The sequence below is a fragment of the Chelon labrosus genome (genome assembly GCF_963514085.1).
Source record: "Chelon labrosus genome assembly, chromosome: 16".
In the NCBI taxonomy this organism is placed as follows: domain Eukaryota; kingdom Metazoa; phylum Chordata; class Actinopteri; order Mugiliformes; family Mugilidae; genus Chelon; species Chelon labrosus.
Genome location: NC_140349.1, coordinates 6,391,465 through 6,498,817, shown reverse-complemented (window position 1 = coordinate 6,498,817; position 107,353 = coordinate 6,391,465). Strand labels below are relative to the sequence as shown.

General features: G+C 41.8%; 12 protein-coding genes across 18 annotated transcripts; 5 read left to right on the top strand and 7 right to left on the bottom strand.

Moving 5' to 3' along the window:
* Positions 1-529: 529 nt before the first annotated feature.
* On the top strand, positions 530-13,607 carry LOC311501173 (sodium/hydrogen exchanger 3-like; the record flags this gene model as incomplete). Its single annotated transcript, XM_084562861.1, has 16 exons — positions 530-851; positions 7,950-8,252; positions 8,920-9,080; positions 9,564-9,642; positions 9,768-9,945; positions 10,042-10,262; positions 10,351-10,553; positions 10,636-10,725; positions 10,819-10,889; positions 10,980-11,109; positions 11,746-11,891; positions 12,141-12,261; positions 12,350-12,523; positions 12,994-13,048; positions 13,132-13,212; positions 13,297-13,607. The coding sequence occupies 16 exons, from the start codon at positions 530-532 to the stop codon at positions 13,605-13,607; spliced, it is 2,646 nt and encodes an 881-aa protein (XP_084418987.1).
* A 2,829-nt stretch (positions 13,608-16,436) lies between these two features.
* On the bottom strand, positions 16,437-18,323 carry olah (oleoyl-ACP hydrolase). Its single transcript, XM_084562533.1, has 7 exons — positions 18,021-18,323; positions 17,784-17,911; positions 17,517-17,655; positions 17,337-17,436; positions 17,077-17,246; positions 16,905-16,987; positions 16,437-16,729 (listed from the first exon to the last, which is right to left on the bottom strand). The coding sequence occupies exons 2-7, from the start codon at positions 17,908-17,910 to the stop codon at positions 16,587-16,589; spliced, it is 762 nt and encodes a 253-aa protein (XP_084418659.1). The 5' UTR covers position 17,911; positions 18,021-18,323; the 3' UTR covers positions 16,437-16,586.
* A 288-nt stretch (positions 18,324-18,611) lies between these two features.
* ago3b (argonaute RISC catalytic component 3b) lies at positions 18,612-34,597 on the top strand. Of its 3 annotated transcripts, none has more exons than XM_084563139.1 (20): positions 18,612-18,840; positions 19,017-19,299; positions 23,251-23,422; positions 23,509-23,629; positions 23,731-23,939; positions 24,470-24,606; positions 25,254-25,388; positions 25,538-25,625; positions 25,717-25,864; positions 26,473-26,592; positions 26,684-26,806; positions 27,338-27,471; positions 27,742-27,926; positions 28,047-28,206; positions 28,329-28,419; positions 28,555-28,749; positions 29,560-29,694; positions 29,812-29,913; positions 30,168-30,367; positions 30,677-34,597. In XM_084563139.1, exons 2-20 carry the CDS (start codon positions 19,281-19,283, stop codon positions 30,783-30,785), a joined length of 2,583 nt encoding a protein of 860 aa, XP_084419265.1. In that variant the 5' UTR covers positions 18,612-18,840; positions 19,017-19,280; the 3' UTR covers positions 30,786-34,597. The 3 variants fall into 3 exon arrangements, with proteins under 3 accessions (XP_084419265.1, XP_084419263.1, XP_084419264.1); XM_084563137.1 differs by having other exon boundaries at positions 26,684-26,827; XM_084563138.1 differs by having other exon boundaries at positions 18,612-19,299; positions 26,684-26,827.
* Positions 34,598-36,759: 2,162 nt separating this feature from the next.
* Positions 36,760-39,968, bottom strand: LOC311501232 (free fatty acid receptor 3-like). Its single transcript, XM_084562950.1, has 2 exons — positions 39,934-39,968; positions 36,760-37,823 (listed from the first exon to the last, which is right to left on the bottom strand). The coding sequence occupies exon 2, from the start codon at positions 37,784-37,786 to the stop codon at positions 36,818-36,820; it is 969 nt and encodes a 322-aa protein (XP_084419076.1). The 5' UTR covers positions 37,787-37,823; positions 39,934-39,968; the 3' UTR covers positions 36,760-36,817.
* A 2,628-nt stretch (positions 39,969-42,596) lies between these two features.
* LOC311500900 (free fatty acid receptor 3) lies at positions 42,597-43,601 on the bottom strand (the record flags this gene model as incomplete). The annotated part of the gene is made up of 1 exon (XM_084562532.1): positions 42,597-43,601. The coding sequence occupies exon 1, from the start codon at positions 43,596-43,598 to the stop codon at positions 42,597-42,599; it is 1,002 nt and encodes a 333-aa protein (XP_084418658.1). The 5' UTR covers positions 43,599-43,601.
* Positions 43,602-45,499: 1,898 nt separating this feature from the next.
* On the bottom strand, positions 45,500-48,774 carry tekt2 (tektin 2 (testicular)). Its single transcript, XM_084563920.1, has 9 exons — positions 48,612-48,774; positions 48,145-48,270; positions 47,807-48,012; positions 47,583-47,726; positions 47,383-47,497; positions 46,356-46,463; positions 46,072-46,215; positions 45,899-45,978; positions 45,500-45,788 (listed from the first exon to the last, which is right to left on the bottom strand). The coding sequence occupies exons 1-9, from the start codon at positions 48,765-48,767 to the stop codon at positions 45,584-45,586; spliced, it is 1,284 nt and encodes a 427-aa protein (XP_084420046.1). The 5' UTR covers positions 48,768-48,774; the 3' UTR covers positions 45,500-45,583.
* A 1,245-nt stretch (positions 48,775-50,019) lies between these two features.
* usf2 (upstream transcription factor 2, c-fos interacting) lies at positions 50,020-59,706 on the bottom strand. 2 transcript variants are annotated; one of them, XM_084563944.1, is made up of 11 exons: positions 57,873-59,706; positions 57,186-57,229; positions 56,902-57,017; positions 55,683-55,799; positions 54,927-55,089; positions 54,754-54,841; positions 54,403-54,447; positions 53,141-53,199; positions 52,819-52,922; positions 52,250-52,378; positions 50,020-51,998 (listed from the first exon to the last, which is right to left on the bottom strand). In XM_084563944.1, exons 1-11 carry the CDS (start codon positions 57,908-57,910, stop codon positions 51,909-51,911), a joined length of 993 nt encoding a protein of 330 aa, XP_084420070.1. In that variant the 5' UTR covers positions 57,911-59,706; the 3' UTR covers positions 50,020-51,908. The 2 variants fall into 2 exon arrangements, with proteins under 2 accessions (XP_084420070.1, XP_084420071.1); XM_084563945.1 differs by lacking the exon at positions 54,403-54,447 and having other exon boundaries at positions 57,873-59,705.
* Positions 59,707-62,593: 2,887 nt separating this feature from the next.
* Positions 62,594-68,157, top strand: LOC311501891 (lamin-A-like). 3 transcript variants are annotated; one of them, XM_084563942.1, is made up of 12 exons: positions 62,594-63,000; positions 64,285-64,441; positions 65,218-65,343; positions 65,439-65,609; positions 65,699-65,824; positions 66,000-66,220; positions 66,300-66,573; positions 66,660-66,767; positions 66,859-66,978; positions 67,106-67,162; positions 67,400-67,594; positions 67,696-68,157. In XM_084563942.1, exons 1-12 carry the CDS (start codon positions 62,624-62,626, stop codon positions 67,729-67,731), a joined length of 1,968 nt encoding a protein of 655 aa, XP_084420068.1. In that variant the 5' UTR covers positions 62,594-62,623; the 3' UTR covers positions 67,732-68,157. The 3 variants fall into 3 exon arrangements, with proteins under 3 accessions (XP_084420068.1, XP_084420067.1, XP_084420069.1); XM_084563941.1 differs by having other exon boundaries at positions 67,397-67,594; XM_084563943.1 differs by lacking the exon at positions 67,696-68,157 and having other exon boundaries at positions 67,397-67,618.
* Positions 68,158-68,741: 584 nt separating this feature from the next.
* Positions 68,742-74,620, top strand: naxe (NAD(P)HX epimerase). Its single transcript, XM_084563730.1, has 7 exons — positions 68,742-68,989; positions 70,433-70,623; positions 70,699-70,807; positions 70,977-71,087; positions 71,191-71,301; positions 71,546-71,693; positions 72,849-74,620. The coding sequence occupies exons 2-7, from the start codon at positions 70,448-70,450 to the stop codon at positions 73,046-73,048; spliced, it is 855 nt and encodes a 284-aa protein (XP_084419856.1). The 5' UTR covers positions 68,742-68,989; positions 70,433-70,447; the 3' UTR covers positions 73,049-74,620.
* Positions 74,621-75,080: 460 nt separating this feature from the next.
* On the bottom strand, positions 75,081-81,638 carry scn1bb (sodium channel, voltage-gated, type I, beta b). Its single transcript, XM_084563731.1, has 6 exons — positions 80,839-81,638; positions 80,368-80,534; positions 79,512-79,749; positions 77,696-77,837; positions 76,708-76,782; positions 75,081-75,213 (listed from the first exon to the last, which is right to left on the bottom strand). Exons 1-5 carry the CDS (start codon positions 80,885-80,887, stop codon positions 76,713-76,715), a joined length of 666 nt encoding a protein of 221 aa, XP_084419857.1. The 5' UTR covers positions 80,888-81,638; the 3' UTR covers positions 75,081-75,213; positions 76,708-76,712.
* Positions 81,639-82,032: 394 nt separating this feature from the next.
* Positions 82,033-86,633, top strand: zbtb22a (zinc finger and BTB domain containing 22a). 2 transcript variants are annotated; one of them, XM_084563008.1, is made up of 4 exons: positions 82,033-82,705; positions 83,656-83,874; positions 83,966-84,737; positions 85,121-86,633. In XM_084563008.1, exons 2-4 carry the CDS (start codon positions 83,668-83,670, stop codon positions 86,239-86,241), a joined length of 2,100 nt encoding a protein of 699 aa, XP_084419134.1. In that variant the 5' UTR covers positions 82,033-82,705; positions 83,656-83,667; the 3' UTR covers positions 86,242-86,633. The 2 variants fall into 2 exon arrangements, with proteins under 2 accessions (XP_084419134.1, XP_084419135.1); XM_084563009.1 differs by lacking the exon at positions 82,033-82,705 and having other exon boundaries at positions 83,743-83,874; positions 84,006-84,737.
* A 3,180-nt stretch (positions 86,634-89,813) lies between these two features.
* On the bottom strand, positions 89,814-96,723 carry mbpa (myelin basic protein a). The gene is made up of 6 exons (XM_084563404.1): positions 96,497-96,723; positions 95,013-95,108; positions 94,480-94,506; positions 93,449-93,469; positions 91,298-91,381; positions 89,814-90,808 (listed from the first exon to the last, which is right to left on the bottom strand). The coding sequence occupies exons 1-6, from the start codon at positions 96,614-96,616 to the stop codon at positions 90,758-90,760; spliced, it is 399 nt and encodes a 132-aa protein (XP_084419530.1). The 5' UTR covers positions 96,617-96,723; the 3' UTR covers positions 89,814-90,757.
* Between the last annotated feature and the right edge of the window lie 10,630 nt (positions 96,724-107,353).

The following is a 107,353-nucleotide window of genomic DNA, read 5'->3' as shown; positions in this document are numbered from 1 at the left end:
AGCTGTCGTGTCGCGTTTCTATGTAGTCCTGCTATGAATGATGGCCAAAACCAAGTGTATTTAAAAGGTGGAAATTTCAACCCATATCAAGGTGTGGTATTTGCGATAACATCTATATTCTTTACAAAAGATAATAAAGGTGTGTCAACAAGGAATGCTTATAAAATATTTCATTTGACTTTTTCTGAGAAGTTTACAACTAGTGAAAACGAAACTCATGAAAGAACCAACAAGAGCATTAAGACTTTTATTGAGTGAAGTGGACTGACAAGCCGGTCTGGGTACAAAGTGGGAGGAGACAGACAAGCATCAGTCAGGATGGGCTGAGCTTCACCTGCTCTGAAAAGCTATATCCTTGACAGAGAGGATAGCAGATAGAGAGGGACACCATGCTCTGGCTGAATAAAGATTTGGATGTATTTAGGAGAAAAGTAAAAGCAGGAAAGGAATGAGATTTAGCAGACGTTGAGCAGTGAGCTTCTGAAGACAGTTGCCTTAAAAAAAAGCTGTGAACTATTTTTTCCAAAACATGGCGACAAGTTTTCAATTTGCCTTTTTTCTGTGTGTGTTGCTGCTGGCTTCCAGAGGTCTGGCTAATGAGGAGACTCATCCGGACCCTACACATAGCACCCCAGAGTCGGGCACCGGGAATGGGACAGACACGGGCCATGGCACGACCAGTGAAACTGGTCATGAAACTGGTCATGAAACTGGACAAGAATCTGGTCATGAGTCTGGTCATGGAGGAGGACCCATCACCACCCTGCCTATTGTGTCCTGGAAGTGGGAACACGTCACCACTCCATACCTGGTGGCCCTATGGGTCCTGGTCTCATGGCTCTGCAAACTCAGTGAGTCCATTAATGTCCTGTCTGCTCTTCTGACTTTGATGGATTTTAACAAACAGTTGTGTGCATCAGAAAGAGACATTTATTAGTATGTTTAAGACTAAACTGCTTTATTAATCCAAGGGGAAAAGGGGAAACTCATTACAGTCAGGGATTGGCTTAAAATTTGCAGATGATCAGATGTATCTATTTCCTACTGACCAATCTTGTAATTATCTTTTCAAATAATTCATATTTTGACCTATTAAATCTCAGAAAAGTGTTATAAATCTGGTAAAATATCTTGTTCTGTCCGACCAACAGTTCAGATTTTGAGCAAATTAGTTCTGTGACAAAGAAAAGCATCAAGTTCCTCCATTGAGTGACTACTACTCGAACCTTTGTCAGAGAGCAGAGTACAGAACTAACACTTCTGAGTCAAAGCATAGATGCATATTTCAGTTGAATTTTGTTTATATAGCACCGTATATATATCATATATGATTATTTACAGTGAAGTCGAGACTTTACAGTATTATAGAGAGAAATGCATTTTTGCAGCACTAATTTAGTCCTTTAGTTGCAGAAAAGAAAATGTCATAAAAGAGTAAACTCATATTAACTTGAGAAAAGCATTAAAAGCTATAGCTAGTCCAGATAAGGATAATTATTACAACTTCTATTCCACTGGATAGATCAGTCTGTAAAATGCATCATGCTTTAAAAGCTGCTCATACACCCAGTTGCACACTTTATGGAGGCTGCAGTTTATTTGCTTTTAAATTGTGCTGCATCATACTCTATATTCAATGTTTTGTCCAACCCTCTTATATTAGGTGTAGTTTAAAGTACCACACCTGAACGTTTTACTTTACGGATAGTACTAAAGTAAATTTATTTAGTGACTTTTCACCAACACCTCAACCAGTTACCATTAGCGTACATCTAATTTTATGTAGCAATAAATACATATACCGTCAATATGATTTTTATTTTGTTTTGTAATTCATTAGGAACATGTAGTGAATGAAAGCGAGAGAGAGAGAGAGATACAGATATACATAGAGATGTAGATATAGAGATAGATATAGAGAGATATAGAGAAATGTAGATATAGCGATAGAGAAGTACATAGAGATATAGAGAGATGTAGATATAGAGATAGAGAAGTACATAGAGATGTAGAGAGATGTAGATATAGAAAGATGTAGATATTGAGATAGATATATATAGATATAGAGAGATATAGAGAAATGTAGACATAGAGAGATATGGAAAGATGTGGATATAGAGATAGATAGAGATGTACATAGAGAGATGTAGATATAGAGATATAGAGAGATGTAGATATAGAGATAGATAGTTATAGATATAGAGAGATATAGAGAAATGTAAATATAGAGAGATATAGAGAGATGTAGATATAGAGATATAGATAAATGCAGATATAGAGATATAGAGATATAGAGAGAAAGATATAGAGAAAGATAGATATAGATATTGATATAGAGAAAAGTAGATATAGAGATATAGAGAGATGTGGATATAGAGGTATAGAGAGATGCAGATATAGAGAGAAGTAGATATAGAGAGAGATATATATAGATATAGAGAGATATAGAGAGAAGTAGATATAGAGAGAAGTAGATATAGAGATAGATAGAGATGTACATAGAGATATGTAGATATAGAGATATAGAGAGATGCAGATATAGAGATAGATGGATATAGATATAGAGATATAGAGAAATGTAGATATAGAGAGATATAGAGAGATGCAGATATAGAGATAGATAGATATAGATATAGAGAGTTATAGAGAAATGTAGATATAGAGAGATATAGAGAGATGTAGATATAGAGATGGATATAGATATAGAGAGATATAGAGAAATGTAGATATAGACATAAATAGATAGAGATATAGAGAAATGTATGTATATAGAGAGAAGTAGATATAGAGACAGATAGAGATGTACATAGAGAGATGTAGATATAGAGAGATATAGAGAAATGTAGATATAGAGATAGATAGAGATAGAGAGATGGATAGAGATATACATAGAGATATAGATATATAGATTGTGCCAATAACTAAATTAAGGTGATAGCAGCTTGAGGCTATCCGAGCCTCAGCCAAATGTCTGTGCAACTAATACATCTTTTAGCTTAGCATGAAGTCTGGAAACAAGCTACCCTGATTCCACCCAAAGGCAATATGAGCTTTAGGGTAAAAGTAACTTTTTACAAGATGTCTGTATTTAGGATTCAAATGAGCCTGACCTCTGCTGAATATCACACAAAGTCTTTTCCTGTTGCGATCACAAAACATTGTCATTAGCACTTATTGTATACACAACAGATGCAATTGTGCTGTGGAGAATGTGGCAATGTGGACAATGTAAATGAGTGAGCATGCACATGTGTGTGTGAGTGTTTGTGTACACGTCCGCTGACATAAATACGGGGCTGCGGTTGTCTTGTGCATGATGAAGGATGAAGGAAGTGACCGTGCAGATAACAATTAAATGGGACACAACCAGATGACGTTTCTTTTTTGTTTTGCAGCAGAAAGATGCTCGGCTGAAAAATGTCACAGCGGTGTTTGTAGTGACGGAAACCCACAAGAAAGATTATTAGTAAAAAATAGAGAGAACTGTTGCTCATGTTTCGCGGCAGGTTTGGTGGAAAGAAAGGACCCCAGTTTGTGTTATTTGCCAAGGTTTAACAGTCATAGAATCATCCTCCGCACAGCCTGGAAGCTTTAAATAGGTCAAACAAGACATTAAAAAAAGAGCAAAGGCTGCCGAGAATACAAATGTTTGCAAAAGGATTAGAGGACATCTCTGAAGTGTTACTGCTAAATCTGCTGGATTAAACTTTTACAGCTATGGAGAAAACAAGAAGGACTCTTAAACGTTTAATTGTTGGGCCAGGACAACCCTGTGACTATTACAGCGGGAGACTTTACTTTAAATAAGTCAGTCATTTCTGGTTATTAATTTCAGTACAAATTATGCAATCTGTGAAAAGAATCAAACGAAGTCCAGTAAAGAACCGAAACACTTTAAATGTTGACTTAATACATACTCAACGTGTTTTGGTCAAGCGCAGACAATGGTGTCACTTTTCTCATGATCGCATTTCCCAGTTACTGGCTTACAATGCTCGCTTTCTTTCATCTTAATTCTTTGTACCTTGGTTCTAATTGCAGTACAAATACAGGTTTACTTACCTGTGTTTGGCTGCAAAGCTTCCCTATAGTTGGCGTATGAATAGACTTTGATTTGGAAGCGTTGCACATTCAACACATTGGTTGTTTACTCCAGCATTTTTCACATTTACCGTCATAGATCACTCATAACAACACTGCAAACAATAAAAATATTTTTGTGATCTTATATTTCCTTGAGTATTGCAGGGAGAGGTCACAGAATGACTCGTTTCATTGAGCAAAGTGAGATTTTTTCCTGACATACCTGACATATTAATCTTACACTTTAGCTACCAGACCTCCCAAGCTGAAGATAACCTCTGCTCGACCTCCACTACTCTCTCTCTCTCTCTTTGTGTAGTGTGCACAGAGCCGTGTCCGTTTTACAGTGATTGAAAGGTTCAAGTTAAAGGCCGGGGTGTATTAGGTGATTTGTTAATACGGCTGAACGGGGAGAGGGCGTCATGCTTCACTGAGCAGTGAAATGTTCTTATAAGGATGACTGACAGCGTTTAAAACGCCGGCAACATGTTAATCAGAAACCAAACTTCCAGATTATGTGAAGACAAGTAGCTGCAATCGCCAAATAATCATTTTGTCTCACGCCTGCCTGTGTGCTTTCAAATCATCAAACCTGTCCGTCTAACCAGTGAGGCTATTGTCCCTTGTCCTGCGCGAACAAGACAGGACTGTTGGCCAAAGAAAACATCCAGTCATGAGCGAATCAGTGCTCAGGGGAATAAATACATAAAGATATCATAATGTAGATGAGTTTAGTTTTCTTCATACCAGTTTCCTGAGTTTTTCCTCAGTTCTGTTCTCGTTAAGGCTGTGACACATCAAGCAGACGGTTAGTCTAGGTTTTTGCACTGTGTCCCGTGCCGTTGGTACAAGCCAGACCCCTGTCGTTGTCTTTTCAGACAGTTGAGATCAGTCTGACTGGCTGATCAGCTTAGAGAACCAGCAGACACAGAAGACTCTTCTTGTTTTATGTCTTCATCTTCGTCTGAACACTCAAACACACAAATATTTCCACAATATAATCCTCTAGAATCAATAGACCAGCTGATCCGAAGAGGCCAACTCTGTTTGTAGCTCTTCCTAGCGTCCCATCTAATAGCTGCTCTTCCTGTGTCCCATATTGAATGACGAATACAGACTGCTGCCACCTGCTGGCATGGAGGGTAATTTTATTTTCATGCAGGTGCAGAACTTATGAACCAGCTAGCCGTTGGCTGTAGTCTTTGTGGTGTGTTCAAGTGCAACTTCTGGTTCCAGAAGCTTTGGTTAGGGTTGGGGTTAGGGTTCTGGGGATCGAAGGCTAACCCTCTGGTCCATTGACAGCTTGCTCTACCTACTGATGTTCATACCTTTACGCCGTGGCACGCTGACTTTTTAAAGTATATAAAGAAACATGTATCAGCATAGTAGCCCCTCTTTAACTGTCAGCAGGTTGACATGATGATATCTAGTACCTGGATAGTATAGAAGGGCATGTTTTTGACTTTAAGCTCTCAAGAGAATCCATGAATCTTTCTCTTCATTCTTCTTGATGTCTTTGCTTTCTCAGTAGCTTTCAGACTCAAAACTATTATTTCAAACTAACGTGCAGAGTTTCAAAGGCAAGGATTTCCTCAAAAACGGGCCTCTACTGCAGTTTTGAGCCGCTGTTGTTCAAATAAAATACTTTCGCGGATTAATATGCATTTAGTGCACTCTGCAGGATGGTTTACAGGAGTTAGACTCGTCCATTTTTAAAGGAGACAAATAGAGCACTGTGGCACAGAGGAATGATAATGATGATATATCAAGCTTTTTGGGATTTTAAGTTTTGTTTCGACAGATATATGAACCTCACCAGACAGCAGAACTGTCCACACACGGTAAATATTTAATTTTGATACTTAAGTTATTAGTCATGGCTCCGTGATATAATCCAGTTTATTTAGAGCTGTTTATTTAGGGAAGAGGAGGACGGCTTTCTCATTTGCCGCTTTAACCAAGATTGAGTAACGTCGGCGTCAATCATTACTGAAGCCAGTGAAAAATGTACCTAAACACAAACACAGGTACACGTTCAACATCTATCAAATGACCTCTGTGCCATCTCTCAATCTTTCACTCCCATACACACACTCAGAGAAAATGTGTCATGATAAATGGATGCAGAAAGCACAAACAAAGCAGTGACTCTGTGAATGTTTCAAACGTGACTGAATAACTAGCGACACATCCGCTACTCCCCCACGTTTTTAATTCTCCAACCCGAATGCGCAAACGGTCAACCTTGAGGACATACCCTTCATATAAAAAGACAAATTTTCGTTTTGTTTGCACACTTTTGAGTTCTCAGCTGACCACTGATGGGGATAGAGAAAGATGGAGCACTAGATTAGACAGAGTAGTGATTAGATAGTCATAGTAGACAAGAGTGAGAAGTGTTACAGCCCGGCCTCGGTACAGACACTTTTACCTCCTTGACATCTGAGATCGCACAGTCACAAGAGGAAGGACGTTTTATCCCGGCGCGGTCTCCTTTTCCCCTTCATTTTTTAAAGATCTATTTGATCTAATGCGACGCCGTGGATATGCGCGCTCATGGCTACTGGCCTCAGTGTTGCTGATCTGCCTCGTCCCGTCGGCGAAGGCTGACGCAGACAATCAGGACTCCCGCGTCAAGTCGTCACATCACCAGTCCACGTCGAACTCGAATCAGACTCACCACGGCCACGGCTCACAGATCACTGGGATACCCATCGTGACCTTTAAGTGGCACCATGTGCAGAGTCCTTATCTCGTTGCATTATGGGTGTTGGTGGCTGGTTTGGGTAAAATGGGTATGTAACACATGTTGTAGGACACACATGGCCTAGTATTTAGATTTTTATTTTCATGTTGTAATTGATGAGAGTAGAAAATAAGACGTGTCGGCTTGTTGTTGTTATTTCATGCACAATTTGGACATATTCTTTAAATAATTTTATTTATTTATACCAAACTTTCTTGATTTGTTGCTCAAAACCTCAGCTGATCGTCGTTGTCAGGATTGTGTATTTGTGGTTTGATCAGCTGATCGGCAGCATAAGGACTACTTACGTCTGTTTTAAACTAAAGATTGGCGCAAAGAAATGCACCTTGAAGCCAGCAAGAAGCACAAAAACACAAATGTTTGACTCTAACCTAATCTGAAACCAGTGAGGACTGGGTTTTGGGAAAGAGAGAAATGTTTAAACTGCACTGTAGAAAAAGCTTTAATATGTAACGTTGTCAGAGGCTGTAGCCGTCACCAGCAGCCCGTTATCAACACGGCGTGCTGTTCCAGGGAACAGAAAGGTTTCTTCTGTGTTTTTTGCGTGCTTTAAGAATGATTTCATTGTAATAACATTAAAACAAAACTACAACAACGCATTTTAAATTCAAATTAAAGGGGAAATGCATTTGATTTATTGTGTTTTGTAGCTTATGAATCAGTCATATCTGAGCATAAATAAGTTCCACACTCTTGCACAAATGTAAACACAGACCACACTAAATTAATCTTCAACCACTTTTCAATGGGAACAAAAGTCTTGAGTTGGAAAATCGGTGTCTTTGAAATGGGTGCACAATCAGAGGTCATATGGTTTTCTTATTAAATAAGCTTTAAGCGACTGCATTAGCCCGAAAAGTCACGTAACCCCCAAGCAAAGGTCCGTCTTAAGATACGCAGAGAGGTTTAGTTCATCCCGCCGTGTCAGTTAATCATACGTAAAGTGGTGCCTGTCTGACGGGTACAAAAGTTGATCATTTGCAAAATTTGCAACCTCAGACGTTTTACATTTATGCCTCAGTTAGAAAGTTTATATCACTGCTTGTTATAAATATGTATTCGATATAGTCATCTCACATAATATTTGATCTCCTCTCAGTCATCGAATCCAACCACCATGTGACCAAGATCATCCCAGAGAGCGCCCTGCTCATCTGCTTCGGTTTCATTCTGGGCGGCATGATTTGGGGCGCGGACAAGGTGCAGACCTTCACGCTGACCCCAACGGTGTTCTTCTTCTACCTGCTGCCTCAGGTCATCCTGGACGCCGGCTACGCCATGCCCAACAAGCTCTTCTTCAGCAACATGGGAGGCATCCTGGTCTACGCCGTCATCGGGACCTGCTGGAACGCCGCCACCTTGGGGCTGTCGCTGTGGGGGTGTCACAAGGGAGGAGCGATGGGTAAGAGAGGCCTCTGTTAATTCGCACCCTAAAATCTACACTACAAGCAAAGAAGCAAGAGTTTTGAACATCATCACTATCACAAAAAGAAATCCACTTAGAAACCAAATAAAACAGAAGGCCGTCTATACCTCCAGAGCTTGCCTGAGATTCTGAATCAGTCAGTATCAACATAATCCTGTCATATCTTCCTGTACGTCCATGTCTAAATTGCCAACAGGGGGCGCTAATAATTCATTAGGCGCACCTTTAAGTGGAACTTGTTGGAGTCTTGTTTGTTTAGGTCAAACGTTTCATAGGAAGGGATTATTGAAAGTGATAATGAAAATCTGTGCATAGTAAACGGTGTTTTAAAAACCAGTGCAGCCACAGTTAGGGCTCAGATCGCTTTGTCGTAACTCATGAAACACATATTTTTAGATCCAGAGCCCAATCATAAATACAAATCCACTTAGAAACCATATAAAAAAGACACGATAGACCTGCAGAGCTTGCTTGGGATTCTGCACGTTTTTAAGTTTTCTTCAGCATCAACATAATCCATCTTGGTTTATCTGTGCATCCATGTCTAAATTGCAAACAGGGGTGGGTAATAGCTAATTCGGCACAATTAAAATCTGCAATATACAACATGAGACATGTTTTTTTTTTTTTGTCTAAATAACAGGCGACTTAGACATCGGCCTTGTGCAGTATCTTCTCTTCGGCAGCCTGATTGCCGCTGTGGACCCCGTGGCCGTCATCGCCGTGTTTGAGCAAGTCCACGTCAACGAAGTCCTCTTCATCATGGTGTTTGGAGAGTCGCTGCTCAACGACGGCGTAACAGTGGTTCGTATGCGTCAGCGGTCTTGTCACTTTCCCCCGGGGGGGGGGAGCCGAGCAATTGTCTCTGCAAGTGTGCAGAGACATCCATCACAGGGACAAGTACACGTTCGGGACGTGGAGTGTAAAGAGTGCAAACACTGTTCACTGCAGAGATCTCGTAACATTCCCTGAACTTTATCCTTCTCGATTAACGTTCTCTTTGTGGTGGTGGATCTAGAAAGAAGTTTTTCCAGCCACTGTTGAACTTGCTTTAAGGAGTGAAAGGGAATAAAAAAAAGGTGTCCACACCTTCCTAACGATGGCGTAAAATCATCAATGAGAGTTCTGCAAGAGCTGGGAAAATAATGTGCAGCAAAATATACAAAAACGTCTCGGCACACTGTTGTCCCATTCCCAGTTCTTCATCATCATCATCTGTGGATAATTCAAGATATATATGTAAAAAAAAAGACGGAGCATTCATTTTCTTTTTCTTTGGTCTTTCAGGTGCTCTTCAATGTATTTGATGCTTTTGTGTCACTGGGAGGAGAGAAAATTAATGCTGTGGAGATCATTAAAGGAATAAGTAAGACTTTAATTTACCCGTTAATAGGGAAAGTTTGTGGTCTAACAGCTTGTGGTCGTGTCTGGGGCAGTCGACTGGGGCTTTGGTTTTTTAAATGTGTGTGTTTCTTCTCCGTCTGTGTGTAGTTTCCTTCTTCGTGGTGGCCTTTGGCGGTTCCCTCGTCGGCTTCGTGTTCGGCCTCTTGATCTCTCTCCTAACCAGATGCACCAAACACGTCAAGATCATCGAGCCAGGCTTCGTGTTCGTCCTGGGATACCTGGCCTACCTGACTGCCGAGATGCTCTCCCTGTCCGCCATCCTGTCGTGAGTCCTCCTTGAATGAATTTGTTTATTTTTTATTACTGATATTCATTTTTAAAGGAAGCGTGGACATCCTCCTCCGTTGTTTGTGTTCTGCAGGATCTTGTTCTGCGGTATGTGCTGTCAGAAGTACATCAACTCGAACATGGACGAGAACTCCGTCAACACGGTCCGATACCTCATGAAGGTGTTGGCCAACGGGTCGGAAACCATCATCTTCGTTTTCCTCGGCATCTCCGCCGTTGACCACACGATCTGGGTTTGGAACACGGGCTTCATCCTCCTCACGCTCCTCTTCATCTTTGTGTATAGGTTCATTGGTGAGACTTTGTTCTCTTGAAGCACAATCTGATGTCAAAGGTGACAAGGTGTTTTTTTATATATCTATATATATTTGTATGTACACAGGCGTCTTTATCCTCACCTGGATCCTGAACAGGCACCGACTGGTCCCCTTGGAGTTCATCGATCAGCTGATTATGGGCTTCGGTGGCCTGCGAGGGGCAGTCGCCTACGGCCTGGCTGCGATGTTGGATGAAAGCAAGATAAAGGAGAAGAACCTGATGATCTCCACTACTCTCATTGTAGTCTATTTCACTGTCATTCTTCAGGTAGCCACCTTTACCAGCTCATTAATCAGATCGTTAGTTTGATTATGACACGTTACAGCTTTATTTTGTTTTCCTGCCGCAGGGAATCGCGATGAAACCTCTGGTGACATGGCTGAAAGTAAAGAGAGCTACAGTGTCTGAGGTCACACTCATAGAAAAATTGCAAAACAAGGTAAAGATAACAGTTGAACATCTCAGACAACAGCAGGGTCTTTCTAATATTCTGTGCAGTTCATACAGAGTCTTTGTCTTCTTGTGTTTTCAGGTGTTTGATCACATGCTGATTGCCATAGAGGACATATCGGGACAAATAGGACACAACTACATGAGGGACAAGTGCGTAAAGACGTGACAGATGTTTTCTCAAACTTCTCGATTATTTGATTGAAGCTACAACGATACATTTTTCTTCTCCTTCCCGCAAAGGTGGAATCACTTTGAGGAGAAGTGGATGTCGAAGCTCTTGATGAGGGCGTCGGCGAGGAAGAATCGCGACCACGTCTTTAAAGTCTTCCACCAGCTGAACCTCAAGGATGCTATGAGCTACGTGGAAGAGGTCAGAGTCATGTCACTTACATTTTGGTCGCCTGGGTTTGAGTAAATCTTGTTCATGTGGGCGTTAAAAGGTCGTCAGTGAGCATCTGTGGCTCTAGTTTTTATGGTTTATTAGATTAGATTCAACTTTACTGTCATTGCATATCCACCGATCAGGCATATCATTATGACTACCTTCCTAATAACAGTTGTGACTCATCAGAGAATGGACATGGGTCTTCTGAGGGTGTCCTGTGGTGGGCTTTGAAGGGAGGGACCTCTGTGGATCATCCCACAGATACTTGATCAGTTTGGGATCTGGTGAATTTGGAGGCCAGGCCAACACCTTGTGCTGTTCTTCATGTTTTTTTAGTTGTTCCTAAAGTGTTTTTGTGTGTGCTATGGGGTGGGGGTGCCTGGTCTGGTCTAGGTGGGTGCTACATGTCTAAGTAACATCCACACGAATGAATACCAGGTCCAAAAGTTTCCCTGCAGAACATTGAATTGTCACAAGATGGTCAATGTTATTCACTTCTCCTGTCAGTGGTCATAATGTTTTGGCTGATCGGTGTATAGTACAGGTGCACAATGAAATGCTGTTTGGCATCTAACCTTCTGCACCTTGTAAAGGGTCTCATCTCTCGTCTCTCTGTCGCAGGGCGAGCGTAGAGGATCTCTGGAGTTCATCCGCAACGAAAACGCCATTGTTGACTTCAGGAAGAAGTTTGGTGACGAATTCTCAGAGGCGATGCCTGACATCATGGCTGACACGTCAGACGAAGAATATGGAGCATCTTCAGCAAGGTGAGCAGAAGGCAGACTAGTGGTAATATACCTCTACAGTTTCAGTTATTATTTTCATTTGAAGGCAAATGAGAAACTGTGATGTTCAGACGCTGCCCCCTGCTGACCACCAGCAGTCACAATTTTTCATTCTCACACCTCTTTAACACTGACCGCCCAGCGCCATTACTCCTCCATACTTTATCTTGAAAGCCTTTCTTTTTAATAGTGTGACATTGCATTAAGTAGATGTTTGTTTTACACCTGCAGAAGAGACCCAGTGCCATCAGTGAGCCTGGAAATGCATGAGCAGACCATGAACGGCATGAGGGAAACCGACATTAACTCTCACCACCTTCTGCAGCAGCATCTCTATAAGGGCAGGAAACAGGTAAGCATGTTCAGCTTCCTCCCTACGGAAACCATTCACTACACCGGCGGGTCTCTGACTCTCTTACTTGTTCTTTTCTGGTTTATAGCACCGCCATAGATACAGCCGCAGCCACTTAAACGTCAACAAAGATGAAAACGAAGTTCAGGAGATCTTCCAGAGGACCATGAGGAGTCGTTTGGAGTCCTTCAAGTCTGCGAAGATGGGCGTCGCTCCGCCCAAGACCATCAGCAAGCACACAAAGAAAGAACAGCAGCAAAAGGTCAGAGCCAGTGGAAATGTTACCGTCCTTCTCGTTTTTTTCACATGAGCAGAAAATGGAGGAACAAGTAGCATTTACAACCCAATATACAACTTTTTATGCTGTGAAACTGTTTATTTTGAATGTGAAGAGTGAAAAAAAGCTGTATTTAAATTCTTTTTACCTCATTCCAGCTAATTTCTGGATTATTTTGATTCAATAAAAGCCTAAAATTCTTTATTCTGGATTAATATGCAAAGGGCAGTTAACCTTTTGTTTTATGGTTTTATCTTCTATTAAAATAATTCTTCATTTTTATGTATTTTAGAGCTATTTAAATTTTTATATTTTTGCAAAATGATGTGTCTTTTTTTTAGATATTATTCAGTATTTCAGTACTAGTATTGTACCAAATATTATTTAACATATGAGCACATTTATCTAAGAGTTTATAAATTATTGCTTTCCTCTTTCCTCTCCACTAATTACAGATGCCAAATGGAAAGTCAGTGGACAAGAGTAAAATCTCCCACTCTGGCGATGAAGGTTTGTATCCGTCTTTAAATTTTACAGAAATCCGCGACCTTAATGAACCCGTTACTTCATGCATTCCTCTTTTTCTTTTCCAGATTTTGAGTTCTCAGAGGGAGACAGCGCCTCTGGCAGTTCATGCCCAACACTCCCCAGGAGAGTCAACTACAGAGCAGGAGGTAAAAATAAAATCCATCCCTTTTCTCCCCTTATCGTAAACCCTAAAATATTTCCAGGACTTATTCTTTATTCCTTTAAACCAGATGGAATTGAGAACCCAGCCTTCATGGCGGACCTGGACCCCATGGCGCCGCTGCAGATCCCCCCGTGGATCGCGGAGGCAGAGCTCGACAGCGGCATGGTGGCTCCGTCGCAGCGGGCCCAGGTGAGGCTGCCGTGGACGCCCAGCAACCTGCGGCGCCTGGCTCCTCTCCGCATCAGCACTCGCTCCACGGACTCCTTCGTGCTGGCAGACACTCACGGAGCACAGCAGAGGGACGACGACGACGAGCTGCCGCCACCTCCGACACCTCCACCACCACCGCCATCTCGCAGAGACGATACCTTCATGTAGTAGGATGTCACCACTACCACCCACTGCCTCCATCACCTTTGAGCCTGGCTGCCAAAGACGTATAACCTCAGACTTTGACTTTGAATATTGACTAGTAAACGTTTTCTTTTCCATTTCTGTAGACGAAACATTGACAGCCTCGTGACCTTTGTGCTCTGGAGGCAGCATCTGTTACTCCAGGTTCTTTCTCAAGTGAGCAAAGCCAAGTTGGAGATCCTGTACGCACACCAGAACATGTTGAACATTACCATCTACACCGATCAGCCAGAACATTATGCAGGTCTCTCGTTTGCAGGAAGCCGTCAAGGCTTGGTCTTCACTAGACCTCTGAAGGTGTGCTTTGGTATGTGGCACCAATAGGTGATTTATTTTCAGTTATTTGAGCTACAGTAGCTAGTCGGATGGATGAGATCACACATGCCTCAGTGTCATGTCTGTGAGGGATCTCAGCCATCCACGTCATGGTCGGTCCAAAAACGTAAAAGAACTGGACTTGTAGAGTTTCTTGAAGACGTTTTACCCAAATCTTCAGTTATAAATGACTGGCAGGGAGTTGGGGTTTAAATGGAAACATCTGTGGCTTGACTATTGTCTATTCACAACCTGTAGTTGGAAGAAAGTGTTTGATCCTGTCTTCTTTTTGTAATGACTGTTATTCGACTACAGTATCAAGGTGTGAATGGGGAGGGTTGAACTTCTTGGGGACATAAATTATGACTGCACTGTAGGTTAATGGCAGATTATATCTCAGTCCACCTACTCTGTTCAGAGAAAGATTTTCCAATTTGACATACTGTAGATGGCTTCCTCTAGTCCTCTTTCAAGCCATCTGTCAGATGGACAGAAGCTACTTGGACGAGTGGCGAAACGTCTTCAAGAAACTCTACAAGTCCAGCTGCCTTTCTCTTTTCCTTCCACCCGACAAGAGCTGCAGCTCAAGTCAATTGGTGTCATTCACCGTTATTCACTTGTCATGATGTTGTGGCGGATCAGTGTATTCTCTGGTTCCTTATCCTTGAATTTGACACAAAAGCAGACACAATGAATAGAGTGGTACTAAAATCAGATCTATACTTTAATGTATTGTTTGTGTGTTTTCTCTGACTTCTGCCTGAGGTTATTAAACTTGAAGATTAAAACCTATTGTAAAAATGTCACATGTATGTTAAAGACATTGTATTATTGTTGTATTTATTCACAAATAAAGCTTCTAATGTGTGTGGACATTGCCAATATCTCAAATCTGCCACTGGTTGCACATATTTTTATGTACCTCTGATTGTTTGGACATTATAACCTGGTTTTAGAAATAAAAAAATAAAGATGATTTCAGTTTCTGTGGAGTCAATTAAAAGGGGAATTACGTTTTTTTTACAACCTGGACCTTATTTCTGGCATAAAATACGATCGTTTATTCACCCATATAATTTTGGTGTCATTTTGAGTCTTTCGGACGATATTTAGATTCAGTGGAGCGCCGCGTATATCCATATAGTGGCAGTGAATGGGGCACTGAAACACAGCCTCTAAATAACGCATTATCTGCCGTGAAACTCGTTCATTTCACCAATATTTTGCTATGATATGATAGATATGATAGTGCTATTCCCCGTTGAGTCCGGAGTTACCGGTTATCATCATCCAGGGTCTGTAGATTGACCTACTAACCTCTGACCTGGATGATGTAATCTCTGAGCACCTGTAATTTGCTATTGCTAGTTTTTTGCAACATGGCTGAATATTTTTTTTCGATTCTGAGGTTGTGGACGACGACTTTGTTTATGATGGATGTCCTTACCGTTTTGAGCCAGAGTATACGGATGAGGAGCTCGTTGAAAGGAGGATGTGGAGGCAGAAAGAGGAACAGCTGGCCAAAGAACAACAAATCGCTGCACGTCCACGAACAGACAACAGGTAACTCTGGACTCAACGGGGAATAGCACTAGGGTATTATAACAAAATATTGGTGAAATGAACAAGTTTTGCGGCAGATGATGTGTTATTTAGAGGATGGGTTTCGGTGCCCCATTCACTCCCATTATATAATAATAATAATAATAATAATAATACATTTTATTTAAAAGCGCTTTTCAAGATACTCAAAGACACTTTACATAAAAAGAACATCAAATTAGCAAAACAATGTGAAATACTAAAACATCAAAAACACAATAAACTGAGCTAAACATTAAAAGCAATTTTAAAAAGGTGTGTTTTTGTCAGAGATTTGAAGGTAGGAAGGTCAGTACAGTCGCGGATGTGTTTGGGGAGAGAGTTCCAGAGGGAGGGGGCAGCTGCAGAGAAGGCTCTGTCGCCCCAGGTTCGACGCTTGGTCTTGAGTGGTGGAGTAAGGAGGTTTGCGTCACATGAACGGAGGCTGCGGGATGGATTGTGGCGACGGAGCAGGTCAGTGAGATTGGAGGGGGCCTGGTTATGGAGGGCTTTGTGTGTGAGGAGGAGGATTTTGAACTGAATACGCTGTGGAACTGGGAGCCAGTGGAGTTTCTGGAGGACAGGAGTGATGCGATCACGGGAGCGGGTGTGGGTGAGCAGACGTGCAGCAGAATTTTGGATGTACTGAAGTTTATTTAAAGTTTTGGATGGTGCGCCATAGAGGATGCTGTTGCAGTAGTCAATTCTGGAAGTGATGAAGGATATACGTGGATCTAAATATCGTCCCAACGACTCCAAATGGCACCAAAGTAAACGATCATATTTTATGCCAGAAATAAGGTCCAGGTTGTAAAAAAAAGTCATGTGTAAATTGGTTAATTTATCCTGGAATATAATGAGTTTGAGAAATGAAGAAGGCAATTTTAATTAAAATAATTCAAGAACCAGTTTATTTCAGATATGTACATTCGTCAGCCTGTAGCTTGGGTGCATTAGTTGTGGGTCATGGAATTAATAGTACAAAAATTAAATCACATCATGAGGAATTAGTAAAAAAAAAAAAAGCTATTGCACAGTAGTTGAATATTACAAATAGTCCATTTCTGCTGTTTCCAAGTGTTTTGTGACGCGATCTAAAATGATTTTCTCATTTCCTGGATCCTTCAGGTAGAAATGAGACCCGTCAAACATCCTGATGGTGAACTCTCCCGATGTAATGTCTTTCCAAGCTGTTAATAAAACACATAGACGGGATTAAATATCAATGAACAATCAATCGATAATCTATCAACGTTTTATGTCTAGCTAAAATCCATTTAACTAAGAGCTCAGGGATTTCTGACACTAAAACGAGAATCTGAGCCGTCAGTCCTTGTGGAGTAAAGAGTCCTGCAGAGGTCTGACCTTGTAAGTCGTGAGGAATATCATCCTTTCCATCGAAACATGTGATGGGGCAGGAGAGGAAAGGACTCTCCGGTTTGTTTCGCCTGCAGGAAAAAAAAGACCCAGATCACTGACAATGTTCGCTCTCAGTTAATAAATATGAGCTGAGCAACACACAGAGCTGTCGGCCGACCTGTAGTTCTCCACCACGTGCAGGTCGGCCTTCAGGGACGGCAGAAACAGCCTCAGGAATTCGGGGTTTGCCAGCAGATCGGGAGGAGTTCCACCGATTGAAATTAGCCACTTGAGAAACTGGTCGTCTGATAAATCGTTTCTGTTCGGGGCATTGATGCGACTCTCAGACTAAAACACAAAGAACAACATGTATGTGAAGGAGGAACAGTGTTAACGCCGAGCACTTGTCTGGTGATTAAGGAGCAAAATTCAACCTACATACGGTGCAGAAGCGCCAGACAGAAAGATGTGAACTGGTTCGATGTTGTGATGTTTCTTCAGAGCGTCTGCGACAGCAAAACTCGTGAAGGCACCAAAGCTGAAAGAGATCAGAACTCAATCATGAGGAGTGTGCTCACGACGGCTCCGGTGGGCCTGTGTTGACACGTCATACTGTACCTGTGGCCAAACAGGGCAAACGGCTTCTCTTTCAGCACCGGCAGCAACGCACCGATAACTTCCTCCACAATCTGCTGCATGCTCTGGAAGAAAGGCTCCCTGGCTCGACTCTCTCTGCCGGGAAGTTTGACGGCAAACACTAAAGAGAAAAAACAAGAGAAAATGTGTTAAAGCTTAATCTTCCTCAAGCAGAGTGGTACATATGAATCACTGTGACATGTGGGTGCAGATTGCATAACGTAAACAGTATCTTCCAGTTGTTTTTACCTTCAACAGAGCTGAGGACGTTTCCCCAGCGAGCATAGTGTATGGACCCTCCACCTGCCCAGGGGAAGCAGATAAGCCTAGCCACAGCATCTGGCCTTCTTTTGAAACAGTTGATCACAGTTTCCATCCTGATTTAACAAGAAAACTTAAACTAAACACATCAAATAAGCCTTAAACCACTATATGTGTTAGAAATCCAGCTGTTTTTTTGTTCCATTAAGCAGTGATATTCCTCACTCTGGTCTGCAGTGCTACAGTTCCTGGTTCTTTTCTTCTTTGGTTTATGTTGGCAGTAGCTGCACAGTTAAATGAATGGATTCTGGAGACATCTACAGCATGGAGGGAGCAACTCCAATTAAAACACACACAGGAATTTCACAGCAAGTTGGCACCGTCTCTTCAAAATACCCGCACGGACAGGTGAAAGGCCGTGGAAAATTACCACAGCGCTAAAATACATGCAAATGACAATTGCATGGCATGACGTAAATAGTTTAGAAAAAGTTTCCCGGACGTGACGTTGTTTGTTTTAGTTGGCACTTCCGGACGGATTTCCCTCAGTGGAAGAGAGGAGAAAGTATCAGGTTAGTCAAGGTGGACAGAACACCGGAAATACCACGAGGGGCAACTTTCAAATTAAATGTGCAATTGGAAACTGTTGACGCAAAAAATATTCCAAATTAATTAAAAGTGGTAGAAACGGCGAGCAAGTAAAATTGTTGAATTTAAAAGCTACTTGATTAAAATACAAAAAAGTATTGAAAGTGATTGTTGGAGCACGAATAACCGCAATATAACGATAAAAGAAAACATACGCGTTTCGTCTAATTATGCTTTTGTTTTGAAGGGGTGCTCCGGAAGTTGCCGTTTCCGGTTCTCGTTAACTTTCCGCTCAGTGACAGAGAGGGCGGCGTAAGAGCTGAGACTTCAGACCGGTTTCTCGCCGAAACTGAAGCGGACGCCGGCCCAGTGGAGCCGACATTACTCGTTTGATTAAAGACTAAAGCCGAATTGTCAGCGTTAACCCCGCGGGACAACGAATTCAACCGCCGACCGGGTAAATATTCATGTCAAGTCTTGAGTTGGCCGTTGGTCGCTAGTTGTCGGTGGCTAAAGCTAACGAACGCTGTTAGCTTACCCTCCGCCGCTAAACGCTGTCAGCGAATAACTTCGTGTCTAAAACTCCCGCAAACATTTCCAAACGTGTTAATAACGCCGTTTTTTTTATTTCAGGAACAGTGGAAAGAAGGTCAAGGAGCGGAAGCTCGGATAATTTGCTCAACTTTTAGCTGTCAGCGTCGGGGGAGAAGACTTCCAGCGGCCGGTGACGGGGGGTACCCCAAAGCGGCCCATATCAGCGAAGGAAGCCGGGGAAAAGTGGGCAAGGAGCGGGGACCTGCTGCGCCTAGGACCGGTCTATCGGCGGGGGGAAAGTTTTAATCTACGCGGGGATAATTGCTCACAGGGTGCCGGGTCATCCGGACAGAGACCTCATGAATGGAAATCGGAACAACAGGTGGGAGCTCCAGACTAACGGCCGAGCTAATGTGGTGTTCAGGTGCTGCTAAGTTAATTTGAGACTCCCCACAAGGCTGGCCCCGTTGATTGGGAATTAAGAAAACCAATTAGGGAGGTGTTGGCTGAATTAAGTTGGTTAAACAGCGGTTAAAAGTAGCTGTCGTGGTTTTTAATCCTCCATCGGACAGGTGCATTTTTTTTTTTGTGTGTCCGGTTCTCAGCTGCATTCACTGGTCACTTTTTTTGCGCCTCGGTGTGCGCGTTTGCCGCTAAACCAGTCTCGCAGGTTTCTGTGGCTGTCTGCGTCATTCTTGAGCCGGTTGTCAAAGGCAGGTGGTGGTGATCCCGTCAGGTGAGCATGAAGCCTGAGAGGCTGGGTCCTGGTGGGTCTTTGTCCATCTGAACGACAGCCATAGTTACTACTCTGAGTACTGCCTCATTGTTCAGTGGCTGTATTGATTATTAATCAGCTGGGATTTGGAATAAAGTTAATTTAATATGCTTGTCATACATTATTGATGTCGTTTGGATTGGGAGGAAATTATAGTGGTTCAGTGACGCACGCTTCCTCCACCACCACCCTGCCATTTCACAGTATGAGTGTACATAAACCGAGCTTTGTCAGAGATTAACGTAAAAGTAGAAATCTGAAATCATTTAATCTAGTTATTACCAGCTTACAGGGAGCGTTTTCATACCCTTTACAAATCTCTGGTGTCAAGTTTATTTCCTCTTGAGTTCATTTTTATTATCAGCTGTCACTTACATTTCTTCTTCTTCTTCTGTTGTTGTTGTTGTTCTATTATTTCTTCTTCTTCTGCGTCTTCTTCTTCTCACCCGCTAACTTGTTCTGCTTTTCAGTCAAGTTTATTTTAATCATCAGATAATGTGTCGGTCGTTGCTTTCTTTCTTCGTATTCTTTGTCTTGTTCTTCTTCTTCTTTTTTTTTTTTTTTTGCCTCATAATCGCTGAATTTGTTTTAATTTCCCGCCGACATGTCGGTTAAAAGATTTGTCCTTCTGTCTTCTTCTTCTACTTCTACTTCTTTAAATGTGTTTATATCCACAAAGGGGTTTCTTTAAATAGCATATTGTTTCTGGCTAAATATTAAAAACTCAGATATGTTTAATTTACGGCCTTATTAACAGTTTAGTTTGGTTTAACTGATAAATAATTAAAATTACTTAAGAGAAAAACTTAAAATACTCAATACTTTATTCCCTCACTGATATATGACTTTGAGGATAATTTAATACCTACTGACTGGGTTTACTCCACTAACTTAAACTATAACAGGCTGTCAACTCAAACACAGACAGAATATAAAAGGTGGAAGGAGCAATTAATTGTTTAACAGCTTGGGAATTAAGAAAGTTAATATTTTTTTTAAATCTAGCTGCAAGCCCAGCAGGAAAACATCTTATTCAACCAGGCCAGTCCTCCTCTTATTGAAGCTGTTAAGATTTTAGGACGTGTTTGGGGCAAAGTGTACATTATTTACTGAAGTGAGACCGAGACGTAAATTACTCGAGATTGGCCCTGGATTTGTGTTTTGAAACTCCCAGAGCCTCGGAGTTGGGCTCTAACCCTCCTTCTCCACTTTATTTATGACACAGCAAACGGTTTATTCTGTGTCTTTATAGATTAATCTGTGCATTTTTTGTTTATTGATCAGAAAACATTGTTAACCAGCAGATTCCCAAACCCACAGATTACACAGAAAACTAAACATTGTTTTTTTGCCTTTAGAACCGATCCAAAATCCAGCAGTATATTAAATTTATAATAATAAATCCAAATAATTTTTATGTTTACATAATTGCAACAAATAAGTAATTCTGATTGTGTTATGGTCGACTTACTTTATTTTGATTTATTCAGAATTGTTAGCTCATTATTTAGCATTTCACATTTGGCATTTTTATGAATTCTTAACGTTTAACTATTATCAGAACTGAAGTTTTTCAGCCTACACAGCATGAGTATTAATAGATTAATGTTCTTGAAGGTTTGTTTTAGTTTCCAGCTTTAGCGGAGTGACGTTATTATATCTATGGAGTACTCATTAAAGGAGTGTGGGTTGAATGTCAGGCCTGTGTGGGCTGCGACCGGGTTGTGTGGTGCATGCGTACGATGAAGCCGCCTGATAAGTGGTCATTAATTGTTGCTCGGGCTGTAGCAGATCTTTGTGCATTAACTGTCGCTTTCTGTCCTCTGGACCTCAGGATGTTTTCCATAATCCTTCACGACGTCAAGAGTTTTTTTTTGTGCGCCAAGATAAATGAGTCGAAATCTGTGCGTGCGCGCCTGTTTTTTTTCCCCCCTTCCTCTTATCAGCGTGCGTTTAGTTGCCATGGAGAAACCGTAGCAACACGGGTGCCGTCACCATGGGAACCGCACAGGGGAGGAGGAGGAGGAGGAGGAAGCGACCTGGGGGACGCATCGGCAGAAAAAGTGCAGTCTTTTTTAGTGAATGTCGACGACGTGTTCAGGGTCACGACCTGATGCAGCTGCTCTGCCTCATCATTACTTTCACTCACTTTGTGCAGCTGGTTTTTCCAGCTGTGTGTGTGTGCGTGTGCGTATAAAAGACTTTATGTCATGTTGGTCATTGTGAGCCTCTGTGTAGTGGATCCTCTGAGTCACATTTGTGGAAATTGTGTGGTTGTCTGATGTCAGCCTTTTCTTTTTTCTTTTCACGAGTACTTTCCAGTTTGGCATTTATGATAATTGATGTCAAATTAGTGTTGCCGTGCCGTGCCGTGCCGTGCCGTGCCGCGCCGCTCGCCCACTTCTCCTTCTGTCTGGCAAAGGCCACGTCAGTCAAGAGAAATCCTCGACCGCCAAAGCTGGTCTTTATCTCAAAATGTCACCCGGCTCTGTAACCTTTAACACGGCCATTATCAGATTGATGTAAGGGACGGACGCCGTTGGCCCCGTTTGTTTCAGTTTTTGTCGGTTTAATATGAGGCAATGTTTAACATCCCTGACTATGTACAGTCCCGGCTCAGACTTTCCTCCTTATTAACCACTTCCTTCCTGCAGTTTGTCTTCTTTTTTTTTTTTTTTTTTTTTTCTCAAAGCTCTTAGCTTGCTCTCAGCGGTGCACCTCAATCCTTCCGACAGCTTCATGTTTAGTTTTAGCTGATTTGGGGGACATAGATATTTCAGAACTTGACACGGTCGCTGATTGGTTGTTTTTATAGATTTTGCAGGATTATGTGCCAGTTATGCTGACTTTTCTTTAATTTAACTAGTGCAGTGCCCGTCGGAAGTATGTATTCCTATAGTGGGAGCCTACAGGTGCTGTGTATGAGGATTAGTGGAAATATTAGAGCGGAGAAAACCTATTTTACCGATATATTTTACATTTCTTATCCAAACAACGTCAAACTTAGCAGTGCACATCTTCGTGCCCGTAGCGAGGCACCTGCCCAGTTTCAAATCAATCGGGCCAACGGTTCGCGAGATATGCGTGCCACAGACAGACACACAGACGCTTCTTGATTTATAGATAGATGGCGGACTACTTGCTAGTTTTCCTGCTGGAGAAGATATTGAGCCTATTAGGGTTACCAGGGCAAAATATCATTTCTCCTTGAGTTTGGTTTCTTCTAAAGCCGATTTGTAAACAGTGCTCAAGATTTGTGCGCATGCTCCGCCTCTTCCTCTCCGTTTTTGGTGAATTTCTGAAAGTGGCTGTTTTTGATGCCATGGCAACCGGAGTAGTGGAAATATTAGAGCGGAGAAAACCTATTTTACCGATATATTTTACATTTCTTATCCAAACAACGTCAAACTTAGCAGTGCACATCTTCGTGCCCGTAGCGAGGCACCTGCCCAGTTTCAAATCAACCGGGCCAACGGTTCGCGAGATATGCGTGCCACAGACAGACAGACGACAGACACACAGACGCTTCTTGATTTATAGATAGATTTTTCTTACTAGGAGCCGTTGGAGCCCAAGCCCTGTTTTCGTTGCCACGGCGACCTGGCTATGGCACCATTGGAAAGCCCATCAAGCTCCTGGCCAACTGCTTCCAGGTGGAAATCCCCAAGATTGACGTCTACCTGTACGAGGTGGACATCAAGCCGGATAAATGTCCTCGGCGGGTCAACAGGTAACAGGAAAAGACCTAAAACTGAACTTAGTCGTTTAGCTTATTTATCCGCGAACTCTTTTCATTGTCTGTGTTTTTATTTCCAGGGAGGTGGTGGACTCCATGGTGCAGCATTTCAAGGTGACCATCTTCGGTGACAGCCTGCCGGTTTACGATGGGAAGAAAAGCCTCTACACCGCGAACCCACTACCCGTCGCAGCTAGTGGGGTAATTTTCAAGTTTTTTTTTGACGTTAACGACTGAGACTTATTTGATTTCATCGACCAGTAGGCCTCAATAGTCCCCTTTGCCTTCCCCCTCATCTTCAGGTTGATCTGGATGTCACCCTGCCAGGAGAAGGTGGGAAGGACCGCCCGTTTAAAGTCACCATTAGGTTTGTGTCGCTGGTCAGCTGGCACATGCTGCACGAAGTCTTGACGGGGCGAGGCGTTCCCGAGCCGCTGGACCTGGATAAACCCCTGAGCACTAACCCCGTTCACGCCGTGGACGTCGTCCTTCGACATCTGCCCTCCATGAAGTGAGTTACCCCTTTTCTCTTCTGTATAGAAATCTGTTTTACACACAAACGGGACTTCACCACATTTTGATTCTCAGTGACTGAACGGTAAGGGTAAAGCTTTCTATCTAAATGTTTCTTAATTAAGCATGAGCGATGCATTTCTTGCTGGTTACTTCCTAATTCATGAAATATGATCCAAGGATACCTGCATCCGGCAGATACTTTACAGCCCCTTTAATTTGTTATGCAGCAATTCAGCTGCTCTGTTGGTGCAATTTCCCAGGTCCGTTTGTTTCCCCTACAACCCTACAGGTGGGGTTTGCATTCAGCATGGAGATGTGGATTAAAAGCAGCTTTTTACGTCACTGGGATGTGTCCACTTACCAAAATAGCTCTCAGTAACGTGAACAAAAACCTGCCGTGGTTTAAACTCAGCACTTGTGTTACGCTGCACCCGGTGAACCTCAGAGGAAATGTAACTCCCAGCTCATGGTAGAGTTTTATTTCTCTGCTAACGTTTGTGTTTGTCCTCTCTGAACCTTACTCAGGTACACCCCTGTTGGACGGTCCTTCTTTTCCTCCCCCGAGGGCTACGACCATCCACTCGGCGGAGGAAGAGAGGTTTGGTTTGGCTTCCATCAGTCTGTGCGGCCGGCCATGTGGAAGATGATGCTCAATATTGATGGTGAGTTATAAATATTAAATCGGAGACATTTAAAGGAATGGCAAGACAAACATAAAAATGAACACGAAGCTACAGCAGTTTGTTAGCATGGCATGAAGACAAGAGACGAGGCAGAGCTAGGATCATCTAGAATGAATAAAATGTTGTCCAACTGATCAGCATATATCAGGAGATGTTCCAAGTTTCCTAGCCTCCTGGTTAAATGTAGCTCTTCCTGTAAATTATGAATACAAACTACTGCTGGTATGAAGAGTTATTTCCTTTCACGCTGGTGCAGAGCGCAAGTGCCAGCTGGCTGTTGTCAGTAATCTTTCTGCTGTGTTTAAGTGTACACCGCATAGAGATCAAGTTGATTTCTAGTTGGAGGTGAGACATCATCACGTTCTGCCTTTATTGCCAGTAGTTTGTTGATTTCTGTTTGGTTTGACCAGGCCTTAAATCTTGTCAACAGACTCTAACCAGAAATGTAGTGACGGCCCGGCATACTCTTAGACCTGTAAAACAATTTCTGCTTCATTGTCAGTTAACCTCCTCCACTTAAACTCGTGTTGATCGTGTTTGTTGTTTGTGTGAAGCAACACGTGTGTTCACAGCTGTTGTTTTTGCATCATCCTCTCACTGTACTACCCTATCCTGTGTTATTTCAGTTTCAGCCACAGCTTTCTACAAAGCCCAGCCAGTCATTCAGTTCATGTGTGAGGTGCTGGACATTCACAACATCGACGAGCAGCCGCGCCCTCTCACCGACTCCCACAGGGTCAAGTTCACCAAAGAGATCAAAGGTATGTCACTGAGCAGTGGCAGATTGTTTCGCCTCTGGCTGAACTCATTTGCGCTGCAGTAAGCTCCTCTAGCTGTGTGAGGATTGTAGCCGTCGGCTTAATATCAGACGTTCAGCGTGTTTTGAGTGATTCACGTCACATCTTCACAGGTCTTAAAGTTGAAGTGACACACTGCGGAACCATGCGTAGGAAGTACAGAGTCTGCAATGTGACGCGGCGCCCGGCCAGCCTCCAGACGTATGTTTCCACATCGCACCCAAGCAGCCGTTAACCCACAGTCGAAGCTGTTGCTGGCTTGCAGTAATAAAGAGATTCTTCTCGTTTGCAGATTTCCACTGCAGCTCGAGAACGGTCAGACGGTCGAACGCACGGTGGCTCAGTACTTCAGAGAGAAGTACAGTCTGCAGCTGAAATACCCCCACCTGCCTTGTCTGCAGGTGGGCCAGGAACAGAAACACACCTACCTGCCCCTGGAGGTGAGGACTGCTGGTGACCGCCTGTTTCCGACGTGAAATTATTCCAGCTTCCTCATTTATTTATTCTTTTACTCAAAATGCACTTTGTGTTATTCATCTCCTTGGATATCTCCCCCCTTTTAGTGCTTGTATAAATGAGAAAAAAACTCTTTATAGATAAAATTAAAGACTGGTTTCTATAGATAGATGATTGCATCAGTATTCACCACTTCAGTATTTAGTAGATGAACCTTTAAGTCTTCGTCAGGCTCAGTCATTCTTTACAAATCAGGTGCAAATGGCAATTTTCAAGCCCACCTACGAATTCTCTATTGGATTCGGGTCTGGGCTTCAACCCGGCCACTGCAGAACATTCACCCTGTTGTTCCTTAAGCTCACAGTCATGCAGGAAAATAAATCTTGTCCCAAGTTGTAGTCACAGCATGAATGAGGTTGACACAGTTACAAAATGTTAAATTTCCTGCATCTCTGTGTGCCATTTGTTTACATATTTGTTTAAGGTAAAACCCAATCACCCCTAGTTATAGAAATGCAATAAAGAATATTAAGCTCAGTGTTTAACAGGTTGTTTTAGGGGCTGGATTAACCTACTTCGTTTATTTATTTAGGTGTGTAACATCGTTGCGGGCCAACGCTGCATCAAGAAACTAACAGATAACCAGACGTCAACCATGATCAAAGCGACAGCCCGCTCTGCCCCAGACAGACAGGAGGAGATCAGCAGGCTGGTGAGTATCCCGTCAGCAACAACAACAACACGAAGCTCGTTTTTTCCTCTTCGCTCTTCGGTTGAAAAAAATAAATTTTCTGTCCTCTCAGGTACGGAGCGCCAACTACGAGGCCGACCCGTTCGTCCAGGAGTTCCAGTTCCGAGTGCGAGACGAGATGGCTCAGGTGACGGGCCGCGTCCTGCCGGCCCCCATGCTGCAATATGGCGGCAGGGTGAGCTCTGAACCCTTTATGGTACCTTCTCCTTTAAATCACCTTCCATACGCATGTGTGTCATTCAGCATGTATGTCTGTGTGTGTTTGAGACAGCGGGGGTTTCCTCTTGTTGAGATGATAAATGATTGATCCTAATCTTTGACAGTGGTTAAAAAGTATTTAGCACCTTTAACGTGTCCTGTTTCTTTAATAATTCCTGTACTTTTAACTATTTTATTGTGGGGAAACCCTGTTTTCATGTTTGATTTGCCTTCAGTGCGCCTTTTTAATGAGGTTTTTCACTTTTGCATGGCTATCGTAAAGCATGTCACATTATCACAAGCAAATGACTATTAATGATTAATTAATTCAGTTCAGTTCAGCTGATCAATCTGTCACTGAGCTCCCACTGCCTGCCTGAATCCTTTGACTCTTTGAATCCATACATTCTCCGTCTGTCCATGTTGTTTTTCTCGTTGTTGTTGTTGTTGTTGTACGTGTCTGTGCGCCTGCCAGCCCCAGCAGATCAACCCTGCACTGTCGTTGCAGAACCGCACGGTGGCCACACCCAGTCACGGCGTGTGGGACATGAGGGGGAAACAGTTCCACACCGGAGTGGAGATCAAGATGTGGGCCATCGCCTGCTTCGCCACCCAGAGGCAGTGCAGAGAAGAGATCCTCAAGTGAGCTCAGGAAAATTGTTTGTTGCCGCTCAGTTTAGATACTTGTTAATGACAGAAACGGTGCAGCAATATTTTCAGATTTACAAGACTAACATACGTTTTATTTTTAGTGTAATTATACATATCGAAAATACAGTTGGAGTATTTGTCAAGCCCTCTTTAGACCTTATATTACCATGCGTCGTGAGTGTTTGAAGATGAAGATGTTTGTCTTCATCTTGAGAGTCATACTAGTTCATTAAACTGCGTACACATTATTTTTCCACTCAGGAGCTTCACTGACCAGCTGCGGAAGATCTCAAAGGATGCTGGGATGCCAATCCAAGGCCAGCCATGTTTCTGTAAATACGCCCAGGGAGCCGACAGCGTGGAGCCCATGTTCAGACACCTGAAGAACACCTACGCTGGGCTGCAGCTCATCATCGTGATCCTGCCCGGAAAAACACCCGTCTATGGTACAAACCTCATTTCTAAATACTCAGTTTCAACACCTCTAAACCAACTACTATCCTGTAGAAAGACAAAAACATAACCGTGAATCTAGAATTAAAGAAAATCCAATCTCTGATTTACAGCGGAGGTGAAGCGGGTGGGAGACACACTCCTGGGCATGGCCACCCAGTGCGTGCAGGTGAAGAACGTGGTGAAGACGTCCCCTCAGACCCTCTCCAACCTCTGCCTCAAGATCAACGTCAAACTGGGAGGCATCAACAACATCCTGGTTCCACACCAACGGTAAAATAAATAGATTTCCTGATGCTTTTTGACTTTCTCCTGTCAATGAGAAAGATTGTTAACCGTGTCACTTTATGGCAGACTGGTTGATGTTTTTTTTTTTTGCCTCCTCTTCCACCCAGACCGTCTGTTTTCCAGCAGCCTGTCATCTTCCTCGGCGCTGATGTCACTCATCCTCCAGCAGGAGATGGGAAAAAGCCTTCAATTGCAGCGGTGAGATGACAACCGGTTCTTTTAAGGCCACTGAAGCTACATTAAAAATTTCACATGTATCTCCGTCTGAAATGCTCAGAACTAACGGCACCGCACACTGTTTCACCTGCAATGCACACTCTGTTTCTTCTCCAGGTGGTGGGCAGTATGGATGCGCATCCCAGCAGGTACTGCGCTACAGTGCGGGTTCAGAGGCCCAGACAGGAGGTCATCCAGGACTTGGCTTCTATGGTGCGAGAGCTTTTAATCCAGTTCTACAAGTCGACCCGCTACAAGCCGACCAGGATCATTTTCTACAGGGACGGAGTGTCAGAGGGCCAATTTAGACAGGTAACGACCGATCTCCATTGTCTTTACGTTTTCGTGAGGTCTTGAACACTTCACACATCTGTTTAGTTGGATTATTTGACCACATAGGTGAGTTAACATGTTTTGAAGTCTTTGTTTTAATGTTTCAATCGTCAGTCAGCTTCTCTACACTCAAAATATTCAAAACCTCCTGTTAGGATCGAGTTTAAAAGTAGATCTCCCAATTCTAACCAGTCTTGATTTGATGGATCCGATATCAATTCATAAAATCCTCAGATTGATTATCTTAAAACAGGGGTCTTCAACGTTTTCCAGGACAAGGACCCCCAAACTGATGGAGAGATGGAGCGGGGAATGTATATGACATTTAAATTTATGGGAAAAAAAACCCTGCAGTACCTTGGCAGACCCCCTAGGGTCTGCGGACCACCTGTTGAAGACCTCTGTCTTAAAATATGTGCCAATTCCTGCGTTAGAAACATCACTGCCGTCTCGTTTAGCAAGATGATCCCAACAAAATTTGTTCCAGCGTGAGAAAGATCAAAAACATCACAGAAGCTACAGTTTTGTTTGACGTATGTGGAGTCCTCAAACTAGTATACATGTAGTTAGACACTTTTATACTTAACATAAATTAAAACATCACTTATTTCCATTATAAGAACACTACTAATCAATACAACAGCATGAGAGTCAGAGTACTAAATTTGCTCTCTTTGCTGCAAGGCCTCACTGACTTTGACCTGATATTCTCCCACTCAAGCTGAAGTAAAAGTGATAATTTAAACGAATAAATGAATACTAACTGTGTATTTGTGTGTTTGTGTGTAGGTGCTTTACTATGAGCTGCTGGCTATCAGGGAGGCGTGCATCAGTCTGGAGAAGGAATACCAGCCGGGGATCACCTACATCGTCGTACAGAAGCGCCACCACACGCGCCTCTTCTGTGCAGACCGCAACGAGCGGGTGAGCAACACTTGTTTGTTTGTGGTTAAAATGAATGAGTCGGTGTCTAGAAGAAGGGAAAGGACGCTGAAGAAGGATTTGATGTTTGGATCTTCACTGGTTGTGGTTCTCCTCCAGGTTGGACGAAGTGGAAACATTCCTGCCGGCACCACGGTGGACACAGACATCACTCACCCCTACGAGTTTGACTTTTACCTCTGCAGTCACGCTGGAATCCAGGTGAGACTTTAAATTTGGCCTTTTGCTGTATAGGTGAAATCATTTAAGTCAATACTTGCAAATAATTCAGCTTTACAGTATGTTGTGCTATATATTACGCGGCTGACACCAGCAGCCGTTGGAGAAGGGAAACCTGGAGCTCCCTGCTTCACCTAATTTTAGCCGCTCATTGTTTGCTCTCTCTCCATGGAGCTGCCTCCTCTCGGGTGCGATTAACTCCTCTCTCCTCCTCCTCCCTCCCTCCCTCCCTCCAGGGAACGAGTCGGCCTTCCCACTACCACGTGCTGTGGGACGACAACTGCTTCACCGCCGACGAGTTCCAGCTCTTAACCTACCAGCTGTGCCACACCTACGTCCGCTGCACCCGCTCCGTCTCCATCCCGGCACCGGCCTACTACGCCCACCTGGTGGCCTTCCGCGCTCGCTACCACCTGGTCGACAAAGAGCACGACAGGTGGGGAGGAGGTTTTATTTGTGACGTACTGATTTGGTAATGTAGCAGAAGCAGAAGCAGGACTGTTGGGACGTTAATTAATGTGAAACCCGTGTTACATTTAAGGACACGTAAGGAGTAACGGATAATTAGCTGCAGTGAAAACCAGATGAAATATCTCAAAGTACTCTTACATCCCAACAGAGGACTTGAACAACCATAAAACAAAGCAGAGAGTCACAAATCCAGTTTTGTTTACAGAGATTAATGTTAATTAAGGTTTTACTTAATGTCCGTACGTCTTACTCTTGTTGTTCTTCGTTGCCACAGTGCGGAGGGCAGCCACGTCTCAGGGCAGAGTAACGGCAGGGACCCAACGTCGCTGGCCAAGGCCGTTCAGATCCACCACGACACACTGAGGACCATGTACTTCGCCTGAACGCCTCCGCCTGAACGCCTCCGCCTCCACCCTCTCCCAGCCACACAGCCAGTCTTAGTGTCCGACTTCCATCGGGCCGCCACGTCGGTGCAGCCTCGGTCCGTGGAAGTCAACTGCAGCAGCTGCGTAAGAACGTCAGAGAGGAGTTTTGACAGACGCTTTTATTTTCGCTGGTTTTATTTATTATTATTTTTTTTTTGTGTGTGTGCGTGTGTTGAAAGAATGGCGGAGCAGCCAGTAAGCCTCACGCTGAGCCTAAATGCTGCTGCTGGTTTGTATCGTAGACGGTTTTACATGTTTGTTTGTGTGTTCTTGGCCTTTTAGATCGTGTACGTGTCGTTTCTCTTTGATCAAATGCGTGTTAGCTTCGTTCTCAAAATGGCGTGTTGCCTTAGAGGTTACTCTTCTGTTCCCCCTTAACGCCACTGGCTCCTCACGGTCCGTCAGCCAGGCAGGAGGAAGTAACCCTGCACTCTACCAACACAGACACTGAATGAACTGAATGAAATCTTTTCTCTTTTTTAAAAATTAATTAAACAAAGCCACGTTCAGCCGTTTTTTGAGGCAGCATGCATCGCTTGTTGCCTCACTGTGAGGCGAGGTGCATAATGAGAACTGCCACGAAAAGCTCTTTCAGCTCAGATTGGTACAGAGTGTTAAACCAAACAGGGTTTTATCCCCCGTGCTATTTATTTTATTTTTAGCTTATATTAACATTCATTTTTGAGCAATACTGCACATAGAGAGGACGGCTCACCTGTTTTGACGACCACAAACCCTTTGATTTTATTGTTTTCTCCCCAGTTTTCACATTTGAAACCAATCAAGTTATTTGTGAAGAAGTCCTCTGGTGCAATAAGGCGTTAATGCCGGGAGCACGGGTTCGAATGTTTTCGACGAGTATTCGAGGAAGTTTTGTCAAGTGAAGTAGGATTCAGGAATGTGCGTAAGAGATTAAACAAAGTGCCTGATGTGGTTAGAAAGCCAACAGCTGGTAGAATGGGAGGTTTTTAATTGCAGGTCGGTTTGGGTGCTTCTGTTGATGCGTTCAGTAAAATTTACACTCGAGGCCGGACAGCGCACGAGACTGGAGTCGGTCTCACTGCTTGTGTGGGTTTAACGTTTGTTTCCTCCTGATCACAAATAATGAAACGTTTATACAACGGCGTTATACCTCAAAATTATACCAACAATTAATATATTTGTTCACACCTCGGTCTGATTACAAGCTAAAGTTTCCATTTATTGTTTTTCTGATCAATAACCAGTCATCAACATTGGTAGATATTTTTATAAGTGGATGTAGTTTTGGAGTTTTTGAGAAAACAGAACGTTAACACACACATCTTGTCTGGTCTATGGAGAAGGATTAGGGCTGCTGTAAAAATAAAATAAAAATAAAAATGAACTCAAATCTCAGAAAGTCGACTTTTCTCCGAATTTTGAGAAAAGTCGACTTTTCTCAGAATTCTGAGGAAATTCGACTTTTCTCAGAATTTCTCGACTTTTCTCAGAATTATGAGGAAATTCGACTTTTCTCAGAATTCTGAGAAAAGTCAAATTTCTGAGATTTTAGTTCATTTTTATTTTAGTTTAATCTTTGATTTTGTTCTGACCTCATCCTGAGATAAAGTCTGACTTTTACAAGAATTCAGATTATTTTTTTTCTATCATAGTTTTGATCCTTTGTCCCAATTGTGACTTTAATATAAGAAGTATTTTATTTTTCTCAGAATTTCTACTTCTTTCTCCATAAAGTCAGGACTCTTGTACAAATTTGACTTGAATTCAGAGGACTGAAGTCAGAGAAAGTCTGAGTTCAGATTTGTTTTTGGTTTTTTTATCAGATTTTCTCTAAAAATTTTGTCTGTAACCTCAGAGTTCTTACATTTTTCACAATGAAACTAGGAGTTAAATATTTCACACAGTTCTGACTCAATTCACATTTTATTATTATTATTATTTTTTTTTACAGTGGCCCAGATCCTCTTCTGTTTGTGTGAACTCTTTATGATGCAGCTATATTTAAATATATTTATATATGTGTGAATATCAGAGCAGGCATTAACAGATTAATACTTGGATCAGTGTCCTCTGAGGATTCGCTGTTTACACTCTTCTGAATTTTGAAACTGCGCTGCAACAAATCTCATATTTTCTCAACAATTTGTCTATAAAAACCTCAAAAATCTGTTTTTACTACCGTACAACACAGAAAAGAAACGACTTTAATCGACTTTAATCGCTGTTGCAGCTCTCTACAAATATCTTCCTGACTCGGAGGAAGCAGCGTGTCGTTATGCAATAATGTTTTCTGCCTTGAGCCGATCATGAGTCGCGGTGCTGTTGTTTTTAGGAAGACGCATCTCGCCGTCTTGGGTTAACCGTTTAGTTTAAACACAGACGAAGCCTTCAGGTTTCATCTCTTGGACCAAACCAACGTGCCTGGTTCGGGGGTGAGTCGACGCTCGCGGCCTTACAGCTCGCCACGTGACGCCAGAACCAAACTATAGCTGCTATGAGAGAACATTGATTTACTACGTCGTCAGATACAAAAAGGTATTTTACTGCACTTAAAAAGACGTGTTTATGGTTGATGAGATATTTAAATGTGCGACTACAGTCCGAGGAGTTTTAAATATGAAATCTGTTCATTACCAGCAGTCGGTTTTACTTGAAGGATAGTTAAAGAGGGCATGGCTCAATCTGACAGATGCCTTTTGTTTCCTCACAGTTAAACTTTTAAATCTGAGTGGAGATATATTTATATTTAAAGATATTAACATAATGCACATACTGCTTATTTTTTCTAACAGAGTCCTTTATCTGAAGGTTAATAACTCGGCAGGTTTGCTTGTGAGGAGGTTTGTTTCGTCATGTTGTGATCTGACGAACCCTCCTCTGCCTGTGAACACCTCCCTACGCATTATTTTATCATCTCAAAAACTTTAAATTCACCTTCTCTCAAAAATACATATATATTTTTTCTTTTTTTTTGCATAATCACGAGAGGAGAAGGTGTCCACTGTCGGTTTTGTCCGTTAACAGACTGTGCCTTTCCCCGATGGTGCTGACAAAAATAAAAACAAAGCATGAGTTGGTTTATACTGATACATGAGATTACTGTAAGGTGTGTATATATACTGTGTATTTGTGTGTGGATACCTCTGACATATGCCAAGAACACAAAAAATATGCAGAACTGATCCTCTAAGAGCCGACAGGACCTAAAATATCAGCCGGGCACCCCCCGCGAATAAATCTAAATATAATAAAACTAAAATAAAACAAAACAGGGGAACACTCACGACTCTGTAGGTAACGAGTAGTTGTTATGTAGCATTATTTATTTATTTACTTCACTAGGGGCATGAAGCCTGCCTGCAAACACACTTTTTTTTTTTTTTCTTCTCCTCCTTTTTATTTTAACGTGTTCATTCTTAAATGGACAGCAATAATGAAGCAAAGTTCCTGTGCAATCAGTTTGTTGGGCTTTCTCCGACCCCTTCGCGGTGTTTCTTTTATTTTCTAATGTGAAATTCAGACGTTTACAGTTGAGTGCCCGGGATTTCCCACACAAAAATAAGTCTTTGAACACCTCTGTTGTCGGCTGCATATCTTACTCCAGGAGATGAATAATGTTTGGGTTTCACAGTATATTAATGTGCTGTTTGTTTTTTGTTTTTTTGGTGGATCATGAAGTTTTAGAAGTCAAACTGTAATATTTTTTGTGTCTTAACACTCACCAGATCCTACGTTGAGCCTTTTTATTTGTCATATTTAATTTTTTTGGAATAAATACTCTATGTATAAACCTGTGAGCTTGTATCAATGCATTTTCACTTCAGTTCCTCTTTTCTTTTTAAATTTTTAACAAGAAGGAAAACCTCTCTAAACCAAGTGAGGCTTCTCGTTAGCTCGGCCGGCTGCAAAATGAATTTGAGTCGTGGAGATTTGTAGCAGCAGTTATTTATTTTGAGGTACATTTCTCATCCTGTGAAATTCTGACAGCAAAAAAAACCCCAAAACAATTTCACTACATTTCAACAGATCTAGCTAATTACTTTATAAATATAGATTTTCACAAACAACTTGCTGAGATTTAATCAAACATGAACCTATAGTATAGACGTGAAACACAGTCAAGTTTTTAATTAATAGAAAACTGAAAGTAATCTTTTATTTATTTATTTATTTTAAATCCCAAATATTTCACGTGAAGATGCTTTTATTTTAGTTAATTCTTTATTTTATTTTTCAAATTTTTCTTTTACGAATCAATGTTTTCTTTAATAATCAGTATATTAATCTTAAATAAAAAAAAAAAATAAGTGTTAGTTGGAGTCCTAATGGAGTCCTAAACAAGAGTCGAGCTCCAACTGAACCAGCGCAGCAGTAAAATCTTGCTTTTACGTGAATGCATGAGTAATATTAAGTCACAAAAGCTACTGTACTTTCCTGATTATACAATATATTTACTTGTAATTACTTCTGCATGTATTCAAAATAAATCTAAGCAGTCCTCATTGTACTCTACATTCAACATTTAGCATTTCCCATGTGGCATTAACTCTGCAGGTGCGACATATGGAGATTAAACAGCTGTAAACTGTGTGTAACTGCAACAGGAAGCCATAAGGAGACGTTATTAGCATGTACTCCACCTGAACAAGAGCACCGCATTCATTATTTCTTGCAGGAAATGGCCCGAGGACGTTTATCAGTCGCTGTTTGAAGTCCCTCCAGAGCGGTAATTTCTGTGTTTACACTTCCGACCTGGCCGCGCTCATAACTCCATATTAACTCAGGGCAGTGTGTGGTGTGTACTTCCTGCTTATGTGGACCAATGTGGTTTTTAACTGCTTTATCCTCCGCTCCAATAAACCACTCGTCTCTGATTAAACACTGTCCTCGTTGAGAAAGAAAAAGGATATTTGACCAGGATGGTGTACATGTGTGACCTGGTGGGACGGTTTCCTGCTTCGTTTACACCTAGAGTTCGGAAAGAGTGCAGCTCTATAGTGCATTGGTAGCTAAAAGTCCTGGTTTGAGTCCAGCTAGAAACCATTGTTACATGTTGGCAAAAACACTAAAGAACTCCGTTTATCAACAACTCAAAGTTTTAACTGAACTTGTCACATGCCAGTATTAAACCGTGTTTTTGAGAGTTTCCATTCTTGATATTCTTGATCTGTTCCCTTACCTATAGGCCTCTGGATGACCCAACTACATTAAGTAGTTCCATTTAACATTTTGAAATAATCCCTTTTACTTACATACATTTGCATATTCTTACTTTTTCCATTTCTGATTGGATCTAGCGAAATGGGGTGCCACAGGGCCCTATCCTTGGCCCACTTCTTTTTACTTTCTTCTTAAATAACATCATTCTTCTTACTCAATTTATCATCTTATAAGGCCTGGGCTCTGTTTAGGGTTTGACTTGTCTTTAGTGATACTTCCAAGTATAACTTCTTAATCAAGACTTGTCGGAAAAGTCAGAAAAGTTGCTCTATACTGACTTTAAAAACTTAAATGCACAAAACTTGACAGATCGGCCTATACATGTTTTAAACCTCTATTCCTCCTGGATACTTTAAAAGTTTCTTATCTTAAACAAATATACTAATTACTCTATTTCAGAATAAAGGTCAACTAATCTACTGAATATGAGCAACTCTCTGGGGCTGAACCTCAAAATGAATCCACTGCTGCTTCATTTCATCAACTCGTACAGTATTAGCTGAACTTGTCACATACCAGTATCCGTTTCCATTGTTGATGTAAGGATCTTGGATACCTGAGTTGCCTGTTCCCTCACTTACAGGCCTCTGAACAACCCCGCTATATAAAATATGTACCCTGTTTTAGTGGCTAACATAAAACTTAAAGGCGTACTTAAGAGAGTGAAAGTCTGAATACTGAATACTGAATGTATTCTTATTTATCCATATATCCGAATATCCATATATATGTGTAAATAAAATAACAGTTTTCAAAAGCTCATTTATATGAATAACTACTCAAAACTTTCAAGAAGGAGCTGTTTCCTTGTATTTTTCGGTCTTGGACGATTTCTGCTGAGGACACCTCAGGATGTGCAGCTTGGCCACGATGTTCCTAAAGCAGTGATTCAACATGCTCCGGACGGCCGCCGAGGAGAAGTAGAAGATAAACGGGTCCAGGCAGGCGTTGAAGGTGCTGGAGAGCAGCGCCACGTTCCTCCACTCCTGACTCTCCTGACGGACAAACCCCACCACGTGGGAAGCGTTGTAAGGCCCAAAGCAGACGGCGAATACCATCAGCGTGCCAAGCGCCAGGCCGATGGCTCGCAGCCTCCGCCGCCTGCCAATGTTTGGAAGACGGGACAGGATGAGGATGAAGTTGACGTAGCAGAAGCAGCAGATGAAGAAAGGGATGCAGAAGAGAACGAAAAAGAGCTCCAGGCGGACGGGCAGCACGATCTTGAGCTCGTCCTCTGTGAAGTTCAGGTAGCAGGTGGGTGGAGGCGGCACAGGGATGCTGCCATTGCTGTGGTTGGTGTCATGTCCTCTGCTCCACTGGAAATAGGGCATGATGTAGACAATGCTGAGGTTCAGAGAGGTCACCACCCAGAACATGACGCTGGCGATCACAGCGTAGCGAGGCCGGCGACAGAGGGAATACCTGAGGGGGTAGGCGACGCCAAGGTAACGCTCCACGCTCACAGCTGTGAGCAGCAGGGTGCTGTTGTAGATGGTGACGTAGAACAGAAAACCAGTGAAGGGACAGAGGCCGTAGGGCAGCAGCCACGCCATGTTGTCGTACGCCTCCTTCATTTTAAAAGGCAGGAAAGTCAAGAAAATGAGGTCCGAGATGGTGAGGTTGAGGAGGAGGACGTCTATCGGGGCGGCCCTGCGATACACCTTGCGGCAGAAGGTGCAGAAGGCCAGGATGTTGGCGGGGACCCCCATGAGGAAGGTGAGCATGTAGACGGAAAGCAACAGGTTGCTGTTCAGCATGGCGGCTGCTCAGATCAGGGACACACACTCAAAGACGCTGGATGAAAGAAAATACAAGTCAACAAAAATCTAAATATTCAAGTCTAATTAACACCAATTATTATTACAGAACTAATGCTGCTAGCTTAGCTCAAAACGGCAGTGTCCACAATCAGGTCAACACTGAAAAACCCAACAACTGGCTGGATGGATTGGCTGGAAATTGGTACAGAAATTCATGATCCCCAGAGGATGAATTATACTGACTATTTGTTCACCATATGTGTTTTCCTGTACTTCCTGCTTATGTGGGCCAATGTGGTTTTTAACTGCTTTATCCTCCGCTCCAATAAACCACTCGTCTCTGATTAAACACTGTCCTCGTTGAGAAAGAAAAAGGATATTTGACCAGGATGGTGTACATGTGTGACCTGGTGGGACGGTTTCCTGCTTCGTTAACACCCAGAGGTCAGAAAGAGTGCAGCTCTATAGTGCATTGGTAGCTGAAAGTCCTGGTTTGAGTCCAGCTGGAAGCCATTGTTACATGTCGGCAAAAACACTAAAGAACAATGCAAAGTTAGGAGGGTTACGGGTTCAATTATAGGTCCCACTATATTTAGTACTGATCCTGACTAATGTTTAAATGCTTACTTACATTCATTATATTATATTTTTTAACTTACAGCGAGAGACCCTTATTGACTTTACCGAAATGAGGTACCGCAGGGCTCTATGCTCGGCCCACTCATTTTTCACTAACATGATTATACATCTGACCGACAGTGGGTCTGACTCTCAAACTGAATCCAATACTACTGAAATTCATGATCCCCAGAGGATGAATTATACTGAATATTTGTTCAGCATATGTGTTTTCCTGTTTGCCATCATGAGGCTGCCATCAACAAATATCAGCTTGAATTCGACAGATAGTCACATCCCCCTGAGGCTGAACCATAGTCACATCCAGTACCAGTAAACAAACGCTAATAAACTACACTGTCATTATAACTGCTAGACAAACAACAGAATAGAAATACAGTTTTGCAGGTTCGGAAGCAATACAAACAAAAGCTTTAGCGGCGTGACAACAAAAGCTATAACAGCAATACACAATAAAATCTACAATATATAGAAGTGACATCTTAGCATTGTCGCTGAGGGTAGAGCGTCGAGACGTAGAAGATGGGTTCTAATGAAACCTACGTCAGATCAGATTTATGACTATTTGTAAAAGTGCCATGTTTTCTGTCATGGTTTAGTTTCTTGGGTTTCTGTTTATTGTATTTTGTTAAGTTCTTGGTTTTTCATAGTCATGGTTAGTGTTTAGTTTTTCTGTTCTGTTTCCTGTTTTATTTTGTTAAGTTCTGGATCTCCTGTTTGTGTTACTCCATGTCTTTTTTTCCTTTTGATTCGGTCATTGGTTTCACCTTGTCTTGTTTCTTGATTTGCTTCACCTGTGTCTCGTCATATATAGCCCTGCCTTCCCCTTTGTTCCTTGTCGTGTCATACTGTTTGTCTGCCAAGTGTTCCAGGTCATAGTTTTTTCATGTCTTGTTCTCGCTACAGATTTTGCCACGTTGTAGTGTTTTTGATTTTTGTTTTTTAGTTCTTGGATTTCCTGTCACCTCAGCAGCGCTTTTGGTTTTGTTAGCTGTTTTTGTTAATTTTTCGCCTACTCCTGCCTCTTAAGTCCTGCATTTGTGACCTGACAAAAAGTCTTATATTTTATTTCTTGCACATTCAAACAGTAAAAGGATTGGGTTGCATTTAGGGGTAAAGATACAGAACTTCTGCTTCAAATATCTCTCAGTTTAGATAACACATTATTGTGTTAAAAACTACAAAGTTCACTTGCCAGTTCATGAGGCACACTAGTTACACTAGTATTTTAACATAACAGCCTTGAACTAAATCCTCCTTCATGACTGTTTTTGATGTTCAGTTTATGTTGAAACAGCGTCAGAAAGGTGGTGATTCAACTGGATGATCATTGTGGAGGATAATAGTTTGTGGTTCTGTTTTCTTATCAAGTTCTTTGTTTGCTGTTAGACAGAATAAAACCTCCTGCACCGACAAACCAATATAGAAAAGAACAAGTAGATATTTATACATTTAGTCAATTAAAAGCTGATAAAGAGAAGTCTAATGTATGATGATGAACTCACTTCTGTCAGCCTTGCAGGTCCAGCCTCTCCATCCCTGCGTCCTCTCCTCTCCCGGGGGCTGCAGCTCTCTTCGCCTCCTGTGAAGCAGGACTGTTTGATCAGATCATTACCCTGCACTTAATCTTGTCCCGAATATCTGCTATCTCCACCTCCGATTGCGGAAATTTAATTAGGTTCTGGGCGCGCTCTTTGTTCTCTGTGTTCCCCAAACATCAGCTCCGGGCAACCACTTAGGAGCCGGGGCGTGACGTCGGTGGAAAGGTACTTTTTTGGTGTGAAAGGTCTTGGATGATGTGAGGAGGTGGAGAGGAGAAAAGAGATTTGGATGTGTCTGTGGAGTCCACAAGAGGGCAGGACATGATCTTTACTTTAGTTTGTTTTACTTACCTCTGCTTTTGAAATGAAGTCTGAATGAAAGAAGCTTGATTTGTTGATCTTCTGATGCTCAGCGTCAGGTTAAAACCAGTTCACACTAAAGCGGTTTACACTCAGTTTGGATTCACTTGGATTAGATGTCATGTGCCACGTGTGAACTCAGTTATCCAGGTCATCGTATCTAAATAAAACAAAGCTGAAACAAAGTTAACTGGACTCGATGAGGTTTCTTGAAGACGTTTCATCGTGTTTGGGTGGTGTCCACTTGAAATTCACCTGCTGTCATGTTTCCAACCGTAATAAAGCTACCAGTCGCTCATGTTCTGCTAAAAAACATGAGGCACAGACGTATTTATAACGAATGAGCAATAGCTGCAGATTGATTTACTTGAACAAACCTGCAAACATTTAATATTTGTTCTCCATTTTAACATCTTTTGATTGGATTATCTGCAGGTTTACATGAAAATATGACTTTCTGACGGCACAGGTACATAAATAATAATAAAATAAATAATAAAAAGACATTACCAACAAGGACTTTTCATCCAAGTCTTAATTTCTAAATGACAGGTGACGGGGAGTTAAGGTTTTTATTAGGATTATCTGTCAGGTTGTTGTTGACTAGGATTAATAACGACCTGAAGCCATAATAAAACCACCAGTCGGTTATGTTCTGCTGGATACATGAGGCACAGACACGTTTACAACAGGTGAGCAAACCTCTGCTGAGTCGATCAAACCGGGCGTCACCTGCTTCCCTCTTTTTGAGCAAACATCAGTTTTCTTACAGCGATCAGTCCTCGTCACAACATCTTTAGTTTGAATTATCTTACACGAAAGCAGGACAGAGGTCTGACTAAAGACACGTTGGCTTACCTGTTACAATCAGAATAAGATATATTCCAGAGACTTCTGCTGATTCCTGCGGCTCCTCGGGTCAGCTCATATCTGTCACCTCTCCCACCATCTGCCCGTTTATGCTCTTCTATCTGCTGTGAAATGAGCCCTGTCACCGGTGGAGGCTGAACACTGAAGATTAATGTTTGGACACACGGGAGGACAGTGGACCAGATTATTTAATCTGTAGATTTATAGGGTTTGATGCTCACTCTGCATCGTTTTAGTTTATTTTATTGTTTAATTACTGGTTTACAGTTTGACGCTACCTCAAACTGCCTGACTATCTTTACAAATACTGTAAAATATTCACTAAATATGTCATTATGTAACGTGATCCCCCAATAAAATAATTTATGCATTTGCTTGTTTTTATTTCTAATAAACTATGTATTTTTAATAAATAGCTGGTTTTATTAGCTTGGTATGTGAGGTGTATATCAAATAAAATATTCGTATATCATTTTTTTTACACTTTATTAGTTATTTATTTATTTTTCACACTTCTTGCCCAGATTGTCCTTTTACAATATAAACCCTGCACAATTAACACACTTAATATCACTTTATTTGCATAAAAACACTTAAAATGTTTAGTTTTAACTTTCTTTCCAATCCATGACTTGTCTTATAAACTATTAGCTTTAGTTTTTTTTTAGCATTTTCTACATTTCAGCTTAAGAATAACTCAAAACAAGTCCAAAAATTAGACAAAGAGAACTCAGACAAATGAAACAGAAATATCATACTTGTGTGTTTGTTTATTCAGGAAAAATGAGCCAATATTACATATCTGCATGTTGTTATTCAGGTTATTCAGCGTGTTTTGTCCCGATGCTTAAAAGACAACCCAGACAGTGCACTAGTAAACATCACACTTTATTTTGAAGGTCCCTCCAGAAACCAATCAATCAATCAATCAATCAATCAATGGACAAACATGCAGGATTTAATTTTAGCCCATCACGGCTGAAACTAATAATCTGTTTTGTGCAGATGAAGTCCCACTGAAGCCGAGAAGTCATTCCCTTGTTACAGCTTGAGAGACACCAGAGGGAGCCATTGGTCACCGAGTCACTGTCTTCTTTAAAAAGGAAAATAAAAGACCTCGTGGCATTAGACACAAGACATTCAGTCCATATGTAATCGATTTCGGTGGCTGCTAATAGATCCTCTTTACTGAGAACTCTTCCTATAAATCCCAGAGTGAAAGAGTCACAGGAATAACTGAGTCACTCTTCATCATGCCGACATTTCACGTCTGAGGTCAGACTTAAAAACAGTGTTTTTTCTCAAGAAATATTTTGTCCAAAGGGACAGAATTATTTGCTGGTTCGTCAGGAGCTATGCTGCTGGTGGATTTTCGTTGTGGTTATCTTTCCTTCACCTCACTCCTGACTTTCTTTCGTGACCTCTGCCTTGGCCGGGCTCTTCTCAGACGGGGTCGGTGTTCCTCGAACATCTGCAGCAGCTCTGGTGGAAATACACCGATGCCGAAACCCTTCGCTCCGGCTGAACTGGCTCTGCCGTCCGCACATCCTCCCCAGGACCCCCCTCGACGCGGCCGGCGAAAGCATCAGCATGACCACTGGCTCCAGGAAGACGTTGCAGGAGCTCGTGAGCATGGCGTACTCCCGCCACTCGACATTCGTGTGCCACACAAACCCCACGATGTGAGAGGCATTGTAAGGTGCGTAGCACACCACGAACACAGCCAGCGTGGACAGCGCAACAGCCAGGACCCTCCTCTTCCCCGCCAGGGGCAAATTTGAGCGCCACACCAGGGTGACGCAGCACAGTGTGCAAAATGACGTCACGATCAGAGGCACGAAGAACAAGGCGATGGCCATCTCCAGGCGCAGAGGCAGCAGCACAGCCAGCTGGGATTCAGTGAAATGCTCGTAGCAAGCCGAGACGTTGTCATGGATGGAGACAAAGTTGGCCCCTCCTTCAGCCACCAGGCCGAAGCTGAGGTGCAGCAGCACCAGCACCCACAAGGCAGCACTGATGAAGCAAGAGTTACGCGCCCGTCGGTATCTCTTGTAGATTATCGGGAACGCAATGCTGAGGTAGCGCCCCACGGTCACAATGGTGATGAACAGGCAGCTGCCATACAGCGAGGAGAAGAGGAAGAAGCTGTAAATGGGACACACGGGTCCTGGAAGCCTCCAGTCCCTGAGCAGCGTCTCCAGCGCCTTGACGGGCAGCCAGACTACGAGCGCCAGGTTAGCCACGCACAGGTTGAGGGCGTAGACGACGTTGGGCGTGGTGCCATGTTTGCGAGCCTTGCGTACGTACACGAAGAGGACCAGCAGGTTGGCAGGAAGGCCCAGCAGGAAGGTGAAGGTGTAGACGAAGAGAGCGACGCAGTCCTTGGGAGTCACCTGCATCTCTTCAGTTGAGGCCACTAAAGAGGTCGCACTTCCTCCAGTTCACCATGATAAGGTTAAATCTGAAATCGGCCAAACTCTCCGAGCATCAGAAGACTAAAGCCTCCTTTTCCGAGTTGGTAAGCGAGCTGCCGCAGAGCAAAGTTTCTCCCTACATCATGTGGCGACTCTGAAACAACATCTGAGCCAGGTGGAAGCGAAAAAAAAAAAAAAAAAGAGGCGGTGGCCACGAAGGTGTGGGCACGGCGAGGGCGAGGTGCACACGACATCATGACAGAGCGATGCAGATAAAGAGACGCATCCACTCATGCAGAAGCAGGGGGGGGCATTTAGCCGGCACCAGGCTGCCTTAATTGCCATCTCAGCGGAGGGCAACAGACAGGTAGCATCTGGGCCCTTAAGTGAAATGATTCAGAATAATTCAACCTGTCAGGAAGCGCATGGTCACCCAGTTAAAGCCGAAGCTGTCTAAATGAACTGGAGGGCCGTGCAGGAAAGTCATAAACGAGCTGAAGCTGATGGCGGACGGGAGGGGAGGACGCCTCGGGCTTGTTTGTGGCACTTTCGAACAGCTTTATGGTGAAGAGTGTGTTTTGACAGTGCTTTAGAGGAGGTGGGTGTGTCGCGCGGGAGGAAAATGGAGCAGAAAAATCACGGAGGCTTTTTATTATACCAGGAACCAACTAATGATTTTTTCCAAGAAAGGACCCTGCAGCGGATCAAAACACGGCTACCAGTTGTTTGATCAGTCGATTGATCCAATCCTCAAAACAAATGTGCAGTCTTCGGATATTTTTACTCAAATGTTTGCTTTGAATGAGGATGTATTTACTCTATTATTTAAGTCATTCAGTCTATTTACCTCTCATTTATTCTCTGTTCTCTGTGCTTTGAGCCACTTGATTTCTGGTTTTGAAATGAATCCCTAACATCTCCGTCGTCTAGAGTTATCCTCATGTGGTAGATAAATTACTCAATTACTCAAAACTTCAGCGGATGTTCACACAAGTCCAGAAGGTAGACAAAGAGAACTCAATCAAACAAAGGGAACTGAAATATTACACTTGAAGTGGAGTTGTTTATTCAGGAAAATGAGCCAATATAACATTATCACTGAGGTGCAAACATATAGTGAACCCTTGTTTTCAGTATCTGCTGTGACCTCTTTGTGCAGCAATAACGGCAAATAACTAAAGGAATTTCTGCCCATTCTTTAGTACAGAACCGCTTCAGTTCTGAGATTCAGGTCCTTGCTTCAGGTCTTTCCACAACATTTCTATCAGATTAAGATCAGGACTTTGACTCGCTCTTCTTTAACCGTTCATTAACAGCCAACGACTGACACAAACACACGATTATTTGAAGACATTACTCTGCTGAAGATGAGTCGCGCGTGATTTATTGTCTTAGAAACCCTGTTTACCATACATATCTATATCTATCTATCTATATAACTAAACCAGAGTCAAAGTTCACATCATTATCACCGTCTTTATGCTCCAAACAGCGTCAGTTGAACAAACAATGTGACGAAGCCAAACAAAGCCATTAAAGCAAATGGTCGATAAAAGTAACGACCACACACAGACGTCATCGGTTTGTTTTCGAGGGGGAAAAAAAAGAAATGTATATAACAGGTGTATAACTTGAAGAATAAATGTTTAAATTTCTTGTAAAAAGGTAAACAAGCAGAGATAAGGCGGGTAATTTCACACAGCACGAACAAAGGCAAACACACACAAAGTCTAACAAGGTCAGGAAAATGTTTTTTTGCGAGAGGATGTAGTGGAATAAATAAATAAATTAAAGTTTTCTTCATCTTCAGGTCTAATTAATTAATTTGTGTTAAGCTCAGATACATGTAGGGACAAAACATTTTGGTGTCATTCCCATTTCTTGAAGATGGCAGAAGGATGAAACACATAACTGAATGACTCACCCTTAGCGTTAAATCACTTTCCATCAGAATCATGAATGAAATCTTCCTACTGAGCCAGCAGCTGCAGGTGGCTCCTCCCACTGGAGTTTGTGAGCGGGACCATTAGCGCCGGGGTTTTATCGGAGCAGGAGGGTGAAGCGAGTCGCGTGCGGGTGTTCATGATTCGTTGTTCCAGAGACAGAGCTTCCTGTTTTCTGGAGAGATCCTGCAGCATGCGGGAATGATGCAGCTTCATCTTCTGCAGAGAGTGCCTGAGTGTGGACGAGGTGAATGAAAGAAGCAAGAAGGGATGAAAGTTTTAGATTACACAAAAAATGGATAAGCAATTAGCTTCCTCTTCACAGTAACAACGGGGACTCACTGAGCCTCAGCGAGCTTCTGTTTCAGAGCCATGATCGTTGCCTCCAGCTGCTGGACTTCATTAATGAGTCCATGCTGCACCTGCAAACCAACAAGAAGAAGAATTAGAAAGATTAGTCACATATTTCTACCGCTAATAGCCTTGTTGTACAACTCTATGTGCAATATATGAACCTCGTCTCTGCACAGGTCCATGCCGGGTCTGTTGGTCCTGGTCTCCAGTCTGGTGTGAGCCAGCTTTAAGGAGGCAGTTTTCGCCTGTAGATCTGCATCCAGGCCGTGGATGTCGCTCTCCATTTCCACCATTTCATTCACAGTCTACACACAGATGCAAAATATTCAACTAATAATCACTTGCCCTCCACAAAAAAATAGCTGATTTAAGACTTCTTCTTCTTCTTCCAGTGTATGGAGCCAAACCTGGAGTTAAAAGGATAAATATTCTGAGCTATTCTTACATTTTTTATTTGCCACTCCAGCTCGTCTCTGGCCTGCTCTTCATGGTGATTGCGTTTGCGGAGAGCAAACTCAGTGGCTCTGCTCTGAGTCTCCAACTCATTCTGCAGCTAAGAAATAATAATAATAAAAAAAAACAGAGTAGGAATTAATCAGAAATATGCCATATCATGTGGTTCTTGATATTATCATCAGTTAATCCCTTACGCCCAATAAATCCATTAGCCGGTACAGCACAGGTCATACAATAGGGTGTGTGGTCTCTAAAATATCAGGCTTTGAACCAATAAAAACAACTGTCCAAGAGTATTTTATTAAAAGAGTATTTGTTTGTTACTAATTTGGATATGTTAGTTAAAAAATAAGAATGTAGTACTCACAATTCCCTCTGCTCCATATGGAGGAAATATCAGTATTTTTATGGATTCTATAATGTGCACAATGGTAGAATTTGATGGCTAAATGGCTGGAAGGTTGAAAAATGCCTACATTGCCTCATATAGTGGGACTGATTCCCTTTTAAGAGGTAAAAATCCAGTTGAGAACACTTTGGTTATCCAAATGGCCCAATGCAGAGTCCACCTGGTGCAATTTTACTAAAACTAAGAATATGTGTGCTTTGTGGTATTTCTATAAAGTCTTGGTACCGTTATAGTCAAGGGGTTGCTGAATGAGTTCAGTGGCACCTTTGAGTACAGTACTATCAAGATCTTTTTGACTATCTAAGAAATTCTAGGCAACGATAGATAGAAATGTAAATTCTTTTAGTTTTTCACAAACTAATCAGACAGTCTTACTCTGAACTGAGGTTCTGTAATATTTACAAGGGTTAGGGTAAGGTGAAGCCACAAATTAACTTTTTCAGGTGAAGAAACAATGAAAACACCCCTTACATCTGTATCTGTGGCCAATTTAGTAAATTTACCCGCAATTAGTTTGAATTATTTTACATTTTACATACAACAAAATACTGGAATAATCGTTATTCTGTAAATTTGAGCTAAAAAAAGTCAGTTGCATCATACCCACCTGAGCTCTGGTGAGGCTCATGTCTTCCCTTATTTGCTGAGATAAATGCATGGCTTCATGTGCACGAGCCACATTATACTGACTGAACTGGACCCACTCCTGAGGGGTGGAGGACCTGCAACAAAGACAGAGGTTTTAAAACTGTAAAATACTGTAAAAATATACATTATGTTCCACATGCACCCTCGTACTAAGATTACCCTGATGGTATGCGAGTCGGGTTGGTCTTCAGAGAGATCTGAGGCGACTTTATTGTAAGTGACAAACAGGACATGTCAATATCCAGAGCGTCCATCTTGTTCTGGAGATCGGCGGTCAGCTGGTGCCGAGCCTCCTGCAGAACGCTTTGAAACAAGGCTAGTGGTCAAAAAGGTGTGATTCAAAAATGAATGAATGAATGAATGAAAACTTGTGTGCCCCTCACCACAGCTGCTCAAAGGCCTTGTCCGTGTGCTGCTGCAGGACTTGTTGCACTCTTTCAATCAGCTCCACCTCTTTCTTCAGCTGTTCGTCCACGGGGTCGATGACCAGCTCGTAATCCCGCCGTCCCTCCCTCAGTGTCACACATTCGGTACTGACCTCCAGAGGAACGGCGGTAGCAGCTAGGGCCTGCTCCGTCTGCTCTTTAGACTGCCCCAACACAAACCAAGGCTGAATTTAGTAAGGACAAGACAAACCTACACTTTCAGGTGCATGAAGAGTTTCTTGAACGCATGAAAAAAAATAACTCTAAGATGTATCAAAGATTTTGGAAAAGATCACCAGAGTCAAAGCCTCCATCTCTTCATCCACTTTTTTTGCGCAAGTTTCCAACACTTCCTTCCATCGAGCAACATCCCAAACCCGGTCACTCAGCCTACGAGAGGTGTCGCTCTCGTCCCAGGACGTCTGCAGAGAAGAGGTGCAACATCATGACAAAAGGGAGCAGTTAAAAAATATTAAGTTAACTAAGATGATAGAGTAGGGCTACACCCCAAACACCCCTTAGCTGCTTGTCGGGTTTACTGATACTTGGTACCCCCACCCCCCATCCATTCATCCTCCAATGCTAGCCTTAGACAGTCCCTCTCAACATGTATCCATCCTCTTCTCCCTAGCATTGACTGGGGTTCCTAGTTTCCTCAGCCAGCCATGACCCCATCTGTATCACCTTACACCAAGTACCTTGAATAAGAAGGACATTTTGTTGAAGCTGACCATCACACATCCTGCATCCTGTAAGAACCCACCTTGCAGTTGGTCTCGTTGCGTAGCGACCTCCCTTCCTGCCGGATCACATTTGAAATATGTCGCTCATGTTGAGCCGTGGCGGACAGCTGGCGGTTGTTGCTGTTCCACTCTGACACACTGTGGCGTAGGCCGGGCTTTGCAGGAAATGTAGACATCCTGTTGCTGAATAGACAGAGGTGAATAGTTGAACGTCTGGTATTTAAATTTTTTTTTTTTAGTGTCTCTTAAGTGTATCGATGTCATTCAGTTCAGTGCCATTCAACACCAACAAACATAAGTGCAGAGGAGCTCTTATATCATGCTGCGCAGAAGAGTCATATAAGTCAGACACATTAGAACACAATGAATTAATTTAGATTTAATCGGTAGTTAGTGCTGAAGTGAGACCATGACGAACATAAAACAGGAAATGACAAATTATTGTATTACTGCAAAGAAAAGTCTCCAGTGAGTGAAATATAACATAGGCTTTTATGTTAGCTTATTAGGGGAATCACTATTAGCTTCTAATAATTAATTTTATTATTGACAATTCTTTTTTAATATTGCCACTTTTAATTAAAATTTGGTTTGTAAATAGCCTGTCAAATTTACCCAAAGCCTAAAGTGAAATATCCCCAGTCTTTGTATTGTCCAACCAAAAATAAAATTAAAAACAATAAAATAATTCAGAAGAAAAGACCGTAACATCTATCTGGAACCATGAAAGATTTGGCTTTTTACGTTTGAAAAATGACAATTTTCATTCAACTTTTATAAGTTTCCATTATTATTTCAATTATAATTATTTTATATATTTACAATATTTTATTAGATTTAAGTAACTACAAACTAAAAGTTAGCAAATACTTAAAGTGCAATAAAAAGCAGTGCCCTTCTTATATGTAAATACTCTAAGTACTTAGTAGGTATGTTGTACTTGAGTAAATGTAGGCTATTTGGCAACTTTACATCGCTGTAAAACACCAGGGAAACCTTGAAAGCTTTAACGACAACAACAGAACGTTCGTTTAAACAAATAATTAGTGAAAACTGTGATCTTTTAAACGAATTTAGTTCCTTCAAGTCCTTAAATTCGATATTTACTTCCAAACACTCCACGGTTCTCGTATTAGTTTTGCTGCGAACTATGACGCCGAAACACGAATCATCGCGACAACAAACTTTAAATTACGTTTTTTTTTTACTGTTTGTTATCGAATTTTACTCACCAGAGCTCTAGAATGTTCTGAAAGTCGGCTCGTGCAGGCTTTTTCCCCCGAATTAGGCTTCCTTGGTAACGGCCACTCAGAATCCGTCTCCGGGCAACGAGCCGACACAACCAACGTTCCAAGACTTTTTAATTATTAAAATACGTTTAATCGGTTAACGAGTTGAAGCTAGCTGGGTAGCTTAAGAAAGGGTCAGACTGCGGTGGAGGACGAAGTATTTTTCTTTACTTCCAGTAAGTACAAGTTTTAATATTACTAGTAGTACTTTAGTTAACGTATAAGGCTAATTCTTAGTACTTAACACAAAGTTCTTCCTGTAAAAATACCCCATAACGTTTAAAACTAAACTAAGATAAATTGTACATAAAGTATAAAAAGCAAACGTACCCAAATCAGAAAAATTACCTTTCATATATTGTTATGTACTATCAGTTTGAGCATAGCAGCATTTTACTATTGTAATGTTTATATATTATGCATAGGACAGCAAATAATGGTAATTAATATAAGAACAGCTCAATCTGCAAATTATTTTCTCAAATCAATAGAACATTTCAAGGACAATGCAAAAGGCAGTTTCCTAAAACCCCAAAGTGACACCATCACACACAGTAGCCCATAGCCTGTTAGTGAACCTCTAGTGTTGCAAAATAATTACAAATAAATTAAAGATATTATAATAAAATGCAGAACATCTACAGATTTGAGAAGCCGTAACTGCATGAAAAAAAAAAAAAAACTTTCATCAAAGTAGTTCTTCCGGTCTTCACATCAGGTTTACTGCTGCAAAACAACTTAAAAACCTCTTGTGTAATGAACAACACTCGGGTATAAACACTTCTGTTTAATTGTAGTATCAGAATTAGTCATGCCAGTGGTTATAACTCCATGCTGTGGTGACTTTCAGTGAAGACAAAAGCTGGTTAGTTACATCACCTGCGATCCCCCCTCAGCACAATCCTGACCGTGGCTGTTTGATGAGTCAGCGGCAACGCATCCGAAAGTTTCAAAGTATTCGGGAATATTTCAAAACAAAACAAACAAACAAAAACAAAAAGCCACCTTGCTTGTCCACTAAAATGCAGCAGGACTGGTGGGCCAAAACAAGAGGCCGGCCTCAAACCCAAGACCTCAAATGCCCAAACCTCCATTTCAGTGCCTCAGGGAGCCATTAAGCAGATACACAAACAAACTGTGCTTTAATGCCCGACAGAAACGATTCACATGTTAAAAATAACCTTGGTATTATTTTTTATCTGTACACTGCACCTAATGGGGACACAAATGAGATCTAAACTCTCTATACAAGGACTTCATCGAGTCTGGGAACCACTTGCCAGTGCACTATCCCAATTACCTGAGCTATGTTAACACCTAGATTCTCCCAACAGGCTTCTATTAAGGCCTTGCACTAAAAATAAAAACCTCCATGCTTACACTTTGACCGTCCAAAATGTGTTATAGTTTCTGTAATTTTCCGACAAAAAAAAAAAAATAGCCTGGTGGCTGGAGTGTCGGCACACAAATACAAAAGACAGTGGTGATCATGATCAGAAATATTGTGTATGCTGGGGTAAATGCAGATTTTCTTTCTCACTCTCTGTACACATCTGTTACAGACTAATAAATTAAAATGGGATCTATCATTCATGTCACATTTAGTAGTTTCAAACACAGCAAAAGTCAACAAAAAATGAAGGAGTTTGAATTATGATAAAAAAGGTGAAGTCATTAAAAGTAGGTTGTCGGTGGCAGGATCATAACTTAAAGTATATAGAAGGTTTTGGTGCAAGCGTGATGGTGGTGGTGGTGGTGGTGTGCAGAGGTCGTTTTCCATGAAGCAGAAGAGGTTCAGTTAGCTACACATTTAACGGATTTCAGGGCGTCCAGCCTTTGAAACGCTGCAAGGTGGAGGAGGCATTTTCAGTTTACAGTGTTCGTCTGGAGCCCTGCGCGTGGTTTTGTTGGCCCGTTGTCCAATTTTGGAACAGAAAATCGTCTCTCATTGTCATGTCCTGCCCCGGCATTGTTCAGGTTGGGTGGGAGGACATTGTGTTTGTGACGCTGCGTGTGTCCAGTCCACAATCACTGTGGCGTTGCATCTCCATTGACTTCCACGCCGTGCTGCTGTAGCTGGGCTCGAAGAAGTGCGTTGTCATTCTTTAGTTCCTCAATCTGAGAAAAACGCAAAGCAGATAGAGACACAGATTATTAGACGATGAACAGATTGAAAGGAATGCCACTCACATTCATCCTTGCAGGGTTTGTTACATAACAGTTATGGGGGTAAATTATGCTAAGCTTTTGATGCACACGATGCATGCAAAAAATGAGCGAAGCTTATTGATGGCAGAGTTGGTTGCATGACAGTTTATTAAAAGAAGGACCATAAATGCATTGCATGAATGATAAGACTGTGTGTTAACCTGTTGTCTAAGCAGCTCGTTGTCTATCTCGACTCGCTCCACCTCTTTGTAGCTCTCCTGCAGTCGCTGGTTACTCTGACGTAACTCGCGGATGTAGTCGCAAGCTTTGGAGAGGATGCCTCCTTTACTCTGAGGAACACAGACACGGTCAGACGATGAAAACCCAGATGCGTGTAACGTGACTCATCCTTCATTATCAGTTTTTCCCTCGCTCACTAAACTCTTTACCAAACGCTCCTTCGGCAATAAAAACATTTCATTATCTCTTTCTGTTTAATAGGTGCTGCCTGAGTCCTTGGCTGTGGTTACACCTGGTGTTTCAGTCTGACTCAGCGTCACTTATGCAAGCATGAATTAGGTGAAAAGACAGGATGCACGGCACCACGGTGAGGAGCTGATGGAAGCAAATTTAAAAATGTCACAGACCTGAAGGAGTTGCTTTCAAGTGCAATAACTTCGTGTGACCTTAAAACGCCCCGATCTTCCGTCTCGTCACCGTTCACGCAGTCGTTTAAAATAAAACAGGTTATCGTTAAATATTATGTTAGAAAAGTTATTGTTGTAATCACCGCTGTGCTCACCGCCCCGGTCCTGCTGTCAACGCTGCAGTCAGGGATAATTTTTGACAGCGTGACAATCCAGTTATTAATCTTGTCTCTTCTTCTTCTCTCCACTGCAAAAACACAAAACACAGAGATTCACAGTATATAAATTAGAGAAACAAGGAATAAAACTTTCTTTTTGCCAAACACAAAAAGTCCTTCTCAATCCAATATATCCAACAATCGCTCGTAACAATAATTCAACCCAAACAGTTTGTGGATAGACATTTAAATCTAAATTTCCTGAGCTATAAGAGAAGAAAACTGAATACTAATGCCGACTAGACACCTTCGTTGTGCTGTGCCCTTCGCCTCTCATCCCTCGGCGCCCGTGGACCCTCCACCTTCCTGTAAAGACACAAAAGAAAAACCAAACACTTCACACTGAAACTATAGATTAAAAAAAAAAAATCACTTCCGATAACATTACCATGACTATGAACCACACGAAAAGTCTAATACCTCAGCTAAATCCAAATACCCTGCTGTCAAATATGCATTTTAACAAAGACATCCTGAACTATTTTTTTGTGGGTGAAGCTCTGACATTTGGAGAGAAAGGTGCAGGATCTTTTAAGTCGTCTGAAGGGAGCGCTTTGAATGATCCAGACTCTAAATACAGGAGCTTACTATTGGTCTCATCATGAAGGATGGATACCAAACCTGTAGATATTAACCTCCTGGTTGCTTTGTTCAAATCAGATTTTTTTAAGACGGACTGTCCGCACTTATTTGCAAGTGCTATGGTCTGATTTGTGAGTCCGGGCATCACCAGTTTATAAGGATGGGTTGCTGTGGTAACGTAGAGGTCAGTAAATACAGAGCTCGTGACATTTTTTAAATAGCTTCAAATAGTCTGGTAGCTTTAGGGCTGCAACGACTCGTTGTGGAGATTCAGTTGACACACCGCAGTGAAGAAGCCTCTCCCCCAAAGAGCGGGGAGATAATTTATTTTGGCTGCTGTTCTTCATGTTGTACGCCATTTTTGGTTTGAGCATCTACACTGCAAAAAAACTCAGCTTAAAAAAAATGCGAAACAGGAAAATTTGACTCGCCAAGAGTTTTTAAAACCAAACAAATAGATCTAGCCTCGAAGAACCCACAGATATCTCCAAAGTAGTGGATTTACACTAAAAAAAAAAAGCAGATTTGTATTGAAGCAAGGAAAATATAATAATAATTCTCATTTTAAGCTTTAATCTAGGAATAAAACACTTAATAGTGAGTCAAATGCTCAAAAACTACAAAGTAAGAAGAATTATCTTGGTAGACAAAAAAAAAACACAAGCCTTGATTTAAGATATTTCATCTTAGTTAGTTTTCAGTTTTTACAGTGTAGAGCTTTCATAGACGTCTAATTGGAATCGTGTGATCTGGTGTCCTTTACACTTTATGAAAACAGATTTGATCAAACAGTCTGAACACAGCCTAAAAGCAGCCTGTGGTTTTTATGTGTGTTCCATCACAAGGAGGGCTACCGGTTGATAAGTGAACCACCAAACGTCTGTCTCTACAACACAGGACGGGGGCGTATGTGAAAGTTCTTCTCACCAGTTTGAACTGCCATGCTGCAACATCTCGCTTTCACCAAGGTCTCTGGGGATGGCAGGTAAGTGGGACAGAGTGTGGTTTTCAGATGTTGGGTGTTTTAAACGATGGATATTGATTTTTCTTTTTTTTTTTTTCTTTCTTTCTTCAAATTTAGGTTTTCATTTGTACACATACGAACAACACTAATCATTCCAAGAGGTGAAGGAAGAACATCCAGTCCGATACAGGGGAAAGGTGTGAGAAAATGTTGAGGTGAGAAGTCGGCCAAACACGCGGGAAGAGTTGTGGTGATTTTTTTGGGGGGGTAGGGGGTGGGGATCAAAGTGTGGGGAAGTGTTGTGTTGTACTCACGCAGTGTAGGTTTGTGTGCGCGGCGCGATGGTACGAGGGGTCGTCGTCTGCAGCACCTCAGGAGGGCTCATCATGACGTAAAACTGACCTGGATTAAACCATGTATTTAGTCATATCTCATAACTTTTGATCGTATTTCTCTACCAAATGATAAATGTTGAGAGTCTTCTCACCTCCTGCCTGCGTGATCGTTGGGTCGGCGGTGGCCTGCACCGACACGGCCGTAGCCGTTCCATCGCTAACGGTGGCGGCGGGGAAATAAGCAAAGCGAGTTTCTCCCCCCACGGTTTCCCCGCCAGGACTGCCCCCGTTGCTGAAGGGGTTCTGGATTACAGCCTGCAAAGACGGGAGACGATAAAACTTAAAACACCAGGAATCAGACACAGCATTAACATCTACACCTGGCATTAAAATGCGCCTCCACATGTGCCCCCAGCCCGCTCTTCAAATCCGATCACAGCTTGGTGGTCTGTACGTAAATAAACTCTAGCATCATTTGGGGTGTAGAATATTTTAAAAGCTGCCGTCTCTCATAGAACAGCGCTGTTTTTTTGCGTGTGCATCATGATCTGGACGGACGTTAAGTTATTATTAGGGATTTAGATTTTCTTGTGACTGCACCAAGAAGGTTTATTTTGTGTAAATGTTGAGGTCAGAGGGTGACGTACATCATTTAGAGAACAGATTAACTTGGCACGCTATATGTAGTTGATTTGTACATAGGAGCAAGCTGCAGCAGAGATGGCAGCTTACATGACAACTCCACCCGAGATGAACTTCGATGTTAAATATTCAAGCAATATGAATTATAAATATCACGATGAGATCACATTTTTATTTAAAATGGAAGCGCTCCAACAGGATGTGAGCACTTCCATAACACTGAGGACTGCTGCGAACCGTCTCCACCTTAACTAATGTTTGCTCACCTGTGCCACCGCCTGAGGGGCGCCGGCAAACGCCGCTGTGGAGACGACGCTGACGGCTCCGGTCCCGTCAGCTGCTTCCAACTGATCGTCCGTTACCTGAACCACCCGATAGGTCACCTGCAGACAGAGCGGAGCAGTTTAAGAGCTTTGCGGTTGGTTTTTACTTAAATAGTTTAAAATGAAACTAGATCGTTTTTAAGGAGGACTTCATCTCGATGATCTCATACAGACATAAACATTTTTTTCCAGTCCTTTACGTCATTTACGGTTCGTGCTAAGCCGCCACATGTGAGTAATTGATTATCACGCGCTTGTATCTGTGTCATACGTCTCCTGAAGCGCATTAGTCGTACTTGTAGCGATTCACAAACAGAAAAATCTGTCAGTTTCCTTTGAAGATGCAATGTGAGGTCTTTGGACAAAAACATAATATCAGATGTGCATATGAAAATAACAAGAGACTTGAGAACAGAACTGAAGGCTGTGAACGACGAATGTGGGAGCAGCGGCGGTGTTGACTGCATTATCTTTTCAAACAGAGAGAGATGACAAAGAGAAGAGATAGCTGTGACTATACACTGGCAATATTTTTATGTTCTGTTTGTTTCAATTCCACTTGGGGAAATAAACAAGAGGGTTGCCTCGGCAACCAGAGCTTGGTCGTCCACTAGAGACTAGAAACCGTCAGCTACGACACGACGGACGACACGCGGATCAATTTATACGCAGACGGGGCTTAATACTACTCTTAATATGCTGATGTTACACAGAGGTGGAAGAAGTAATACTACATTACAAGTACAAATCCTGCGATTGATATTTTATTCAAGTAGAAATACAAAAGTAAAAGAATGACTCCTGAATAATTATAGTTGATGCGTTTGTATAAAATGAACTCTGTACTAATTTAACAGCTTTCAATCTCTGTTGTAATAAAACTAATATACTAATATTATATGACTGCTGCCACTGTTAACTATCAGCAGTCAGGAGACTGTATATATTGATGTCTAAGTCCAGGTGGCCTTAGTCCAGTTTAAACATCTCACACACCTGATCACAGGTGAGGTTTGTGCACTTTATTTTTGGAAAGACGTTGGAGTCCAACCAACTCACATCGTTTAAAAGATCATCCACTCCTTCCTGAGCAAACACAAACGACTAACAAGCCAACACCAGGAGGATGTTGTAGCACAGGTGAGAGGTCGCTCATCCTCACCTGTCCTCCATTGTTCTCTGTGCGGAACTGGTACTGCACATTGTGGTCAGTGAACGCAGCCTGCGGGACGCCTGTGATGGTCACTGCGGTGTGCTCGTCGGCCCCCACCGTCTCTCCTGCAACACGCAGACCCGACAACACGTTTCCAGACGGTGACATTAAAAACAAGAACAACAAAGAAAAAAAACTGCCTGTCTCACAAGTTTCTACAATGAGCACTGAAACTCAGATTTGAGCAGATTATTTGTTTCGCTTGTGCGGATGAGAAGACACGAGACTCCCACCTTCCTGTAACTGCACCACCTCTTCGGTTTCCTGTTTGTCGTGACTAAAACAAAAAGACAACAGCACAATGAGTCAATTTCAAGATAAAAGCCAAAACACACGTTTCTCAGAAATAAGATTATTTATCATCAGTGTAAATGGAGGTAAACAGTGCGCCCCCAGGCGGCTACAAGAGGAGGAGATTACTGTAAAATCTAAATACAGAAGTTTTCAACAACTCTCAATGGAAATTTACAACTATTTGAGGACAAAGAGTGAAGTAGAATCGTTTTATTTAGCTGCAAAAAGTGAAACAGAAACTCCACAAATAATATTAATAATCCAGATTTTGATTCTGTGTAATTTGATTTAAGTATTTTAATCCCAACAGAGCTGCATCAGTTACAGCAACAGTACAGTGCAACATGTCAGTCTAAAAATAGACACGAATAGCTTCTGTGCATTTGCTTTCATTGTCTATTAAAACAGTTGTCAAAAAAAAAAAAAGGCGCACAGTTGTTCTGCAGAAAGCATTATTGCGCACAAGCTGTAACCGGAAGACACAACTCAAAAACGGTGAATATTTAAAAGTATCCAGAGCAGGGAGCTTATTAACAGCATTGCGTTGTAGGGAGGAAAAAATATGAGGTTTAGAGGTTTAGGCCGTGCAGCCATAGCTGAGCAGGAAGCGGGCAGCAGCCTCTCACCTCGCCGAGTTGTCCAGACTCTGCTCCAGCATATCCATGAAGGTTTTTGCGGGTGTTCAACGCCGATATTCAACGACACCGATTTACGGAGATGGAAGCGCTGATCACGGGGACAAACACACGGGTCATGTGAGGAAGACAGTCCAGGACACGTGAGGCACCGACCGGGCGAGGAGCTAAAATGGAGGCCGCTGCGGAGCAGGAGGAGCTGTCTGCGTCTGTGCGGAAAACAAAAAAAAAAAAACGAAACACTCCCGAGCGTTTACGCAGCTTCTCGGAGGGAGCGGTGGTTCTCCGAGACCGAGATTAAGATTATTATTGTCTTTTAGATGAACTGCTGGATGCTTGGATTGAAGGTTGTTTCCTTTACACAGATCGTCGGATTTCTTTTTGTCCTTTATTTGTTGCTCTGCGGCGCACAGCTGCTGTTTGTCCGCGCTAAGCTGCGGGCTGCGACATGCGCTCAATAAGATATGGAGTGGACTAGTTCACGATTTAGTACGGAAGAGAAATATGCGCCGTTTTGTGGCTATAATTGTTGTTTTATCTTTGTCAGATTTCAAATATTGTCATCTAGTATTCACGTGACTGCTCGTGTAAATGGTTAAATGTGGATTTTTTTGACATTTTCTCGATTTATTTCTGAACTAAAAGCTTTTTACGCGCAGGTTATTTCACTGGCGTTTTAACACAGTGGGGTTCATTGTTCCTGACAGTCGCTCGGAGCATTATGACACCTCTCTGCCGTTCACCTGCTGCCAATCAGATCCTTTAACGGCACTTTTTTCAGTTTCTTTTGCCCAGGTGACCACGGAGATCCAATACGGGTTTTCCCACAAACCACATGACAGAAACTGTCCTCGTCGTGGCACAAAGAGACACGGAGCTCACACACGCTTCTCACGGTTGACAGTTTCTTGGTATCTCTCACACCTCGTAGCATTTCTGCTTCGAAACCAGAAGACTTTACTCTGTTTAGTGATCGACTGTGGCTTTAGATAGAATACGGAGGGTTTGTGCGTTTGTTGTCTCTAGTCGGTCTTCTTTTCTGTCAAATCCAACCAGTGGGAGGCGGTGCTGCATCTCAACAGACACCACATATCCAGCAGATGATTCATGCAACTGATTTCTGTTCAAGGTTTTCATTAAATGCACAAATGCACACAATAAAATGAACAAAAGTCATGTTAAAAATACACAGATTGTACCAATATGGCTTAAAAAGCACACCAAACAGACATCCGGACACGTTTTACTTATTTTCTTTTATTTTTAACATATTTTGCATGCACAGAATGAACTGCAAGAATCAGTTTTAGGACCGTCTTAGCTTTCCCTTTCCCTTTATCAAGCACCTATTCCCTGAACCGCTCCTATGGCGCCACACATGTGACAGCACCACTGCTCCAAATGTACATACCGCTGTGTGAACAAACAAATGGATTAAATGCAGAGAAAAATATTTTTTTTAATGAAGGTACAATATAGTAAAATGGAAAAACAACAAAACCCATAAACCTACGAAGGCCCTACAGTGCACTAACGATACTCCACAACCCTCCCTGGGGGCCCCTTACATCTACCCCATAAAAGATGTCGCTAGTTTGGACTGTCTGTTTTCAGTGAGTGTAGTTTAGTTTCCTGGGCCATCCCTGAATGATCGCCAACAATTAGTGAGTCACAAACTGTGAGGTATGGGTTTTTATAAGTGGTCGGATTAGCTGATCCTTTGGCCACAGGTGTGTATAAATCCTTAAGATGAAACAATAATCAGTGTTGAATGATTTAATAATGTGTGATTCACCCTAAAATACCTGAACTGTTGCTCATCCAACTCATAATTGAGGGTTTTTAACATCAGCTGTCTCAATAATTTGTTTATTTATTACAAATGAAGTAACATCTGGAAAATAATACAAACAAGCTCATCTATGGTGTGATAGAAATGTGCAGGGAATACATTATGAAACTGAAGTGGCTTCAGGTTTTCCTTTTTCATTTCCCTATTAAGCAGATTTAAGATTTTAATTCCACATGATGTAAGAGAAAATACGATTTAAGACTTAGACTTAGACTTTATTCATCCTCAAGGGAAATGGCTTGGTCACAGTAGCACATAAAAAATGAGCTTGAGAACCACAAGTAAAAATAAAAAATAAAGTAAAAAGCTAGTAAAATAAAATATAAGAAAAAAGTTTGTAAAATAAAATAAAATATAAGTAAAAAGCCAGCAAAATAAAATAAAAGTAAAATAAAATGTAAGTTAAAAAAACTAGTAAAATAAAATAAAATATAAGTAAAAAGCCAGTAAAATGAAATAAAAGTAAAATAAAATGTAAGTTAAAAAAACTAGTAAAATAAAATAAAATATAAGTAAAAAGCCAGTAAAATAAAATAAACGTAAAATAAAATGTAAGTTAAAAAAACTAGTAAAATAAAATATAAGTAAAAAGCCAGTAAAATAAAATAAAAGTAAAATAAAATGTAAGTTAAAAAAACTAGTAAAATAAAATAAAATATAAGTAAAAAGCTAGTAAAACAAAATAAAAATAAAATAGAATATAGATAAAAGTTAGTAAAATAAAATAAAATATAAGTAAAAAGCTAGACAAATAAATTAAAATAAAAATAAAATATAAGTAAAAATCTGGTGAAATACAATAAAATAAAAATAAAATATAAGTAAAAATCTGGTGAAATACAATAAAATAAAAATAAAATATAAGTAAAAAGATAGTGAAATATAATAAAAATAAAATATAAGTAAAAAGCTAGTGAAATATAATAAAAATAAAATATAAATGAAAAGCTAATAAAATAAATTAGCAAAAATGTAAAGAATTTGCATATGATCAAATGTACAACAAATAGACGGATGTAAACATATATTATATACATAGGAAGGATTAATAAGTGCAATAATGTGCATTAATAATTAATAATAACACATTAATAACATGGAGTTTTCTATTACAGAAAGGTTAGTTGTTGTACAGCTGGAAGGTCGCCTTCTTCACTTGCTCCGTGGTCCAGTTCTCATGTCCACAGTGGACATGAGAACTGGACCTTTCATCGTTTGACAAAGGTCAGCATGGACACTCTGACTGGTCTGCAGCTGCACAGCAACATACAAAACAAACTATGATCCACCATGTGTTGTGACTCAGAACCAGCAACAACCTTTTAGCAGTTTGAGTTATATTAACTCTTAACGCAGCCTCCATACATGCACCAGTGATCCTTGTTCATCCATGATCCTATCGCTGGTTCTCCGCTTCCTCGAACCACTTTTAATGAGCTGTAGATCTGGAGATGCTCTCACCCAGTCGTCTATAGCCTTTAAAACCGTCTCAAATTCTTCCACTTGACCATTTTTCCTGCTTCTTATATCAACTTTCAGGACGATATGTTCACTTTTACTTTATATGAGACCACTGAGAGGATTCAAGATGTTTATTATCGTATGTACAGTAAAAGCAGCAGTTTAGACCACACAAGGAAACTCTTACTTTGCAAATTTCTCTTTCTAAAACAATACATAAATAAAAAAGAAAGAAATACTGAACCAACAGACTAAAAAAACAACAAGGTGCAGGAGGAATCAGTCAAATTAAAAGATTAAAACCTTTTGAGTTCTCTGTGCCTTGTGCTGCAGAGTCAGTCATCGGGAGCGGTGGGAAGTGAAGCAGTGTTACATAAACTTTTCAGAAGTCTGATGGCTTGAGGGTAGAAACTGTTGTGAGTCCTCTTGTCCTTCATATCACACTTCTTCTTTGTCTCGTCCCCGACAGCAGGAGTGTAAAGAGTTTTTCTTTTTGTGGGCTCTTCTGATTACTCCGGTTCTGTAAATGTCCGTTAGCGATGGGATTAATTTGATAAATCCTGCACAAAAACAGCAGCAGTGACTAAAAGACGGCTAAAACAATATTTACATAACTTCACTGGGAAGATGGGCGAGCGTGGTTTACTGTAAATGACTTGTGCTCAAGTCTGAGCCAATAAGTCTGCTAAAAATTATCCCTTGTATATATCACACGGAATTTTGCGTTTCTTTGAGCAAAGGGGTGACTCATTCATTCAGACTGCACACCCATTTCAGAAAGAGAGAGAGAAAGAGAGAGAGAGAGACGAACAACCACCTACAAAGTGCCAAACTGGAGGCCAGCCTCTCTCCTCCCATCTCATTCTTTCCTACATGGGCACTCTCAGATGGGTTTGCAGACAGAGCAGTAACAGACCGAACACTGTCTGAGAACTAAGACTCAAGATCACAAGATATTAGAGAAAATCAACAAACTAGTCCTTGAAGATCCTCAGAGCTGAGCTTTTTCTTCGTCTAGCGAGCTTTAAAAAGGTAAATATAACTCAAAAAAAGTTCTTTGCAAGGATTTTACTTTGTCTTTAGGGTGGAGTCGTGACCCCTCCCTACATGTCTTTTGCTTAATTAGGCTTCGTCTCTTTTGTGTGTTTCATGTTTGTGCACGAAAAAGGTGTTTCGGAAGACGATGAATATTTTATGGTGAATTGTTTTCTTTCTTTTAACATTACTGTGTTTGTATGAAGACTCGCTTTTATTTTAAAACTTTTTAAAACTAACTTATGGAAGAATTTGACGCCTTTTCCGTGTTTGCTTCCTGGATTTATTCATTTTAAATGTAGAGTGAGCTGCATAGTCATTCATTTGCATCTGTAGAGCAAATCATTTATTCTACATGTGAAACAAACTCATTAAGAATCAAAAATCTATATTAATGTCTTTTTTTTTTCTTCTACAAAGGCAAAAAAGCGAAATGGCAACTCCCAAGAACACGCCTCGAGGTGCAAATGCGGCGGTGTCCCCCAACCGCATCACCCGTCTCCAGGAGAAGGAGGACCTGTGCAACCTCAACGACCGCCTGGCCGTCTACATCGACAAGGTCCGCTTTCTGGAGGCCGAGAACGCCGGCCTGCGTCTGCGCATCACCGAGTCCGAGACGGAGGTCAGCCGGGAGCTGACGGGCCTGAAGGCCGCGTACGAGACGGAGCTGGCCGATGCCCGTCAGACTCTGGACTCGGTGGCCAAGGAGAGAGCGCGGCTGCAGCTGGAGCTGGGCAAGGTGAAGGAGGACTACAAGGAGCTGAAGGCCAGGTGGGTTGCGGTCCACTGCTCTGGTCCAAACGTGAATCATTTATTGTTTGCTGTCTGTGCAAGAGGTGGTGTTTAGTGGTGTTAGGTGTGTTTAGTGGTGTCCCAACACTTTAAGGGCCTTAAATGTCTTGTGTTAAGGAGTTTCTTCACAATTAACGTTGGAGTTTTTCAACTTTTAAAGACAAAACACTAGTTTGAATGCATTTGTATTCATTTCAACCCGCTCAGGAGATGTTACGGAGAAACTTATGGCAAATCTTCGATGCCTTTAATCAGTTTATTGACTTTATGACTCTTTTCTGCTTGTGCATCATTTAAACTACTATATAGCACTTACCATTGTCCTATAATTATGACTTTATGACCACAGCTGTTCAAATAATATAACATTGTTTGGTTTTAAATACTTTCTTGGAGAGCACAGCTGCGGTTATTTTGGTCAAAAGTAAAACAAAAAAAAAACAAAAAAAAATAAATAAATGACAATGAGCTACTGATCCAGTTATTTTATTTATTTATTTTACTTTTTTATCTAATGATCATGAGCTGATTGTTTGACTCAAGGTTTCTGAAATCCCCCTTTTGCAACCAAATCTTTTAGTATTTTGTTATTCCGGCGTCAGAATCAAAAACATTTGTGCACGTGAGCAAGTAGCAACGAACAGAAGTTACTCATTAGCTCTGAAGTAACCGATGCTTATTTAACTCGCTGACTCTCCGGGAGCCGTGGCCGCTCCCTGCAGCTCCCTCCTCGCTGCTGGCTGCAGTTTGACGTCGGACCTCCACAACCAACTTCTTCCCATGCTGTCCCATCCAGAGCGTGATGACTAACTCTTTCCCCAGTTTCTCCTCCTTCACCAGAGAGTGATCATTATACACAATACGTGGCAGTGTTTGGAAGGCTCCTGCCTCCATTAGTTTTCCATAAATATTGAAACGATGGCCAGTGTGTGTGTGTGTGTGTGTTTGGCAAAGCCGAGCCGTTGCCGTGGCAGCGCCTCAGCTAAACATCAACGGCTGTGGCTTGTGGCTACGAGACACTTTGGACTGGAAGCGAATTATTGTGGCCCGTGAGTCATATGCGCCAAGGTCTTTCCCCTGTTTCACTCGGGCTGCATCCTTAGTCAAAAATAGATGTGACTCATTAGCCCGAAGGAAACTATAGTAGCTGCAAAGTGAAAAATAAAAAAATTATCTTCTGCATATTCTATATCATCTATCAGTTCTTGAACCCCACTGAAGAAGACGTAACGTTACATCTAAGCTGTGTTTTTTTCTTTGCAGGAACACCAAAAAGGAGTCAGAGTTGACAGGAGCCCTGCAGAGACTCAAAGACCTGGAGGCTCTGCTGAACTCGAAGGACGCCTCCTTGACCACGGCTCTGGGAGAGAAGCGGAACCTCGACGCAGAAAACAGGGACCTGAAGGCGCAGGTCGCCAAGGTAAACTCAGACCCACGCTCACGTTAAAGCTCTTGTTGTTATAAGTTATATTTTTCTTATGTTCTTCCGCTGTTTTGTTCACATTTCATGTTATGAATGATGTGGTCTGTCTTTTGTTCCTTTCTACTGATTGAATATGTGGCCCTCGTTTTCAGGCGTAATCTCGTTCCGTGTTCTTACAAGCAAATTAATAAAAGCTTATCTTATCTATCTTATCTTGTTCTTCACAACGCTCTCTCACTCCCTGTTTATACACTTCCTAACAAAGACCACGCCCTGATTGTTTCAAGGACGTGCATTGGTGGACAGGATGTGGGTGAGGGGAAATGTATGGAGGGATGAGAGGGGCGGAATATGTGGAAGGGCGATGGTGGGCGAGACTAAAGGTGTGGGGCACGTCTCAGGAAGCTTCAGCTCCTTGTCCCGCCTCGGTTCCTGTAGTAGACGATAGAAAAGAAAAGAAAAGAAAAGAAAAGAGAGGGATGTGGAGGGTGGGAACTGAGACGAACAGAGAGAGAGAGGGTTAAGACACACCTTTATAGGTAAGCGTAAGAAAAGGAATCACATGGGAAGTGGTGTTCTTCTATTGTAACTTCATTACGTGATCATTTCATCAATTGCGGTTTTGAGGGAGCAGAATTAAATGTTGATTGATTCAGACCAAAAGTCAGTCTTTCAACTTGCCTACACACTGATTGTACTTCCTGCATACCTGCTGCATGTTTATCTGGAGGTGCTTTGTGCTAATATTCAGCTCCTCTTTGCGCCTTTCTCAGCTGGACACCAGTCTGGGTGATGCCAGGAAGCAGCTGCAGGACGAGATGCTGAGGAGAGTGGACGGCGAGAATCGCATCCAGACTCTCAAAGAGGAGCTGGACTTTCAGAAGAACCTCCACTCTGAGGTCAGACTCAGCTGACGAACGTCCTTATCATCTGTGAGTGGTGTTTGTACATTGGGTAAAGAAAAAGGAAATCATTTACGGTGTTTCTTCAACAGGAGCTGCGGGAGGTAAAGAGGCGCCATGAGTCCCGCGTGATCGAGCTGGATAGCGGCCACCAGCAGGAGTTTGAAAGCAAACTGGCGGAAGCATTGGTGGAGATGCGTGGCCAGCACGAACTGCAGATTAAAATGTACAAGGATGAGATCGAGAAAACCTTCAATGCCAAGGTAGACTAGAGATATAAAGATAGCAGACCAATATTCAGCTGTTGTCCACGTTTTATGGATCTCATCCCTTTGTTGTTTCTCTGTTTCAGCTTGAAAATGCTCGTCTGTCAGCGGACAGGAGCAGCCACCTGGTTGGAGCTACTCACGAGGAGCTCCAACAGACTCGAATCCGCCTGGAGTCCACGTCGGCTCAGCTCAGCCAGCTGCAGAAACAGGTTATCAGAAACTTATGTTGTGCAAGACACAACTACACATCATCCACTGAGGCACAGATCATTTAGGAACTCATAGGGGACGTGTTTTATAAAAAGACAACACATAAAAGGTGTGTGTGTTTCCAGTCTTGTTTGATTCTCATCAGACAACTTTTGAATCTTCTGTCTGATCCAGCTGGCGGCTCGCGAGGCCAAGGTGAGGGACCTGGAGGACGCTCTGTCTCGGGAGCGAGACACCACTCGTCGCCTGCTTGGAGAGAAAGACAGAGAAATGGCAGAGATGAGGCAGCAGATGCAGCAGCAGCTGGATGAGTATCAGGAGCTCCTTGATGTTAAGCTGGCCCTGGATATGGAGATCTGCGCTTACAGGAAGCTGCTGGAAGGAGAGGAGGAAAGGTAATCAGTTTTTTTAACGATGAAAATAATAAATCAGTCACTCAGTCATTCACCAACATCATCACGTTCATCCCCGCAGGCTGCGCCTATCCCCCAGCCCCCCTCCCACCAGAGTGACAGGTAGTCGCTGCTCTACTTCGGGAGCTCACTCTCGATCGAACAACTGCAGCGTTCAGGGCACCCCCGCCAAGAGACGCCGCCCCAACGACACCGACAGCGAGGCCTCCAGCTTCGCAGGTGGAGCCGTGTCCCGCACTCGCATCACCCAGCAGGCCTCAGCCAGCGGGCGGTGCACCGTGGACGAGGTGGACCTGGACGGGAAATATGTGAAACTCAGCAACAAATCAGATGAGGTGAGAAGATGCAGTAGAGGTTTAATTATAATGCATTTGCACGCTTTTATTCTGACATGTCATCAAACATCCTCTTGTTCCTGTAGGACCAAAATCTGGGGAACTGGCAGGTGAAGCGTCAGGTGGGATCTGGTGCTCCGATCATCTTCAAGTTCCCCGCTAAATTCACCTTGAAGGCTGGTCAGAGAGTCACGGTTAGAAGCACCGTTAATCGGTAATCAGAATCAGAAACACACTGATGAATACAGATATTAACTCTGTACTGTGTCTTTTTATTTTGGTCAGATCTGGGCCTCTAACGCTGGTCGGACCCACAATCCTCCTTCCGACCTGGTGTGGAAGACTCAGGCCAGCTGGGGCACCGGAGATCTGTTCAAGACCACTCTGATCAGCGCCAACGGAGAGGTACTTTAAATTTGATAGTTCACACTTAGGAAGCATCAGTAGTCACGTGGTTAAAATGAACTGAAACTTAAATATGCACAAGAATAAATTAATGAATAAGAGTTGTTTTTGTTTTGATTTTTAACAGGAAATGGCGATGAGGAAGGTCACCCGGACACAGTTTGAAGAAGATGATGATGATATGGTGAGAGAAGTTATATATACATAACATTTGATCTTCAGTAGCAAAATACAATGTGAAGATTATGTGCATCAAACTAAACCCAAAATACCTTAAGAACACGACTTGTGGGACAAGACAGAGCAAAAATACACATTAGATAAAAAATTAGTAAGTAGGCCAAGAGATAGAAATATATAAGAGTTTCAGTGAGTTATAATTAAATGTGCCGACACTGAATCTCCGTCTTGGCCTCAGCAGGTGGCTCACAGCACTTGTGGGGACAGTGAGTACAACCTGCGCAGCCGGACAGTCGTGTGCGGCTCCTGTGGACTTCCTTCAGAGAAATCCACCAACTGCTCCGTGTCCTCTCCCTCCCGCTCCTTCCGCAGCGGAGGCATCTCCGAGGGTTTACTGCCCCACTCCTACGTCATCAGCACGAGCACACCTCGCAAGGTGGGTAATACGTAATACACAGGATATATATGTATTAGTTTTTCTGTAAAAATCCGTTAAGTATTTGTCTTTGATTTGAATTTGTCAACTTTTCTTTTCAGACTGGAGCCAGAATGGAGAACTGTCCAATCATGTGAACCGTCTGGATCCATGTTTAAACACTTAATTACACTTCAGTTATTAATTGTTTAGTTACTATTAGTTGTAGTTATTACTTGAGTTCATGTAGCTTGGGATATATTTCAAAATATCATATGCAATAAAAGTTGATAATGCTTTTTTTTTATATGTACATAGGCATGCTTATGAAACATATTCTTGAATTTAAACGCTGATTAAAAATGTTTTTTGTTTTTATTCTTCACATTTAAAGCTGTTCAACAGGAGGCAGTAAAATATAATTGTACTGTACCAAATATTGAAACACTCACTCTTTCTAGTTATAGATACACTGACACAGCGAGGTTGTGATCATCAAGTCATAATTCTAGCAAAATCATTTTTAGTTTTTCATTTAATCGAGTAAATGATTGAAGTAAATTGATGCCAGCCTTGCTCTAGACCTACACACTGTTGTGTATTTTTACTGATATCAATAAATGAATTTTCAGAAAACGCCCTTAGTTGTCTTATTTGAATTAATTCAATGTTGTCTGAGCTATATTTGATCTGTTTAATTAATAAGATCGTGTAATTGTTAGATGATGAAATTAAATCAACAACATCCATTTATTCAAGTGTCACAGCATGTTTGCCAGTCCGTACTTTAATTTTAAACTTATTTTTGTTCAAAATAAAGACCAAATAAAAACTCTTAAACAGCTCAGCTTAATTTAAAAGGTTTATTTATACATCCTATATCATTAATCACAAATTTGGTTGAAAAAAAAGAAAACAACTCTTAATATGAATATACAAATAGATATATATTGAAATATTTATATTAATTATAACTCCATTTATTGTATTATTATTCATTAAATGTAATAAATAAGCACTATATGAAATGCTTATACTAGTTGTAACGGCCAGATAATCATTAAAATATACTTATGTTTGATTTATATATTTTACTACCTCTATGATTCATTTTATTATCTAGTATTTCCACTTTTAGATAAGTAAAAGTCATAAAAGCAACGTCCACGACTGTCCACTTCCGGAATCAGAGCAACACTCTTGCGCATGCGTGTTACAATCACTCCTCCAATCAGAGCAGCGTTTTGTTTTTTTTTTCAACCCGGAAGTAGGCGCCGCCGTTGGGCTGCTAGTTTAGCACATTGACTGTGTGGTTTTAGCAGCGCAGCTTCAAACGTTTGTCAGTCCATTGTTGACCTGTAAGTTGTATTATTGTGTTGTATAGAAGGACACACCTGCATGTGAAGTTAACACCTGGTGAGTGTCGTTAATATTGTGTCACGAGGTCACGAGAAAGGTGAAGGAAATGTTGGAGGTTAGCTAGCAGCTTTTAGCAAAACAACAAACTGCGAGGTGTGCTTTATAAAACTGCAGCTCTGCAAACCTGCAAACAATAACACGAATGATAATGGCTGTGAAAACACAAAATAACTTTAATGTTAACACACAAAAGTAGAATTATGCTGCGTTTTAACATCAGCTGACATGAACACAAACAGCTGCATGTTATTTAGCCAAATTAGTTTCTATGTTTTACAGCATTTTCTTTTGTTTTGTCTTTATATTGTGTTGAAAATAACCAGCAACAATTTTGTCATGTAAAAAAAATATAGAAATTATTTTAAATGTGAATTTTGTGGCCTTTCCTTCGTTTATTTCTTATATTATAATCAAAATTTAATAGTATTTAAGACATAGCTGCAGCTAAGTAGAATTATATTATCAGTTCAGTTATCAACTTTCCTTTCCTGGTTTTATATAATTATAGATTTTATATACTTTTTGTCTTGTGGCCCACCAGAGTGGCACCAGGTAAAATGTATTTTGGTCACCAGGTGATTCATTGAGACTGTAAACTGTCAGGAAATAGTTAAAAGTGCCAAATAAGCAAACTAGATATTTGCAATAACACAAATCTTGCTCGACAAATTACTTACAGACTGATCAGTTAGTTAAATAATAGGAAAGCCCTACTTGATAGCAGTGAGTCATGAGTTAATCCAGACAGATGACTCATGATTTAAAATCCAAGTTGCATTTAAAAACAACAACAACAAAAAAACGCAGTTTAAACCGTGGCTGAGAGAGCTCGACGCGCTGCAGCATCATCTTTATAAATCTGACAACACTTGAGCTGCACAAACAATAATGGAAATATTTCCAGGGGGCCCCAAAAGGTGACGAAAAGGGTCAGAATAAATGTTTTAATGTTATTAATGCAGTCAGTCTGCAAATTATTTATGTATTTTGTCAGATAATTTGAACAGGCTTATGAGGAATCATGCAATCAGGTGTTAAAATTTCAAAAACTATCACTTTTTAAACATTTACTATTGTTTTTTATTGTGTTTCTGTATTTGCTGCTGTTTTCATCACGTGTGCCGTCTAACTGATGAAGACCTTTTCCCACTTTCGCTGTGTTTTTTTTCTATTTGCGTGTGTTTTCTTAAGCTGCAGTGCGTCGAGCTCTCTCGGCCACCTTGAGTTTATTTATTCTTCGGCTAAACGTTATGCTTCAAACAGACTATTTTTAAGAGTCTGCAGCTGAGAGCGCCAGGAATGTTTGATGTGTAATCCCTCTTTTGAGATAAGTCAGTCTGCAGGTGGACGGCGGGAACAAAAATGTGCACAAAAAAAAAAAACAGTGTAGCATCAGCAGATTGAAGACTCTTTGCTCACTGGGCTGTTTTTCTCGTCCAGCTCGTATCCACCTGGATGTTGAGCGTTCGGGCTCTGGTTGGGATCGGCTTCCTGGTGACCTCGCGAGCAGCGGCCGCCCTCGCTCAGACGGGGACATGTTCACTGTCCGCCGCAACTGACATCCGTAAGCAGGACTGTTTCAGCGGCGGCAGACCGGCGTCCACCATGGCCCAGACGATCAAATACCTCGGGTGAGGTTTCATAGCAGTTGCTCCAGACCGTGTGTGTTTGTAGAGGGACCGGACTGAGCTGTTGTCTCTTCACAGGCAGGAGGAGGCCCAGCACATTGATGAAGAGCTGTTCAGTGAGTACGGCTTCAGTGTGGATCAGCTGATGGAGCTGGCTGGACTCAGCTGTGCCACAGCCATCACACGGGTGAGACTCTGGAAAGTTAATCTTATTGTGTAGTTCTGATTATCTTATGACTCTCTGGAGGGATTTCTCTCCAGCAGCTGCTGTCAATAAAACCCTCTTCTTCCTGTCAGATACCTGCTACGATGCCGTGGTGTATAAATATATCGTGTTATGTTTTTTTTTCCTGCAGGCGTATCCACTTACATCTCTGGTGAAGGCCAGACCTTCTCTCCTGGTGATCTGTGGACCAGGAAACAACGGTGGCGACGGCCTCGTCTGTGCCCGTCATCTCAAACTCTTTGTGAGTTTCACAGTTTTACGCCGTCAAGCCTCCAAGTCTCTGATCAGTGGAGATTAACTTGTGTAGGTGAACGTCTCCTTCTACTTTCTGTGTCCTGCCGCAGGGATACGAGCCCACCATCTTGTACCCGAAGAGGCCAAACAAGCCGCTGTTCCAAGGCCTGACCACCCAGTGTCAGAAGATGGAGATCCCCTTCCTGACGGAGATGCCAGAGGTTCGGCGTTCATCAATTATGCAGCAGCTTTCTTCACAGTGCACTCGTAAACACGCTGCCGACTGTTTATGCATTTTGTATTAAACGTGATTAGAGCTGAATGAGGCTGAGAGGAGACGAGGCCTTAAAGATCCCTGTGGGGAGATTGGCTTTTAATGCAACAAACAGCAGCGGCAGTCATGTAATTAATAACTGTATCAGGGTTAATACACAGCAGTGGTTACTTATTTATGTTCTTTCCCAGGCTAAAATGATTGATGAGGCTTACAACGTGGTGATAGACGCCATCTTTGGCTTCAGCTTCAAGGGGGCGGTGCGAGAGCCCTTTGGCTCCATCCTGGACGTGATGAAGAAGACCACCGTCCCTGTGGCCAGCATCGACATCCCCTCAGGTCAGAAGAGAAGAGGATATGTACTGTAGCTGTAGAAAAGTGTGTAAATCAGGTTGTTTTGCCTTCGGATCTGATGCCAGTCTTTTCATATTGAGTGTCCACCTGAAACTCGCATGACGAGGGTCTGGTTATGACCAGATACTCACCTGTAATTGGATGTTTGAATCTGGTTTTCCCAATAATAGGTGCTCTAATGGCCTCGTTAGAGACTCAAGGTGTGAATGACGGTGAATCTTTTGGAGAGATCTGAATATTTTGATAAAAGATATTGAAAGGAAACTACTGTTTTTTTACAAGCTGGATCTTATTTCTGGCATAAAATACGATCATTTACTCACCTATATAACTGTATGTGTAATTTGTAGTCCTTCGGGAGATAATCAGATTGACCTACAGACCCCGGATGATGATAACAGGTAACTCCGGACTCAACGGGGAATAGCACTAGCGTATCATAACAAAATATGGGTGAAATAAATGAGCTTCGCGGCAGATAACACGTTATTTAGAGGCTGCGTTTCGGTGCCCCATTCACTCCCACTATATGGATATACGCTGATCTAAACATCTCCCAATGGACTACAAATGACACCAAAGTTATATGGGTGAGTAAACAAGCGTATTTTATGCCAGAAATAAGGTCCAGGTTGTGAAAAAACAGTAGTTCCCCTTTAAGAAAAGCATTTTCTGAATTCATATAGACTCCTCTTCCAAACCATCCGTCTTCTCAGGCTAAAATGTGGACATGGATTCCATGTTTACGTCCAGTCACAGACAAAATTAAGTATTTATTCCAACCAGAGAGAAACGATCCGATGAGGCCAGTCTGTTCTGATTGAGGTGGTTACGTGAGGTATTTTTATTCTCATGGAAAGTGGAATACTAGTGTGGCCTGATAACAGCTCAATTTGAATGTTATCTAAAAATAGATGTCTTATATATCTAAAATGTGTCATTCTGTGGGTTACTTGGCCGGCAGAGCTTTGCTGGGGGGATATAATGACAAAGGCTCCTTATCGTCTCCTTCCTCCATGACTGGTGCAGGATAACCCAAAAATCAATAGATGCATTTGCATGGAGGGGTCTGTTTTGGTAACCCGCTGTCAGACCGAACCTTCGACTGGATTCAGATATCCTGTTTGTTTCGTTTTAAAGGTTGGGATGTGGAGCAGGGCAGCGCAGACGGACTCCAGCCCGACATGCTCATTTCTCTCACGGCTCCAAAGAAATCGGCCGCCGCGTTCAGAGGACGGTATCACTTCCTGGGAGGACGGTTCGTGCCGCCCGGCTTGGAGAGGAAGTACCAGCTCAACCTGCCTCAGTACCCCGGTACAGACTGTGTGCTACGGCTGTAGGAACTGCCAGGTATTTGGGAAGCTGATGAGAACATAAACCCCCACGTACATGTCTGCGTTAAGTCTAGAGTTGGAGCCAGGAAGACATTAGCTTAGAATAAAGACTGAAGTCAACAATAATAAAGCTCCTTGATTTATAACCTTGTCTTTACAATGAGGTTGCCTGTATGGTATCATCACGCTACTACAGAAAACGACCCAGTTAAATGAGTAAATTAAAAATGAATAAATAAAACCCATTACTGTCGCAATTTGTGGACAGAGACTAGCTAGCTGCGTCCACCTGCTTCTGGTCTTTATGCTAAGCTAGGATAGCCACGATCAGATCTGTGTAAACATTCTGCAAAATACAAATATTTGCTTCTTGGAGAATTAGCTGCCTCCTATGAGGCCATAGCTAGCAGCCGGTTAGCTTAGCATAAACACTGGATCCAATGGAAGCGGGTAGCCTTGCTCTACTGGTATGCAATATTTGTTTTTACAGGTCTAAGCTAGTTAAGCTAAACTAAACAAATACTCTTTTTATGCTTCCAGTCTTCATGCTAAGCTAACATAACCACGACTTAACCTCACCTTAACTTTTTGCCAAATGCAAAAATTTACTTGGTAAAGAATTAGATAGTACCAGTGATACTATTGTTTGTGTACGCTACATTTGTAGCTACAGTTAGCAGTCAATTAGCTTAGCACGAACACTTGAAGCAGAGAAAGCAGCTAACTTGGATCTATCTGTGCTTGTTTGTAGGTTGTCTTGGGACAGAGCTAAGCTAATTTATGAGTCCAGTCTTTATGCTATGCTAACAATACCCCATCTTAATTCCGCCTTAACTTTTTGCCAAATGCAAAAAAAGAGTTAGACAGCAACAGTGATACCACTATTGTTTGCGTATGCTATATATAGCTACAGCTAGCAGTCAATTAGCTTAGCCTGAACACTTGAAGCAGAGAAAGCAGCTAGATTAGAGCTACCTGTGCTTGTATGTGGGTGGTTTTGGGACAAAGCTAATTTACGAGTCCAGTCTTTATGCTAAGCTAACATAACCACATCTTAATTCTGCCTTAACTTTTTGCCAAATGCAAAAATTTACCTAGCTAAGAGTTAGACAGTAACAGTGGTACCACTATTGTTTGCGTATGCTATATATAGCTACAGATAGCAGTCAGTTAGCTTAGCATGAACACTTGAAGCAGAGAAAGCAGCTGGATTAGAGCTACCTGTGCTTGTATGTGGGTGGTTTTGGGACAAAGCTAAGCTCATTTATGAGTCCAGTCTTTATGCTAAGCTAACGTAACCAGATCCTGACTCCAGCTCCACCTTAACAGTTGGCAAAATACGAATATGCACTACGTGTGTGTACGCTACATGTGAAGCTACAGTTAGCAGCCCATTATACTACTATGGAGAGTGAGAGGGAGCTAAGCTAGTTAAGCTTTCCAATTAAAGTGGTACCGATCTTAATGTTTGATTGAATTTGATTGGTTTCTTTATAGTAAATGAATGTGGGTGTGACCTTAATGTAAATCCTGTAAATCCAAAGAGCCGTTACAGAATGATTAGCTAATAAAAATGAAATAAAAATAATACAGAGTAGAAGTTGTGTGCGTTATTTCTGTCTCTACAACAAAACACTAAAACCGAAAACCAGTCCACGACATGTTTTCTCTGTTTTTATTCTTTAGGTTTCACTGAATGTACAACTAGCAATTAAACTGGAAATACAGTCTATCGTAGCCCATCACATTCTATTTTATAAATAACATTACCGTACATGTTTGTGTGTCTGATTTATACATTAGGTACTGACTGGATGATTTAGTAAAAAGCTTTCTTGTACAATCAACCGCATGGCGTCCCAACACTTCCTCCCACTTACATACATATACGTATATTTAGAGAAATACTGTATGTACAGTTAATGCTGTCAACAATGTGGCTCATTAATGCATAATGGTTTCTCTTTATAAGTGCAGCAGAACATGCTTTGGAGCGCAGAACACTATGTACAGTGCTGGTACCATGCTCTCTCTGTGTGTCGTATCCATCTGTGGTGGTTGTGGTCGGGAAGAAGGTAAAATGGAGACTTGAGATGAAGAGGAGTTTCGTCTCAAGGTTGTTGTCATGCGGGTCAGAGGGTGGAAGGATGTTTTGAGTCCAAGAAGGAAGCCTGAAGACAAAGAAAGAAAGCACATATTATACCAGTGCCATATATATGAAGCTCTAAAACATTCACTCTGTTGACAGTTTTCTATGAAATGGTTATTAAATCAGGATTTATTGCACCGTTTCAGTGTCATTCTATTAGTTGTAGTTTTATGAACGCAGCCTGCTGACATCTTTATTTAATCTTGTGTGATAAATGTCAACCTTAAGGCTGGATATGTGTAATTATTTGTGGATAATGTCATTTACTTTTTTATTTATTGGGGTCACAGTGGGTGATAGTGGTCTTTGCTAAGTGTTTCTGATATTTTGCCCACTCTTTCTCAGTATTGACTTTAAATGGTAGGGGGAAAAAAACAAAGTGTGGGCTGCCGACACGTCTTGTCCGTACACGGACCAGGACTGCTAGCGCTAACAGCTCTTAGATGGCACCGTAGGGTTGAAGTGCTTCAGTGTTATGCTAACTCTTTTATTTTGCACAATTTGCACAAAAACTCATCAGTCCAAGCAACATGCTTTCATCCGATTCCTCCATTTAGGTAGCCGTTAGCCACATAGACATATATATTGTATATATGGTCTATGCTTAGCCGAGGTCTGACGTGTGCATCAGTATAGTCGGTGTACCAGGAAATCGTGCCCTGATAAAAGTTCTGCGATGTTTGGAATGCAAACTGCGATTAGAGACAAGAGCCAACTATTGTGCTCACTCGCCACCAAGTGGTCGGATGGCCTTCAGATTTTTCCGTCACAGTCTTAAAAAAAAAAAAAGGGAAAATATTCGGTTAACGCGACCCATGAGATATATATATTTATTAATGGGGTAACCAAAACATTGGGAACACTAAACTTCTCGAATGTTAAGCGTCTTTAGATCGTCGCCTAAATATGGACTATTTTCACAATGAATAATAAATAAAAGAGAAACCTAAGAGAAACTTGGAGACGAGTAAAATCACACGTGTTTTTCCATCTAAATAGTCTTACAGTTATTCATAGTCTAAGTACTATAAAAGGGACAATCTAAAAATATATTACTGGATCATAATAAATGAAAAAAATGTAATAACTCAGCTAGCAAACATGTTTATTTAACTACCTGATAGACTACTAGGTAGATTAAGCTAAAATAATATGTACATAAGTTATTTGTTTGGCATATTTTTTGTAATATTCTGTATTTGAAAATGGTGATTAAATAAAGCTATTAATTTAACTTGGAGGAGTGTAGCAGACGTAGCGTAAAACTGAAATACTCAAAGTACCTCCAAACTGTTCTAAGTGCAGTAAATAAGTACAATTTATTTTCCACACTCGAAGAAAACCACTTGCATGTCTGCACAGTAAATACCTTATCTTAGAGACAGGTCAATGAGGAAGCAGCTAGTTTGTCTCTTTAAGTCTAAAACGGACTAATTGTGTTTCCTAAGCTATCAAACATTTCTTTCATTGATCACATAAAAACACAAAGTCTTTGGTTTAACGGATCACAACGTACCTGTGCTAGTCTCCGACCTGCACGCCTGCACAGTTATCTTTACTTTCTGACGCTATCGCTAAATATTCAGCATTTCTGAAAGAAAGACAGAAAAACAGTCTCAGTGGTCGTCAGAAATGTTAAATACCTTCCTGTATCACAGTGACATGGGTAAAACAATGCAAAGCGTATATACATATAAGTATGGATTATTTTTTTATTTTGACTTACAGGAGGGAGGTTTTGCTTTTTACTAGGGAGGAGGATGACAGGATGGAAACACGACACGTTGACAAAGCGTACACGACAAAGAGGCACAAGTGAACGCACACAAACACAATGGACACAGTGAAAAATCTCAAAAATGAACGGCGAGGAGACTGAGACGTTCCAGGTGTGATTTCAGCAGCGGGACATGAATAAAAGCATGGCAGGATTCATGGCGAAATACACGTGGCTGACACTAAATCAGTGTGAATAGTTTTTGGAGGAAGTAACCAGTCACAGCAGAGAGCCAGCGAAAAAAGAAGCCGGCTTGATGGTCACAGATCAGCAAATTTAAAAGACAAAAGGTTTTATTTTCAGTCGAGCAGATTTGCTTTCAAATTACTTAAGTGCACGGTTTTAAATCCTGTTGTGACCAGGCCTTGACCCAGACGTGTGTGAGCCGCACCAGTATCAGTATCTGCAGATATGGCGGCCAAAATGTCACAAGAAAAATGAATCACTTTTCTTGCACGCTCATCTTGGTACTTACAAACCAAAGTCGTAAAACCTAACATTGGCTGACACATCTGCCTCTGATATTCAGTACTGGTTGGACTCACCGAGACTTTTATAAGGACAAAAACCTTATAACTGTTTTCAGGCACAAAGAAATGCAGCGGCGGTTTAACTAAGACGGCTAATCTTATTACGTCTAAGGTAAATAAAGGATTCTCACGTGCCGTAAGGCGACATGCACGCACACGTGATAAATAAATATATATATATATGTGTGTAGACTCACGCGGCCTCTCGTAACGCTTCTTCTCCAGCTGCTGAGATCTTCCTGTAGCAGTATATCATCTCTATGAGGAGCCAGACCTGCAGGCCGATGATGGACACGTACATCATGACCTCCGACACGATGGAGGCTGTACCTCTGCTGGCTGCACGCAGGAAGACAAAAAATAAATAAATAACAATCAGACAAACAGTGCAGAGGAAACCTGATAAGGCTCAGATTAGAATATTAATAATAACAGGAATCTCTGTTACGTTGGTCCTGATTTCTTATTGTTTGGGACGCGGTGCAGTCCACCTGTGAGTCACCTGAGAATATCCTCACTCAGCATTTTGATACGTCTTAAAAGAATATATCAGCTGTGGTGAAAAGGATATTGCCGAGCTACGCGAGTCTGCACCGACTTCTCAATGGAATCATGTAACGGCAATTTAAATTCCTGCACTTGTTCAATATTAATTTGGTCGTCTTAAAGCTTTGCAACACATATAAATGTGTTTTTACAGATTAAAGAGTTAAAGAGTGCACTGTCTGATTGTTTTGTAGATGGTATGCATTTACAAAGAAATAATTTAATCAAGCTGCTGAACAGTGTGTCTCAGTGTCCAAGATGAGGGGGATGATTCTAGCTCATGGCAGAGAGAGAGAGAGAGATGAGCGTCTCCCTTTTAATTATTATTTTTTTTTTATTTAACCCGTTAAGTCTTGAAATCTCCACCTGAGAAACATCCACCCAGCAGCAGCTCCACAGAATTTTAAAATACAACAACTTGTACCCATCACCAGGCCAGAGAGAGCAACGTTATGAAATCTGATGCACGACAATGCTGCATCCACTTTAATCATAAAAATCCTACGTGGCTTCTTCATTGAATCTGCCAGACTCGGGCCGTCCTCGAAAACCGGCGCCAGGTTCCGCTTTAATAATGCAGGTGTATGGATCTCCAAGGGTTTCTGTTAATGCACAATACCCTCAGAAGTCACGAGTGTGAGTGTACATGACACGGGATTAGATCTGATGAAATGTCTTCTAAAGTCAGACAACAAACTTTGCCTTTAACTCTGGTTTATACCCGACTAATCGATCTACGCAGCATCTAAGCATTTAAACTGTTCTGTAGCTCAATAAGGAAGTCCTGTTGACAAGTTCTGGGTCCTTCCAGTGTTTTCAAAATCACTTCTTTCTCAATTTCAGCACCACTTCTCTTGTCCAAGTCCCAGTTCTTTATTACATTCATTGCAATTTGTGTCCAGGGCAACCAAAGTCTCCAGAAAAACCAAACTACCTTCATCTGAGACTCCGCTCTGTGATGTATATATTAACATTAACTCTCAAATAAACCGTTTGATCCCACAGTGCGTCCATTTGTATACAGGAGCAGTAGCGAACCCACTTGGGAGCAGCACCTGCGTGGGATCTGTTTGGGTTGTTTCTCAAGTTCACTTCAGCCACGGATGTAGAGGAGATTGTGCACTTCACTAGTCACTAGTCCACAAGCTCCAGTCCTTGAGACTTATAAATACTAGTTGGTGGCTAGTCATCTGTGTCCTCTATGTATTTCAAATAATGGCTTTACTTTTACTGTAATCAAAAATAGACGTTTGTGTAGACGAAGTGTACGAGGCAGAAGGAGGGAGCATTTTTTGTGTTTGACATTATCAAGGAAATAGATTTTGGACAAATCAAAGCTGCTGCGGTCTCCATCCCTGCTACGAGTAGTCACATTTGTGGGAGGGTGTATGTCGGAAGCATAAAAACAGAACTTATTTCACGTATTGTTTTAACTTTTAACTCATTTCACAGCTGATTTCACGTTACCTTTCGCCACCACACTGAGCTGGACCAGCTTCCTGATGACGGTGTTGTACTCATAGTTGTCGTAGGTGAGGATGCGGTTGAGGAAGCAGGCGTAGGTGCCCGAGTCGTTGAAGGTGACGTTGAGCAGGTATATGGACGCGTCCTGGATGTCGTTGCTCCTCTTGCTGCCGTTCCAGTCGACGCGGTCCGCGAAGTGGTCGCTTTCGATGGTGGGGCCGCTCTCGTCGTAGGTGTAGATCTGGTGTCACGGAGGGATCAGGGTTAATGGACAGGAAGCTCATTACTTATACATACATACAGTATATGTACAGAGCCTTGGGCACAGTCTATAAATTATGCATGTGGCTTAAGCGTTCAGCATTTTATTTTACTATTGTTCTATTAGTTTTTTGGATTGTTATTTATCTGTTTCCTACTTCTTTGGGAAACAAAATGAATCCTTATCTTGTCTTACATGTAAATGCAAACATGAAAACAGTCTTGGTCTTTTTTTGAAAACATAACTATTCAGATGTGTGCTGTGCTCTGGACGGCGCTACGCTGGATAATAAACGCAGCTACATCAACAGAACACGGATCCAGCACAAGGTCAGTGCAGCCGTGTGTCATCTCTGAAGCTTTAACGATCTCTGTGGTGGAATATATTGCCATTGATCGGATCTGAACATCGCGATGGCCTCGGCAGCGGCGGACATTAAGAGGGCCCACGTGTGGTGTAGTGTGTGTGTGTGTGCGCGAGGAAGGAGAAGACCTCGGCCGTGCGCGGTGTATTAATAGCTTGCGTCTAGAGAGAAATGTCTTGGGTTTAATTTTGAGGAGGCTTTGCATGACGAAGGAAGCTTGGACCTGCGCTCACCAGAAAAAAATCAGCTTCCCCTTGGGGCCTGAAGCGCCACTCGACGGTGGCGGAGCCGTCCACCTCGCTCCTCATCTTGCAGGAGATGCAGCCCAGCTTGAAGCCCTTGCCCGCCACGGCCTCGGTGTCCGAGTCCACCTCTGCGCAGGCCCCGTAACACCGGTCCACTGTTTACACAAAAAAAGAAAGAGGGTTAAAATGACGTAACAACGAAATAATAAGAAGGTTTCGAGGGTTTTATTGTCTAAAACAGGAGGTACATGAAAAGGGAGAGCGCTGAGGTCTAGTCACAGCACACTAGAGAACAAGAGGATAAATAATAAATGTAATAAGATCAATAAACTAAATATACCGAGCAATCTCAGAGCACGCTTAAGAACAGCAGTGCAGTTGGCGTAAAGTGGATATTAATAAATAAACATATGTGTAACTGTACTTATATTGTGTTGATATACAAATGTGTCCACTCACCAAACAGGGCGCAGAGCAGACTCAGGAGCAGTAGGTGCATCGATGCCATGTCGCCAGATGTCAGAGCAGCTGTTTTATTTGATGAGGCTCCTCAAAAACAACCAACCCCACAAAGCTTTAAGTCCCCCCTACTCCTAAACCGAGCACCTCCGAGTCTGTTAACAGCTGAATTTGAGAACTTTTATGAATTAACCTTAGAGTGCAGGCTAGCGTCCTGTGTTGTTGCCACGGCAGCTAGCAGCAAGCATGCATTGTAAAGTGCAAACACTTATCTGCCTACAACACCTTAATCCAAACGTCAGCGTCTCAGTTCTTTGGCTCAAACCTGCAATTTATTGCCACAATTTGTTTTTTTATTGCTTGCTTTTTAGACAATTCCCTCCCTCCCCCACCTCCAACACTCTTCATCCAATTTATCTCAAGCAATCTAAGTGGTGCTATTAATTATCAAGCAGCCTTGTGAAGCAATCCAGAGATCTGTAGACTCACAGTGCTCCCCAAAATCCACACCCTGAGATTATTGAGTATTTATCCCTGAGATGCTAGTGTGAGATGCACAGAGTGACCATCAGATCATCCCGGGCCCACATGCTCTCTGCTCTATCGTGTTGGCAAATGACAGGTACACAGATTTACAATGAGTACAATAAACGGTTACGTGTGCAACATGCCAAGCTACTGAATAAAATACATGCCAGTGCATATGTGATTAATTTGCATGCTCTATGATAGGAATCAAACGGCTACCTCTCTGACGTGCTACCAGATTTAATACAGACCAATTTAAAAGGTCTTTTTTTTTTTTTAATCCCCTGAAATTAAAGCCTACTGTCCTGAATTAGAGGCCTCGTCTCCTCGAAGGAAAAATAAATAAATAATAAAAATAAATAAATAAATAAAACAGCCTCTCCGGTGATGGCAGCGGAGCGTGTTGTGATTTCACCTACTATCTAATGACCCCGTGCTCGTCGTAGAAGAGACGCCTCGGTCGCGCTGGCATCGCAGGTTAAAGCTGCTCACGGGGAAGACGTTTAAAAAGGGACAATAATAATTAATAAAAAAAAAAAAAAATAAGCCCCCGACGACGAAGAGATAAATAATAGCCGCCGCGTCCGGTGCTCGGTCGACGGTGATTTCTGCTGCGCCACAGCGGCACCTCTTGTCGTCGCGCGGGCTTGGAGGATGCTGCAGATGCACTGCGGTAAAGAGAGAGAGAGAAAAAAAACGGCTGTGCGCGTGCGACTGAGCAGTTGCTGTAACCGTTGCCGACCGTTGAAGCCTTTCTGATAACGATTTATGCTAACATATTACGCTAGCTTAGCTCTGCCACCTCCGCCTCAGCTGCTGTTGAAGTTAGCACATATTAATGCTAAATAAATAAATGATGCTCTGAAGCTAGCGTTTTATAATAGGGCGTACTGGCCCTTTAACTTAACCCCACGCGGGTCTGGTTGATCCCGTGACTGCACCCTTTTCCGTCAACACAACTCAATCAAACAGCCTCAGATCAGTCAGTAACTCCTAATAACCGCTACTTTTTTTATTCATTCGTTTGTTTGTTTAAACAAAACTCTCACGGCTAGGTAAAACCCTAACCCCCGCGATGGCGTTTCGTGACAGCTCAAAACAAGTTCCACACCAAACACCCACTCTTGCCGTGTGTGAGGATGCTGCTGATGCTGTTTTGTCAACTAGCACCAGCTGCGCCTACGGGCAGGCTGCTGTTAGCCTCTGCTAGCTTCATTTTATTTCTTTATTTTTTATTTTTTTGTAAACACAAACACGAGATTGTACTTTGCAATTCACGAATGGCCATGTTGTGCATTAAATAGTCCGCGACACCCCATCTAACCTGAACACCTCAAAGGTAAAGTGAGAAAGCTAATTGCTATCTTGCTAACGCAGTGTCTCCTGGTTAGCTACAAGCTAGCTAAGCGCTTGCTAATATGAACTATCATGCAGTAGTAGCTAATAATAGCTAGTAGTCAACCAAAACTAGAAGCTTGTTAAGCTACTCTTCATGCTAATACTAACATTTATTGTTTATATGACGTGCCGTGTGGAGAAAGCTTCATATTCACAAAGCTAACGTTAGCAAGCTATTGCTAAATGCATTGATCATCAGGTGGAAGCTCTTTCTTTGGAATGCGCACAGCTGGTTATCAATAAATGTACCTATCGACCGTCTACCTACATCGGTTTTATCTGGTACTAGAGGTAAAATGAGTTGTTAATCAATAGATTACGTGATTGACAGAGAATTATTTGTCAAAAAAAAACCATGATCATTAGCTAATCGATTAATTGCTTAATGCCCTTAAACATTCCCTTATTCAGCTGCTAATTACTTTATTTGATAGTAAACTGAGTAATTTGTCTTAAATATGTCTTGTTTTGCTTGGTTTATTTGGGAAAATAGGCATTGTGAATAAGCAGAGACAAATTTCAGACTCAATCGTTAATCAGTCAGAAAATAATTGTCATTTTAACTGTTGTTTTATTCTGTTATCAGTTAATATGCGCTCGTTAATGTAGTATTTAGTTTATAAAATGTGAAATATTTCCTGTCTAAAACTTCCAGTGGCCAAAGTGACTCCTTCATGATGCTTGTTTTTTCCTAAATTACAGTTTTAAAAGCCCAATAGATCCAGGTTGCTATAATGTAAGAAATAAATCACAGTTACACATATTTTTAACAAAATGCGAGTAAAGTATTGTCATATAAACAAGACGAAGCATTCAAACACGTATACTGTAAGTATATTGAGACGGAAAATATCACAAATTAGTTATCCCTTTTACCACTCTTGTCTACAGTTTTGTGTCACCATGGATCCGACCTGCAGTGCCTCTGTGGCTCCAGCTGGTTTGACCGTCCAGGTGTGTTTCCCCGGTGCCCGTGCCGCTGTTTTGGATAATCTGAACCGGCAGCGGGAGGAAGGCAGGCTGTGCGATCTCTCCATCCAGGTGCAAGGTCAGGTGTTCAGGGCCCACCGCTGTGTACTCGCTGCGTCCTCACCTTACTTTCATGACCAGGTAGGCCACGTTCAATGCACATACAGATTCCCACATTTCTCTTCAGATCCTCAACGGTCTACGTGTCATTGTTGTTGTTGTTTCCTCGCAGGTGTTACTGAAGAATGTAACAACAGTTTCCTTGCCTTCAGTCATGGACCCAGTGGCCTTTGAGAGCGTCCTCAGTTCTGCCTACACTGGCCAGCTGAGCATCGTGCACGACGACATTGTCAACTACGTCACTGTGGCCAGTTTCCTACAGATGTGGCACATAGTGGACAAATGCACTGAGCTCCTGAAGAGGCCCCGGTCCTCGGTAGACGTCGCCCCGGGAGAGGCTGCTGCAGCTCACCCCGGCACCGCCTCTCGCCAGCAGTCCCCTAGCAGCACCGAGTGCCTGTACGCGGAAAGAGAGGGAAGAAGGAGGGAGAGGAAGCCCGATGCCTTGCCTCCCTTAGCTACATGGAGACGCCCGCAGCAGTTTCCGAGATGGGGGCGCCCGCGGCCCTCATCAGCCCAGCACTTGGCCGACTCTCAACTGGACGCCCTCCCCGGCTACGTGGAGAGTGATTACGCCAGCTGTGAGGAGGCATGGGTGTCAAGTCATGCTAAAACTAACCACTTTACTCATGATGGACCTGGCCACAATAGCCGGCACCACGGGGGCTTCCCTAGTGGCGAGGCCTTGAAGCAGAAAGTCAGGTTTCAGCAGCGGGGTGCGCCGCAGAGCGCCGAACGACTGATTGATAAGAACAGAGAGAGCGTGGACAGTGATGAGACACTGGAGAAGAGGAGGAATGAGAAGAGAGAGATAGAGGCGGATGAAGGCATAGGCGACGAGGCCATGGAGAAGAAGCAAGGCTTTGCACAAATGGGTCACTGTGGTAAGTTTATAAATAGGAACTCCTGCCAAAAGTATTCCATCCTTTTACTTAACCTTCTTAAAACTATATATATTTATATATTTTATTTAGAGAAATATAAGGATCCCTCTTTCCTTTTTGTTTAATAATAGGTTTTCCCTGATAACAATCCAATCTGATCATTCTAAAAATGCCTGGATCGATCCCAATCCTCAGATACCAATCGTGTCATTCCTATTAATTAAACTGGTTGGTAAAATTCAGATTTGAACATCTAGTCAACATAATTGTGATTCTGACTAGGCACTCCTATGCAAGCATTACATTTCTGGTCAGTACCCCCAAATCAGCGTTAAGAAGAGCCACACCTACTTTTGTCTAAATGCTATTTTGATTTTCTTCAGCGGACTTCCATCCAGTTTCAAATGAAAACCAGGACGCCAGAAATGCCTCAGTGAAGCACAGTGTGGAGGTGATAAAGGAAAAAGTGCAGAGAGACTTGGCAGGGAGTGATCCCTCCTCGGACCTGCCCGGTGTCCACGGCTGCCAGACAGGCGAAGGAGATCCAGGTCCTCCCTGTCCGGTCTCAGCCAGGCTGCAGTGGCAGACGGGTACCTGGTCTCAGCAGGAGCAGAGGCCACAGGAAGGAGAGGGCTGCAGCAAGGACGAGGATGAGGAGGATGAGGAGGAGGACGTGGACTTTGAGTGTTTCACAGAAGGGACCTATAGCAGGGACACGTACGATGAGATTGAAGACGGTACGGGACAGGTTTCCCAGAGGCCTTTAGTGCCCGTGTCTCCTGACTTCACCATGGCAGGCTCAGACGTGAACTGGCCGTCAACCAGCGGGGGACAGGGTGGCTCCTTGACCCCCACCTCCAATCGTCACTTGTCCCCGTCTTCTGCTGCGTTCCCGCCGCCCCCTTCGCCTCCAACACCATCTTCATCGTCCTCCGTGTCCCTCGCCGGCGCCCCCTACACCGGCAAAGTCCACTTCTGCCACTGTGGGAAAGCGTACACGCTGAAGAGTATGCGGGACCGCCATGTGAAGATGCAGCACCTCAATCTGCGGCCTTTTGGGTGTCCTGTTTGCACAAAATCGTTCAAGATGAAACACCATCTCACCAAGCACCTTAAAACCCACGGAGGGCTGCGGCCGTATGAGTGCAGCCTGTGTGGGAAGAAAGTCATCTGGAGAGACAGCTTCCTGAGGCATCAGGCCCGATGTGAGAGACTTGCCTCCAGCTCCTCAGCTAACAGCAACAGTACAAGCGCAGCAGCAGCACCAGCAGATGTGGATGATAGCTACAGTTATGGATTTGATGAAGGCGAGGCTTATCTCCCCACTGGAGGACAGGTGAAAGTCGAGGAGGTGGATTTTCACAGGGAGATGGACGATGGGATGGGTGGGCTGTTGGGCAGTGTGTCTGGGATTGTGGATGAACTAAGAACCCAGTCGCAAAATTTAGATACCGCTAACCACGTCTTCAAAGAGGAAGCCAGTGAAAGCTTTAGTGGAAGTTAAATGTGACACAGATGTTCGCAGCATTTACATTGTTTGTACATAAATACGTTTGAGACAGAAAAAATGAACAACACAGAAAACACACACAAATCATTGAATGGTTCTTCGAGCGCCTGTTTTTGTTTGATCCACTTTATATGCATTGTTTGCAGAAAGAGAAACAATCACATGCTTCATTTCAGTAAACCTGTCAGTGTCATGTCGTTGCTGTAAACTGTGCAGAGACGTGTTGTGAATGTACTTCTTAAGAAAATTTGCATTTTGCACATAAATTATTTGGCATTAACATGTATTAGAGGACTTGTTTTGGTTCATCGTGCCATAGTGATGTATCTCCACAAAATGTAAAGGTGAGAAATCTTGGTAATAAAAATGACACTTTGTTTTTTTGACTGGTGGTTGGATGTGATTATTTGAGAACACTGCTCATTTTATAACATCGGTTCGTTCAAGAATACAAGTTATTTTAAAACACTGGATCATTGTCGGGTCATCCGAAACACAGAGGCCCATTTGAAATAATCAGGCCATTCTAGAACTCAACTCATTTTCAAACACTGTAGGGCGCAAGTGTCAAACACATGGCCTGCGGGCCAAAAGTGGCCCACCAGAGGGTCTAATCTGGCCCGCAGCATGAATTTGCAAAATGCGAAAATCGAAGACTGCAATTTTTCAATGAAAATAACTGCTAGCCTTAATTTGTCCACTGTTTTAGTAAGAGAAGTGGACAGAACACAACACCGAGACCCAGGACTAAACAGCAGACAATAATGCAACCAAATTACACTTACTTTTCTTAAGAAAATTCCTTTTTTTTATTTTTTTGAAGGATAGTTTATTAAAGGTAAACATTCTCCTAATGTACTTGTTGTTCTATGCATTAAAACAAATGGAAAAAATCTGGAATTGTTGTTACTTATATGTTATTATTCCATTATCTTACCGGTCCAACCCGCGTGAGATCAGAATTGGGCTGTATGTGGCCCCCGAACTAAAATGAGTTCGACTTCCCTGCTGCAGGGCATTCTAGAACATGGCTAGTGTTAAAACACCGGGTAGTTCCGGAACACAGTTTAATTTACAAGTACGGTCACTCTATCTGTAACAGTGAGGTCACCAACACTGCTGGTTTTAAAATGAAAGGTCATTCTAGAACGCTGCTCGCTCATGTTGCAACATTGTTTTACTCTAAAACGCTACATTGTTAAACAGTGGGCGTTCTAGAATATTGCACATGTTGAAACCATAGACTGTATATAAATATGGACAACGCCTCCCAACTTCCTTGTATTGGCCAAACTGACACCATTTTCCCGGGGATACGGGCAGCGTCATCTTGCGAGTTAGGTGCCTCAAAAAACTAACCAACACGAAACTTATCCAAAAAATAGACTCTTGAGCATGCGCCAACATTATATTAACTACCTAAAATGACAGAAACCACCCTTGAAATAAAATTATGTGACGTGTACTTCAGTGTTTTAGTTTGGCCCAAGTCCCATCCACTAACATGGAGGAGGCGGAGCTTATGACCTATACTGCAGCCAGTCACCAGGGGGAGCTCTACTTGCTTTGGCTTCACTTCTGAGGAGCTGTTTCGCCGCCTTTCTTTACACAGTCTGTGGTTGAAACATTGTAGGCCATTCTGAAGCACTGCAGATTCACTGGTGATTTTCATTCTAGAACACAATTTCTTTTTAGAACATTATTCTAGAAAACTGCTCATTTCAAAACACTGGATGCTAGAAGATTAGTGTTTGTACAACATTGCTTTATTCTAGAGCATGGCTCATTTTAAAATAACTAAAAAAAAAAAAGCATACTAAATGTAGAGCACATCATGAGAGTTGTCTGTGTCAGTGAAACTCATGCCTGAACGCCGAGGCTTGTTTTATAACCGTTCCTTTGCAGAACAGTGGTGGAGCACAAGAGGTCTCTGTAGCTTAACACTGCAGCTTGCCTTTCCTCCACCAGATGTAAAAAGACCCAGAGACTCTAACAGAAGACTTGAAGGGGGATGAGGTTTGATGTATTCAGGTGCATTCAGACATTCTATAGAGATTTCCATTTCAATGATAAACATGAGGTTGTGATGATCAAAGAGTAAAACTACAAAGAGGACGAAATATACTACACATGGCACACTGTACATGTAATGCTGTAGCATAAGACACATTTTGTAATTATTACCAGTTTTCCATTTGATGTGGGCCTCAGAGCCAATTAATGCAGCGTGCGATAGGAGATCTGTGCATGTTGTGGGTTATGAGCAGTTGTCCTTGAAAAGTTCTCACCATTATATCTAATGGTGGGAAACACTGTTTTTCTCACTTATTGTCTGAGCTATAGATGACTGGCCTCCAGAGAACATCTCAGCTGTGTGTGGGAGTCTGTTCAAGGATGGATCAGTTATAGTTAAGGCACATGTTGTTCATTTTTTCATCCTCAGTTATTTGGCAGTTGGTAAATACACGGTGTCGCAGAGGACATTAATGTCGTGGTTACAATTCAAGGGTCTAATTCATAGCTGTAAAACCTGAACACATACAATGAGTATGTTGTGATGCAGCTTATTTTAATCTACGTGGGAAACTATTTTGGGATGAGTCTATGTAGTGGCCATGGAACATTTATCTCGTCACTTTTATTATGTCTTGTAATATTAAGAAAGAGAAATTTTGGAAAACATACATGTTCACCATCTTGGAGTTAGCCGGAAATTAGCTTAACTTAGCATAAATGCTGACAGCGTAGGGAAGGAGCTAGCTCGGTTCTAGTTCAGCTCAAAACACCTGAATAAAACAGCACGCTGTGGCGTCTATACTTTGGTTGGTGGTAAGAAGTCAGCTTTAGATGTGGTGTTGGCAAATTTGCGCGCTTTCTTTTCACCTTTGGACGGAGATAGTTTTCCCCCTGCATTTTCAGTCAGGGTAAGCTAAGCTAAGTTAAGTTGGTTAAGTGCAATCCTACACATGTGACAGGGTTATGCTGTGTGTTTACAAGTAAACTCCATGTGAACAGCGCCCCCTTGTGGTATTCGCGCACCTATTTGCGTGTATATATAGCATATTTTTTATAGTTTTGCAATATGTCTGAGGACAGTGTTGATTCTCTACAGCCTCATGCTTTCAATATTCCTTTATATTTCCTACATTAAGTTACCTGGTTGTTAGTTTGTCGAACTGCCGAAGTAATGGTGTTCTCACGCCTTACAGCCGATGTTACAACTTGAGCACCAGGCATTTTGTGTACGAGATCCATTTGAAGGCAGCATTGTTATCTCTTCGCTTAACTCTTATTTTTCAAATTATTTGTTCAAAGCTAATTTAAGATGTAAGTTTGCAAATGTGTATTGTACTCTATTCCCGACTAAAACCTGAAAATATAAATGTGATACAGACGAGATGATGGGATTTTAAAACATTTAATTTAAACACTTAACTTAGAGGAGACTAAAAATGATCATTACCATTTATTAGGCCGTGCATTAGAAACAAGACTTTCACAGGAACAGGAAACACAACAGTTTTCTGACGCCACAATGAACAAAAAAGCTCGTGCACGAATGAGAGTGGCAGTGTAATTTATTACGAACAAAATAAACATTATGTGTCACAACATTTGAATCCAACATGCTGTCCTACAGTGATATACTCCTCAGGCCATCTTACTGCGTCCGTCTAAAACCTTTGAACCACTTACGATGTAACCATCAACTAAAACCCACCATGTCTGCCGTCCTCTGATTAAACACAAACATTAAAACTTAATTTAAACTGCAAACAGATAAAATACACTAAAAGGAGATGGACGCGAAAAAGCTGCAGAAGACAACGATCGCTCTTAGTTCGTCGGGACATTTTTCAGTTATGGAATAGTGCATTCGAAAAGGGCGTTTTATTTTTTGATATACTAACGTAGCGTCATACTGTACATGTTCATTAATTACACCGAGGCATAATGACTTTAAAGCAGTTACTTAAAAACCATATTAGAGGCCATACTCGTGCAGGGTTTTCATTTTGAACTCCTTTGCGACGTACTCAAGCAGAAACAGGACCACTCTGTCTGGATTTCACATATGAACCAAAAACAAAACAGTTGTTGAATGTGAGCTGTGTTTTCTAGGAAGCAGCGCCACTCGTGTGAAAATGCAGACGACAGTAGACGAATAGAAAAACAAACACCCAATCATGAACAGACCTCAGACAGCGAACAGCAGACACTAGCACCATCTGACGACGAAGATGATTTATACAGTAGGATACTTTGACTAAAAACAGCTAAACAGTTTCTTAGAAGTAGGATTAACAAAGGAAAAACTTGCAAGGTGGACGCCTACATACCCCGAGAGTAGATTTTACACCGTGTCAACGTGTCTCTGACTAAAGATACAGGACGCTTGGGTTAGTGGGTTAAGATTTCTTGAGGTTGCGAGTCCGCCGCATGCAGATCTGTTTCTCTTTCCTCTTCTTCTGGTCCCATCGGATCTGTGGTTTGGTCTTCGGCGGAGAGCTTAGAAGATGGTACTCCAGCGTTTTGGGGGTGGACGGGACTTGGATTCTCCCTGGAGAGAAGAAGGTGTGATGATGAGGAGGTTGAGAAAATAACATACAGTAATTTGTCTGTCCTCAGCTGGCGGATGAACGCAATCTGAGTTGATTGTCAAGTGCTTCACATTTACAGGGATTCATGGAGATGATCCACACTGAAAATGAAAACCCTCAAAGGAGGCGAGGTAGATGGAAAATAAAAGTTTGAATGAGTATTTGGGTTTACATGTGAAAAAAATAAAATGACGCTTTCATGTGCCTGTTAGTTCATTACGATGAGGCTGCTATAAAAGCTTGTTGATGAAATGAATGAGAAGTATTCAAACTGAAATGGTGACTCATTATGTTCATTATATTTATTTGCTACTCACTGATCTCTGATGACAGCATCACTGCCGTAATTTGAGCAAACACACACACAGCAGAGTTTATGAGGCCCAGTTTTTACAGGTAGAAAGTGGATAATCAAGTAAAACAAGGAGGTAAAGATGCCGTGAGCTCACCAGGTTGAAGATTCTGGACAGTGTGCTTTGGTCTCTGCGTCTTCTGACCGGCGACTTTGTGCTCTCGGCACGCGGCGACGAGGCCTAGAAAAAGACGCTCTATAAGCAAAGATGGAGACCGGGGAACCAGGGCCTGAAACCACGTTGGCTGCGTTGTCAGTGAATAACCTTTAAGCTGACGTTTAATTCATTTTACATCGATGGCCTTCTTTCCTCTTTACAAGATCAGGCACTTTTTTCAACCTCAGAGCATCAGGGATGACCGACTAACAAAATGCCAAAGCGTTGCTCAAAATGTTCGGCTGCAAAGGGCAGATTAACTGATGTTGTTGGACAAAAAAAGACACACATAACCACAAATAATACGCTTTTAAAAGTGAAAAGAAGGAACAGCATACCTACTTACTAATGCCAAGACTTTTGCAACATTTGGGGATTTTTCACATATCTGTTTTTTAACCATCCGTCATCTTTAAACACATTAAATTCGACCTCTTAGTATTTGGATCAATTTTCACTGAGTTTTTGAGTTTTTAATATACTTTACTGCAAGCTGTATTTCCCTTGAGGCCAGTTAAGATCTTTTAATGATACAACTTAAGGTTTTCAAAGGCCTAAAGGTCATAACATTCTTTAAATCTACTTTTCTTTTACTGCTTTTGAAAGACCAAAGTGCAGGTATGTGGTTTCTCTGCAATGGTAGCACAACCATGAAGAGACATTTGTCTTTATTCTTTCTGTTAAGGTGTTTTAATAATATAACTTTAGGTTTTCAAATATCTAAACATCATAATGTTCTTTAAATGTATAATTTTTATTTTACTGCTTTTAAGCTGATGGGGAAAAAAAACGACAAAAGTGCAGGAATGTGGTTTCTCTGCAACAGCAGCCGAACAAAGAAGAAACAATTGTCTTTGTGATTTCTATCAAGTTCTTTTCATAATAGAACTTAAGGTTTTCAAAATGTATAAAGGTCATAATGTTCTTTAACTCTATAATTTTTATTTTACTCCTTGTTAGCTGAAGGGAAAATGACAAAAGTGCAGGTATGTGGTTTCTCTGCAGCAGCAACAGCAGCAGTATGAGAGTGGAGACAATTGTCTTTGTTCTTTCTGTTAAGGTGTTTTAACAATATAACTTTTGTTTTTCGAAGGTCTAAAGGTCATAATGTTCTTTAAATCTCTAACTTTTATTTTACTGCTTTCAAGTTGAAGGGAAAACGACAAAAGTGCAGGTATGTGGTTTCTCTGCAACAGCGTCAGTACGAAGAAGAGACAGTTGTCTTTGTTCTTTCTGTTATTGTGAGAGAATTACATGAGTGAGACATACACATTTAACAGCAACCTTTAGAGGAGAGAAAATGGATGATGAGGACAAGATAAGATCCACAGGGAAACAGGAATGGATGGTCACTGTCAAATGACACAAAGGTATGTTCCACAGTTGCCAGACAGATGAGAAGACACAAAGGAGACGGCAAGCCAACACAGATGGTTCTGTGAGTCACCTCTGGCACAAAGTAATGGAGGTGTTACAGAGAACTAGAAGTGTGAAAGAGGGGAGGAAGAGGCGGCGGCGGAGGAGGAGGAGGAGGAGGAGGAGGTGGAGGGCGATGCAGGCCAAGAGATCCTAAGAGAAAATGTTTACCGGCTGTGGTTCATAAATAGTCGAGCAGTTTCAAAGTCATCCAGAAGCAGAGAGTCGCTCTGGATTGAAGCAAAGAAGGAAGGGGGGAATTGAAATGTAAATAAATTTACCAATAAGCCAATAAATGCGTCAAAAATGAACAAATCAATCTATTCAGCTGATTAGTCAGTGAATGAAGACAATTTTCTGTGGCACGTGTTGAGTCTGAGCTGCTGTATGCTTTGCTTTTCAGTCCCCAGAGGTGGGTGAATCAGCACTCCTTTTCAATAAGGCTTGATTCCACATGCTCGAGTATTAAAAAGAAGGCATTTCTCTTCAAGGAGGGAAGCAGTGAAAGACAAAAGAGGAAAGAGTCAGCGCGAGCGTGAAGGTTAGGTAACAGGTGCACCGCAGACAAAGGACATGTGGCGAAAAGGAGCTTTTAAATGGGATAATTGCACACGCGCGAAGCGGTGCAGTCACAGCGGGGCTTGTGTACGACTCGAGAAAGACTGTGTGACATACCAAGCCCAAGACGTCTCTCCACTGGACATGAAAAAGAAACAGACAGTCATGCAATGAGATGAGATACTGGTCTCAGATTAGAAGCAAATAAAATGTCGTGTAAACTATGACTTCATGAGTGCAAAGATATAAAAAACTGAATATATGTAGTAGTATGTATTTTTGGTTTTTACCACCAATTTATATGTGCCATACATAAAATTTTTGGGGCCCACTGGATGAGCTCTCTATTTGGGTCTGCATTGTAAAGGTTTATGTCATAATTACAGTACAGTAAGTCACCATGTGTAAGGATTTCAGCCTCTTCTAACTGGGCAAAGACATCGATAAAGTGGCTAGCCACATGGCGTATGACATCCATGCTTCCTTTAGGATGCATAGAAAATAATTCAATTAATCTCCATCACAATTTTTCATATCAAATTTCCATTAACCTCTGCTGTACTTTGTGTATATTAGCATGCTAACTCGCTAAACTAGTATAATGAACACGCTTCTACACGTTAGCATGTTCACCTTGGGATTGTGCACATTTTAGCATGCTGAGTCTAAATACTATAGCCATAGCATTAAGTAATTGTGACGGCACAAGATTTTGTTTCTAGGAAATTGGGATAATCACATTGATTGTTGGTGGATTTGATCAGTTTCTGCATCAGACACATGGAATTAAAGGACCAGTGTGTCAGATTTAGTGCCATCTAGTGGCGAAATGGAAGACTGCAACCAACTAAATGGCATCTTCAGCTTAAAAATGTGCAAGGCCCTGTCTGGAGCCAGTGTTTGAAGTCCTTGACAGTGGTCATTGGAGATTGGTATTTTGTGATACTGTCGCCAGATGGCACCACCAATTCTCAAATCTCCCACATGGCGTCTTAAAGAAATCCAGTGAATACACACACACTGAAACTGTGTCGTGAATCAGCTGCAGCAAAGAAGTGAAATCTACAGAATACTTTGTCACGATCAGATCTTCTTCATGTTCATCTGGAGTGACGGGCAAAGAAGGTATGGTGAAAAATGAGACTCACCCTGGATTTAGGACGAGGAGAGGAAACCTGAGGAACACCAAGCAACAACAATGACAACAGAAAGAGAGTGACTGATTGTACGGGGCGAAAAACAAAAACAGTGCAACAAACTTTGATTTGAAATGATGGAGCCGCTGATTGAAATTTCACCCTAAATCCCGTCTTTTTTCTCTATGATTTTATCTGGATGTAAATGAAAGAATCGTGCAGCTATGTAATCAGCGAGGGAGTGGAGGAAAAACAGTTCAGCGTACTGTTTTTGAATCACTGCTGCAAGAGTGGGATCCAGGAAGACAATCAAAAGAAAATTCTGCCAATCCACCGCTCATGGAGCATAAATTGGAGGAAATTGGTTTGTCCTGTGCTCCGACTTATGCAACCCGTGGTGATTTAGAGCAACACGTCAAATGTCAAGAATGTTAGCATGATGCAAAAATAAAAAAAATATTCCATGTACACACTGAAGGGAATGTAAAACATGTATATGATGTATGATATGATGCAAACCGTTTATTTTAACGCGTGTGACTTACAATGCTCCTGAAGAAATGCACCACAGCGTTTTCATTGGTCCGACGGCGAGAGGAGGACTGCTGGGGTGAGGAGGCCAGGTGACCCCGGAAAGAGCCCTGAGAGGATCAACAGAGGTCACGTGTTTATATAACAGAATATAGCGCAAGATCAGGTAATTACACTGACAGGTTTGCAGGCCTTTAAGCGCCTGAAAATGATTTTTGTGTCGCGCATTCGTAATGAAACAGCTTGGCACGAGCTCACGCCTTTCACGAGAGTTGGTCGCAGCCTGACAATACATATAATTAAAGGCCCGGCTGGATGTCAAGGCTCACAGTGTGGGAGAGATGTAGACGGCAAAAACAAGACGGAGCTGAGACCATGTTCTACGATGAGAAATATGCAAATGCAGCCGTTTCAAAGCAGCAAGAAACAGCATAGGAGTGTGCAGAATAGTTAATGTGCACTTTCATTGTCTTCTCTTTATGTATCGTTGGTGCAATTAAGCACAAATGATCCTAAAATGATATTTCTGATGCACATGTTTCTGTGGTTTGAGTGGAAATCACACACATTTCCTCACATATAAAATCTGAACGCGCCATGGTGTCGGATGAAAGCGGTCCGTTTGAGAGCAGCTGACACCTGAGGACGTCTCCCATCACACGCTGCTGAATCTCCAATCCTTAAAAGGGTCTTAAAAGGCCCTCTGAATTTTTTATTTATTTTTTTATTATTATTCAAACTGCAGCTCAAGGCCAGGCCGAGAGCACAGACTAAATTTACCTGCACCGATCTGCGCCCACATTTAGACCTGCTCACAGCGGCACCGCCACTCAGTGGGTGGAGTGCACTGGAGTGTTTTGCAAGGCTCACAGTTACAGCATTACAAGCGCAAAGGGTGGAACAGAGAAACTATTGAAGTTCAAAAACTGGAGGCCAGGAAATTTACTGTGAAGAGTAGATGCAGTGGTTTTACTTTAAGTTGTGCAGTGCTCACTGAAGAACCTGAATATTTCTACCTCACTCAAAGTTGAAATAGGCAACAAAAAGAGTTGAACACTGGTTCATTTCTTTCTATTTCTTTTTCTGTTTCTCAATTTTTTGCTCTGCTCTTCTAAAGAATTGAAAGCACAGCACGAATCTGCACAAAAATGTAAAAGCCAGTAATGTCGAGGTCACCGATTCAGCCTTCAAAATAATCATCTTTCTCCAAATACCTCCAACCGAACCTGCTTCTACTAGCGGTATGATTTTAATTAGTGCAAGTATTTATTCAATTATTAAAGTAAAGTGGGTTTGCTCTGAAGAAGCACTCTTGACAAGATCAAAAATGTACCAATGAATTCTCCCTTGGTTAAATTAATACTGCCAACACGATGTTAACAAACCCAACTCAATGTGGCATGCTGACAAAAATAATCTAAATTAAATTTAAAGTCTGATACTGGGAGAAGCGGAGGAAAGAAAAGCTCACTATCCATTTAAATGCTCTGATGCTCACCTTGCTCCTCTTCTTCTTGTCTCCTCCAAAGAATTTGCTAATCTGATCCATCAGACCAGGGTTCTTCTTTTTCCTCCCGAGCCCGAATGCGCTCTGTCCTGAGGTGCTCGCTGTAGCCATGCTAGCTGCTGAGGTTTAGGTTGGCGTTGACCTTTTGCGTCTGCTTAGTAGTCCTCCTCCAAGTTCGTCCAAAGCCCACAGTGACAACACCCAGCTCTGCTTCTCCTTCAGGGTGGTTTGCTGCCTAGCTGACGCTCAGGGGCCGTCTTTGAAGGTGTCGTCCCCTCGGGTTCAAGGCACCATGGGACGTGAGGAGGGTCAGGTTGGGGGGGGTTGCGGTGGTGAGGCCTGGCTCGGCTCCAGACATTCTTCGGAGCTTCAGTGGCTGTGTCAGTCACTGCCGCCCTCCGCATGGGCCGGGCCATTGTTCCTCTCCCCATCTGCCTCACCCCGGGCCGCAGGGACAACAAGGGTTATCTCTGAGTCTGAACTCACACCCTGATGCAAAGCAGGGCCCGCAGCACTGTGAGGCCATTGTTGGATCGGCCCCATCTATCTTCTTAATTCATTGGGTTTAAGTTGGATGTACAGTCACCCGGAGACGTCCAGAAGAAAGGGGAAGATTATTGTGTGAAAGATGCTAAAACCTGCGGACAGGAGGCGAGAATCTGTGTCTGTGTTGTAATAAAATAAAGTCAGGTGACATTGCATCTTTGGGTTTTCTCTCTTTTAGTGTCTTTAAACCAAAACGAGTCAAATACTTGCTTCTGTACTTGAAAATAGCAACCAAACCTCACATTGTAATGCACAAATTTCAAATGTAAAGATATTTCTGCATGCTGCCGTTTCCAACCTGAACAATCTTGCATGCTCACTTAGCTAACGTGGCTAAAAAGGGTTCAGACTAATGCAAAAGAACAAACGGCACGTGATCACGAAGACAGCGAGTTAACGGCCGACGGCTCCAGAAAAAGACAAGAAAAAACTACTTTTGTCATCTGTCATTGTCTCAGACGCTTAGCTCTGAACAGCCATGAATGTTAGACTGTGTAATGCGCTCGTTTGTACCACATTACAGCACTACAAGGCGTCCTGGATGTGGTGTTTCACGCAGCGGCCGGGCGAACAAAGGCCAGATCTGTTGCAGCGAGTTGTGTTAGAGAACACCCATGCAAGCATCGGAATATTAATATTTTGGGCACAGGCGTCTTTTTGTTTACCGGCTGGTTCTCGTTTCGCATCAGAAAGTAATGTTTAGAGAGAAAGAAGCGCGGTGGCAACTGTAGACAACACACGGACGCCTGGAGAAGAAAGTTTCAAGAGGTTAATTTACATATACTTAGTGTTTGAGCAATCAGAAAATAACAAATGCACATTTTTTCCTGTTAAATGAGAAGAAACAGAAGTCCTATAGTTTTCTTAATCACTCAGAAAATGAACAGCACAGTGGAAGAGACAGAAGGCAAATGGTACTTTCCATTTTTGGACTCTGAGGCCCTTTCCTGAGCGATGTGATCACCAGTGGCCAACTCAAACTATGTGTGTTAACAAATGGCCTTAATGTTGATACATTGTCAGCAAATAAATAAATTAAATTAAATGTATAAATGCTTTGGTTGAAGAGGTTAATTGATTTCCTGACTCTGGAAAATCCTAAATTTTGCTTAAATGCGTGATATTTGGGAAGACTTCCATTTGGCAAGTTGTGGTTTTATTTCTGTAGAAGTTTTGAATGCTTCTATTTTGTTTTATCAGTTTTCTTGTTGGATTTAATTTTTACTTCCTGTTTTTGTCTGTTCTCACTTCTGTGATTTCGTTCATCTATCATTGGTTTAACCTGTCTCTTGTTATTCCATCAGCCCTTTTGTGTGAGTGTATCCACACTGCCTGGCCAAAAAAAAGTCACCACCTGGATTTAACTAAGCAAATATGTACGAGCCTCCTATTGGATAATTACTGCATGGGTGATTATCTTTCAGCTGGAAACAAGTTATTTAACCCCAACTGATGCAATGAGTAGCTTCTCATTTTTTAAACAACCATGTCTAAAGACACATCCTGTGGTCGTGGAAAAGATGTTAGTCTGTTTGAGAAGGGTCAAATCATTGGCATGCATCAAGCAGAGAAAACATCTAAGGAGATTGAAGAAACTACTAAAACTGGGTTAAGAACTGTCCATGGGATTATTAAAAACTGGAAGGATAGTGGAGAACCATCGTCTTTGAGGAAGAAATGTGGTCAGAAAAAAATCCTGAGATACCTTAAAGGTTTGGTGAAATCAAATCGAAGAAAACCAACAGAACTCAGGGCTATGTTTAATAGTGAAAGTAAGAACATTTCCACATGTACAATGTGAAGGGAACTCAAGGGATTGGGACTGAACAGCTGAGTAGCCTTAAGAAAACCACTAATCAGTGAGGCTAATTGGAAAAAAGGCTTCAATTTGCTAGGGAGCATAAAGATTGGACTCTGGAGCAATGGAAGAAGGTCATGTGGTCTGATGAGTCCAGATTTACCCTTTTCCAGAGTGATGGGGGCATCAGGGTAAGAAGAGAGGCAGATGAAGTGATGCACCCATCATGCCTAGTGTCTACTGTACAAGCCTGTGGGGGCAGTGCTATGATCTGGGGTTGCTGCAGTTGCTCAGGTCTAGGTTCAGCAACATTATGTTGCCCAAAGAATGAGGTCAGCTGACTACCTGAATATACTGAATGACCAGGTTATTCCATCAATGGATTTTTTCTTCCCTGATGTTCACGGGCATATTCCAAGATGACAATGCTAGAATTCATGGGGTTCAGATTGTGAAAGAGTGGTTCAGGGAGCATGAGACATCATTTTCACAAATGGATTGGCCACCACAGAGTCCAGACCTTAACCCCATTGAGAATCTTTGGGATGTGCTGGAGAAATTTTAACATTTAAGAGCGGTAACCTACGCACATAGCCAACACCAGTGCGAGCCACTTATACTTGTGCGCTCATCAGCCTTGTTTGCTCTTTAATAACTCTAATGCTCTCACTTTTAAAACATATTTCTTCATCTGAAACTTTTCACTGTATTTTTAAATGCAGTTAGATATCCAGTGTGTTGCAGAGGTTGGTGTTTGTGACTCTCTGAATGAATGGCTGATCTCAGTGAGAGGCCGTCTTGTCTTGTAGATTGATAATGAGCACATGCTGTCATCTTCCATCACTTGTTCCTCTCATTTAGCACCACAGCCACAGTCACATTTTTCCATGCAGGCTCCTCCAGCCTCTCAGTTCTGTTATTTTTGGCACGTTGACATTTACTTTGACCTTTATTGATTGTATTATGGTCCGGGTTGGCTTGGTATTTTATTACTAACTGGACTAAACGATGCAACAAAGGTTGAACTATGTTGATAAGAGTTGGAGGTGAGGCAAAACCCTCGCATCCTCTTCTCACATGTGCTTGTGTTCATATTCTTTTGGTATTTTTTTTATGTTTTCTGTTGATCCAGTTCAGTGTAGGGATTAATAAACTCACCCGTCTATTCGATTGTGCGCTAAATGTGGAAATGAGGTGAATGCACAAAGTATAAAACACGCTCTGTGTGAGTGAAATATGCTTTTAAGACACAATCAGGCCGCAGACGGGAGATGCTGTGGTTCATTATAGGATGATAGTGGTTGGGTCTAATCATGTTTCCCTCTCCTCCAGACCTCCCGCTGATGTCTGACTTTATCCGCAGACGGTTGCTGTGTGACATATCAGTTTTTATTCGTCTGCTTTCAAAGAAGGAAATACAGTCCAGTCTTTCATAAGCCCTGATGTTTTGTTACACAGCAGCATGTTTTCATGTAGCACCAGAAGGCTATGAGACCTGGTTGATGCTTCCAACAGGAACACAAAAACAACTTTCTCACTTTTAGCGCTAGGGCATGTATTTTATTTATTTTTTTTGTCTATTAGAAAATGCAACACCTTCTGTTAAATTCAAGGTCTGACAGCAAGTTTGAAGCTTTATTAGATACATGGAAGCTCAGAAAGAGCCACGAAAAGCATTAAAACCAAACATTTACACGTGGAATTAGGACACGACTGAAATTTAGCGATGAAAACTTTGCTCATCTGAATATCTTTATCTATTTCTATTTAATCTTAACTAATTTTGATGCGAAGTGTATTCACTCATCTCAACAAGCCCACTCCCGCCTGTCTGAATGTTTTTTTTATTTGAATTTAGAATTTTTTTTTTAAAGGTTTCCTGCTTGAATTTCCGAACCCCAGAACTACATTTCAGATTGCAGCAATCTGAAATCAACTCCTGATCCAGGGCTTTGATTTTTGTCAAACAGTGAAACAAAATTGCAAAATAGATAGACGGCCTGAGGGACAAACGACTTCCTCAACCCGTCCGTGGAGCGGGACAGAGACAGCGGCCTGTCACTGGACGAGCTCCTCTGCCTGACTATGGTGTTTAAAGAAAATTAGATAGAAGTAGAGGAGTAAAAACAAGATGATAATTGTGATAAGGAAGTGAATAAGACACACACACAAAAAAAATGAAATGCTGTTTGCAGTGAAGGTGGAGATTTATATGCAAGGGCTGAGAGAATAATGTTTTTAATAGAGTAAGGTGGCAACATTAACACAGCAAACGTCACAGTATCAGGTGTAAAGTGGATTAACTCTTTATACGGCAATTGAAATACTTGGAAATTCTAAATTTTAACCCAAGAGTGTTATTGTAGGGAAGACTTTTTTTACTTTTGTGACGTTTTACTCGTGTAGAAAATCAAGGTCAGTGAAGTTACCATATATGGTTCCTTGTCCTTAAGTGGTAAACAGATGTAAACATGTATTTAGACCATTAGAACATAAGTGCCACTTCTACTTAATAAAGCAGTTATGCTCAGTGTTCATGCAGGACCTTGCAGACCACATTTGACCTGAGAGTGATGCCTTGATCTTCCCTGATTGGCTGGATGGAAACCACATGCTTCTCAACCTCACTGAGAGGCACAGGGACGCAATTTAATATTCAATTCAATTCAATTTTATTTTATTTCTATAGCGTCAATAACACTACAAATTGTCTCAAGGCGCTTTACAACATCCAGTCTGAACCCTGGCCTGAAACCCCCAGAGCAAGCCTGAAGGCGACGGCGGTGAAGAAAAACTCCCTTTTAACAGGAGGAAACCTTGAGCAGAACCTCAAGCTCATATGGAGGGACCCATGTGCCTAAGGCCGGCCGGGTAGAGACAGAAAAGAGAGAGAAGAGAACAGCAGGAAAATGAGACAAACATACATCTGTCATAGATACATACATCTGACTAAAGCCTACAAGTAGAATCTGATGATGATACAAATACAACATATAGCCAATGATGTTACATTACAGTTTGAGAATGTAAAAATGTGTGTGGAAGTTACCAGATATGTTTCCTTGCCCCATAAAGGGTTAAAACTGATACTGTGAGTCTGAGTTATGATGTGTGGCCTTGGGGGAAGAAGCTCCTTCTCTCAGTTCTGGTGGTTCTTGAGCAGTTTGTGGTTGAGGTGCAAACCACATAACATTTAAATAAAAGGGATGAAAAACACAATTTCCAATTCAAGTCAACTAAATGATATTAAAATCACATTTAAAAGCTCCTCTTTTACATTACACCTGTCTGTCTTCCGCTTATATCAACCTTCTGTATATTCTGTGTTGCATTATGTTGTAGATAGACTAGTAGTTAGACTAGTAGCGTCAGTAGTTGCAGTTATACTAATTAGCATATATGCAGCACAGAGGGACCTGGAGAAGCTGTTTTTCACACCTCTGCATGTTTTCATTAACATGTTGTGAAAGTGACATTAAACATGTCTTGAATCTATAAATTCACCCTAAATTAATTAATGAATTATGCGTGTTCATATTGCATATTCAAATTACTCACTGCACTCAGGCAAATTATGCCTTTGTGTTGCTTGTTTTGTGTAAGTTACTGCTTAAAAGTCCTAATACATTAAATTTATTATAGTCTGACTCATTTAAACTGTGTAGAAATGTAATTATTTATCAGAAGAAAAGCTCCTATTGCTGCCTAGTTGGTTTATATTTAGAGTGGGTGAATCATTTGAACTGTTTCCTGCTAGGCTAATTGCCTTAGTTTTATATATATAGGTATAATAACACCTTCTCCTTCTTTTAGAAGCTAATTCAATGTAAATTTGGTTCAGTGACTCAGAGAGCTGCAAAAATGGAGGAACACTTTATCTGAACTCATCCACTGAGGAATCCTGAACGTGTGGGTGAACATGCCTTGATATCTCCCATGTCTATGGAGCCAACATGGCTGCCCTGCTTCCTGTATAAACAAGCTAAAAGGGAGATAGACTCAGCCTTGTGCACAGTGCTGCGTCTGTTTGCCCTGCAGGGCCGGACCACGGTGCAGCACCCACGGGCCCTGATAGAGGTAGGGTGCAGGAATGCAGAGAGTAGGCTGACCACACTGCCTGTGTCCTCGTGGCCAGAAGAGTCTTGGATTTGTTCCTGTGGCTGCCGGGCCGAGGCAGCGCAACGGGGAAACAATAGCGGCCATGGAAGAGAGCTGTGGGACACAAACACGGGAGATAATCCTTGAACCCCAGCAGGAATGTCGATCTAGACCAAGACACCCACTCAGAGCAAGAAGCTGAATATCTATCTGAGAAAAGAAAGCATTCATCCGCCCCGTCACATGTGCAGAAAATGGCCACATTAAGCAGTCTGGCAGTATTCAGTTAAAACAGTTTTTATGACTTCTGCAACCTTTAGCAGCCATTAGCCTGGGAGGCTCACGTAATTAGACAGTTTTAAAAAAAACTGAATGCAATGATTTATAAATTATTTAAACCCCACATTTAACTGAAACGACAAAGACAATACATCAAATTGTTGGAGCAGCTGAGTGTCGAGTAATGCTATAGCATGTGTATAGTATAGTGCTTCATATCTCGGCTTCAACTGAAAACGACTCGTAGCTTGATCTTTCAAGTGGGAACACAGCACAAGTCATGAGAACTCTGTTGCTATGGACAACCATTGGTGCCGAGAAGTAACGCTAATGGGGCTAACGAGTGGGCGATTTGGAAAATCAACAGATGCAATTATGAAAAAAAAACTCTATCCAGCTAAATTAAACACTTTAACTTACCGTCCACGGCCATCGTTTCTGGAAATGTCAGCAAACGCATCACAACTCGTTAACGTCCATAGGCCTATGTATGGAGTCAACATGTTGTTAGCATGCTAGTTAGCTTCATGTGCTAGTTAGCCTAAAATATGTTGTTTGACCTATTGGCCTGTCAGTCTTTCCAACATGTCAGCTTTAAGTCTACATTAGCGTGATAGTATGTAAGATATGGAGCTGTCATCCACTGTAAACCAATGCGCCAAACTTCACAGAGAATAAATTAACACTGAAAGCTGCAGTTACGCCAAAACACAGGGTTATTTGATGTTTTCAGAAAGACTGAAGCATTCTGTGTTTGAAGTTTTGAATATGTGTCATATTTCTTTGTTCTGCACCTCTCTTTAATCTAGGGGTGACAGTCACTCAGAGTAAAAACAGGGATACTTGAGTCTGTCTCATATAAATCGTGTTGTGCTAATTGTCACTGAAAGTGGGAAGCCTTTGTGTGCCTTTGCTGTGTGTATTTGTATCACCCTAGATGACCTCTTCGTGTCGAATGCCGGGCTTGTAAATGTCTACGGATGACAACATGAGGCCGGGCAGCTGATGTCACCACTCAGCAGCATCAAAACAAGCCTCTGCACTTCCTCCTTTCAAAGAAACAACATCTAATTTCGTCTCATTTAACATTTTGTATTAGCTCTAAACTATACTGGGTGCATAATGGTTTCCTGATTTTCTGAGGCAGTTTGTGTCTCCTTTGTCTTGTCTTCTCTATGAACTAATAGGATCAGCTTTAAGATGTGTGTCCTCGCAGTGATCCTTTTGGCTGGTAAACAACTCAATGCAAATGTCTCTGTGGTTGAAAGCCAGTGATTCCATCAACGTTTGGCAGGCGTTGCAGCACACGGCTCGAGCATAATGCAATCATTTGTTTAGTAGCTCAACAATATCGCACTCTCTTCATTCAAATCAAGGACGACAGGATATTTCTGAGCCGCTGCTGCTGTAAATAAAGATAAAAACAGAGAAGTTAGTTGTTCTTTACTTGTTTTACTTTTCCAAGTTTACTTTTATTTTTTTCCATGTGTGGAGGTTCAATACTCCTTCAGATATATGAAATAAAAGCCTGAGATATGGTGCAGTACAAATAGATTTTGATGTATTGGTATCACAGTCATTTTTGGCAGGTATCTGAAATTAATCATAAACACACCAATGGTCTCAATTCTTCTCCCAGTGACAGTTTCAGATCAAATACTAAAATAGTGGTAACTCATGTCTTGGAGTAAGCTGTAGCAGTTTCTTCTGCAAAATGTGCAAACCAGATTTTCTTACAGAAATTCACAGCACTTGATTGATTGTCACACACAGAGGAGGATTAGGACCACTGGAAAAACAATTGATTTGGTGTGATCTTTTTTTTTCAGAATTCTGACTCTTCTCAGGAGTCAGAAAAAAAGTCAGAATTCTGAGAATAAAGTCAGAATTTTGACTATTCTTAGAATTCTGAAAAAAGTCAGACTTCTGAAAATAAAGACAGAATTCTGAAAAAAGTCAGAATTCCAAGAACAAAGACAGAATTCTGAGAATAAAGTCAGAATTCTGAAAAAGTCAGACTTCCAGGAAAAAAGTCAGAATTACGAGAGTAAAGACAGAATTTTGACTATTCGCAGAATTCTGAAAAAAATTAGAATCCAAGAATAAAGACAGAATTCTGAGAATAAAGTCAGAATTCTGAAGAAAGTCAGAAATCTGACTATTCTCAGAATTCTGAGAAAAGTCAGACTTCTGAGAATAAAGTCAGAATTCTGAGAATAAAGTCAGAATTCCGAGAAAAGAGACAGAATTCAGCAAAAAGTCAGAATTCCAAGAATAAAGACAGAATTCAGAAAATAAAGACAGAATTCTGAGAATGAAGAAAGAATTCCAAGAATGGTGGCCCAAATCCTCTTCCATAGTCACAGAATATGAGGCACTGGCAAAGATTAAAGGTGCTTCATATTCGTTAAACCCACAACTGTCCTGTTATGTACCTGAGAAAGCATGAGCTGCAGGTGAGAAGTCTCTCAGAGTCTTTGTGTCCTTGTGACAACAATAAACGAGACAATCTCACTTGATAAAACTCAAATGAGATTGGTGTTTGTGTTCTTGTGTAGACATCGCTGGTATGTTTTGTTCTCGAGAAGCGTGACTGAAACGCTGGTGTTTCGCCGCTGGTTGGTAGACAACCAAGGTCACTGAATATAACAAGGCGCTTCACAGGAGAAGTGGAACTAGAGTGAATTCCTCTGTGCAATATGTTGCTGCATTTCTCAGTTGTATCTTTCCAACAGAATCAAGACAATTAATCAAACCATCTACAGCTTCACAGTCCTGTCCTACTTTTATTTAAACATATCTATGTCATTGGCAAGGACTGAAACTAAGTGTACTCTTATTCTTTTCATAATAACACGGCTTGGCAATAATTTTTATCTTTCATGCCAAAAAAGATTTCACAGGCTTATTTCACTGTGCTGGCAATTATCTCCGAGGCTGAAGTGTGGTTGGAAGTACCAGTGGGCCGGATGCCTGTTGTTTTCATTCATCATTCATTCAAACACAACAAACATCTGCATCAACGTGGCGTTAGCAGTGATCGCACCATTTTAGGGGAAAATATATTCACATGTAGCCTTTGTCCAGAGAATGGCTTTGGGAAACGTATCTTAAAACAGTAGAGAAGACTTCCAAATGATCCTGTTACACGTAGAGAATATAAAAACAACTCTCCTTCAGAGATGGGCTCATGTGCTCTATTCCCTTCACCTGATTTCGGTTCTTCCTTTTGACCCCTTCTGGTCCTTCCCGTTGTCCCCTCTTGTCCCTTCCCTTCAACTGCTTTCATGTCTTCCCTTCAACCCCTCTCGTCCCTTGTGCTCAACCCATTCCCTTCAACTCCTTTCATACCTTCCATTTAAACCCATCTCATTCCTTCCCTTCGACCTCTTGTCTTTCCTGTCCTTTATCAACTCTTGTCGTTCATGTCCGTCGACCCCTCTCGTCCCTTCCCTTTGTCCCCTTTGTCCGTCTCTTCCCTTCAACTCCTTTGGTCCCATCCATTCCATCTCTTTCGCCCCTTCCCTTCAGCTCCTCTTGTCCCTCTCTTTCTAAGCCCATTACAGATAACGAAATGCAAAAAACCCTGAAACTCTTCAGGATATTCTTTTTGCTTCTGCGGTCCTGCTGTTCCAGAGACATGCAATCATTTTTTTTGTGTGTAAGTGTATTTTTTGGCTCTGGTGACTGTGCGCACATTCAATCCCAGAACCAGGTCAAAAAAAAAAAAAAGGAAAAGCACATAAAGGAAGACGAGTACATCACATCTGGTATCCTCCTGTTTTCAGGGTACGGTGGTGGTTTGTGCACTGTAAATTATGTTTTTGGATTATTTTCTATCATGTAATCTCCCATTGCCTGATTGTCCTAATTCAGATGTTTTTCTGGACTCAACACGTCAACATAGCGGCGACACAGTCACGCCTCAACTTAACTCAAGGGTGCCTAACCATTTTAATCCAGTGACTAGTGGAAATAAAAAAGCATGTACTGTTATTTGTTACCGGCTCAAGACCAGTTTTGAATCTACTGCGGAAAATTTTAGTGTGTGGATTTAACAAACTCAACCAGGAACAGCCTACACGAGGAACACCGTACGTTATGTATTGTCTCCACTCAAGGACATA

Coding starts and splice junctions, on each gene's coding strand:
- olah (XM_084562533.1), bottom strand. CDS start 17,910: ATGGAAACTGTGATCAACTGTTTCAAAAGAAGGCCAGATGCTGTGGCT. Junction 17,656..17,783: donor CGTCCTCAGCTCTGTTGAAG/GTAAAAACAACT, acceptor TTTTCTCTTTAG/TGTTTGCCGTCAAACTTCCC. Junction 16,730..16,904: donor TATTCCTCACGACTTACAAG/GTCAGACCTCTG, acceptor TTTTATTAACAG/CTTGGAAAGACATTACATCG.
- ago3b (XM_084563137.1), top strand. Junction 23,940..24,469: donor CGACATCTGCCCTCCATGAA/GTGAGTTACCCC, acceptor AACCTTACTCAG/GTACACCCCTGTTGGACGGT. Junction 27,472..27,741: donor TGCAGAGAAGAGATCCTCAA/GTGAGCTCAGGA, acceptor TTTTCCACTCAG/GAGCTTCACTGACCAGCTGC.
- LOC311501232 (XM_084562950.1), bottom strand. CDS start 37,786: ATGCTGAACAGCAACCTGTTGCTTTCCGTCTACATGCTCACCTTCCTC.
- tekt2 (XM_084563920.1), bottom strand. CDS start 48,767: ATGTCTACATTTCCTGCAAAGCCCGGCCTACGCCACAGTGTGTCAGAG. Junction 48,013..48,144: donor AGATGGAGGCTTTGACTCTG/GTGATCTTTTCC, acceptor GTGTTGGGGCAG/TCTAAAGAGCAGACGGAGCA. Junction 46,464..47,382: donor TGAGCCTCACCAGAGCTCAG/GTGGGTATGATG, acceptor ATTATTTCTTAG/CTGCAGAATGAGTTGGAGAC.
- usf2 (XM_084563944.1), bottom strand. CDS start 57,910: ATGGATATGCTGGAGCAGAGTCTGGACAACTCGGCGAG. Junction 54,448..54,753: donor CGCACACAAACCTACACTGC/GTGAGTACAACA, acceptor TGCCATCCCCAG/AGACCTTGGTGAAAGCGAGA. Junction 53,200..54,402: donor CAGCATGGCAGTTCAAACTG/GTGAGAAGAACT, acceptor GTGTCTTTACAG/GAAGGTGGAGGGTCCACGGG.
- LOC311501891 (XM_084563941.1), top strand. CDS start 62,624: ATGTCTTTTTTTTTTCTTCTACAAAGGCAAAAAAGCGAAATGGCAACT. Junction 65,825..65,999: donor TCAGCCAGCTGCAGAAACAG/GTTATCAGAAAC, acceptor TGTCTGATCCAG/CTGGCGGCTCGCGAGGCCAA. Junction 66,221..66,299: donor CTGGAAGGAGAGGAGGAAAG/GTAATCAGTTTT, acceptor TCATCCCCGCAG/GCTGCGCCTATCCCCCAGCC.
- naxe (XM_084563730.1), top strand. CDS start 70,448: ATGTTGAGCGTTCGGGCTCTGGTTGGGATCGGCTTCCTGGTGACCTCG. Junction 70,624..70,698: donor CAGACGATCAAATACCTCGG/GTGAGGTTTCAT, acceptor GTCTCTTCACAG/GCAGGAGGAGGCCCAGCACA. Junction 70,808..70,976: donor GTGCCACAGCCATCACACGG/GTGAGACTCTGG, acceptor TTTTTCCTGCAG/GCGTATCCACTTACATCTCT.
- scn1bb (XM_084563731.1), bottom strand. CDS start 80,887: ATGGCATCGATGCACCTACTGCTCCTGAGTCTGCTCTGCGCCCTGTTT. Junction 77,838..79,511: donor GCTCAGTGTGGTGGCGAAAG/GTAACGTGAAAT, acceptor TCCTGCGTGCAG/CCAGCAGAGGTACAGCCTCC. Junction 76,783..77,695: donor GAAGCGTTACGAGAGGCCGC/GTGAGTCTACAC, acceptor TCTTTCTTTCAG/AAATGCTGAATATTTAGCGA.
- zbtb22a (XM_084563008.1), top strand. CDS start 83,668: ATGGATCCGACCTGCAGTGCCTCTGTGGCTCCAGCTGGTTTGACCGTC. Junction 83,875..83,965: donor CACCTTACTTTCATGACCAG/GTAGGCCACGTT, acceptor GTTTCCTCGCAG/GTGTTACTGAAGAATGTAAC. Junction 84,738..85,120: donor TGCACAAATGGGTCACTGTG/GTAAGTTTATAA, acceptor GATTTTCTTCAG/CGGACTTCCATCCAGTTTCA.
- mbpa (XM_084563404.1), bottom strand. CDS start 96,616: ATGGCTACAGCGAGCACCTCAGGACAGAGCGCATTCGGGCTCGGGAGG. Junction 95,109..96,496: donor ACAAGAAGAAGAGGAGCAAG/GTGAGCATCAGA, acceptor TGATCCTCTCAG/GGCTCTTTCCGGGGTCACCT. Junction 94,507..95,012: donor TGCATTTCTTCAGGAGCATT/GTAAGTCACACG, acceptor GGTGTTCCTCAG/GTTTCCTCTCCTCGTCCTAA.